This window comes from Panthera pardus, unplaced genomic scaffold (assembly GCF_024362965.1).
Source record: "Panthera pardus isolate Hobbes unplaced genomic scaffold, ASM2436296v1 HiC_scaffold_10, whole genome shotgun sequence".
Taxonomy (NCBI): Eukaryota; Metazoa; Chordata; class Mammalia; order Carnivora; family Felidae; genus Panthera; species Panthera pardus.
The window spans coordinates 100,218,047-100,362,225 of NW_026526655.1; the positions used below are offsets into that span (position 1 = coordinate 100,218,047).

The following is a 144,179-nucleotide window of genomic DNA, read 5'->3' on the forward strand; positions in this document are numbered from 1 at the left end:
ATAAGCAAGGGGAAAACGTCTAGGGGCCATAAGGAATAGGATTAGAGTCAGTAACATCAGTATGGACTCATGTTTAGATACATAATATAGATACAGAATAATAGACATAGAAATAATTACAGATATATGTATATATGTAGATCGGTATAGATAAATATATTGCCTAATTCTGTCCACTGAGAAAACACAGAAGCAATGACACCTGGGTAGCAACAAGCATGTCCAATGGCCAGATCTTGGTTTCTAATACCATTTTCCAGTAAAATGAACCAGGGTTTTAGAGTTTTACAGTGGAGCAAGAATATATAGTGTGTTTTTGGAACATCTTGTAGTTCCAGAAAGTAGTGATCACAAATAAAGAGACACAGCACCAACCTGGAAGAGCTCCCAATGGCCAAAGATGGAACAACTTCAGGACTAACATAAATAACATAGTATTGGATTCTAACCCAAATATTAAATAAATATCCTATTGATTCTGATATAACTAAATGTTTGAAATAAAGTAGAAGACACACATCTCATATAGAGAATTCCAAATAATTTTTGTAGATACTTCTCCTTCCAAGAGATGTGGCTTAACAACCTCTCCCCCATTCCCACTGAGTATGAGCTGCACTTTTAAAGAGTAGAGTAGGGGCGCCCGGGTGGCTCAGTAGGATGAGCATCTGACTTCAGCCCAGGTCATGATCTCACAGTTTGTGAGGGAGGTCAAGCCCCGCATTAGGCTCTGTGCTGACAGCTCAGAGTCTGGAGCCTGCTTCTGATTCTGTGTCTCCCTCCCTCTCTCCCCCTCCACCACTCACACTCAGTCTCTCTCTCTCTCTCTCAAAAATAAAGAAACATTAAAAAAAATTTAGTGAGTATGAAAAGTTGGTAAGGAAAAGTTACCTTACCGTGGAGAAATCCAGCCAACACTATCTTGGCCAGATGACTATAGCAGCCCACAGAAGTCCACTCAAAATGTACCACAGTAACAAATGGATTATTTCAGATTGAAGCTATTTGAGAAACAGTCAGCCCCAAAGCACCCAGACCCTCCTCTGTCCCCCTGAAAGCAAGAAACCAATCTCCCATATGAAAGGTATTGCTCCCTGTACTAAGAAGTAAAAAGACACCCTTATCACTGGATAGGAACTTTAAAGCTGAAAAAGCTGTAAAAACCAACCTTGTTACCTTTTCACAATCTACTACCTCAGCCCAAATTCCCCTTAGAATCCCTTACCAACAAAAGCTCCCAAACATCCGTTTCCTTCATCCTGTCAATTCCTCACAAGTGTATTGTCTCTGTCTAAAATGTATACAAACAGCCTGCCTTGGTAATTTGTTTGGGTCTCAGTTGCATTATGGGGCCTTTGTGTGTACATAATAAAACTTAATTTTTTTTTTCCTCCTGTTAACTCTCTAAATTTAGTTCTTAGTCCACCTGGAAGAACCCTGGACAATGAAAAATTTCTTCCACCCTTGATGATCAAGTTTTACATTATCTCTTATAAGCCATATAGATGGTATGTGCCCTTGATATGATATGGTAACAATGGCATCTTACCTCTGTGGTCCCAAAAATCTCTTACCTGAGTCTAACCATGAGAAAAAAAAAATCAGACAAATCTGGATTAAGGGATATTATACAAAATACCTGACAACTATTCCTCAAAACTGTCAAAGTCATTAAAAACAAAGAAAGCCCAGATCAGTTACCATCTAGAGTAGGCCAAGGATACATGACAACTAAATATAATGTGGTGTCCTGGATAAGATCCTGAAACAGAAAAAAGTGACATTAAGTAAAAACTAATGAACTCCTTAGAAACTGTGGAGTTTAGTCAATACTCATGTACCAATGTTGACTCCTTATTTGTGACAGCACATTTACATGACATAACAATAGAATTGGTAAGGGTTCTACAGAAACCTTGGATTTTATCATTGCAACTATTCTGCAAATCAGAATTTTTTTTAAATTAAAAGTTAAAGAAAGTGCTACTCCTGATGAGAAAATGTGAAATATGGGAAGGTGGAGAAAATGGAAAACAAAGGTCCTTGTGGAGTCTGGTATGCCATAGGGGTTGGGATTATTAGGGATTGTGAAGGATTGTTATAGGGAAGGTCCTTGTAGTGGGACCTGTCAACAGCCTCCTGTGTGAATCCAGATGAGAAATCCTTATCCAAATAAATGCTCCTGGAGGTGGAAAAGCAGAAGTGACATAACCTGGTGGCAAAATGATTACAGGAGGTGAAGAAAAGGAAACCTCTCAGAAGGGTCCCGGGTTTCTGTTGGAGCAGAAGGTGCTCCAGCAGATGGGCATGATGGCTTTACTGAGCCAGGGGCCACAGGAAACAAATCTGCTTGGGAGGAAGCATTTTAAAGAGGCTTTGTTAGAACTGGCCATGAGCAAACTAAGGGAATGTTTTCAGTTTTCAGGAGGCACCTGGAGCTTATCTACTTTCTGCCAATGCTCCCCTCATTCCACTGGACCCAGCATCCATGTCCACACACACTCTATCTTCTCTATGAATACTTGCCCTCAAGTAGATTATCAAGTTGGAAAAGACCTGATAACTTATTTCATGCCAAGACATGAAATGGCTCAATGGAGTACTGTTTCCAAATTCATTTAACTTTAGACAATAAATAATCAGATGAAAACTGGGAAGAAGCTGGGAGTCAGCAGGGCTGGAAACTTTGGGAGTGGTACTGGGCACCAGGACAACTGTACACCTTCTGCCTGAGGTTGTGGTGAGGCAGCCCTTTAGGAGGAAGCTTACTCTTCAAGGTAATGGCCTCCATGTGAGGGAGAGTCAGAGCTGCTAGAAACAGGAAGTTCAGTCAGCAGGAGTGGCAGAATGGGAAAAGAACAAGGTCTCAATCACGTCTGATGAAGACCACAGATGAAGAAAATAGCTAAACACTAAGTAGGTTTTTTGGAAAAGGTTTCTCATGCATTCCTCTCAGAAATATCTGTTGAGTACCCTGTACATATGTCAGGCTCCATTTTAAGAAGTTGGGGGGGGCGCCTGGGTGGCGCAGTCGGTTAAGCGTCCGACTTCAGCCAGGTCACGATCTCGCGGTCCGTGAGTTCGAGCCCTGCGTCGGGCTCTGGGCTGATGGCTCGGAGCCTGGAGCCTGTTTCGGATTCTGCGTCTCCCTCTCTCTCTGCCCCTCCCCCGTTCATGCTCTGTCTCTCTCTGTCCCAAAAATAAAAAAAAAATAAAAAAAAAAGAAGTTTGGTAGATCAGTGAGTCCGACAGATAAAGCTCCTTCTCTAAATAGAGAGTTTCCATTCTAGTGGAATAACCAGGATAATCATACAATAAAGAAAAATAACAGCTTCTGGGGTTGAAAGCACTATGAGAGAATAGTTAGGGTGATACCTGAGCTGAAACTTGATGGATAAGCCTGAGGCACCCATTCAAATAAAAGGAGCAAAAAGCACACAAAGTTTGTTGTGTTCAACGTTTAAGGCAGAGATATGGAATAATCTCATTTAATCCTCACAACGGATCTTAAAATCGTCAAGAAACTAAGTGCTATGTTTACCACCATTGTATAGATTAGGAAACCGGGGGTTAGCCGTTAAGTAACTTGCACACTACCTGCTGTGGGCTCTATCACATGCCCTCAAAATTCGCTAAAGCCCTAACCCCAGTACTTCAGAATCTGACTGTATTTGTATTTTAACTTACTCAGAGGTGAGTGAGTTAAAATGAGCCTGTTGGAGTGTATCATAATTCAATCTGACTGTTGTCTTTATAAGAAGAGGACATTTGGACACACGAACAAGTATCAGGGAGGTGCACACACAGTGGAAAGACCGTGTGAGCACACAGCAAGTAGACAGCCACCTGCAAGCCAAGGAGAGAGGCTTCAGAAGCAATCAAATCTGTGGATGGCTTTATATTAGATTTTCAGCCTCCACAACTGTGCGAAAATAAATTTCTATTGGGTAAGCCACCCAGTCTTTGGTACTGTGTTATGGGAGCCCTAGAAATTTAATACATTACTTAAGATGGTGACACAGGGACTAAAATCAGGTGTATTTAGTCCCACTTGCTGGGATTTTAATTACTATTTTGTATAGACCTTCCCAAAAGATGTTTCTGATTTTTTTTTTAGGGAGCCCAAGGAGAATGCATGTTCTTTCAAGATTACTTCAAAAGCAAGTGCACAATGGACACGGGGGAAAACACAAGAAATAAGGCTGTCTTGGAGAAACATCAGGTACCCCTGGATGACTCTATTTCCATAGCCAGCTTGACTATTGCTGGCGGGGTACTCAGGGTCAGAAATAAGCATATTAATTAAATCCAAGGCTCTGGAGTTAAATCCAGGTTCCCCGACTTACTAGTTGTATTATTAGGGGCAATTTGTAAGTTTCCTTATTCTCTCATATATAAAATGGGGAAAACAGTATCAGCCCACGGGGTGGGAATGAGATTCATGAAGAGGGGCAATGGAATCAGAGTGATACGTGGCTTACTCTAAACGTTCAATAAGTATTAATTGATATTATTTATAAAGCAACAGCCAGCACCTATTGATAGAGCCAAGGGTTGGGAGTGATCGTTGTCTTGTTTTGCTCACTCTGTATCTGCAGGACCCAGTAGGTTATGAAGAAATGGTTGGTATGGAATGAAATCTACCTAAATCTGTGAGAAACCAACTGGAAAGTACATTTTTAAAATGAGGCATAGAAGGGGCGCCTGGGTGGCTCAATTGGTTAAGCATCTGACTCTTGACTTCGGCCCAGGTCATGATCTCAGCATTCATGAGTTCGAGTCCCACATTGAGTTCTGCACTGACAGCACGAAGCCTGCTTGGGATTGTGTTTCTCCCTCTCTCTATGCCCTTCTCCCACTTGCTTTCCTTCTCTCATTCGAAATAAATAAAAATAAACTTAAAAAAAAATGAGGCATAAAAATCATGAGAGACTGAGGTATAAGATTACTTCAGTGGTTTTCCCTATCATGTCACTACTGTGACTCTTGTCCCTTTGTTGAAAATGTTATCCACAGCCACACAAGTGGAGGACACTGCCTGTGGTGGCTGGTTTGGACGTGGGCCAAATGAGGAAAGCTGTGTGCACAGAACTATCTGAAAAAGTAGCCCCTCAATGTGCCCCGTGCAGCAAATCCTTCCCTTTTGATTTGCCTTTCTTGGGAAATGAGAAAGAAACGAAGCCACGCACAGACTTGGTATAAGGCATATGGAGGCTCTCAACCTTTCTATATAATCAGCTCAGGCAACGCACACCATTCTCTCCAGCAAGGACAGCCTCTGCAAGTTCAAAAAGCTTTTGGAACAGAGACTGAACACCCCTGGCGGGTACCTATAACTCCACCTCTTGGGCGGTAGAACTATCTGAAGGGACAAAAACAAATTTCTTCAGACCCAAGAGACATGCCAGCTGATTGCAGGAAGCCTGAGTGCAGGCAAGTGGCTGGACTGTTTGAGGTCTGACCAGCATTTCCCAAGCTGTGTGTAAAGAAAACGTGATCACCTTGAGAAAGTGCTGCCACCAAAAGTGTCCCTGTTCTCTGATGATTAACAGGGTTATTATTTATCCTTTTTGTGATTACCCTTGAATATGTGACACAGATCCTTTGTCATCCAAAGAAACGCTGTTTTTACATTCCAGTGAGAACATAAGAAGGGTTTAATTACTATCCATGGCATCTGCTTATTTGAGTCGTCTTATGAATAATCATGTAGACCAACATATCCAGATGGTCAGGCTGTCTTCTTTTTCTGTCTTTCTCTTCCTTTCTCATGATTAAATTCATTTTATCTTATGTCCAGGGAAGTCACTTATGGAAAGATGATTGGAGATGTGGCTCCAAATGCCTAAAATAATATGGAAAAATAAATCCCAGTAACAGGAGAGCACACAACATTTATGCTGATCAGATGGTGGACATTTGCCTCACTGTAGCAGGATGTTACTGGCTAATCAAATAGCCCTTTGCCCGTGGGCAAAATCATCCCTTTCCCACAAATTAGAAACTTTGTTTACCCATGCATTAGAAGTAGGAGGAGTTTGATTTACAGGATGTGAAAGGATATCTTATGAGAAGTAATTTACAGATACCTTACTCTGTTAAGACTCAAATAACCACAAAAGTTACAAAACTATTGCAAATTCATATTGATATACACATACCGCAAGCTGTTTTCTAACTAGCACGCAGGCCAGGACATGTTATTTGGTATCCTTCTCAAAAGAAAGGAAAGAGGGTTGTCCATGATCAAATATCTCAAATACATTTAGGAAGCATTATCTATCCTGTATCTTTTAGAGATTCACAATAAGGCCCATAAATTTAACAGTGATTCGTTTAAACTTATTCCATATAGGCCCATAAACTCTTTGACCTTGGAACATTTTTGGTTTTGTTGTTGCTTTTACAAAAGTCCTGCAAAATGCCAGTTCTGTGGATCTCATTTAGGAAAGACTGCCTTATATATGTAAGCTTTCTTCAGTAGACCCCCTAAGACCTACTTTTCTTTATGATGGCACATTGTATTTTTTTAATTTTTTAAACCTAGTTTGAGAGAGAGAATATGAGTGAGCATGAGTGGGAGAGGGGAAGAGAGAGGGAGAGACAGAATCCCAAGCAGGCTCTGCACTGCCAGTACAGAGCCTGACATGTGGCTTGAACTCATGAACCATGAGGTCATGAGCTGAGCCAAGATCAAAAGTCAGATGCTCAACCTACTGAGCCACCCAGGTGCCCCATGATGGTACATTTTAAACTGGAAACATTTAGAACCATATTTTCCTCCTTCGGGTGACCATCCTGCTTTCTGAACCAGTCACAGGGCAGAGGGCATCCAGCCAAATGTGTCTACCCCAATAGTCTTGGAGAATTAGTCTCACTTCTAACTAGAGAGATATTTTATGGCTTCCGAAGTAATAAAGTGGTCTATTCTCAATGTGGCACAAATACAGTAGTTGCTTCTCACATAAGCTAAAGATTAACAACAGGACTTGGGTGGATTTATAGGCAGGTTATTATGTCTTGAAAATAGGAGGGTGTTACTAATTCTCTTTTCCTTGTTTTAATAGACTGACAGCCTCCTGAGCTCCAGGGAGCTTCATGAGACAAATAGCTCTCCACATAAACCACCTGGGAGTAGGGGAACTTGGAGGTGACCCTGCTCTCTGTGACCCATCACTGCTCACTGCTGCAAAGGGAAGCAGCAAGAACACATGATCCCACAGTGCTTCTAAGAGGATGCAATCAACTTTAAGTGTTTACCCCCGAGGAATTTGTGTGGTTGGGTGGGCAAGTGGAATCGACACCCTTCAAGCCACTCCTCTGTCCTTATTACACTCTCCTGGACTATAATCACTGACAACCCATTTCCATCTCAGGACCAGTTCATAGTGTCTGAATCACCTTGGAGCTCTTAATGTCTTCCTCCTCACCCGTAGGAGAGACCGCGGGTGATATAAATCCCCAGAGACACAGAAATAACCCTGAACTCTTCAGTGCTGAGGCGAAGGGCCTACTTCACCTTGTCTCCCTTTGTTTGATCAACTACTGGGACCCCAGTTTTTAGCATTTATAGGATGATAGGGTTTCAAATTTCTATTGGTCTTGGGGGAAGACTTTGAATCTTTCATTAAGTAGGAAACTGCCTGCATGGTTTACTTTGAGGGATCTTGAAGATGCCCTTCCTATTCAAATAACTACTGTATGCCCCTGAGCTACCTGAAATATCTGGCTTCAATACTGATCCTAAAACATTTTAATAAGATTAAGATAGTAATATATATTTTTATATAACTTCAATAATATAATGTTATAATAGAGTAATTCATGGTCTTCTGATAATGATTTGGAACACTTGTTATAACCTAACATTTGATTTGGGGAGTTATAGAAGATGCAGAACATTATGATGATCTAGTTCAAGTTTCCAAACAGATTCTCAAGGGAAACATACATTGTGCTGTTAAAACTAGCGCCTTGTCTGGAGATATCCATCACATCCCCTCCATCCCATCCTTACGTCCTGGTCATGCAATAATGTAGAAATCAAGGTATTCCACCAGACCAGGTATATGTATGGGTATTCCCCATCAGACCAAGGGTATTCCACCAGACCAAGGCAGTATGGGTTGTGGTTAGGGAGAGGGCTCTGGGCACACCGTCTACATTTAATTTTGGCTCGGCCATTCATTAGAACTAGGATGGACCTCTCTGAGAGTCCCAACTTCCTCATCTGTTAAATGTGCTAAAATAGTAACTATTATTGTTAAGAAGAATAATGACAAAATATCCTATTTCATATGTTTGGTATGAGGACTTGATAAATTGATAAATGTAAACAGCTTAGAACAGTATCTGGCATATACAAAAATTTCAATAAATGCTAATTTCTTGGCATTTAGCCCTAATTTAATTTTTAAAAGTCCTATTGAAGTAGCTATCATGATGCCCAATTTATAAAGAAACAGAAACAGTCAGGTTGTCACTGTCCCAGGGTCACATAGTCAAATAATAGAGCTAAAATTCAAATCCGTTTTCTCTATCGCCGAAAACCCTTGCTTTTATCCATAACGTTGAACTATATCCGTTTAAATCCTACTTCACTTAGTGGCTAAAGCACTTCATATTTCTAATTCTACTCCAGGGACCTTAATAACAATTCTATAAATTAATATATGGTTGCACAGAGTGCAGAAACCACACATATTTAGTGATACTGTACTATCAGTTGAAGGAGTCACTTAAGAGCCAAGGAGATTGACCATGTATATCTAGGTTGATTTCCTGATGATAAACACATACCTTTTATTCCTTGCTCACCTCCCCACGGCCACATGAGAATGCTTTGCTCAGATCCCCTGTTGCAGGGTGCCAGCTTCTGTGCTATGAAATCTTTCACTGCATTTGCACTGAGGCTGTTCTTCCCAGTTTTCTGTTCCTGGGGACAGTGGACTCCATTGATGGCAGCTTTGGCTCAAGAACACTCCGGTGGCCTTGCCTAACTTTCCTTAGAACTGCACATTGGTGTAGGCTGCTTCTATTCCACCTACTTTCCTTCCTTCCACTCAACCTGTTTTCTCTCCTTCCTCCTTCCCTCCCTCCCTCCCTCCCTCCCTCCCTCCCTTCCTTCCCTCCTTCCTTCCTTCCTTCCCTCCTTCAGTAAGAATCAGGTCTGTATCACAATTTGTCAGTTCCCTTAGTCTCTCCCAGTATCTTGTCCATTTTCTTTCACAAGTATTTTCCCTAATTTATTTCCTGTGTATTAATTCCATCTTGGCTTCTGCTTTTCAGAGGACCTGAATGAGTACATGGATGAGCCCCATGATAAATTGCAAAATAGTTGTTATCTTTAATTCTACCTTTCATTGTCCCCTTAACATCTAGATATCCATTCGTATTTTTTAAAAGGTACATCTGTGCCTAAAGGTAACCATCACATTGTATATTCATTTTCAATGTCAATGATACCATTTACAGTTGATGTGACTTTTTCCTAAACAAAGGAAGGAAGGAAATGAGGAAGGGAAGAGGGAAGAAAAGATATCATGTATTGAGTGTCTATGTGCCAGGCATACCTTTCTGATAAGTCATCTTATTTCAACTTCAAATCTTGTGTTTAGATTTACATATGAGATTGGAAAAGTTTAAGCATCGAAGACAGGGAAGAACTCAAATTTCAATCCTGTTTTCTTAAGTCTTATGCTCTTTTTTTGTACATCATAACGACTCTGGAAGATGGTATTCATGACTGCATTTTAGGGATACTTTCCAGATATATCTGAATATAATTATCTGAACATATACACATATGTGTATACCCACAAACATTGAGCAATACCTCTATATATACACATATGTGAACTCAGAGATGGTTGGGAGAAAATAAGATTATGAGCATATGCTTATATGTATATAAATACATGGGTAGATATAAACGGATGTGCAATATACATACATGGATTCTGCAAACAGTTTTTTGTGTGTGCCATACGAAATTTTATCTATTCAAAGAAATTAGATACAATTACCATTAGGGTCTTTTGTGACATTGAAATAATTTATCCTCACTGAATAAGGATTTTAACGTGTAGACAGCTGACGCTGTCAAAGAAGACAAAACATCAATAATGGTCTTTGGGGTTCTGATCTATATTGGAGCTCCTTTAGGTTCTCCTGGTACTGTTAGATGTGAGAAGAAGGAGTGGATCAGGTGTCTGTGAATAGCACGGGACACCAAGAGCTCTGTCTAGGAAACCGACATTCTCCTACTGAGTCCTGCAGAAACCTATTCCAGTCTCTGTTAATGCAACCAGGCTTATTAGTAAGTAAGTAGGTCAGATCATCCAATGATTCTGGAAAGGAAAACCAAAAGATATTTGCTTTCATAAATGCCTCAATTTGTGAACCTCTCTTTGAACCATTGAAAAGAAGGTAGAATTGGTTTGAATTACAATAGTTCTCACATAGTGGACTCAGGTAGTGCATTTATTGAGAAGGTACATTATTTGAATTCTAATCCAAATGGGATAAAAATCCACTGGAAGTTTTCAAAAATAGGGGGTAGCATGATCTCAGTTGCATTTTTTAAAATCCTTTGGACAATTATGAGGGATTCTTTCTTTCTTTCTTTCTTTCTTTCTTTGCATTTTTTATTTTTTGTTTCTATGGAGGGCACAGGGTATTTTGAAGCTCCCCTCAGTACTTTACCTTACTGCAAAATATTTCTTTTTATTACTATTTAATTCTTAATGGCTTTTACATTCTGTTGCCGCCACATTTTGCACACAACCACTCTCTTTTTTTAATGTTTTTTTTAACGTTTATTTATTTTTGAGACAGAGAGAGACAGAGCGTGAATGGGGGAAGGTCAGAGGGAGAGGGAGACACAGAATCGGAAACAGGCTCCAGGCTCTGAGCTGTCAGCACAGAGCCAGACACAGGGCTCGAACTCACGGACCACGAGATCATGACCTGAGCCGAACTTGGACGCTTAACCAACTGAGCCACCCAGGCTCTCTGTTTTTATATCAGTACCCTTACTATGTAGTCTAGAGTTGGCAATGAAATTACAAACATAGCTCTGGTCATGTGCGGGATGTGAAACAATTGGACCGTGTGAGTTGGCCATAGAGGAAACACTCTTGATCTTTTGAAGAGTTTGTGTGTTAATGAAATATAATTTTTTTTGAATACGTAGCATACATGCTTATAACAGATCAGCTTGGGGTGCACCAGTCTTTTACTAAAAACAAGGATTAATACTGGATAGCATGCAAAGCACATTTGTTTGAATGCATCATAGAGCTACCAAGACAGCCAGAACTTAAGAGACCGATGTCCCAGAAGGACAGCACAGACATGTTATTCCAACAGTAAGAGTCATTTGGAGAAGTAACCACAGTCTTAAACTCACTTCTCTAGAAAAAAAGAAAAGTATAAAACACTTTCCAAGACATTTTTGTAAGACCAAAATTACCTTCCTATCAGAACCTCATGAGGTAATCACAAGGGAAACAATTCAAGTCACTCTTTCATATAAACATAGAAACAAAAGCCATAAACAAAATATTAGAAAATCACTGTCAATAATGAATAAAAAATCTAATATAATATATATGAACATAAGGCATGTTAACACTTATGTAAACAAAATATATATTAATAATGTGAGGTTGGTTTAAATTTGAAAGTTATCTAATTCTCTCCTTTGTCCTAAATAAAGCAGGAAAGTTGTGTGATCATGTCGATAAAAAACAACATACCCATGCCATTTGCAAAACCGATTCCGGATGAAGTATTAATCTAAGTGTGACTGGTAAAAAAATAAAGGTTTTGGAAGATAAAATATGATAATATTCTAATGACCATTGGGAGGGTACAAATAAAGAATAGCCATGGAGAAAACAGTTGTAAATTTAGACTACTTAAAATTAAGAATTTTTATTAATTGTAAAACTGTGTCAAGAGAGTGGAAAGGTAAGGTAAGCCAGAGTGGAGAAAGATATAGAAACCACATGTCTTTGACAAAGCCCTTGACTCCACAATGTATAATGAAGTCCTATAGGTCACTTAGAAAAGGCAATAAGGAAAATCCAAATAAAATATGAATAAGACTTGAATAGACATTTCACAAAATGGGGTATCCAAATAGTCAATAAACATATTAAATGTGAAAATATAAAATGTGAGCAATCTCAGTCGTCAGGATGTACGAGTGATATCCACAATAAGATACCATCGTACAACCATCAAAATGGTAAAGCGACAAGATTGTTATTGGCAAAATATGAAGCAACAGCAGCTCTCAAAATTTGATGGCTGATGTATATACTGGTATAATTACTTGGAAAAGCTATCAACAGTATCTTCAAAGGGGGCCATATACTTAACATATGGCTTAGCATTTCCATTCGCATGCACACAGTAGAAATGTGTACCTATGTGTATCAAAGGATATGTACAACTATATTTACAGTAATACTTTTTAACAGCCCCTAATTGCTAACAACTACAATATTTAGCAAAATTAAAAGGGATGAAAAACAGTGTTCTATTCATACACTAGAATATTACACAGCAATAAGAATGAACGAACCACTGTTCCTCACAACAACATAGATAAATATCAAAAGCATAATACTGAATGAAGGAAGCCAGACACAAAAGAATACATGGAGGAAAAATTAGTCTGTGGAAATAAAAGTCAGAAAAGCATTTATCTTTGAGGAGAAGCAGTGACTGAAAGGAGCCACGAGGGGGTTTCCAAAATGTTGGTAATTCTGTTCCTGGATGTTGGTTGCTCTGTACTCACTGGGTATGTGCATTCCCTTTGTAAAAACCCAGAACACTGCTCACTAGTGATTAGGGATCATGTTGCATATCTGCTGTGGTTTGACTGACATGTTCTGGCAGAATATGTTCTCTTTTTTTAATATTTATTTATTTTTGAGAGAGAGAAAGAGCACGAGTAGGGGAGGGCCAGAGAGAGGGAGACACAGAATCTAAAGCCGGTTCCAGGCTCTGAGCTGTCAGTACAGAGGTCCAAAGTGGGGCTCAAACCCATGAACTGCGAGATCATGACTTGAGCCGAAGTCTGACGCTTAACTGACTGAGCCACCCAGGCGCCCCAGAGTATGTTCTTTTAATTCCAAGACTGAGGTAGAAGGAGGAACCCCTTCTTATATATGCCAGTTTTTCAGTGGCGGGGGTGGGGGGGCGGGCATGGGGAAAGAACAAGACTTTTACGGAGCACCTGCATGGCTCAGTTGGTTAAGTGTCCAACTATTGATCTCAGCTCAGGTTCCAATTTCATGAGCCGTGAGATCAAGCCCTGCATCGGGCTCCAGCCTGACAGCGTGGAGCATGTTTGGGATTCTCTCTCTCCTCTCTCTCTTCTCTCTTTCTGCCCCAACCCTATGTGTGCATCCATGCACTCTCTCGCTCTCATAATAAATAAATAAACATATTTTAAAAAGTGAGCTAATTATAATAAATCAGCATTTTATACATATATATATGTATATATATATATGTATGACTATATATATGACTTGTACAATCAATCATGTCATGTATGCTAACAGTTCTGCTCAGGGGAAGAGTAGGCCATGCCCACTTACTTCCTTGTCATGTCTCAGTCAAGTCACAAGGCCAAATCTTATGTCAACGGGGCAGAAAGCCCAATCATGGCACTGGGAGGATGTCTGCACTGAAGAGGAGAAGATGTGTTGACAAATGCTACAATTTTCCCCCAATGATTTTCTTTTTGGCCAACTAATCCACACTTAACTAGCTAACTTTCTTTCTTGAGAAATTTCAACTGGAACAAAGTTAAAAAAAAATGGTTTTTAAGAATTCCCTTAAATTCCCCCAGGACATTATATGAAATTGATTCCAAATAAAACTGCTTGCAAATCTACTCAGTAAGATTTTTCTTGTAGCAAGATTTACAAATGCCCAATTAATGTCTCTCATCTATCTCCCAAAGCTGAGTCACTAATAATACTGAATTGCAACTTTGGAACTATTTTAGAATCTACCTTTATTCTGACCCTGGAGTGTTATTTGTAAAACCACTATAGGAAAAAATGTTAAGTTTATTTATTTATTTTTGGAAGAGAGAGAGAGAACACGAGTAGGGGAAGGGCAGAGAGAGAAAGGGAGAGAGAGAATCCCAAGCAGGCTCCGAACTGTCAGTGTAGAGCCCAGTACAGGGCTTGAACCTGAGACCAGTGAGATCATGACCTGAGCCAAAATCAAGAGTGGGATACTTAGCCGATTGAGCCACCTAGGCACGCCAGAAATTTTTATTTTTCTCACTAAACAATTCCTCTCCCCAAGGAAAGTTTCAAACAGTACATATGCATATGTTTATTTCAATGCAAATGGTTCAGATTAGACTATTTACAATGGAAATTCTTTTAAATCATGTGCCGTTTAAAAAAGCAAGTTTCATATGTCTTATAAATGAGTAAGATTAACTTTTCTGTGCAGTGAATACAACTAAGATTACTTTGCATTGTCATTACGAGAAAGATTGTTCTTTGAAATTGTGTATGTGAGAAGGTGTTTGTCAGTGTGGGGGCTGAGAAGCATTAAAGTTTATGAAGACCTACTGTGTGTCATGTATCCTGTTAAGCTTTTTTTGCACACTGTCTCACGTTTCCCACAGTTACTGGAGCTTTATTCCTTTTACATTGATAACACCGAGAGTGGATCACCTCTAATGGCCCCAACAGTCCTACAAAATAGCTACCTAAATCTTTTCCCAGACTGCACAGCTATTAACCCCATCTATGTGCTCTCTGACAAATCACTCACTCCTTCTTTCATCCACTCTGTATTAATATTTGGAAACTTCAGAGTATCATATTGGTGCCAACAAATAATAATCCAAACACACCAGAATAAATCATACATACTAATTGCCATTTCTGTTTTACTTCCTTGTTTTATATATATTTCTCTTTGGACAGTGAAAGAAACCTTTAAGTAAACTGTTTTAGAAGGGACTCATCACCTGGTGCACAGTGAGCTACACATAACTTTTTGTAGCATCATTTGTCTACAAGACTTCTTCACTAACCATTGTCAAAGCTTAGAAAATGAAGGTGACAATAATGACAGTGGTAAAAAACAATGCAGGGGTGTGTGTGTGTGTGTGTGTGTGTGTGTGTGTGTGTGTTATGTGGGCACAGCCTCACAAATGGATTTAAGATAAAGATCTTGAATGGACAGATAGGAGGACCACTGATAACCAGCTAGCATAGTAACACAAGCTATCACATGCATACCAGCTGCTTGGATTACTCACTTTAATTTAAAGCAGAGATACTGGGGCACCTGGGTGACTCAGTCAGTAGCTAAGCCTCAGATTCTTGGTTTCGGCTCAAGTCATGATCTAACAGTTTGTGAGATCAAACCTCATGTCAGGCTCTGCGCTGACAGCATAGATCCTGCTTGGGATCCTCTCCCTCCCTCTCCCTGTCTCTGCTGCTCTCCTGCTTAGGTTCTCTCTCAAAATAAATAAATAAACATTAAGGAAAAAAAAACGGAGATAGTATGGAAGGGTTGATGGGAGTTAAAACAGCCCAGAAATTCATTTACTGACACCTGAATTATCAGGGTTTCAAAAAGAAAAGAATACCCCATGGACACTTGCTTCTAATTTCATGATTTAGGGCTGAATTCCTTAATAAATAATTTATTAAAAACTCACCTGTAACATGTTTCCAAATGACTTCAGGAAGGAGGAGGAAAAGGACAAAGAAGAGGAGGAGGTGGAGGAGGAGGAGGAAAGAGAACTGATAGTAACTGTTATCTGTATGCAACAGTCCAAGCTGTCGTTGGCTGATGACTAGTTTGGGTCATTCATTCTGATCTATAGCAATGCATGTGCCATCATATGTCTATCTCTATGCCGACTCGTTACACATACTGATGCTCTTCTGTTTCATTATTTCAAGAATGGCACAGCACCTATGGCTATGGTCCCAGTCTTCCCATTCAATCTTAGAATAACATAAAAATTCAGGGACCAGGGATCAAAACAGACCTTGAATTTATTTTTCCTATTGGAGGACACAGAACTTAGATGTCTCTATGGCACTTCAATACATTCTGGGGTGCCTGGGTGCTCAGTAGGTTAAAGGTCTGACTTCGGCTCTGGTCATGATCTCACAGTTCGTGAGTTCAAGCCCCACATCAGGCTCTGTACTGACAGCTCAGAGCCTGGAGCCTGCTTCAGATTCTGTGTCTCCCTTTCTCTCTGTCTCTCTCCCACTCACTCTCTCTCTCTCTTTTTCAAAAATAAAAAAAAAATAAACATTAAACAAAGCATTCTGATGTTACACATACACTTATATATGTCAAAGTACTTAAGTAGGACAAGATGGCTGTTTTTTCATCAGAAGAGTTCCATTTTGTAAATGAGTCTTTCAACTTTAATTCGTGCAATTACTGTTGCCATTGTGGGACATTCCTACGATCTCATGGCTATGCCCAGTGCTTCTGAAATGTTTGCATCCCAGAAAGGTACAGGTGATCCTAGCTGAGTTAGTACATCACACTAAATTGTACTGTTTCTTGACATTTCTGTACCCTGAAATACTCACGTTTTAAACAATCCTATTTAGGGCCAGAAGTATAGAAAATACATGTAGACATATATTTATTGCTAGAAAGTGGAAAAGTGACAATAAAGTATCCCCCAGACTGAGAAGGCATTTCAAGATAGAAAAACAAATCAAGCCACTCCATACTATTTACAGAGTTTTATCCAAGGTAACTTATTGACAGGGGAAATGAGGCAGACCACAATCCAGGCCCTACACAGTTATTCTCCACAAAGTCTGAAACTTAACCCCACAGCTTTCATACAGACAGGAGCATTGTGATGAGGTCAAGGGTAGTTGTCTTAGGTGGTACAATCTGTGCACCGGGGGAAGATCAGAAGAAGACTTCCCACATTATGGTCAGGGCATACGTTAACCTCCAAGGGCCTGGAACATGTAGCCCAAAGGGATGTCATTGCATGGGCAGGAATCAAAGATGGCGGAGGGCCAAAGATGGAGTCAGTATTATCAGCAGTCCCACAGTTATACAATGTTTATGTAAGATTCTTTGATTTTTTAACCTGTAAGCACCAATAAAACACATTGTTTCCTTTTGGAAAAGGCAATAAATTGTCAGGAAATATAAGGCTTCTTTTTGCTTTTAGATATATTATTTTAATTAATAATAACCAGTTACCATTTGTTTTCAGTCTCTGAATGCCAGGCATAGTGGTAAGTGCTTTTAAAAAATGACCTAAAATGTGGTGCCATGTTAGTAATAAGACAATAGAATGGTCAATGTAAGTTTGTGGGGTTAATCTGGTGTAAGTCTGGGGTAGTGGTGAGGGTGAGAGAGGTCAGTCCAAACACAATCCAAATCCCTACCAGTTCAGCCTGGAGTTTGGCGCCACCTGCAGGTGGCTATTAGTTCCAGCTGTTGAATATTCAGGGCATTTGCAGTCGATCTAACCATGGCTCCGTGAGTTGATGCCCATTTTATTAGTCTTCCTCCGGGATATTAGGACGCACCCACTGTTCCTTTCCCAACTATCTCAGAATGTAAGAGTTTTAGCCTGTCCGTTTTGGGGAAAAGAACTGAAAGCAAACTTGATCCAATCTTCAGCATGTGGTAGGCATGGCAGCTTGGGGTATGCTATCACAAAGTTTTAATGCATTTACATTTTGAGGAGTGAGCAATTTTTCTAAATTCTTTGTGGCTATTAAGAGATGGATCTTCATTGGGAACTCAGGCTGTAGATCACGTTGGTAAGGTAGAGAATTTGTCCAAGCACACATAGCTATTAATGCCAAAGTCTAGATTAAACCAAAGTTGATGGATCTCTCAAGTCTACACTAAACTATCCGGGAGGCAAGATGAGGAAGAAATCAAGAGGTAAGGTACATTTAAAAGTTAGTAATTCATGTGCCCTATTTCATTTGGGAAATTCTTGGTGAAGAAAAAGTGACTATCATTTGTAGAAGGCTTACTGTGGTGTAGGGCCCGTTATGAAAATTTGCAGAAGTAAAACATCCAAAGTCTGTAATCTAGTATAATACTTCATTTAGGAAATTGAAAACACATCGTAAGCTCCCACAAAATGGACGTTTCTTTCCTTCTCTCCTGTCAACTCAAAATTTTTAAATGATTTTACTTAAGCAATAATTTTAATGAGTTTTATCTCAGCAGTCCTCCTCTTACAGCTGAATAATCTGGTCTGCAAGGAATTAAATAATCCTGCCAATTCACCGTTAGTGTGTTCCAGAGCAAGGGATGAATGTAAATTTGTCCAGCTCTGAAGCCCATGGCCTTCCCTGAACGCAATCCTGCCTCCTCCCCTCACGCTGCTAATTCAGAAACTAACTACAGGATATTGCCTTTATTTAAATCTTTAATATCCCCTTTTGAAAAGCAGGCAAGAAAATGGTAAGATGGCAATTGCTATTCAGCAAAGGTAAAAGAAAGAAAAACTCTCAGGTTCAATCGCTCATATGAGAACACATCAGCATCCTTTCTGCCAATGAAATGTTGCCAAGGCAGCCTCATTTTCTTTTCTGTTACAACAAGAACGATTCGAGGCACAAGAGGATAGATGTCTGTGTATTGGGCTTTCAGGGCCGATAATCAACTGGCATGTCTAGAAGGAGTGTTCTTCAAGGGCCACAGATACAAATATTATGTAGCGAAGCATCAAGAGGATATACCAGAAATACCCCAAAAGAAGAGCACAAATAAAACAGGATTTGAAAGCTTGTCTTTCCTTATTTAGTATTTAATGTTATTATATTAATCAGAGATTAAAAACCACATTAAGCAAATGAAACCAAAATCCTCTATAAACAACCAACCTCTACAGAATGACCCTGATAAATCTTGAGACTCTTGAGACCACAGTGGCTTCCTGCAGCTAATTCCACCCTAAGTGGTTAGAATCACCTTAAAAACAATGTCCCCAAATGCTCTCCCTGAGAAGGAAAACAAACACATTTTAAAATCGTTCTCAGGAAGTTTTATAGGAAAGAGAAAACGTGTGTGTTTCTATCAATGAAGATTGACTTTTGTATATTAAAATTCTCATATGGCTTCTGTAACAAATACCCTCAACTCTGATCTTCATGCATTCATACGTGTTCATTCTTGGCTAGAGTCCCTCAACATTTAATAAACATCTGTTTTGTTCTAGGCATCATCCTGAGCATAGGGAAATACAGCACTGAAAAAACACGGTTCTATGATTTGCAATTGATCACAAGTTATTAGGGAAGATAGACAAGAAAACTAACAAGTTTGAAACAGGTAAGCACTATCAAGGCTTATGGATATGATGCTATAAAAGCCCAGTGAAGAAGTATTTAAATCAAACATAGGTGTGTGTGTGTGTGTGTGTGTGTGTGTGTGTGTCTAAGGAAGATTATCAAGGAATTAAATATTGAAGAGGAATAGGAGAGAACCATATGTGCTATTGTTGGGGGTTATGGGATTCATTGCAAACAAAGACAATAGCTGGTCCAAAGGCAGGGGAAAATGTGATGTTTGGAAAGCCACAAATAACTTGCACTGCTCCATCTGCCAAAAGGGTATTCAGATTTACATCTCTAGTTAAATAAAATCATACATTTCATTAATTTTACAGCCCTGCTCCTGTCTTTGGATTTTTTCATAGCTTGGTTCAGTTTTGTTTGTTTCTCTTTTGAGATAAAAGCTGATTGACCTTTGAGAAAGAGAAAGGGATATTTATATGCATTGGCAATCGACCTGTCTCAAAGTCAAAACTGCACAGAGGTTATCTTACAGAGCTTCACAAATTTAGTTAGCGCATTGTTTACTGTAGTAACATTTCTACTTTGCCTGAAGCATTTTCACATTGCCTGACCTTTCTATAACACTTTAATATTCATATTTGGCTGCTGAACTATCACAGTTCTGTAGAGTTTTAAAGCTGCTAATCTGATCATTCCTCTCTATTCTTCTCACCTTCTTCATTTAGCCACTCCACTGACAGCAAAAGAAGAAACAGATTTAATTTGAATTTTGTATAATTCAAGACTGATGACCCAACAGAATATTCAGGGCATGCCTTCCTTTCAACATGAATATCGTGAGTAAAGAAATTCAAATGAATACAGTAATTCATAGTATGGACTCAATTACATCCATCAACAATTGTTGCTTACTTTCAACCTTATGCAGGCAATGCACTAGTTGCTGAGGCCAATAAATTCATGTCCATCTGATTAAAAATATAAAGCATAGAGAGGGGTGCCTGGGTGGCTTAGTTGGTTAAGCGGCTGATGTAGGCTCAGGTCATGATTTCACGGTTTGTGAGTTCAAGCCCCGCGTCGGGCTCTGTGCTTATAGCTCAGAGCCTAGAGCCTGCTTTGAATTCTGTCTCCCTCTCTCTGCCCCTGCCCTGCTCGCACTCTGTCTCTGTCTCTCAAAAAGTGAATAAACATTTAAAAATGTTTAAAAATATAAAACATATAAATTAATTCGTTATTCTATTCATTCACCCAACAAACATTTCCAGAGTGCATACCCTGTGTTACACAGTAGCAATACAACAGTGAACAGGACAGACATTACCTTCAAGGAGCTTGCACGTGTTTGTATGGGGGATGCTGACAGGTAAAAAGAAAATTGTAATACACTATGACAATTCTTAGTATTAAAAATAAGCACAGGGTCACCAAAAACAAGCTTGGAAGCTCAAGAAAAGCCCTCTAAAGAATGTGACCTCTTAGCTGGTATCTGAGGAATGAAGTGGCTTCCTAGCCTACGAAGGAAGAAAATAGTGTTTCCATGTTAGTTGTATCCCCTAAAATTAATTTTTGAAGCTTTAATCTCCAAATATGAGTGTATTAGGAAATAGGGCATTTACAGAGATAATTACATTTAAAGGGGGCCATTTAGAGTAGGCCCTAATCCAACATGACTGGTATCCTTTTAAGAAAAGAAAACACAGAGACACTACCAGCACATTCACTGAGGAAAGGCCATGTGAGGACACAGGGGGCAGCCATCTACAAACCAAGGGGAGAGGCATCAGGGGAAACCATGGCTGCCTACACCATAATCTTGGACATCCAGCTTATCGAACTGTGGGAATATGCAATTCTGCACTTTAAACCACACAGTCTGTGGTTCTTTGTTATGGCAGGCCTAATCAAATATTACACAGGCATTGGGAACAGCATGTTCAAAGACCCAGAGATAAGTTAGAACTTAGCATGATGCAGGGCCTGAAAATAGGGATTATAGCTACATGTGTTATGAACTCCTAAACAATGTGTGTGTGTGTGTGTGTGTGTGTGTGTGTGTGTGTGTGTGTAAAATCATGAGGCCCAATCAACAAAGAATTGTGCTTGGAGGATTAGAGATGGAATCAGTCGGACAAAGAGAATGATGGCAAACCTGGGCTCCCAGCGGCCACTGGAGCAGAAGTAAGAGAATATCGGCACTGGAATCAATGCTGCAAATGACCAGGAGCTAGGAAGCAGAGAAGTGACCAAACAGGAAACCAAGGGGTGCCATGAAGTGGAGATGCATTTCCTGCTATGGATGGGTTCTCAGGACAATGCTGACAGCCCCGTGGACCAAGATATAGCAGGAAGATAAAAAACCAAAACCCAATTATTTGAGGGCCTGGAGCTCCATGAAAGTGCCCAGGAAATGGCAGTGTTTCAGGTCTTCCAGTGAACCCTCCCCTGATTCTCTGTAACCTCTTCACAGGAGCGTCCTCCAGGGCCCAGTTATTGCTTCTCTTGCCTTCACTTTCCATACTCATTCCCTCGAGATCATCACATATCACCCACGCACCCATGACTCCCAAATATATAACTCAAGTCTAGACATTTCTGTATAACTCCAGACCTACCTATCCAACTGCATGTCTGATATTTCCACCTAGATGTCTAATAGGCATCTTTTATTTAGCACACCCTAAGCCTCATGTGGGATGTCCACCCCATCCCCCAAATCCTGCTGCAAGCCCAGTCACCCTCCCTACCCTCGATATCACTTTGTTACTTACAGAAGTTCAAACCAGAAGCCTCACGTTGTCCTGGAGTTTTACCTTTCTCTCACACCCCAAATCTAGACTATCAGGAAATTCTGGGGGTCTCTACCTTTAAAACATATCTGTTTTAGAGATAAGAACCCCCCATATCTCAGTAGTTCCACTCCTTTCCCCAAACTGAACCCACAGAATCCCTCATTGGATTATTGCAGCTTCTTCCTCACTGGCCTTCCTGGTTTTATCCTTGCCGTCCCTGTGTTTACCAGAATCACCTTTTTGAAAGTTAAATCAAGTTTCTAAACCCTAGCACTATTGACACATGGAACGAGTTGCTACTTTGTTGTGTGGGGGGGGGGGTGTCGGGGCACAGGGGCGGGGGATGTCCTGTCTACTCCAGGATATTAATTTAGCAGCATCCCTGGCCTCTACCCACTAGTGCCAATAGCATCTCTCTTCACCCTTGTGACAATAAAAAATGTCCCCAGATATTACCAAATGTCCCCTTGTGGGCAAAATTGTTCTTGGTTGTGAACTACTGAGATAAATCAAATCATAAGATTAAGAAAAAATCAGGATAAAAGCTGTAGTCCTCATAAGGGATTATACAGCCCTCCGTTGTCTGCTGCACCCCCATCCCTTTTACCTTTCTTGGCTCATCTCTCACTTTTGCTCCAAACCTACTGGGCCTCTTACTGTTCTGTTCCATGAAATCCAGGCCTGCTCCTGCCCCAGGGTCTTTGCCAAGTACAGCTCGCCTCTGACCTCTTTCAAGTCTTGGCTTAATTACAAATGAGGCCTACCTGATCACCCAATATGAAATCACAATCTAGTAGGATGGCCGTTACGGCGCTGACATCTACTGTTCTCTCCTAATTTTGCTATCATGTATCGCTTTCTAACATATATAATTTACTAATTCAATCATTAGTTATTTACAGAAGATCTGCTTTCTAGTAGACACTGGTTTATGCTTCTGAGGTTTAAGAGTAAATAAAACATAGATCCCAGATTCTAGCTGGGGGAAACAGATGTTAAACAAATCAACAAATAAAAGAAGTAGTATGTCAGAAGGTGCTAAATGCTTTTGAAAGCCAGAAGGCAGGCAAGGGGATGACAGTTTTAGAATTGCAGCGGTAGGGCATTGCAATTTTAAGTAAGATAGTGAGGGAGGCCTCACTGAGGCTGTGATATTTGAAAGATCATCAGACTTTGTTATTTTTCTAAGATATTGTCTGTCCTTCTCCATGAGCTTCATGAGGTCAAGAAATTTTTTTTCTGATTTTGATTCCCAAGACCACTCTGCCAACTTGAAGAGAGACTGACATCTGGTAGGTGCTCAATAGATAGTTCTTGAACTTTTCTTGGCTCAGAGAAAATTATTTGTGTTATGAAGTCTTTACAGTTTTGTTTTAATGGTGTAGAGGGGAAAAGGTTCAACTTGCAAACATGTCATTCATTTCTTGCATGAGTTTGTTATGGCCGTAACACAGATGGTTGGCCTTGGATGAACTTTAATGTCTGCATGGAAAGAGAACAGCAACATAAAATAATGTGGTAACTATTTTACAAACGGTGCACGCAGCGTTTTCAAGGCACAGAGATGACAGAATCCAGTTCAGGTGGTCGGAGAAAATACCTAAAACGTGCCTTGAAGGAAAGGTAGGCTCCAGTAGGGTAAAAAAAGTCAGGCAGGAGACCATTCCAAAGATAAAGAGCATAGTGAACCAGATGTTACCAGAGCTCTGCTCTGAAATTGTGTCCATGACATTAACCAACCTCTTGCCTCTTTAGCTTATGACTTGTATGACTACAGTGACCGTGGGTATGGATGTTATTACTAAGGGGACTATATTTTAATAATTGTTAACAGGACAGTGAGAATGATTTTAGACTGTTATAGGCAAACCTTATTTATGTAATTATAAACCTTGCCTTGTACCCCCTCCCATCATTGTTTCTTCTTTGATATGTTCTCCATTGTGTATGTGCCCTTGTGTTGGTTTCTAGCTCAGGGGCAAAGAGGTGAACCTCTGCCTCTGCCCAGTCCTCACTCCTCATCATTCCAGTGATGGGGGACAGAGCCAGCACTCCTGTGTTAGCTGTTAGCTCAAAAGAATGGCAAAGTGACATATTTTGGGGTGGTATATTCTGACCCCCTTTATAAGAATCAGTGGGAATAGATGAATTATTTTCTGAACAATAGTGAGAGTCCAATGCAGTAGATCTAGTTCCCACAAGGAGGCATAGGAGCAAGAGGAAAGAATGTGGGGTTTGAGCCAAACTAAGTACTGACATGTGAGCAAAGCTTTGTTAGGACTAAATTAAAAAGTGAATCTACAGGAGCCTCAGCCCATGACTCCTAGCAGACCAGCACTTACTCCAGTTCCTGTGGCAGCAGGAGGGAAGACCAGGTGCCAGGGATTCCAGGGTGAATTCCAAGCAGAACTTTCCAGATAGTACAAGCCTACATTTCCTACTCTTTCAGGAAAGGCTCCCACTGTCTCCCAAATGCATTGCTCTCTCTTTTTTTTGGGGGGGGGGGGGAGGGGGCGTTGTTTTTGCTGCCTTTTGGGCTTGAAACATCCTCACCAACTCCTTATAACATAAATTTCTTTTTTTTAAGTTTATTTACTAGTTATTTTGAGAGAGCAAGAGAGAGGGTGAGTGGGGGAGGGGCAGAGAGAGAATCCCAATCAGGCTCTGCACCATCAGCACAGAGTCTGATGCAGGGCCCAAACTCACAAACCCTGAGATCATGACCTGAGCCAAAGTCAGACTCTCAACCACCTGACTAACCCAGGCGCCCTCATAACATAAATTTCAAGATGAAGTCAAAATGTCACTTCCTCAGTTAAGGCCTTTTTAACTTCCCCCAGTGAGTTTACCCATAACATTTGTACACTCTCTATTATGACATCAGCACCCAATTAATAGAGTATGGGTATGATCTTGGACCTCGCATATACCTCCACGAAATGCCTCATTATTTCTAGGAACTCCCCCCTCTTCCTTTCTCTCCCTGTCACTCTCCCGTGCCCATCCTCTCGCCTAAAGGACACTTTTATTACACTTTTAAATTGCACTTTTTTCATTGCACCTTTATGGTTTTGATCCAAAGTATTAAAGACATAGGGAATACTGATTTGTTTGACTTCCCTTGTCCAATGTTTGCCTTCTGACGTCCCTCCATCACTCCATCTTCTCCCCCAACATTTCTCGAACACAAAGTTCTGGCACCACTCCACATAACTCCGTCAGCCAGCCCCAGCTCTTCTCTGTAGTTCTTCATGCTAAAAAGGCAAACACAGAATCCTAGCTGGATGGTGGCAACAACAGACACCTAGGAGGCAGATGGTTTCCAAAGGGAAGGGAAATTAAGGAGCAGAAACATTTTATTTTCTAACTTCCAAGATAAAGCTAAAAACCTGTGGAAGTCAAGCAAATGAGATAAAATTGTGCCTGACTAGAGCCTCCCCAAACAGCTTTTGAAGAGATTCAGTGTATTTGGGTAAAAGCTTGTAGGGTTTAACAGCCTTTCAGAGCGTGGGCCTGGCGAAGCTGATGCCATCGGTGTGTGATTAGGTAAGCTGCTTTGAAGTACACACCGTCCGTTAGAGCGAACTGAATGCCCCCACTGGTTTAATGAGTCATTTTCTTCAAACGATGTTTGTAATTGTTTCGCCTCCATTGCAGATTTTTGCCAATAAACTGTCTCAGGCCATAACAGAGATTCGTATTGTGTGATTTTTAGGAATCATCACTCACGTGATGTGAGCTTGTTCAAATTCTACTTCTTATGTGGGTATGGAGTTTACATGCAAGAATTTTAGTGCATGGAAAGTCTTGGTGGTGGAGTCACAGTAACTTTTTGTAAATAACCCAAAATCAAATTCTCTGGAGTTTCTTTTACCTGTCTTCCAAAGGAGAAGTGATTTCAGTGCCGTTAATGATGGTAATAATGTCACATGGAATAATCCTTGATGAAAAACACTCAAATATTTATAGAGGCATATTTGCAACATTTGCCATGCTAAATTATGACTAGGCCAACAGATTTGTGGTTTTAGAGTTTACAGGGCTTTGTGTTAAAATTTCCAATACATCTACTTGCAAATAGTGTGCTATAACTTTGCTGTGACCCTCTTTTGCTCATTAAATTCTAAGTACTCTGAGGACTAAGGGAATATCTATCTGAAGTTCCTCTCCTGTGCAGTACAATACTATGTGTAGAACTTTAGCTGAAAAGACTTCATTATTGAAAAACCAGTAAATAATTGTTGCACAGGTTGATAAGACCTATACTGGTAAGTACACATAATGGAAGGAATGTAGGAAAAGGCATGACTGGATGGAGGAGAAAGGGTGAGAATGGACAGGGAACAAATAAATAATTTTCACCAGAATATTTGAGGGGAGAACTGGATCTTCCAAGATATAAAGAAGAAAGAAGAGTTTTCTTGGATACCTGAATGGCAACAACAGGGCTTGGAGGTGTAAAAAGATTTGGTAAGTTGAGGATTCAAAATTAATGGGCAAACAGAAGGGAAGTGAGGCATGAGTAGAGACATCATACATTTGGGCCAAGTTGTGTGACCTCTCTGAATAAGCCAAGGAGTTTGTTGTTTTTCTGCAGATAAGTCCGGAGAAGAATTCTAATCAGCAGAAAGTTCATAGTATCTGATTTGCCTTAAATAGTAATGATATCCCAATGTATACCAAATCCCATGATGGATAAAAGGTTTATTTTAATCACAGAATAGGAAGTAAGAGCCAAAATCACTGGGCTTTTATTGCTGCAGTCTTTTCTTGCATATCTTCCAAAAGATAGATAGTATTGTTCTTTTTAATTCATCAAAGATTTGTAAAAGATGCATTTACTTATGAAGCAGCCATCGTGTGCTGGATTCAGGTGAGGAAAGGCAATTAATAATTGAACTGACAAAACCAAACCACACTGAGATATTATATGCTGGAGGCTAATTTAATGTTATATGTCAATTATATCTGATTTTAAAAATGCCAAAAGTAATATGGAGATACTTTATTGAGGATAACAGCAACTAAGCAGAGTAAAGCATATAGATATATAAAGTCTGTGATTTAGAGACACATGATATAAAGCAAAATATATCCCTCATGGACTTAAACAAATATAGCCAGAGGTTAGGTGCTCCTTAGTGGCATTTGAGAATTTATCTAACAGTGGTTCTCACTCTTTTTTCTTTCTTCCCTCCATCCTCTCTTCCTTCCTTCCTCCCTTCCTTCCTTCTTTCCTCCCTCCCTCCCTGTCTCCCTCCCTTCCTTCCTTCCTTTCTGCCTCCCTCCTTCTTCTTTCCTTCCCTCCCTCCCTTCCTCCCTTCCTCCCTTCCTTCCTTCCTTCCTTCCTTCCTTCCTTCCTTCCTTCTTCCCTTCCTTCCTTCCTTCCTTCCTTCCTTCCTTCCTTCCTTTATATTTTTGGCAGTTGGATATCAGATCAAATGCTGTCCAGTAATATCACAAATGCTATCACCAAATAGGAAATCTAGATTGGTCGTTAAAAAATTGTCCAGTTGTGACATTTGGTGGTGGGGAGCACAACCTTGCCAAAGCCCATCTATTTGCCTCATTCAGCCCCCTATAGCCCAGATATACAAATGATGGAACCCAGATGTTCAATGGGAAGAAGACAGGTGGTCAGTCCTACAGTACTGAGATTCCATTTGCATGTTTTTTATATCATGTTTTTATTATGTACAATCTTACCATGATTCATTAGCCTGGATTTTGCTTCACATAACCCGCATAGACCCTTGATGTTTGTAACTCCCTTGGCTTTCAGTTTTATAGTACTCTGAAAGTCAATTCTGAAGCGACGTCATGTTGTTAGTCAGTGTATTTCTTCCCAGGGATGCTAGCACAGCTGAGATAGTCTAATGTCCAGGGGCAATGTTAGCAGTTCTCACTGACTGTGTTGTTCAGTGCAGGAGTTGCCATGAGCCCACTTCATGAGTTTCTCACTCCAATCTATTATTGCAGTAATTGTTTAGAGTCATTGCTAAAGACACTGTATTGTAAGAACCTGAACATATTGGGCAAAAGCTTCTATCTCAACACAAGTATTGAAGAGAGTTTGTCCACAGGTTCAAATCAATTTTACTTAGAGACTTAAAGAGAAAGGGTTGGGTAGATTGAAAAGAGGAAAGCACTTACAAGCAGACTAATGTATAATTTGTCTATGTTCAGTACAATCCTCCCCACCAGCATCAGCATCATCATCAATATTAACATATTTAACTATATTAGTACTCAGATACAAATTAAAACAAAAATAAGATCCCATTCAGCAAAAGTTTAGAGAATAATATTGCTCAGTATTCTATGAATTCAGAAAATATGTACTTCTGCCATACAGGAGAAAGGGTAAAATTGGAAATCCTATAGAAAAAAACAAAAAGATAGCAAGGGTGTAATAAGAACGGTAAAATGTTCATACCCTTTGAGCCAATGATGTTATTTGTAGGAGATCTCAAAAAACAGTTATATTGTAATATGGAATTGTTACATATATAAAAGGATCATTCTAGTATCACTGATATTATGGGGGAAAATAACATAATTCAAATGCTTAACAGTAAAGGATTGATTAAATAAATTATAAACCCAAAAGACAAATATTAACATGATAAAATTCCTGTGATTATAACATATATAAAAAGATATAGCATGCTACATACATTTAAAATGTGTCTATGTGTGCAGAAGTGTTGATCTGGAAAGTAATGCCCCACAATATTAACAGTGGCTGTCTTTTGGATAGTAGGATTATGGGTGATTTTTTTCCCCTCCTTTAATCATTCCAGATGGCCCAAATTCTACAGTGACCGTGAACTGCTTCATTTGGAAAACAAGAAAAGGTAATGAAAAATTTTAAAAGACTCTTAAAAGATATTTGTATAGGTATCTGAACCACTTCCTAGCTGACTGCTGTCTAAATAGTAACGCCTGGCTTGGTCAACACAAAAGAATGGGCTCACTCAAGAGTAATTCTGTAACAAGGCTTATAGGAGTCTGCACTTTACATCTGTTTCTCACATAAACTGGGGGGTATTGAAAGGCAAGTATCTACTCACACAGGGATAGTAGACAATCCTTAAAGCCTTTTGTAAGCTTTTAGGCTTCAGGAATCTCGCTCCTCTGGCACTCTGAGAATCCTGAAGCTTGTGATGTGGGGGCTGAGGGTGGGTAATTTTTAAAGCTCTTCAGATATTTTGAATGTGCAGCCCGAGTTGTTAATTTTGGATATAGACAAGGCTGCTCAAAGTGCGGTGCTGGCCCTAAATGGTTCCTTGCAGTCCACAGCAAGGTTCATTCATAAATTAAGAATGAAATGAGTTCTGAAATTGAGAATAAGCATTTAGAAATGTTTATAGCAATATGACATTGCTGTGACAGTCAAGTGAGTGATTAGGGAATACTGCACATTAAACAAGGTATAGACCAGTCTGGGTGCTTTTGGGGGTCACTTGATGAATCACGTGACCTGCATATCTGTCATGTGCAAATGCCACTATCGGTTCCTGATGAAGTGAAAAAAAAAGACAAAAACTAAAAACTGGTCCATCAGGATGCAAAGTTTAATGTGCCTAACTTCTCAGCTACATTCTAAGTCATTGAATATACCCACAGAATATACACCTACAGCAGGCACTCCAAATGTTTCTTAAGTTGTAATGAATGATGGTTTAATGTTGCTTCCATTTAAGAAATTAATTGAATTTTAACTGAGGCCATTAGTGTCATGGTGTCTGTACAATGAAATACTTTACTTGGGATAGTGGAGGTTTCTAATACTGTGGTTAGACTGGCTTGAGATATATTTTGCAGCAGAGCAGGCTTTTTAGCGCTCTTTAAATGATCCTATGTCTCTTCTTTTACCCAGTTGACCTACTTGTAACAGCTCTTACTGGCCCAGATCTACTCTCTCTCTTGCAATGAGAAACTGTGTCAATTACATTGGTGGCACCCTTAAGACTACGGCTCACTTGCCTCAACCTTGTGGAGATTATACGTAGACCTACACTTAGCTCTGCCTAACCAAAACTCTCCTCTCTCTCACTTTTTGGGCATTTGAGGATGAAAGATATTTACCAAACACTAAAAACTAAGTGGCACATTTTGCAGAAAAATTGTCTTCTGTTCCAACCTGAGAAGCTTGTGCAGAGCTAAGATAACACTGTCATAGAAATCCAAGACTGAGCCTTCATGAACTGCTTTTGGAGTTTACCAAAGCTAAAATTGTCCTCAATTATCAACTTAGGTCAGACACAATAATTGGCTCCATAGTTATAACTTGATGGATGTGGGCAAGGGTAGTTGTCTTTGTCAGCAAAGACAACAAAGATTAGTTTTATGAAATAGTTTGAAAGAGCTAAAGAAAGGAACAACTTGTTATAATTAAATTTTCTTGAAATACTATTAACAGATAAACAAGTGAAAGGTGTTTCACATGGTTGGATGCTGTTAGCAAAGACAGAGAGGTGGGGAAGGTGAATGGTTTAGTTAAGAAATTCTGGATAAAGTCTGGCTGAAACAGGGCTTTTAGGTTCCTTGAGAAATGTGTTGTGAGATAACTTAAAAAAATAGGCTCTTCTAAAATGTGAAAGAAAAAAATATTCTAACACTTGTTAAAATGGTAAAGAAGACTTTATGGAAGACTGTTTCAATAGGTATTAAGACTATTGCAGTAAGGGAGACAGATCGAACTCAACTCCAAATGCAACAAGAACAAATGGGGATTTACAGCCAACGAGCAGAGTGAGGGGGTCATTGGATAGAAAATTACTAAGAGAAGACATCAGGGGTAGGGACTACTTCTTGCTAGACCAACCTAACAGGATTCTCGCTGAAGACAAGCCATGGGGATCACAAATCAAATGTAGAGGATGAGGAATTTAATCACATATCTAGAGTGATCAGATATCAAGGAATGGGGGAGGGGGGCATTCTCACTAAAATGACTTTGCAGGATTTTTTTCTAACAGTGGGCTAGGCAAGTGGAGAAGAAGGCCCAAGACAGCACCTACTCAAAATGAGGACTCCAAGGGACTGTCTAAGGTTTGGTCAAGGTGATACCCTTTATAAGAGACACATGAAATATGCAAATATGTGTATATGTATATATTTAAATAAACTCTTTAAAATAGACATGGTTTTTATAGAAAATGTAGGAAATGTAGGACACTTAGGAAAGAAATATCCATTATCTCCCCACCCAAAGACAACATTTTTTTCACACTCATTGTATTTCTTTCTAGTATTTTATTTTATTTTTTTATTTTTTAATATTTATTTCTGAGAGAGAGAGAGCAGGGGAGGGATAGAGAGAGAGGAAGTCATTGAATCCAATTCAGGCTCCAAGCTGTCAGCACAGACCCTGACTTAAGTCTCGATGTCAGGGAACCATGACATCATGACCTGAGCCGAAACCAAGAGTCTTACACTTAAATGACTGAGCCACCCAGGCGCCCCTCCTTCCGGTACTGTAATGTGAGTATAGCTTTAAAAGCACAATGATAATAAACCACTATGAAAAACAGAATATTAGGAAGAGAACTGTTTTTTTAAAGGCCAAAGAATGTGTGCAGGCATTATTTGAGACTCAGTTAAAACTCTCAACTCTTTGTACAAGAATCTTTACACAAATCTTTATACAGGATTCTTCCTCTTCCCCACCCCCCAATGGCATCTTGTAGATGGAATTGTTGATTTGAGGGCAATTGTCTCCTATGAATTTTACCAATGTGTGACAATTACCCAAGTTCCTGGGCTAAGAAGCAGCCCTGCTGTGAAAATTTATAGTGCTCAATAGTCCTCAAAATTTCTCATTTGTTACCCAGGGTGAGATGGAGAGGTAGCCAGTGGGGGTGAGGGGTGGCGGGGAGAGGCTTTGGAGGACAGAAAGGAGAGCAGGAGGATTCTGCACTTCAATTTGAAGCCTGCAAAACAGAAGAGCATGGTTTAGGTTTTTGGCAAGGATGAGTCATCTTTCTGATGTGGTTTTTGCCTGGCAGCTATACTGAGCCTCTTTAATTTGGGATCTATTACAACTGCTTCCTCAGCTGTCATGTGAAGATAATGATACCTGCTCTCCCAATTCGCAGGGATTTTGCCGTGATAACATCATATCATTGATTTTCAAAGAGCTAGAAAAGCTGCAAGTATTATAAACATACATGAGCTATCGTTTGGGTAATTTATAGAGAAGTTGGCAATTTTTTTTTCAGTAAAGTGTCGGATAGTAAACATTTTAGGCTTTGCGATCATTTTGTCTCTTTGTCGGCCGTTCCACTGTGGGAAAACAGCCACAGACCAGGAGGAAACGAATGCGCGTGGCTGCTCCAATATAACTGTATTGATGAATACTGAAATTTGAGTTTCATTTTCACATTCCTTGTACATGGCATTATTTGCTTATCACGTCTTATTTCCTTTGCCATGTTTTGAGCTGCGAGAGGGCAGAGCCCAGCTATGCTCTGGTGCTAGGCAGATGCTGAATAAATATTGAACAACAGATCAAAAGCACTAGTTTTGTTTCAGATGAAGAACCATAGAAAAGAAAGGTAGCATGTAGGAGTCTTGCTTCTTTGTTAACATAAGAAATTCACGCTGAGTCATTAGTGAAGGACTTGGGATGCCTGCATGCCTCCACTTTTTTTTTTTTAACAGAGAAACAATCTCTCTTAAGATCACAGCGATAACCAGTAGGCACTGGAGAACCGGAGTGGCCAGGAGGGATGACTTAGGTCTCCAGGAGAGCAAGCAATCAATTTCAAGAAAAATAGTTTTATTACAGGCACAGAGCTGCTGAGGAATTTCAATTCCCTGGTGCTCCCTGAGGCCGGCCACAGGGTCTCAGGGCTGGGCAAGTCCATGTTGGCCTGCACAATGAACCGTTTCCTGGGATGCAAAGTAACAAGGCTCCTCAGGGAATGAAGGAGGGCAGTAAATCCCTTTTTTGGAGGAATCTTGAAATAATCTTCTCTCTAAAGAGCTGGGATACGTGTGACTTACTTGACAGAAAAATGTGAGCAGACAAAGCAGGATGTGAGGAAGCAACACTGTTTACTTCCTGGACTTCCCATCAGTCAGCAGGCAGGTGGTTTCCCATTAGACCAATAAATGGCATCTAACCTCTTTACTCCATCCCCTGTCTTGGCAGGAACGTAGCAGGCCAAGGGGTAGAACATCAGGCCAGTGGAAATGACTGGAACTTTGACCATCCGAAACTCATTCTTGGAGGAGGCCTTACTGTATTTGCAGTGGAAGGAAGATTCATTTCTGGTGACACTGAACTCTGACTCCTCCTCCAATCTGACAAGCAGTTTCTCCTGGATCAAACTTCGGTCAACTTCCTCTGAATGCTCTTCCTAACTAGGCCTCAACTTTTGCACTTCCAGATCTGTCTTTGCATTGCCCAGTTTTTGTAAGAGCCCTGCTAGGTTGATGTAGACAGAAAGCTCCGCTCTCCATATCTGATCACCCTCCTTATCTGATTGCGTTTCTCATCCTCCCCTGTCCCCCAAGTCATGTCTTGATCATCCTGGTCTGTCTTCACCAAGTACCTGGCTAGGTCAGTTTAAGAATCCCCTGTTAACCCTAATGTTCCTCTTAGAACCTTTTCTTGTTCTGTTCACAACTGAGCCCAATCTCTCTCCCCTACTGTAAATCCCCCTGGCTGTGGTCCCTATACCTATTGTGATAATTCTCAATAAACTCCGCCTTACTATTTTAACAAGGGTCATGAGTAATTTTTTCTTTTCTTTGTTTTTTTTTTAATTGTTTACTTATTTATTTTGAGAGACAGAGAAATAGAGAGAGAGAATCCTAAGCAGTCTCCATGCTGTCAGCAGAGCCAACATGGGGCTTGATCCCACCAACACTGAGATCATGACCTGAGCCGAAATGGAGATTTGGAGGCTTAACTGACTGAGCCACCCAGGTGCACCAAGAGGAATTTTTTCTTTAACAAATCCTCCTGCCAAGGATGTTCATGATTTAGGAACTGTGTCTTAAGGATGTCCAGGAAACAATTCACTGTCATTGCAACTCTGTCCGGTGGAGGTGGAGAGGTAAGCAGACTGCTCCCATAGACTGCTGGTCTTTCTTTTGAAGGATATGCTTGATATTCTGGCTGTAGCAAATACCAATCTCTCTTGAAGGGTGGAGGAGGCACACAGGGAATTGAGCCAAATGTCTAAAATTGACCTTCTTGCAAGGTCTACTGAATTTCTTCCTCTTCTCTTCTTCCTCCCCCTTCTTCTTATTCCGTAACTCTATTGCATTTCCATTCATCATTAATGACCTTCTAGTACATTGATCTTAACAATTAATATTAAAGTGCTCTTCTGGCTCCAAATTAAATAGAACTTATGACATACCTCTCTCCCCCACTAAAACAAACAAACAAACAAACATCTCCCAAAACTTCCTGTTTCTTTTCTGACTGATATGCATTTAGGCAGTTTCCTTAAAGGTTTCCATATTTCAGCCACTTTGCAATTTTCCTGGATATCAACTGTCTTACCTACATGAATAAAGTTGTCAGTAGAAAGAATAATCCAAAACAGAGGGTCATTTTAGAACCTTACTTAGTGTTTGGATTTGGAATGCAGTGTCCTATCTGGATGCTGCCTTAGATTCCACCCCCTACCCCAAATGTTGTGTGTTTCAGACAAATGCACAACCACTGACAGTGAGTAGCGAGAGATTTCGGTGGGAAATGAACTCTTATTACCAAAAAAAAAAAAAAAAAAAAAAAAAAAAAAAATTCCCCAAAGTGGATCATTTTCAGACAGAAATAGAAAAGAAGTCACTAGAAAGGATGAGTTTTGTCCCCTAAGTAGCTTATCTTTCAGATCTGAGGCTATAGAATTAACTGCTTAGCAATTTAATGAGCATTCAGGCTGCTTTGACTGCAGAAAAACTCATTCACATGGTATTTTGCTAAAAGAGGTTCTGTTGGAATTGGAAGCTTTTGTATGTTAAAAAAAATCTATGAGAGAAAGTTTTTATGTGCCAATGAATTTGCTGAAACCTCTGTGGCCTGGACAAAGGAATGCCCTTAGAGGGCAATATTAAATTCAACCCTGGATACTCTGAAGGTTTTCCGTGTTTTATTGATCCCAGCAAGACAGGGGTTATTGAGGTTGGGATGAGGTTCATATCATATTATCTTTTCCAACAACTCTCCAGAGGGCCATGAAAGTCTTGGCCATGACATTTTTTCCCCTACTCTCTGGTATTAGTTCTTGGGAGTGGGGTGGTTGAGACCCTTATGGAGTATCAAGAAAACATTTGTTGTCATGAAACATTGTAACACTGTGCCTGAAAAATCTCAGTGAAGTGTTTAAAAAAACGTTCTGAAAAGGTTTTGCTCTGGCAGAAATAAAAGCTTTTTAAGAATCAGTTATTTAAAAAAAAAAAAAACACAAAACTCCTCTAACCAGGAAATCTTGGTTAAGAACAGATTTAATATGAAGGTTGCTAGAGGGTACATCAAATTTTAAGGGCAGTGAGTGATATTTAATTATGTACAACAGGTAGCAGACAAGTAAGAGCAGAAGGTGTTCCATAATGCTTCTGGATTTTGAAAGGGCTAAATCTCATCTCAAAAAGGAAAATGATTCACAGATGAAGTCATGGGTGTTTTTATTTCTAACAGAAATAAACACCATTTATCTAACGCGTCTCTGCCTCCACTACCGGCTTGTTTTCTTTTGTCTGCTATTTAAATGTGTCACTCATTCTTGCTCTTCTTCTCATTGAAACTTCTGCTCATTGAACTTCTAAACTGAAATCTGCAGCCTTTTTTTCCTAAGAGAATTCATGGAGGACTTCACAACATAAGTCACACTGAGCCACAGACATGCGTAATGCTCTGCTCACCACCATTTCTAGTCAGGCAACGACATGGGGCCTCACGCTCTATGTGCTCACACTAGTGGTTATTCACCACTTCAACCTTCCTAGAATTTTCCCGAATTCTTTTCCAACTAACAGCACCACAAAGCATCCACCTGTCCTTGCTTCATATCCCAAGTCATCACTGGCTTTGCTCCATGTATCTGGTTGTTTCTGTTTATGTTACATTTAAACACCTGTCAAATCTATACCTTGCCCCATATCTGTGTACTGTTATTCCCTGTACTCAGAACACTGCCTTCTCTCACTCACACTATGGTAATCACTTCCCAACAGATTCTTCTGCTAATGGAATTGACCTCTCCCTTATAAACCAGCTGCCAAGTTAACCATCAGTTGATCTTTCTAAAGAAGAAATGGATTGCCTCATTTCTAGGCTTCACAGCCATCTCTGGCTCAGTGCTGCTAAAGGTCTGAGTTCAAACGCCTCACCCTGGCATGTGGGGACAGACTTGTGACTCTGACACTGGCATGCTTTAAGTAAGTGCAGCCCATCTGAGAAACTTTGCCTCATTTTGTGCCTCTGTTCTGTTCCAAGTCTCTTGACGTCATGAATACTCGCACTGATCACACTTGATGTAATAGTTTCACGTATGGGATTCCCACCTGAATGTAAACTTCTCAAAGACAGGGAATGGTTTAGTCATCTTTGCATTTCCAGTGAATCGCAGATTCCTGCATATAGTAACCACTTACTTAAATGAATAAATGTATGCAATTCTGCATGAATTCCTCTATATTCCTTTATGTTCTCTTGTTATATGACAAGAAATGCACATTCAAACGTTAGAGGGATAACTGTAAAAAATATATATATTGGTAGATGTTTTATTTTATTTTATTTAAAAAAATTTTTTTTTACGTTTATTCATTTTTGAAAGACAGAGGGAGACAGAGCACAACCAGGGGTGGGGCGGAGAGCGGGGACTGGGGATGCAGAATCTGAAGCAGGCTCTAGGCTCTGAGGGTCAGCACAGAGCCTGACCCGAGGCTCGAACTCACGAACCGCGAGATCATGACCTGAGTGCAAGACGGATGCTCAACTGACTGAGCCACCCAGGCGCCCCAATGTTTTATTTTTTTAATGTTTATTTTTGAGAGGGAAAGAGAGAAACAGAGTGTTAGTGGGCAAGGGGGAGAGAGAGGGAGACACAGAATCCGAAGCAGGTTCCAGGCTCTCAGCTTTGAGCACGGAAACTCGAACTCATGAACTGCAAGATCATGACCGAGCTGAAGTCAGGTGCTTAACTGACTGAGCCATGCAGGTGCCCCTATTAGTAGGTATTTTAATCCCCAAAGAAGTTGAAGGGAAAGAAGAGGCGCAGTCTTTGTATCACCTATGTAATCAGTATTATGCCTTCTACCTTTTGCACATATTATATTATCATTTTATCTTAGTATTAATATATTATATCTTTACACATATGCCTTTTATTTTTTATATGTATTATTATATTACTAATTACAGCTTGTCAGAACAGTATTGTTATACCTCTTGTATTTCTGTTTATTTATATTCCTGTTTATTTTAAAAATATACTTATCCTTATTAATTTTAATTAAAACAGAAAACCAAAATGGTCCAAAATTTTATCACTCAGATTATTTAGACACACACACACACACACACACACTAAGAGGGGGTATCTGGGTGGTTAAATTATATATGATTTTATGTATATACAATTTTATATAAACACATACGCACATATGTATACACAGTCCAATTACTCAAATTACTAACCCAGATTGTCTCCCTAAGGTAACTGCTGGTAACAGTTTCTTTTGATTCTTTCCCAAATTCCTTTCTGAAATTGTTTTATGCTTATACAAGCATGACTATATTTATAATATTCATGTATAATTTATATATAAACTATTGGTATGTTTAATTTATAATCATAATATATAACTATATATGTCATATATATAATTTATACCATGAAGGTGATTATCATTCTGTCCAAGGCTTTTGACATTTAATAACAACATTCAAACTTTTATTTTCTATCTCATTTTCTGAATGGCTACATATGATTTCTTCATATCTTTTCAAATACACTCTCTATTTATTAGTTTTTAAATTTAAAGAATGGCCCAAAAATGCTTTAATGAATGCTCTTGTAATCATCTACAAAACATCATTTGTTGCCAATATTTTGCTACTATCAAACAATGCTATAATGAGCATTCTGGTATAAAGACCTTTGTAAAGGTTTGTCAATACATCTGCAGGGTCAATTTCTTGTAGTGGGATTGCTAAATAAAAGGATCATGCCTTTTAAAATGCAATTAATGTTGACAAATAAAATGAGCAAATGCACCCTTCTCAAGGAGAGTGCCCCTGTCATCATGCTTATGACTGATATTTAAGGACAGAGATTCTGAAAGAAGATTCTGACATCTGCTCCAAGCCCTGCTCGGTTTCCCAAACTGTGCTTGTCTCCATAGTGTAAGCGTTATGATTAAAAGAATGCCTTGTTGTTGCCTATATTTTACAGGCATGTAGTGCCTATTAACCTCCATTGAATTTTTGACCCCATTGGATTTCTACAATAACCAATGAAATTTGGAATCTGAGTGATAAATTGAATTGAATTAATTGAATTGAGGGCACCTACCCTACCCTCTGCTGCCATTGCCTTCCGCTCTTTCCCTATTCAGGATTCATCCTCTGACAGTCCATGTAATTGTTAGCATAAAACCTTCTCATCCAGCTTCTGATTTGTAAAATGAGGAGGGAAAACAGAGATTGAATTTGATGAAATCTATGGTAACTTGCAGCTTCATTTTTTTTTTTTTTTTATTCTATTCACTTAGGGCAGGAATTAAGAAGTAGAATCCCACTCACTTTTTTTAAGTACTACCACCAATGAGTATATTGGGTTGTGAACACTGTGTGTGCATGTGTGTTTGCACACACATATGCATTGAACTGTATGTGTGCATGTGTGTGTGCTCATGTGCCCTTGCACACACATGTGCATGTGTAAAAACAAAGATGGGGGAAGAAAGGGCAGAAAACTTATAAGTGTTTTAAAATTAAATGTTACTGGGGTGCCTGGATGGCTCAGTTGGTTAAGTGTCTGAATCTTGTTTTCGGGTCAGATCATGATCTCACAGTTCATGAGTGTGAGCCCCACATCAGACTCTGCGCTGACAATGCAGAGCCTGCTTGAGATTCTGTCTCTCCCTCCCTCTCTCTCTCTGCCCTTCTGTGAGCTCTCTCTCTCTCAAAAATAAATACGTACACATTAAAAAAAAGAAATGTATTCTCTTTGGTATTCTATTTGGTTGAAATACAAGAAGTTTATAACTAAGGGACACTTTGCAGGGAATTTTTGTTAACTGAGCTCCCTTTGCAGGATTTTGAGTTTAAATTTCCAGCCACCAGAGCAAAGGGCTCCATTACAAACCCAGGGCTTGCTTCAGTGATGCAGAAGCAAACAAGATTCCCTGTTAAATCAAGCACAGTAAAACACAGAAAACACAATGAAAATCACAATAGCTAAAGATTAGTAAGAATTACCAAATTCGCCCTGGCCTTTTGACTTCTTTAAAGTTTGCTCTCTATGCATCCTCATTAGCCTGATTATTGTTGAAGTTAGATATTTTCCTACGTTTCCATCTTCCTTCACATTTGTAAAAAGAAATTGAGACCATGGTGACTCCACCAGAGTCTCCACTGACTTGTTACTTCACTGGGTGACCTTAGGTTGGGCACTTGAATATGTCAGTTTCTTTACATGTAAACTGAGGATGAAGGAAACTATAAATATCACACTTACTGTACCCTCTGAGTAGACAAAAACGACAATGTGAGGAAAGCAGCGAGTCCTAAATACATGCTATTCATTGCTGTCTGCCATGCTATTTCAGCTGTATAGAACTGGGAAGGGTTATAAGCAAGCACAAAGGACTTGGTTTTAGAATTGTATCTATTGCTTTCTTAAGTCCAAAGTAGATAAATAAATGCTATTATTAGTTCTTATTTTGCATTCTATTTCCAAGAGTCTAATAATATCTATCTTGATGTTTATTCTTATTTTCAGTAAATAAGAGTGAAGTTGAGGGTCTGCATTCTGTGCACTGTGCTGCGTGTATGAGATCATCAGCCAAGGCATCTTTATACTCATAGTCTAGCTTCTACCTCCCGTCCTTGCCCTTTTGTTTCTGTTTCCTTCTGTGAATGGCTTCTCTGAAAGCTGAATCTACCCTTCTACCTGTCACTCAGGACTTCTCCAGTTATCCACATCATCAACCATCTTCAGTCCAACCAGAATTCATTTCCAGACACATATGTATTTGGTTATGTCATTCTTCTTGTGTGTTTTCATGGAAGCTTTTCTTCATTTTCTGAAATATAAACCCCTACTCTTTATTGTGACTATCAAAATTCTTTATAATATCACTCCAAATTCACTTTTACATAATTTTTCAAATAAACTGTTAGAGTCAAAACCATCAGTAAATTCCTTGATTTTTTTTAATTATGAAGAGGAAGAGAATGAAAACTTAATAAAATTTAAACAAAAAAGAAAAAAATACCTTCATCAGCAAAGATTTAACTCCTTTCAAACTGAGGTGTACATCTAATGTTTTTTTCGGGAAGCTTGATACCTTGTTAAATGTAATATGGGTCAGTGAGGGATGAACTTGCATTTCTTCCATGAATTCCTTCCAAACATTAGTTCTATCTGACCAAGATGGATTTGTTCTCTTTACAAAATGAAACAATCGCATTATGCCCATTCATTAAAAGGTTGACTTTTAATAGGTTTGGCCAGATGTGGGGGCCCGCCCAGTCTAGATAATAACACACTGTTCATTTCTTCAACTAGTAGTTATCATTTCAGAGGCAATTCATCGTTTTAAATAATGAGGTAACTCTTGGTGAGAATCACAAAAGCAATTCTTGCCAGCTGGCATTTGTCAGTGAGTAATATATCACCAAAGGGACTGGACGCTTTTGATGGGTGAAGCCAATACATCATCCAGATGAAATGCTGTGATGATATATGGAAGAAGATCAGGATGTCCAAGAAAGGGATTGGATCTTTTCTTTTTTCAGATGGAGAAAAGAAGAAACGGAGGGAGGAAAATCTCTTAAATTTATAAAAGTAACAAAAACCCCTGAGGATCCTTAAATTACAGCTGTGTCATTCGTGAAGTGTAATAAGGATGGTCAAAGGAATGAGGCAATTTTTCTTCAAAAAGAATAAAAGAAGTATCTTTCCAATTGTAAAGCATTATAAAGTGGGTTCCATAATAAGCCAGCTCTGTGTCAAGCCTGACTTCCTGCAAAGTTACCAAGCAATGCCAGGCTTTACCTTGATGTTATTAAGCAAATAAAACTGTGTAAAGATGCAGCTCCTTTTATAAGAGGCAGAGTCCTTTCACCTCTGGTGGATGGATGGGGAGGAGTTGCTCTTACAGGCCAAGTGCATTTCTAACTTAATAATAGATGAGGTCTCCTGTTGCCATGGCAATGGTAAGAGTATAATTTTTCCCCATATGAAATTTAATAAAGTTAGCTTTTACCTAAAGAACAGCATTTCAGGATAACATGAAAATGTTACTTGAGAAAAAAAAGAAGAAGAATTCTGTGTGTTTTCAAAACTTCAGATTGTCACAAAATGTGCAGACACGCATGCACGCATGCGTGTGTGAAACGTCAGCCTTTTGAAAGAAAAAGGTAAACAATTCATCCTATGAAACCAAGTTCATTTGCAAACAACATAGAAACTGAAATTTGGGACAAGCAAACTATGGCAAACCATAGACAAGTCTGGACAACTGAGGAGAACATCCTTTATAAAGGAAAGGACGAAGTTGGGAGGAGGTGTTATGAACAAAATTCACTGGAGGAAATTGAGAGGTCAGAGTGGTGGGGACTTCTCACTGGCTGCAGGTGAAGATAGCATGCTGTTGCTGGGCTGAAAGGAATCTTCTTTCTTCCTGCTGGATTGTGTAAACTGTCATGAGTGGTACGTGCATGAGAACCCTCCTTTGATGGCTTCCCAATTTCAATTCTGAGTTAAGTTTTCTTAACACATTTTCAAAATACACACACACAACAATTCTCAACCACATCAGCTTGAAAGGTTCTTGGGTTCTTGAGAGCACCCCCCAGGGCCTCCTTCTTCACCAATATGTAACTTTAGTTTAAAGTGCCCCATGCAATCATGCTGTCTCTTGAAGCATGAGCTATAAGTATCGATAACCTAAGACAGCAGTTAGCTTCTATGCAGAGGACTGATAAGACCCCAAGTAAAATAAGTCACATTTCCAATGGGTGGTCTTAGGTTTTCAGTGCTCTTATGTTGTAAATATTACATCTGGTTATTAAAATGTTTGAAGGTAGTGTTTGGTAGAACAAAAGACAGCTACTCCTACTTGCCACAATAACAAGTTGGCTACCATCTTGAGGGCTCTGAATGCCCCAAATTCTGGGAAACTAGTGCAAGGAATTAATGAAGCCCTGAAGACTGACTCAGTAGCATAATATTGAGCTTCAAAAATAGTCATTTTTATTGTGAGTATAGACTTTGGATATTAATGAGTTCAGAAAGGAATTTAGTCTGAGGAAAGATGTAGAAAATAATAAGACAGTTTGTTTCCCTTTCCTCTGTATTTCACATCTGTCCATTTTCTTGAGAGTTTGGTAACAATCCCAATGAAAATATTTATTGAGCAGTGTTGCTTGCCTGACACTGTACTTGGTGCTGTGAATAAAACATGGTTCTTCCATCAAGGAGTTTACAATTGAGTGGAAAGTAGGTATTGGGGGCAGGAGGGAAAAGGCATGAAAACACCAGGCAGAATGTAATAAGGCAAAGAAGGGAGTTGTTTAGTGTGTGCGGGACAAGTTTCCTGAAGTAGATTATTAGAACTACTTAAAGCTGGGTTATTATTTTGTACAGGTCTGTATGACTGGTGCATAGCACATTAACAAGCATGGATGGATGACACTAAATATTTAAATAAAATAGTAAATGATAAAAGTCAATGAATAAATACAAGGAAATATTAGAAATGACTTTTGTCTGAATGTCAAATTTTGTGTCATGTATATTTCTCTTCTTATATCAAAAATGCTTATTGGACAGGCGAGGAGTGGTCTAGAAGAGCCTTGTAGAATCTTGCCTTTCTGGGTCAAGGTGAATTTAGCCATTTTCCATGGGATGTGTGTTTTGTTTATTCATAAAACATGGAATTTTCCATTTTAACTAGGAGAACATAGAACAATAAGACTTAGACCATATGGTTTGCACTAAATTGTTCATAAAATATACAAAAAGAGGAAGATAATGAAACCTTTGAAGGTCTTTACATTTCACAGTTTGTTATGAGAACACTTGCATGATTGTTTCTTTGTAGAATCTCTGTAAGAGAATAGAGTAAGGCCACCTTTCAGTGCACCAAATGAGAAAAGAAAATTTGTCACTGAATATCATGACTGGTAATTATCTTGACTATAATAGAGGGAGGGAAGTCAGTTACAGGTGAGGCACAGTAATCAGGTGATGTCAAAGAATCTTGACCATCAGATATATAGGTATAGATATATTTTATTATTTCTGCTTAAACTTGAGGTAAGAGGGAGTGCCTGGGTGGTTTGGTTGGTTAAGGATCTGATTCTTGATTTCAGCTCAGGTCGATCTCATGGTTCATGGGATTGAGGCCCACATCAGGCTCCCTGCTGATAGCATGAAGCCTGCTTGGGATTCTCTCTCTCCTTCTCTCTGCTCCTCCCCTCACTCATGCTCTCTCTCTCTCTCTCTTGCTCTCACTCTCACTCGCTCTCTCTAAATAAATAAATAAAAACAAAAAAAAAACTTGAGGAAAGAGGACTGAACAATCAGTGCTGGTCGTATCAGGTAATATCTGATTAGTAACCTTTTTTGAATAGAAAATAGAGGGAAGTCTCCTTGATCTTAATGGGAAATTCCTCTAAACAGTATACTATGAAAGCAAAAACAAAAACAAAAACAAAAACACAAAAACAGACAAACAAAGCCCAAAACACACACACACACACACACACACACACACACACACACAAAGAAATTGGTGTGGTGGGAGGGAAGAGTAAGAACAGAAGTGTGGAGGCAGGGAGTGCCTTGAGAAAAACGAAAGTGTAGAGAGCTGTCCATTTCATCTAATATCTGATCTTCAAATGTTAGTATATGTAACAAACACCAGGAATCTTACTGAAAATGAAAATTTCTTTTTTTAAGTTAAAAAGAATTTTGATGTTTATTCATTTTTGAGAGACAGAGAGACAGAGCATGAGCAGGGGAGGGGCAGAGAGAGAGGCAAACACAAATCTGAAGCAGGCTCCAGGCTCTGAGCTGTCAGCACAGAGCCTGACATGGGGCTCGAACTCACGAACTGTAAGATTGTGACCTGAGCTGAAGTTGGACACTCAACCAACTGAGCCACCCAGGCACCCCTGAAAATGAAAATTTCTAAACTCCACATAAGAGATCCTATATAGCAGGTCTAGGTAGAGTCCAGGAAACAGCACTTTTAACAAGTATCTCCAGGATTTTTTTTAACATTTTGAGAACAACAATTTACTTGAAAAGTTTAATGTACAGTTTCTTTAAAATACCTATTTATGAAACACAGAGTGTGCATGACAGCAGCAATAACCTGTATGTGTAGGTCCCACAAATAATACACACATGTGAAGTGTGCTAGGAATGTGACCATGGGACATAAGGAGAACGGTGCAGTTGAAGGTTTCGGATTCTAGTTAGGGAAGAAACTTACATAATTTCAGCCAATTGCTGATACGGTTACCATTAATTTCTTCATTTAAATGACTGTGTGTGAGCCAAACCAACATGTCTGTGGGCTTGAGATGGTCCATGGAAGGCTTGATCTCAACCTCTATGTAGAACTTAGTTTTAGGTGGATTTGAAGGAAGGGGGAGAGAGGAGGCCACAGAAATTGACTGGCTTCATGAATTTGCAGGATTTAATGTTAGTACCTTAATTTGTAGGCAGTGGAGGGTTGTTGAAGGCTTGTGAGCTGAGGAACAACATGTACAGTATAGCTTCTAATGTGACAATTGGATTTCCAATTAAGGGGGCAATTTGTCGTAATGCAACGGGCACTGGGTTTAGTGACAAAACCTCCTGTTTGTGTCCCAGGTGTACCACTTTATTTCTTGATTTAATGAAGGAATGCTACCTCATTTCAATGTGCTTTATTTCCCTTTTCTGTAAAATGAGCAAAATAGATTTGTTATAAGGATCGAGTAATACATGGCAAGGGATCTATATCTTGTTAAATCATATTCAAATTTATTTTTCTACAGTTTTAGGTCCAAGGGAAGAGAGAACAGAATCACGGAAGGGCACTGGGAGCTTACTGTAATCGTCCAAGGAAGAGAGGGTGGAATTAACATTTGCATAGTAATCAGGCTGATGGCATAATATGGGAGTCTAAGGAGGATGGGCAAACTCTGCTGGGAACCCTCTGCCCTATCGTATCTGGGTGACAGACGAAAATACACAGAAGACAAACTAGGACAACAAATGAGCATCTGCTGTACCGTCTGGGAAATGCTGTAGTGGCTGGGAGTACAAAATCACTAAGGCCCGCCTTCAGGCTACCATGAATCTTTCAGCTGTCAGAGCCTCTAAGCTCAGAGGTTCAAAACATGGCCCGTGGCTTCAGACAGACCTGGATGAGAATCTTGGCTCTGCCACTTATTAGCTTACGTAAGCTCTAAGACTTGGGGTGCCCATCTGTAAATTGGAAGAATCATAAAATCTGGTTTTCAGCAGTGCTGTGAACATTAAATAAAATGACACACATAAAACATCTAGTAAAACGCCTGTCCTAAAAAGGACTGAAAAAAATAGTAGTTGTTATTGATATTGGTGAACTTGTTCTTCCTGTTCTCATCTGCATAATTTGAAAACAAAATCTGCACACACATCCACACACACCACTCTCTCACTCACACGCACTAACACACATCAGTCACATAATGTTCGTTTGGATACTTTGGAAGAATCAGAAAATTGGGTCAATTCATTTTATGTTTAGAGCTCATCACAGTCATGGAGTTAAAAGAAAGGATGTTGAACCTAAATAAAAAAAAAATCTTGGTTCTCCTATAAACTTAAAAATAAGAATAGAGATCTGTTTTCAAAAACATAAACCTATGTGGATAAAGAAAACAAAACAGGAGGCAGCAGTAACCAAATACTAAAATACTAAAAGCCAGGAAGCAGACGGACAAGTAGTAAGTGACTCAACAGGACAGAACAACCAAACAAAACAATGCAAATGATTCCAGCAATAGTGAGGCTGGGAAATCCCATATAATCAAGCTGAGTTTTCCATCATAACCCCATAAGAGCTCAGAGATGATAGCCCCAGTACTTCTGAATGTGATAGAGCAATCAGAGCTAGAGGGAGGAGGTGTGGTGGAAAGCCCCACAAGAAGCAATTTGATGTTCAGATTCTTTTTCTCTATTTAGTGCTTCTGGATCATTGCTCTTTTCTCAACTAGACAGAAGACTGAAGGTTTGTCCTCTAGAGAGAATGATCAAGAAATTCTGGACTCAAGATACCAGGCACTATTGTGGGCAGAATCTCCATTCTGGAAAACAAGTGACTAGAGGTCTACAAATTAAATGGGGAAATCCACATTATCCTTCCCTTAGTTTGCTCCCATGTTTGTGGATTGGGGGTATTTTTCAAAGGAACTGACCAGTTCAAGGCAAAATAACTACAGGTACTAATGTTTCAGGGATCCCAGGAAATTGACCAAGCAGATCAGCTGTATAAAAGCTTACTATGTGAAAAACCCACTGCCCCCCCCCACACCTACACAGGTTTCAGTTTCCCCATTCTTTTTTTTATTATTTAAAAAAATTTTTTTTAAATGTTTATTTTTGAGACAGAGAGAGACAGAGCATGAATGGGAGAGGGTCAGAGAGAGAGGGAGACACAGAATCTGAAAGAGGCTCCAGGCTCTGAGCTGTCAGCACAGAGCCCGACGCGGGGCTGGAACCCACAAACCACGAGATCATGACCTGAGCTGAAGTCAGACGCTTAACCGACTGAGCCACCCAGGCGCCCCTCCCCATTCTTAACTATGGCTAGACAACCAAAGATTGACAGATATTTGAAGAGATTCTCTAATGTGAAAAACATGGGCTCAAGTGAATAAGCAGTAGGAAAACATAAGGAACATAGAAGAGAAAGAAAATTCATGGAAAGTGAAAAAAACCTTCTAAAATACTTAATTATTATCTTTAGGTAAGAGAAGTGACTACTTCTATGAAATATGAAATGAAGGAACAAAGGGAAAGAGAGAGAGAGAGAAAGAGACAGAGAGAAAGTGAATAGTTGATAAAATTAATATAATCAGTATCAGCTCACTTATCCCCAGTTCAGAACCAGAACAATGCCTAAGCCTGTGGGGGTAGCGTGCCTTCAATTTTTCCATATTTGATCTTCCCCAGAAGATATCTCCTTTGTCCCTTGCCACCAGGGTGAATGTAGGGGGTTAGAAAATTTGGGAATATCTGAAGGTAATCTCCTGAGAGTACAATTCATCTTCACCCATAGCAGTCAGGGAAAGTCATTTATCCACGTATGATGTACAGACTGGGAAGTACAGATGGCCCAGAACAGACATCGTCATGTGCCCATCATAGATCACCAGTCAGTGGTTGTTGTCCCCATTGGTGGGATCATGATTTGCTTGGAACTGACATCTGCAATTGCAGTGCAGAGTCAGCATAGGGGTATAACTGCTGATGAGAAATATTGAAACAGATTCAGAAGATTTCCTCCTAAGTCCCCTTCTATGCCTGCCATCTGCATGCCTTGCTTGGCCTCAGTTCCTGGAATCCACAATTGGTAATCAATTAATTGACAATGTAACTGTCAGGCATTGAGTAGTATAAAGTAATGGAGTATATACCAGGTATCTGGGAGGCACTGAGAGTAGTGAAATCAGGAGAGGTTGGAATGGCTATAGCTTTTCCCTCCTGCTACCTCAGATATTGGGTGGAATGTTCAGGAAAGCTATTGATAAAAAAAAAATGGAGACAGAAGGAGTAATAGAAATAATTACTGTGCCTCCCCACGACAACCTCCCAAGGTTTCCAGCATTCCCCTGCAAATAGGCAGGGGACTCCCTCTTCTTATTGCCATCACACACTCACTTTCCATCTTGTGATGGCCAAAGTGCGCTCACTGTGCAAATCACCAACTAGAAGATGGCAGTGATATGGTAGTGTCCACTCACATCCTGGCACAGGGATCTGCCCAGATTTCTAGCAGCCTGAGAATGACTGGGTAAGAAGTGAAAGGGAACTGTGTGAAGAGATATTCATGTTTCTCTGCTCTAGACACCTTCCCACCACCTGCTCTTTGGTCACTTACAGACAGCTCAGAGTCAGATGGATCCCTGTAGGGGATGGCAATATTTTGGCATCAAGCCAGCTTACCAGTGAGTGGCCAGAACCTGGTTAGAACAATTTTTTTTGAGTCAGCCATTTCAACCTTCTATTGTCCTCATTTTCTGAAGAAGATATAAATGCCAAGGCACGGCCATTCTATACATGCTGGGTGACCTAGAATTTTATGGCCAAAGACTAAAGTGGTTCAATTTTTAGATTGGACAATGTGTGGATATACCAATAGGAAACAGAGCTGTCTCACAACTCCAAGAGTTCTGGAAAGTAATGGGGCATCCGTAGTTAAATATCCAGTGCTTGCTTATCAAGGATGAGGTTATCAAATGACTCTGAAGTCTTAGGAAACAGTTGGGTAGTTTTACCCTATGGAAACCCTATTAGACTAAATTTCAATGTATACTAATCTCAAAAGATGATGTACATGTTTAGTGTCTCTTTTCTCTGTCTTCTTGATTGTCCATGCCTCCATTAATATTCTTTCCCTAAATGAACTTAGTTATCACTTTGATTGTGAGGAGGGTCTTCTACAACGTAGTATTTTCTTACAGAGTTGTATGGATCAATTCATTACATTTGATTTATCAATCTAAAAGTAATAAAGAAATATTTTGAGAAGGAAGCCATTTGGAGAGGTCCTCCTAATGGTTTTGTTGGTTTACATGGTCTCCTGTGGGGACATCCTTCAGCGGGAGGGATGTGTAGTCATATTCATCCAGTGCTTATATTCCTTTTACTAACACTTTTAGTGTGCTAGAAACATTGTACTGTCCCAATAGCAGGAGAAACGTCATAGAAGTTGTTCAATTGTTTGGTCCTGCTTGGATAAGTGTATCTAATGTTTTTTGAGTAAATCATGTGTTATCATGGACCATATGTTACACACTTGAGCTCTGAAGTTGCAATTTTATTAGGAGTGTTTTTTAGCCTTCTCTTCAATGGAGCCATCTTCTCTTTGACATCTCCCTTCAAGACTGTAATTAACAATCATAAAATACAATCTCAGAAGATCCATAGGACTTCAGTGGAATAATTACCAGGGACTATGATGAGCTGCCATTCTGATGTTTCAAGATAACTAGCCAAAATACCACAAGCAGACTTTTCCCAATCCAAGGATGGATCCTACATCTCCACAACCTTGGGTTCACTTTCAGAAGGTTATGGTGACTACTAGGCCTGATATTCTGTTTGCCCAATAAATTTTCTAGCAAACCAGGGTGAGTCATTACAGTATACACAACAGGAATCTGCTGGAGTTTACTAAGGAAAGAAACATGCAGACAGATGCATAAACAAGCATGTGATTCACAATTGCCCATTTCATTCCAGAGTGCCACATAGGGATATATCTAGAAAGGTCAGACATCAAACTCTAAGAGATAGACCTCAGCTCTCAGGCTGAGGAGTGTTAAGTTACATAATTGGAAAAGCAATACACTTACTCTGAGGTCAAGGGCTGGGATCCAATAGCAATATAACAAAGGACCTTGACCTTATTCTACCACTTCATTATTTGTTGCTAGGGACAATACCAGTTAGTTTCCTGCCCTAATCAGAGGGCTGAGGCTGAAGTGTCAAGGTGTAGCAATATAAAATGGCTGAAATGAGCCCCCTCCCTGGCCGTTCCTGTTACTCCATCTCAGCATTCATGACCCTGGATGACCAAGGTGTCTAAGGCCTCAGGAATGAAGCTGCATGTGGGACAAATCAGTGGCCTGTGACCTTGATCTATTGCAGGATCAATTGCCCTAAGAGCTCACTGTTAGCCACTTTCCATAAAATTACAAAGGAGCCCAAAGGCAGGTGGTCAGTCAAATTAAGTTTTACCTCTCACTGATATGCCATCTCAGTCTCAACATGTCCAAAAAAGAAATCCCAAACTCTCTCCACTGGAGCCCAACTTCTCTCTAGTCTTCCTCATCTGAATTACAATTCTATCCTCCCAGAAAGTTTGCAATCACCTTTGACTTACATTTCCCTCACATCTTGCGTCCAATCCAGGGGTGACTATTGTTGACACTGCTACCATCATTGTGTGAGCCACCATCATCTCTCATCCTGGTACGTTAGTTTGTTAGGGCCGCCCTAACAACATACCACAAGCTGAGGGGCTTAAATAATCGAAATTCATAGTCTCACAGTTCCAAGAGGCAAGCAGCGTGAGATCAAGGTGTCAGTCAGTGTGGTTGGTTTCTTCTGAAAGCTGTGAGAGTCCGTTCCATGCCTCTCTCCTAGGTTCTGGTGGTTTACTGACATCTTTTGGTTTATAGATGCACCATCCCTATTTCTGTCTTCATCCTCACATGGGGTTCTTCCTTAGTGCATGTCTGTGTCCAAACTACTCCTTTTTTTTTTTTTTTTTTTTCAACATTTTTTATTTATTTTTGGGACAGAGAGAGACAGAGCATGAACGGGGGAGGGGCAGAGAGAGAGGGAGACACAGAATCGGAAACAGGCTCCAGGCTCCGAGCCATCAGCCCAGAGCCTGACGCGGGGCTCGAACTCACAGACCGCGAGATCGTGACCTGGCTGAAGTCGGACGCTTAACCGACTGCGCCACCCAGGCGCCCCTAAACTACTCCTTTTTATAAGGACACAGTCATATTGGATTAGGGCCCACCCTAATGACCTCATTTTATCTTGAGAACCTCCGCAAATTCCCCTTTTCCAAATAAGGTCACATTCTGATGTATTGGGGATTATGGTTTCAGTATCTTTTCGAGAGACTCAGTTTAACCCTTAACACCTGAACAACTCCAACAGCCTTTTAGCTGGTCTCCCTGCTTCCACTCTTCTCCCTGTTCTCAACTCAGCAACCAGAATGAAGCAGAAATGGAATTCAGTAACACCGTATGCCTCTGAGTAAAGTCCTCTAATTTTTCAGACTAAAAGCCAAGTCCTTATGGTGTTCTCTATTATCCTATGTGATCTGATGAGGAAAATCAAATGGTCTATGGTCAATTGTTCACCTAGTATAAAAGTTTAAAATCTCAGCTAATAAAAGGACTATTAATGGTTTGCCCTCTAAATAAACACTGTCATTGTGTAATTGTTTAACATAGCTTGGGAGTCATCAAACCATAGGCTGCAGGCCAAATTCAGCCCCTCACCTGTTTTGTAAATAAGGTTTTATTGGCACTTAGCAATGCTCACATGTTTACATACTGTCTATGGCTTCTTCTAGCTATAATGGCAAGAGCTGAAGAATTATAACTGATCTTATGGCCCCAAAAGCCCGAATTGTCACTAACTGGATCTTTATGGAAAAAGTTTGTTGACCCCTGCCACAGATCTTCAATACTTTAGTGCTCTGGACAAGTACAACAATCCATTTTTAAATCCAAAGTATTCTACTGAACAAATACCGGTGGCCTCTTTCCAAATTGTACCTTTCAACTACTCATTTGAAGTGTGTCACCTTGTGACTTTCTTCTGCACTGCTGAACATTGTGAAGTCTCACTTACCCTACATAATTACCATGTATCCCATGGCCTTGTCTTCTTCTGGTGACCACAGTACAAATCCTGAAGGGAGTCTTGAGTGTATTTGTAAAAAATAAAGCCTATAATTCTAAAGTGTTAAGAAATTGAGGTTTGATGATCTCTAGCCCTTGGTTGGTGAACATTTTTCTTTTTTCTTTTCTTCGGTGCGGTTCTTATAAAGAACAAAGTCTGACTTTTAAAATTGTGTGTGTGAGGTTTCCCTTTGTTTTTTTTTCCGGCAATGGAGTTGGTCTCTCAAACAATACCTCTCTGGTATTATCTTCTATTAATCTTTTCCTTCCCTCAGCCCCTTCAGCGACAATGCTACCCTTCCAACTTGTTGAGCTCACCAGACTCTGTTCCCATTTCATCACTTTGTCCTTGCCATACTTTCCATTCAGATCCCCCAAATATACACATGGCTTGCTCCTTGCCTCTTTCAAGTATTTACTCCAACACTGACTTGTCTAAGAGACTTCTCTGACCACACTTAAAACTGTAATTCCCATGTCTGTCGCTCCCAAGCCTGTTTTATTTCACTTCCTAGAATTTATCACTGTACAACAAACTATATAATTTTCCTAACAATTTTTGTTACTAACTGTCTTCCTTTCTGGAGTATGAGCTACACAGTGAACTATATAAACAGTGTTTTGTGTCTAGAACAGTGTCAGGCGCATAATAGTTACTCAGTAAATATAACTGGTAGAAACTGGAATACAACCAGCTGCACAAACAGTACAACTCCAAACCAAACCAATAGATTGGGAGTTAGGATCGGGGGTAGCAAGAGTTACAAATTTCTTGGCATCCATCATTCATAAAGGGAACAATACTTATTGAGCACCTATTATATCCAACACTGTTTTATGAAATAGGGAATGAACACCCTGCTTTAATTTTCTCTGCAGCACTTAACACTTCCTGACTTTATATGGCACACAAATTTCTCCAGGTGCTTCGCTAGCTCTATGAAAACTTATTTCACATAGTTCGTTCAATTCTCGATTTCCGGTTCTTGGGAAGTACGTGCACATAGTAGCGTGAGTTCAAAAGGTAACTGAACTAGTGTGATTTGCTTTTCAGTCCCACTCACCTATGCCCTTTCATTCTCCTCCAGACTCTCAACACACTACTCCTTCTGCTAGCTCTTTCCTTTTGAATCTGAGGCTTTGGATTGTTTAGCGTTCTGTAGAGGTGGGAAATCTTCACCCTTTGATATTTTTTATAGCAGCAAATATCATTTAGACATAAACTATTAAATCCAGTATTCTTTTCAAACTTGATAATAGCGGTTTGTTCAAATGGAAGATAGGCGTGTAATGTAGCAGCACTGATTTTCTTCTATGAATGATAACTGGCTCTCGGTGTTAGAGAGAAAGGCAACGGAGCACTCTTTATTAAGTGCCCACTGTGAGTCAGTCACATCACATAATTGAATTGCTAACTTGCATAACAACCCTTTGAGCTAAATCCTATCACCACTTTACACTTGAGAAACTGAGGCTCTGGGGTGCCTGGGTGGCTCAGTCGGTTAAGCGTCCGACTTCAGCTCAGGTCACGATCTCACGGTCTGTGAGTCCGTGAGTTTGAGTCCCGCGTCGGGCTCTGGGCTGATGGCTCAGAGCCTGGAGCCTGCTTCCAATTCTGCGTCTCCCTCTCTCTCTGCCCCTCCCCCGTTCATGCTCTGTCTCTCTCTGTCTCAAAAATAAATAAACGTTAAAAAAAAAAAAAGAAAAGAAAAGAAACTGAGGCTCATAGAGGGGAAATTCTTACTCCCAAATCATACAGCTGGTAGCCGGCAGATCTGTGTTTGCACCAAGGGACTCCTGCCTCTGGTTCTTTCTGTCTCTCCGGTTCAAACTTCCAAAAGCATTTTAAACCCCCACAAATGTGCGCAAGAGACGCTTATTACCTCTAATAACGAGAGCCTCTACAAGGCTTTTAGGAAGCAAAATTGGAGCGTCAAAATCAAAGAACAGTAAGAAAAGAATAATCACAACCAAGAATATATTAATAGGAAGTAAAGGCGACTACTCTGCTCCCTAAGGAATGATCTAACTATGAGCTGTGAGGAGCTGGGAAAGAGAACAGTGGGAGCTCTTGTATTTTAGGTGCATGCTTCTCAGACTCAAACAGGGTATAAATCCCTTTTAAATTGGGGAAAAAGTCACTCTCTGACCTCTAGTGTTTACATGAATCGTCTTCACTGCAATATCACCTCACTATGCTTAAAGTTTCGTGCTTATTGATCTTATACAGCTGAAAATAATTTAAAAGGCTGAAAAACCATAAAACTGTCAAAACAAAATTTGGTGTCAATACTTAATGTACTTCATGATGCTGTTTTATTTCAGTAAATGGCTATTACCAATATAAACATAGCTCCAGTGTAGAGCATAGGGGTTCTTAGTTTGCCCCAGCGCTACGTAATTACATAATTATCCTTTGGCTTTTCTCTTTCGGAACCATTGCGTAACCTTTGCAGAGTGGTTGATTTTCATTAGGAAGAATACAATATTTGCCACCATGCCCTCTTCTGTTTTTATTGATGTTGCTTGGTTCGGATTGAGTCTGAGACAATTCAAACAACACTAATTGGCACCCACCCTGCCATAAATGTCTTTGAAGATAGATGCTGAATATGCCAGCCCTGGTTCATAAGATGACCATGCAGATAATCCTAATTATATTCATTTTTTAAATTAATATAAAAACTCAAAAAATTTGGGGCGCCTGGGTGACTCAGTCGGTTGAGCGACCGACTTGGCTCAGGTCATGATCTCATGGTCCGTGAGTTCGAGTCCCGCGTCGGGACTCAGAGCTGCCTGCTCAGAGCCTGGAGCCTGCTTCTGATTCTGTGTCTCCCTCTCTCTCTGACCCTCCCTCACTCATGCTCTGTCTCTCTCTGCCTCAGAAATAAATAAACATTAAAAAAATTTTTTTTAATAAAAAGAAAATAAAAAAACTCAAAAAATTTAAAACTATCATAAAAAACTAAAGTAGTCTCAAGAATATGAATGCATAACCATTTCTGTCATACCCTACCCTGCCCCAAATGTCAAGCCAGTTTACAAAATACCACAATGGGCTATTTCAATTCAGTGTTCTATGGACTAACTGCCCCATCATACAAGAGCCTCTGGCTCATTCAATAGCAGAACGAGTTAATATGAATATAGCTAGAAGAGATTCAGCTACTTCATGTCCAATGTCATTTGAGCAGGAAAGCACCCTAAAATGTGAGCATTGACATTCACACATATGCCTCCAATCCATATTTATGTCTTTGAGTTGTCTGCAAAGCCACTTCCCAGTAATATTAATGAACATCAATCACAGAGTAAAATGGGACCTTTACGGTTGTAGTGACGAGGATGTATTGATTGCTTGGTCATAAAAGAGGCTGAGACACTAGCTGGCTGTACTCACTGGAGTCACAGGGAAGAAAGGGGTCTCACTGCGTCTGCTTATCACTTTCCTCATGGCCAATGGACAGTGTTCAAGAATACTGTGAGCAGTGGCTTTAAAAACTAGATAAGGCATGATCCCTTAAAGGTATTCGCAATGGTGCTCAGTCAGAGGCTCTAGAAAGATGAGATGTAGAAGGCAGTTTTCTCTGATGTGTACAGACAGAGGAAGGAAGCCAGGACAGAAAGCATGAGGAAGCAAGAAGAGAAGGGGAAGAAAAGTAGGGAAAAAGACATTAAGATGAAATATAAAGTGGCTCATGTCTCTAAGCCACCAAGATGAAAGTGTTCTTCTTACACACACATAATTTATTAAGAGAGAAAGGTTAATTTTGTGTTTAAGAGTTCAGCTTGCATAAATGGGGGAAATGGATTAAAATCGATGGCTTTGCCAGATTCTAGTCGCATGACTTTGGAAAAAGCGCTTAACCTGAAAAGTGACAATAAGAATAGTATTCTTTTTACAAGATTTTGTAAAACAACTGTCCATTCCTACATTACTTCTTTTGGATTAAATGCTTGCACACCTGTACAATGCATCTACCCATAAGGAATAAAAAGCAACAATAAGAAATGTAGTTAATGTGGCAAGAATATAGGAGGCAGGTATTTCTAAAATAATCTTTCTTTTTCTCTACCTTCTTGAAGAAAAAGAACACAAACTTGGAACACATCATAAGGAAAATTTCCAGAGATTAAAGCCCTATCAGGGCTTAGCTAAGGGAGCTAACTAGAGGAAAGGGCATGCAGAGAGAAAACAAGGCTGAGACATCAAAAGTGAAGGTGGAAATGAGAGCAATGACCACCTTCTCCTTGATTCTTTTATATCAGTCACCAGAACCCTCTCAACTTCTTTTCCTTTTCTTCAATGATCAAGCCTTCATTTCTGTCTTTATATAATTTGAGAAAAAGGAGCATGGAAATCCAGGATCCAGAAACACAAGAAGGCTATTTTTAGAAGTTTGTCGAGGATTCTAAGGTAGTCGGTGTTCTTGTTTGGTTCCCCCAGAAGTTGACCTTGATGGAAGGAGTCCAATCCAAGTAACTGATATCAAAACTGAGAAGAACCCTCATAGTGGGATGTGGAAGTTAAGCAGAGAAGGGAAGAAAGGTAGTGGGAAAGTGTGCACCATAAGCTGGTTACCACTGTGGACAAGAGCTTAAACCCCTCGGGAAACAGTGACTGTCATCAGACTGACACCAACTAAGGCACAAGGGAGCTTGGGGTACTATCTGCCAGAGTCCATCACTAGGTACAGAAAGCACTAGAGGAGGGGCACATCATCCACGGGTGCTTCTGATCTGCTACCTAAGCAGATACAGTGCTTCAAAGGGTGAAGTCAGGCATCAGGGAAGAAAGGCCACTGACAGTGGAAAGTTAGACTGGTGTGAACGAAATTGCAAGCGGGGAGAAACATGAGTTGGCACCCAAAATGTCTGCTACAGTACAGACAGATCCACTTATACCCCTGGTTAAGTTGACTTTGCCCTGTAACTGATTCTTTAAGGTGATGGTCATGAAAAATCACTTCAAAGAATAAATAAACTTATAAAGCCAAATGAGAGATGGGGGAACAAACTTTATTCCCCTTTGCACGATAACTGATGATCATGATTTGCTTTCTTTGCCACTCATTCTAGATCCTCCTCACCCTTAGTCTGTTTGCCCTTGGGGTAACACAAACATATTGATAGGTGTTGATAGACCATGGCTGCTGAAAATTCCCATCTATACGTGCTGCCAAGTAAGGAGGCACCAAGAGCTTCCCCCACCCCTGTGAGTCTCCTGAACTTCAGAAATATATATCCTTGTCCCTATTATGTGGCAGCATGACAATCGGGGTTAGTTTCCCTGCCAATAAAGTCACTCATTTCTTGGCATCCTGGTCCACCAGCATAAAGATCCTGTCAGCATTCATAACTTTAAGTTTGGTGGAAATATTACCAAGTCCCCTGGTAGAAGGGGATCTCCCTGATAACTGGGGATCAGAATGTAACTATCAGAAGAAAACCTAAAGCTGTAGGACCAGTAAAGAACAAAGTTCCCCCGGATCACTAAGACCACGGGGTGAGTCTTTATTTCTACACCTCAGTCCCCAGCTCTTTCAGGTACACAGCACCATCCCATGACCATTGATTCAAATATATTTGTCATTTTGAAAGACAATGACCATTCTCACAGTGCCATGCCCATCTGAAAAGACTTAGGCGAACCCTTAAAAGGCCATTTTAATATCTTAAATTAAACTGGCAGCTTGTTAGTGATGTGATATATGGTAGAACTAATGGATACCATGACATTTGCCTATTGCCCCCATTGTTTTATATAAAGGGTACACCATGGTGTGTAGCAATCATGTGCAAGGTTCCATGACCAATAAATCAGATCCTCTGTGAGAGTTGGGATCAGCCTTGGCGAGAGCAAGTCCATACTGCCAGGCTCATGCTCCATTTCTGCTACCATGCCTTTAATCTGCTCATAATACCTTTGGGCAAACTCTGAAGTGGCAAAGGACAGAAGCTCATTGTCCCCCACTGGATCTGTCATTTTTTTCACTGGGCTATTCACAGTCTCTGCTTCAGTGGGTGCTCTCTGATAGGTGTGAATGAATTAAGATATCCACAAATATTATGGACATTCTCATAAGTTCATCCACCTGCTTCTTTCTCAGATATCTCTGCCACTCACTTCCCATTGTTACCCATTCTGGCAATCTGGCCAATCAACCAAACTACGTGCCACTGCTCAATAATCCGTGCAAATTTCACCTCAAGCCACTTCTCCTTTAACATTAATTCATTAGAGTTCTGCCCAGGGGAAGGATTTCCTTCTGACCACCATTTCAGGGACGCCCTAGAGTGAGGCTCTAAGATGACCGAGGTGCATTACTGACTCACAGCAACATATTGAGCTGAATAAGCCAAGTTATTTTTTCCCCTTTATCTTCAGCTTATCATAGGAAATGTTCTATGAGGACACAGATGTCAGCTGAGGGATGAGCACTGGTGTCACAAATAGAGGCAACATGAAAAATCTAGACTGCTTTTTGCCTTAATTTACTTATGCCTGCAGATCTATCTGGGCCATTTGCAGAATGTATCTTTTCTATCAAAAACAGACCTCTGCTGTGTCCACTTGACTTTATGACTTTATATCTGAGAATTCACAACTCATGATGGGCAATTCTGGAAGCACAGTCAGTTGATGACCCACGCTTAAATTCTCTAACAAGAGATATTTTTTAAATGTTGAATAGGGATGCCTGGGTAGTTCAGTCAGTTAAGCATCCAACTCTTGATTTCAGCTCAGGTCATGATCCAGGGTCATGGGATCCAGCCCCACATCCAGCTCTGTGCTTAGCATGGAACCTGTTTAAGACTTTCTCTCTCTCTCTCTCTCTCTCTCTCCCTCTCTCTCTCTCCCCATCTGCCCCTCTCCTCTCCCTCCTCTCTCTTTCTCTAAAATATACATACCTACCTACCTACATACATACATACAATGATGAAAAGCATGGCTTTACTTCAAAATGTTACCATTATGCATAGACTCTCTCCAATTAGGACTTGGAAGAGACATGTATGGTGTCCTTATCTACTGTGTATGCCTGTAGTACCATGGGATCTGCTAGGTCATAAGACATAAGTAGCAGGGTCATTTGTACTCCAAACTGAACTTGCTGAAAAGTTCTCTTCTGCTTTGAACTCCATTTAAAAAAGTGGGAAAATATCACTGAATAAATAAGTTGGAAAGTATTCCAACAGGGGGTGAGTGTTGCCTTTAAAAGCTGAAGTAGAACAAATGTCTCTCTTTTAGTTACCTTAGAGGCAATACCTCAGAATGTTTCCAACCACTAGATGCTTAAAATTTTCACAGTTTACAAGATTCCTGAACATTTGTAGAACCTGCCTTCCACCCACTGATGCAATGCTGTCTTCCCAGGAGATGCATATTACCTTCACTTTCTGCTCCTGAGCTTTAACAAGGTATCATTGTAGTGATGTTTGATGGGTGGCTGAAATGTCAAATATCTTCAGATATAATGGTCTGACAAAACCATGAACGGGTACTGCTTTTTCTTCTGGGGATTTAAAATAATGCAGATCAATGGCCACATGTGAGTGTTGGAGACTCGATTGCTCTACTCTAGTAAAGATACTACCTCTGGCTCAACAGCAATAACAGCAGCTCTTAAGTTTGCAGTAGACAACCCTCATCCAACAGGGGCCATCTGGTGTATATTGGGGACCACAACGTCAGCATCCTTCCAACCTTTAGGAGTGGCACAAACCTCTACTAATCTACCTAGCAAAAAGGTGTTGTTGCTTGTTTACTATTTTGGCTGAGGAAGAAAGAACAGTTTCGGGGACTTCAACTTGACCTTTCCTGCCAAGAAAAAACCTCTTATACAGCATATTACAAAATAATAAGTTAGGGTTTTTTAACTGTTACATTATATTCATCCCAGACATGCTCTCAGGGTGGGAGGAATGACCAGAACCTAAGTTCATGGCCTGGTAAACCACTGACATATAGACCTGGATCTGCACTCCAACTATCACTTCTCCTTCATTTGTTTCCACCCTGACAGGGACCATGATTAAGTATATTGGATCTTCTACAATCTATACCAGCTCACACCTTGCACATAAGTCCTGTATACAATCTGACTACTCTCTTCTCCGGTGGTTAATAATTTAGGCCAATGCCCAAAACTTTCTTTGGTAATGGAATGGGGAAATCACTGCTGTATATATTTTCCATGATATTTCAAGCCCTTTGTCAAGAAGTTCTTCAGCTGGTGGGATTTGGATCTGATTGGCTCAGGAACAGAAACTGGACAATAGGTTAGGATTTTCCACTGGGTCTTTTGCTCACTGACACTTAATAACTATTAGTTCTAAAGGTCAAGAAATACTCTTAATGACTTAATAGCTCTTAATAAAATAACTCTATTTTCATCAGAGTTCTTTAGAGTAACAGAATCAATAGGATGTGTATATATTCAGAACAAGATTTATTTTAAGGAATTGGCTCATAATTATGGAGGTTGGTGAACCCAAAATCTGCAGTAATCTGGCAGGCTGAAGTCCCAGGAGAGCCAATGGTATAGATGAAGATAGAAAGCAGACTGCTGGAGAATTCTTCCTTGCTTGATGAGGCTGGTCTTTATGACTTTTTTTCTGGCCTTCAACTGATAGGATGAGACCCACTAGGATTATGGAGGGTGATCTTCTTTACTCAAAGTTCACTGATTTCCGTGCTAATCTCCCTATGACCCAGCAATAGCACTGCTAGGAATTTACCCAAGGGATACAGGAGTGCTGATGCATAGAGGCACTTGTACCCCAATGTTTACAGCAGCATTTTCAACAATAGCCAAATTATGGAAAGACCCCAAATGTCCACCAGCTGATGAATGGATAAAAAAATCGTGGTTTATATACACAATGGAATATTACTTGGCAATGAGAAAGAATGAAATATGGCCTTTGGTAGCAACGTGGATGGAACTGGAGAGTGTTATGCTAAGTGAAACAATTCATACAGAGAAAGACAGGTATCATATGTTTTCACTCATATGTGGATCCTGAGAAACTTAACAGAAGACCATGGGGGTAGGGAAGGGGGGAAAAAAGTTAGAGAGGAAGGGAGGCAAACTATAAGAGACTCTTAAAAACTGAGAATAAACTGAGGGTTGATGGAAGGTGGGAGGGACGGGAAAGTGGGCGATGGGCATTGAGGAGGGCACCTGTTGGGATGAGCACTGGGTGTTATATGGAAACCAATTCGACAATAAATTTCATATAAAAAAAACACTCTCCAAAGTGACACATAATATTAACTATCACACTATCTATGCTATCTGTAGGAACATTATGGCTTATTAGCCATCACCACAGATTCTTGTGGGCCATTACGCACTAACTTGCATTCTGATTTTCTTGCCCATTACAGTAATTATGCCACCTTATCTCTTATAGTTGTACAATGCCACTAGACTTTTTCCATTTCAGAATTACATAATCTCTTGATACATGGGAGCCAATTCTGTAGCCTTCCCAGCTACCAACCCTGGACTACAAAGGACAGTCTCCACTGATCTTCTCAGTGATGCTTATCTTCCCCTCACTGGTACATTTATTATTGTTGTAGTAAAGGGAATATTCTCTGGACCTTCCAGAAAATATAATCCTTTGGTGAGATCTCTGGTCTTTTACATTAAATCCATGTGGGTATACTCACCTTTTTGAGTCCTTTGTCTCTCCACGCTCAATAATCTGCCAGTGAAATTCTGGATACTCCACATTATTTACTTCAGCTCCTCACTGTTTGACAGCTTTGGGAAACCATTCCAATAGCATATAAGATCCAGTTCAAGGTTCCCTTGTTAGAATATTAAGTATTAAATATTACATAATGAAAATAACCTCATATCAATAAACTCTCCTTTATCAAGCTGTATATTTTACTACCTTTGTTCAGTGACGAGTTTTTATACTCGAATTGGTAGACATTCATCACCATTCTAATTCTTAGGAAAAAATCAATTGAATATTAGTGAAAATAAGCAAAATTCTGCACAAATGAAAATTATATTTATGGTCCCAGAATTTTCCACTCGGTTTGTGTTTCTGCACTTACTTTTGGTAGACTAGAGATAACTTGGTATTTCTAGTTCTTTCAAAGTGCATTGCTTTCTTTGCTTATTTCATTGTGCCTCAAAGCTTATTGGCACTTCACTAAAATCTACTAACTTAAAAGTTGAAATGTATTTCAAAAATAGACAGGTTTTAAATACAGACTGTTACAGGTTCACAGAATCTGGTGTTTATATTTGCCAAATATTAATGAGTTTGAAAGTCCAATTTATCATTTTAATAACTAATGAGACAAATATTAAAAATGAAGCAATGTTGGGGGAGGAGCCAAGATGGCAGAACAGCATGGAAGTTTCTTGTGTGTTTCGTGTCCAGGAAATACAGCCAGACCAACACTAAACCATCCTACACACCAAGAAAAATGATTAGAGGATTAATACAACAATATGCACAATCTGAGCCACAGAATTCAGCAGGAACGTGGCACAGAGAGGTGAATTTGGGGAGCGAAAAGCCATGAAAGGTAGGGAACCACTTTGTGGGTGGAGAGAGGATGGAGACTGAGGGGAGACGGAGAATACGGGAAAAGCACCCCTCCTGTAAAGCAGCTGGAGAGAAAGTGGAAAACTGGAAGCAGCCACAGGCACTAAACTAAAAAGAGAGAAGGGAGAAAGGAGAGGGTTTAAATTCCATTATGACTATAAACAAAGGGAGTGCAAAGGCTGCAACTCCGCAGCTCGATACCTGGTAGTGCTCTGGTGGGAAGGGTGAGTCCCGAGGAACAGAGTGGGGTCTGGGAGGTTCTCCAGCTGCACGGGGAAAAGCGGTTCCACTGCTGGAAGGACATTTGGTAGAGACTGTTGAAGCCACCTGGTTCCAGCAGACCCTGGAAGGCGGCCACATTCGCTGGTGCTGTGGCAGTCATTAAGGGTGAAGCCTGGTGCCAGATGTGTGTTGTGATTTTCCATAATCCCTGAAACGCTGCTGCTACACTGTCTCATGAACTTTTTCTGGGGCGGGCTGGCACCTGGCTGCAGTCTTGGGGCACCGGCAGCAGTGGCATCCAGCAAGCGTTCCTGGCTGCAGCCAATAATTCGGCCATTGCTCATTCAGCCATTGCTCACTGAGACCCTCCTACAGAAGGGCAGAATGGGTCAAAGCCACAGTCCTTCGGAAGTAAGGGGCCAGGGAAAACAGCCACATCTGAGGTAAAACTCGGGAGAGAGTATTGCCTGGGGACTGGTCACAGAGAGTGAAAAAGCGGGGAGTGGATGAGAGCTGAAAACGGAGGACAGGTGTGCGATTGCTGGTCTGGGAGAACAGACTGGGTAGCTGGGTGGCGCCATTTTCACCGCTCCCGCACATGTGCATACACACCTACGAGCGCCACAACAATCCACCCCAGTAGGCTAGCAGCGCCATCTAGTGGAGAGCAGACCTGTTCCACTGAGCCCTGCCCAACTGGGCCAACTTTGCTCATCAAGAACACAAGTCTTACTGCCCACTTAATTTATGGACTCCAAAACACTACGTACTCTGACTTCTAGGGAAAAACGAAGCAATTTCAGTCCTACTTCAATCTGTTAGCAGGTTCCTCTATTCAATTTTTTTTCTTTTTTTTTTCTTTTTCTCTTTTACAATTCTTTTCTTTTTCTTGAATACAGAAAGAGAAAAAATTCATTTTTATTTTCAATTCTTATTAAAAATATTTTTTTAGGGGTGCCTGGGTGGCTCAGTCGGTTAAGCCTCTGACTTCAGCTCAGGTCACGATCTCACGGTCTGTGAGTTCGAGCCCCGCGTCGGGCTCTGGGCTGATGGCTCAGAGCCTGGAGCCTGCTTCCGATTCTGTGTCTCCCTCTCTCTCTGTCCCTCCCCCATTCATGCTCTGTCTCTCTCTGTCTCAAAAACAAATAAACGTTAAAAAAAATTTAAAAAAATATATTTTTTAAATTTTTATTACTATATTTTTTACTTTTGTGTAAATTTTTTAAAATTCTACTTTACATCCATCATTCTATTTTCGTCTACTTCAGTGTATTCACCTTTTCAAATTTTCAAACAATTTCCTTTTTTCTTTCTTTTTCTTTTTTTCTGTTTTTCGTTTCTTTTTTTTCTTGAATACAGAAAGAGAAAAACAACATTTTTACTTTCAATTTCTATTAATAATATTTTCATTTAATTTTTATTAGTATACATTTTGCTTTTATGTAAATTTTTTTCAAATTCTATTCTACTTCCATCATATTTTATTTTAGTGTATTACAGTGTATTCACTTTTTCAAATTTTCAAACTATTTTTTCTTTTCTTTCTTTCTTTTTTCTATTTTTCATTTCTTTTTTCTTAAATACAGAAAAAGAAAAAAATAATATTTATTTTAATTTTTATTAAAATATTTTTCTTTAATTTTTTCTACTATATTCTTTACTTCTGTGTATATTTTTCAAATTCTATTTTACCCCCATCATCTCATTTTAGTCTACTTCAGTGTATTCATTTTTTCAAATTCTCAAACGATTTTCTTTTTTTTCTTTCCCACTGCTTTTTTTTCTCTAATCTGTCAAACCACTTTCAACACCCAGACCAAAATACACTTAGAATGTAGCATCATTTATTCAATTTGTGTGTGTGTGTGTTTAATTTTTTAATTTTAATATTTTTTAATTTTAATTTTTTTAATTTTAATTTTCTACCTCATTAATTCCTTTTCTCCCTTAAAAATGACAAAACAAAGGAATTCACTCCAAAAGAAAGAGCACAAAGAGATGAGAGCCAGGGATTTAACCAACACAGATACAAGCAAGATGTCTCAACCAGAATTTAGAATCACAATAATAAGAATACTAGCTGGAGTCAAAAATAGATTAGAATCGCTTTCTGCAGAGATAAAAGAAGTAAAAAAATAGCCAGAATGAAATTAAATGTGCTATAACTAAGTTGGAATCACGGATGCAGTGGTGGCAAGGATGGATGAGGCAGAACAGAGAATCAGCGATATAGAGGACAAACCTATACAGAATAATGAAGCAGAAAAAAAGAGGGAGATTAAGGCAAAAGAACACAATTTAAGAATTAGAGAAATCAGTGACTCATTAAAAAGGAACAGCATCAGAATCATAGGGGTCTCAGAAGAGGAAGAGAGAGAAATAGGGGTAGAAGTGTTATGTGAGCAAATCATAATGGAAAACTTTCCTAACCTGGGGAAAGACCAAGACATCAAACTCCAGGAAGCACAGAGGACCCCCATTAGATTCAGATGGCTTTCCAGGAGAATTCTACCAAACATTTAGTTAACACCTATTCTCTTGAAACTGTTCCAAAAAATAGAAGTGGAAGGAAAACTTCCAAACTCTTTCTATGAAGCCAGCATTACCTTGATTCCAAAACCAGAGACCCCACTAAAAAGGAGAACTATAGACCAATTTCCCTGGTGAACATGGGTGCAAAAATCCTCAACAAGATATTAGCCAATTGGATCCAACAATACATTAAAAAAAAGTATTCACCACGACCAAATGGAATTTATACCTAGGATGCAGGGCTGGTTCAATACCCACAAAACAATTAATGTGATTCATCACATCAATAAAAGAAAGGACAAGAACCATATGATATTCTCAATAGATGCAGAGAAAGCATTTGACAAAATACAACATCCTTTTTTGATAAAAACCCTCCAGAAAGTAGGGATAGAAGGAGCATACCTCGAGATCATAAAAGCTGTATATGAACAACCAACACTAATATCATCCTCAATGGGGAAAAACTGAGAGCTTTCCCCCTAAGCTCAGGAACAAGACAGGGATGTCCACTCTTGCCACTGTTATTCAACATAATATTGGAAGTCTTAGCCTCTGCAATCAGACAACACAAAGAGATAAAAAAAGGCATCCAGGGGCACCTGGGTGGCTCAGTTGGTTAAGCAACCAACTTTGGCTCAGGTCATGATCTCACAGTTCATGAGTTCGAGCCCCACGTCATGCTCTGTGCTGACAGCTCGGAGCCTGGAGCCTGCTTTGGATCCTTTGTCTCTCTCTCTGTCCCTCCCCCACTCACACTCTGTCTTTGCCTCAAAAATAAACATTAAAAAATTTTTTCAAAAAAAAAGGCATCCAAATTGGCCAGGAGGAGGTCAAACTTTCATCCTTCACAGATGACATGATACTCTATATGGAAAACCCAAAAGATTTCACCAAAAAACTGCTAGAATTGATTCATGAATTCAGCAAAGTTGCAGGAAATAAAATCAACACACAGAAATTGGTTGCATTCCTATACACCAACAATGAAGCAACAGAAAGAGAAATCAAGAAATCGATCCCATTTACAGTTGCACAAAAAAACCCGTAAAATACCTAGGAATAAATCTAACCACAGAGGTGAAAAATCTATACGCTAAAAGCTATAGAAAGCTTATGAAAGAAATTGAAGAAGACACAAAAAAATGGAAAAGCGATTCCATGCTCCTGGATAGGAAGAATAAATACTGTTAAAATGTCAATACTACCCAATGCAATCTATATATTCAATGCAATCCCTATCAAAGTAACACCAGCATTCCTCACAGAGCTAGAACAAATAATCCTAAAATTTGTATGGAACCAGAAAAGACCCTGAATAGCCAAAGCAATCTTGAAAAAGAAAACCAAAGCAGGAGGCATCACAATCCCAGACTTCAAGCTACACTACAAAGCCGTAATCATGAAGACAGTATGGTACTGGCACAAGAACAGACACTCAGATCAATGGAACAGAATAGAGAACCCAGAAATGGACCAGCAAACGTATGGCCAACTAATCTTTGACAAAGCAGGAAAGAATATCCAATGGAATAAAGACAGTCTCTTCAGCAAGTGGTGCCGGGAAAACTGGACAGTGACATGCAGAAGAATGAACCTGGAGCACTTTCTTACACCATACACAAAAATAAACTCAACATGGATGAAAGACCTCAATGTAAGACAGGAAGCCATCAAAATCCTTGAGGAGAAAGCAGGCAAAAACCTCTTTGATTTTGCCCGCAGCAACTTCTTACTCACCACGTCTCCAGAGGCAAGGGAAACGAAAGCAAAAATGAACTTCTGGGACCTCATGAAAATAAAAAGCTTCTGCACAGCAAAGGAAATAATCAGCAAAACTAAAAGGCAACTGACAGAATGGGAGAAGATATTTGCAAATGACATATCAGATAAAGGCTTATGATCCAAAATCTATAAAGAGCTTATCAAACTCAATACTCAAAAATCAAATAATCCAGTGAAGAAATCGGCAAAAGACATGAGTAGACGCCTCTTCAAAGAAGGCATCCACATGGCCAATCGACACATGAAAAAATGCTCAACAGCATTCATTGTTAGGGAAATACAAGCTAAAACCACAATGAGATTCTGACTCACACTTGTCAGAATGGCTAACATTAACAACTGGGGCAACAACAGATGTTGGTGAGGATGAGGAGAAAGAGGATCTCTTTTGCATTGTTGGTGGGAATGCAAGCTGGTGCAACCACTGTGGAAAACAGTATGGAGGTTCCTCAAAAAACTAAAAATAGAACCTACGACCCAGCAATTGCACTTCTAGGCATTTACCCATGGGATACAGGTGTGCTGTTTCGAAGGGACACATGCACCCCCATGTTTATAGCAGCACTACCAACAATAGCCAAAGTATGGAAAGAGCCCAAATGGCCATCGATGGATGAATGGATAAAGAAGATGTGGTATATATATACAATGGAGTATTACTCAGCAAGCAAAAAAGAATTAAATCTTGCCATTTGCAACTACGTGGATGGAACTGGAGGGTTATATGCTTAGTGAAATTAGTCAGTCAGAGAAAGACAAAAATCGTATGACTTCACTCATATGAGGACTTTAAGAGACAAAACAGATGAACATAAGGGAAGGGAAACAAAAATAATATAAAAACAGGGAGGGGAAAATACAGAAGAGATTCACAAACTGAGGGTTACTGGAGGGGTTGTGGGAGGGGGGATGGGCTAAATGGGGAAGGGGCATTAAGGAATCTACTCCTGAAATCATTGTTGCACTATATGCTAACTAATTTGGATATAAATTAAAAAAAATAGAAAATAAAATTAAGAAAATGAAGCAATGTTATTTAGTAGAATTCAAAAATATTCCAAGAAATGTTATTTTTTAATCTGATGCTAGGGTTTTACTTGTCATTACATACCTTGATATTAGAAAGAGACAGAAAATACAGGTTGATGTAGAGAAGGGCATACAATTAAAATGGAGGATGGTGAGTATACCCCAGGCCCTTGACTTTTACCTCTGTTCTGACACACTGAAAAGTTTGGTTGCATTTAAAAATACTTATTATTATTGAGTTTCCACTTTCCATAAATACATAATACCTTCTTCCTTTCATGAAGTCCTTCTTAATTCTTAGACAGAGGTACACTCTATACACCTGTGTGTTTCTACTGTGCTCATATCTGCCGGTGGTACATTTTTCTGTCTGGTTGCAGCAAGCCAAAACTTTTTCTTATGGCTTTCCATTTAGTCTTCATGCCCTTTATAAGTGTATTTGCATCGTTCCTCATTCATGTAGTCTAAAATCCTACATTGACCCATCAACTTAACTTGCTTAGTATGGTAATTGCTGAGCAGAAAAAACTTAATTGCTTTGTAAAACTGTAATGCAAATTATTCAACAGGGGCCTCTCCTAATTACAGTCTGGTAATTTGTGTTTTACAATATTCACTAATTTATATAACAGGTACTGCAGTGTTACATTATAGATATATATCTAATAACCACTCTTTAGCATTTGGTAATTTAGTCCCTTATGAATTTTAGGAAGAAAGTGACTATGGAGTGGGTAAAATCTCTCTTGTTAGCTTTTTGATAATTAGTTATTACCTTATTTCATTTGATCTAAGAGATCATTGATTTTCAAGGTAACCATTCGTTTACACACCACTAAGAAAAGAAAAATTACAGCTAAAATTGGCGTTCTTCTATTCCACGATGAACCTCCATTTCAGACTGGTAAAATATTTTTAAATGTTCATTTTAATGTCCATGAAGTATGATAAATAAAATGATTTCTCCACTTGTCAAAAATATAGCTCAGTATTCAACAGCATATCTTCATGAAATTCTCTAGAATATATTCTTAATAAATGTCACATAAACTACAGTAGAATGCATTTAAATGTGCATGAAAAATGACTTATCAAGGACCCATTCTAATAGGAGAAAGGTTTCAAGTACTTTTCTGCCCTTGTTCTCATCCAGCAAATTCCTAGATCTACATACACCCTGGCCAACATAAACTCAGGCAAGAATCTACTGGGCTCTCTAAAAATGGTATTTACAGAAAATTAGGCAATTTTTCTAAGATACCTCCCAACCTTGCATTTACAAAAGAGAATTATGTGTTTGTAAGTAGGAGTATTATAAGGTCTGCTCAGCTTTCTTCAAGATGTCTTGATGAATAAGAAAAAATAAATTATCACTAGAGTAACTGGTTTTGTCTTGAATTCTATAATCAACCATGACAATCTTTGGACGACAATAAAAATCTGTATCTGAACAGGATTTAATAAGGAGTGGCACCGGAGAACAATGTGTACCATATTACTATAAACAGTACCTTGATTGAATTTCATACAGCATAGAAAAGTATTGCCTTATCCTAAGTAACTCAAAATAAATATTTAACAAGTATTTCCACACTAATTAGTTACTGAACATCTAGTTATTTTTCATGCAACCCTTGTTTCTAAGTCTTAGGAAGTGTTAGTCAAAGAAGGAACAAATGAGAGAGATGAATTCCAACCATGTCTAAACTACTCCAAAAATCAATTTAGGAAAAAAAGGCTGATTTAGGGAATGCCATAGATTCTGTACTATGTAATTAGTACATAGAGAGAGGGAGAGAGAGAGAAGGAGGGAGAGACAGAGAGAGAGATCACTAGTGTGGGAGGGGGCAAAGAGAGAGAGAGAGAATTCTAAGCAAGCTCTACGCTCAGTGCAGAGCCTGATGCAAGGTTCAATCCCACTACCCTGGGATCATGACCTGAGTCAAAATCAAAAGCTGGATGGATGATCAACTTACTGAGCTGCACAGGTACCCCTCTGTTGTTTGAATTTTGAATGTGCATACTTTACTAAAACAATGCAGCTATTTTGTTTTTAAATATCTTTACTATAGAATTTATAGTCATCACTTGTAGGTATATCTGAGTGTTTTGTTAAACTGTAAGCTCTCCATCAAAGGAATTCTGTCTTATGTAATATTTGATATATTCAAAATAATGTTAACAAATGTGTGATATGTCTTAATAATTATAAAATGGAAGGCTATGAACACATGACTCAACTTAAGAACATGTATATTCCCAACATGACTAATGCCTGATGCTCCATGTAATCTCCCTGACTCCATATTTCTCCCATCACCACTTCTCTTCCACCTCAATTTTGTTGTTCATGCTTTTGCTATCTTATGCTATAGTGTTGTTCTCTCATGGGTGACTTCTGAAGAGATATATAATTTTTTGAGCTTTGAAGTATGTTATCAAGTCATTTTCCTAACATCCATCTATGACATTGCATGTCTCTGTAGCTCATTCATTTCTGTTTTACAAAATCCCACTGTTTGGATTTCCCCAGATTTACTTATCCCACTCTCCTAAAGATGAGGTTTGTGCCCAGGGTGTTGTGTTTGCTACTGTGACAAGACACAACAAACATTCATTTTCAGTCTCCTGGAAAATCAGTAGGCATTTCTCTAGTGAACACACACACACACACACACACACACACACACACAGAGGGAGAGAGAGAGAAAGGGAATTGTTGTGTTATATAATGTGTCTAACTTTATACATTAATGCTTTCTTTTTTTTTTTTAATTTTTTTGACGTTTTATTTATTTTTGAGACAGGGAGAGACAGAGCATGAACAGGGGAGGGTCAGAAAGAGGGAGACACAGAATCCGAAACAGGCTCCAGGCTCTGAGCTGTCAGCACAGAGCCCGACGCAGGGCTCGAACCCACAAACCATGAGATCATGATCTGAGCTGAAGGACGCTTAACCAACTGAGCCAACCAGGCGCTCCTACATTAATGCTTTCTAAAGGTGAATGACACATCTACCAGAAGTATAAAACATACTCATTTTCAATACTTTTGCCAACATTCAGTATAGTCAGGACTCTTGATTTTTTCTGTGTTGTTGTTATCTTTTATGTTTTAAGCAGTCTAAGGGTATAAAATGCTCTCTTATTGTGGTATCAAATTCCAGATTTCTGATCACTAATGGGATTGCGCTCATATTTTCCTAAGCTCATTCACGTTTTTTTCTCTTTCTTGAAATGTCTTTTCATTTATTTCACTTATATTCAGGGCTGAATCATTTTCATACATATTTTATCAGCACATTTTTTTTGAAATTCATCCATTTTATGAGTGTCAGTAGTTCTTTTCTTTTTATTGTTGATGGCATCCCATTGTATACATGTAAGGCAATTTGTTTATTCATTCACCTGTTGAGAGTTTTTGGCTATTATGAATAAAGCTGCTACAAACATTTGTTTATAGACAGCCTTTGTCTGAACAGAATGTTTTCATTTCTCTTGGATAAATAGCTAAGAATAAATTTTAGGGATCATTTGGTAAGTATATGTTTAACATTTTAAGAAGCTGTCAGAAAGTTTTTCAAAGTGGTTATACAATTTTCATTCCCACTGGTAACATACAATGTTATACAGTCATGTCAGTCCTCCCTCCTGCTCAATGTCGTCAGTATGTTTTATTACAACTATTCCAGTGGATATGTGCTGTTACTTATTGGGGCTTAATGCTGCATTTTAGAGCAATTTACAGCATTGAGTGTCTTTCATATGCTTATAGGTCATTTTTTGTCTTGTAGATGAAGTGTTCAAATGCCTTTGCCAATTTGGGGGGGCATTATTTCTATATTACTGAATTGTGAGTGTTCTTTATATATTATAAGTAAAAGCCCCTTTTCAGATATAGCCATCACAGATGCTTTCTCCCACTTTGTGGCTTGTATGTACATTTGCTTAACAATAATTTTGAATATCATAAGACCTTCATTTAATAAAACATTGTTTCTTTTTTATGGTTCATGTTCGTTTCTTTTTTGCATTTTATCTATAAAATTTGTCAACCCCAAGTTTGCAAAGATTTTCATCTACTTTTTCCTCAAGAAATTTCTATAACTTTGCCTTTATTTAGGTCTATATTCGATAATTCATATTAATATTGTCATATGGTATGAGGTGAAGGTGAGGGTTTATGTTTGCCAAAGTATGTCTTTATTATTCAATACCTTTTGTTGAAAATATTCTGTATATTTTCTCCCATTAAAATACTGTACATAGAGACTTTTGATAAAAATAAATTGATCATGTACATGTGTATCGATTTCTACATTGTCTTCTGTTTCATTGACCTATACAAATTTCCCCATAGTAAGTCTTAAAATCAGGTAAGATTATTGTAGCTTGGTTATTCTTTAACAAAATTGTTTGGCTATTCTAGTTCCTCTGCATGTCCATATAACTTATAGAATCACCATGATAATTTTCATGTTAAAGTCTACTGGGATTTGATTGGAATTGCACTGAATCTATATATCAATTTGGTCATAATATATACTTTGGCATTGTTGAATCTTCTGATTCCTAAAAAGCACACATCTTTACATTAATGTACATATTCTGTAATCTCTCTCAGGATCAAAATAGTATTTGGTATTATTACCTTTTAAAATTTCAATTTATCAGCATGCCTGGGTGGCTCAGTTGGTTAAGCGTCTGACTTTGGCTCAGGTCATGATCTCACGGTTCATGGGTTTGAGCCCCATGTCAGGCTCTGTGCTGACAGCTCAGAGCCTGGAGCTTGCTTCTGATTCTGAATTCTGTGTCTCCCTCTCTCTCTGCCCCTCCCTTGCTCATGCTCTGTCTCTCTCAAAAATAAATAAACATTAAAAAAATTTGTATTTCAATTTCTCATAATTCATTGCCTGAATTTCTAAATACAATTGTTTTTTGCACATTGACTATGTATGTTATAACCTTGTTAAACTCATATTTTATATCTAGTAGTTGTGGTTTTGGTTTGTTTGGTTTTTACATTGGCTTGGATTTCCTATATATACAATCATATATCTGAGAATAAAGACGATACTACTTATTTTCCTATCTCCATGTTTTATCGTTTTTCTTTTCTTATTTCACTGGTTAGGATCTCCAGTAGAAATGGTAAAAGTGGCCACCATTGTTTTGTTCCTGATCTTAGGAAGAATACTTCTCATTGTGAAATGTGATGTTAGTAGAGGTTTGCTGTATATTGTTGGATTTTTGTTAACTTTTTAAAATAATTATTGCATCCATTTTTATAAGATATACTGGTTTCTGGTTTTTGTTTCTCTTGTAATGTCTGTTTATAATTTGGGCATCAGACTAGTGCTGGCCTGTTTGAGCGAGTTGAAAAGTAATATTATTTTCTTCAATTCCCTGGAAGAGTTTATGTAGATTTGGTAATTTTTTTTTCTTAAATATTTGGTAGACTGCATTAGTAAAGCCTGTTATGACTATACTTCTCTTCATGGAAAGTTCTTTCTAATTGAGATATAAATTTACATTGGTTACAGAAGTGTAACATAATGATTTAATATATGCACACATTATAAAATAATCAGCATAATAAATTTAGTTAACATCCATCACGACTCATTTTTACAGATTTTTTCTTGGGATATCTTTTAAGATCTTCTCTCTTAACAACTTTAAAATGTACAATATAGTATTATTAACTACGGCCACCATGCTGTACATTACAGCATAAGACTTACATATTTCATAATTGAAGTCTGTATCATCTGACTATCTTCACCCATTTTACCTATGCCTCACTTCCTGCCTCTCTCAACAACCAATTTGTTGTTTGTATTTATGAATTTGTTTTTAGTTTTAGTTTTTTTGTTCTTTGTTTCCACATACAGTGAGATAATACGGTATTTATCTTTCTCTGTCTCACTTATTTAACTAAGTATAATGCCTACAAGGTCCTTCCATGTCACAAATGGCAAGATGCCATTCTTTATTATGTCTGAATAATGTTCCATTGTATGTATATACCACATTTTATTCATCCGTCCATTGGTGGACACATGTTGTTTTCATATCCTGGCTATTATAAATAATGTTGCAGTGAATATGGGGGTGCAGATATCTTTCTGAATTAGTGTTTTTGTTTTTCTCTGGCAAATACCCCGATGTAGAATAGCTAGATCTTATGGTAGTTCTTTCTTTAATTTTTTGAAGAACCTCCATACTGTTTTCCATAGTAGCTATACCAATTGACGTTTCCATATAGAAAAGGTTTTAATTACAATCAAATTTCTTTAATAGATAAAGAACTATATCTTGAGTGAGCTATTTGTGTCTCTCAAGGAATTTGTCCATTTCATCTAAGTACTGCATTTATGAACTTTGAGTCATACACAATATTTTCTTATTTTCCTTTAAATATCTTATGATCAGTAGTGATATCCCTTTTCTAATGTCTAATAAATATAATTTGGGTGTTTGCTTACTTTTTCTCAATCAGGATACCTGGGGTTTCTTTATTTTGTTGATTTTCCCCAAAGATCAGCTTTTGATCTTCTTGATTTTCTCTAACTTCTCATTGGGTAGTTACGTTAGAAACAAATTCAATTTTTGTTTTAAAAAGCCTATATTTGTCTTCATTTTGTGAATATATATTTTCACTGGACATTGAATATTATGTTGTCAGTATTACTGTGTTAACACTCTGGGGGAAGACATCATTCTATTTTCTTGGATAGACAATAAACTTGGATCACATAATTTATGATGAGCAGTATAGTTTTCTCCTTTTAGTTTCTCTATTGAAAAGGATTCAAACTTTCTCTGTGGATTGTCTAGAGAGTAGAGAATATTTTAGGCTTTGTAGGCAAGATAAGGTTTCTGTTGCATGTTTTTGTTGTTTTAAATGTTTAAAAATTAAAACTATCCATAGCTTGAGAATTATACAAAAACAGATCATGGATTGTATTTGGTCCAAGGGCCATAGTTTGCTGACTCCTTCTCTGCAGTAATTATCATATTATGTTTTTGAAATTTTTCTGTTTAAAACTGTTTTCCAAAAATTTAAATGTGTGTGTGTTTGTTGTACTTTATGTTGACATACACATATATTACACTACTTGATAATGTCCCACCAATCACTGAAGCCCTGCTTATTTTATTCAATTTCCTCCCCCTTCAGGCTTTATTTTGTACACTTTCAAAAAGGTTTTCTTTTCTTCTGCAGAATCTCATCTATTTTCAATGCCCTTCAGTGGAATTTTAATTTACAAACTTCACTTTTCATCTCTAAGAATTATATTTTCTCCTTTTTTTTTCATTTATCCATGTATTTAAATTCTTTAGATTAGTTAAAAGGTATGTTTTCTTTTTAGCATTTTAACATCTTTATTGATGGGTCGCTTGCATACAACAAAAGTCAGTAGTTTTGAGTGTACAATTCAATGATTTTTACCAGGTTTCAGTATTATTCAACCATCACCACAACAAAGTTTTTGTATATTTCCATCACCCAAAGAGAGCATATGTTCCCTTTTGTAGTCAACCTCCTATCTCACCCCTATCCCTGGAAACTACTCATCTATTTTCTGTCCCTATGGATTTGCCTTATCTGAATGTTCCCTATAAATAGAAACATATATTTGAAACTTTACCTAGCACAGTGCCTTTTAACCAGGAGTAATTTGGCATCTAAGGGATATTCTCCAATGTTTACAAATATTTCTAGATGTGACAACTGGGGTAGGTTCTACTGGGATCTAGTAGACAGAAGTCAATGATGCTACTAAATATCTTACAATGCAAAGGATAGTCTACACGCAACAGAGAATTATCTAGCCTCCAAATTCCATGCTACCAGGATTGAAAAACTCTGACATAGCATAATCATCTTGAGATTTATCTACATTATGACTTACATCTGTTGTTCAGTCTTTTTTATTGCCAAATAGTTTTCCATTTTGTGGATATATATATATATATATATACACACATACAGCATTTTGTTTATTCATTAACATTGAATGGATATTTGAATTGCTTCTGTGTTTGGTATCTTTTGAATATTGCTACCATGGACATTTGTGTACAAAACTCTTCATGGAGATATTTTAATTACTCAAACCTAGGACCAGAATTCTGGATCCTATAGATATTATTTTTGTATTATTAGCCATTCATATATCCTTGAATGTATATCTATTCAAATCTTATGCTGATTTTTAAATTGGTTTTTATGTCTCATTATTATTGGGTTTTTAGGGTTCTTAAAATATATTTTAGATATAAATTCTTCATCAGATATATGATTTATAAATATTTTCTTCCAGTCTGTGACTTGCATTTTTATTTTCTTAATAATAGTTTTTCAAGCACAAACACACACACATCAAGAGTAGTAAGTATATTAATATGACTTAAAAAATTATCAGAAAAATATATGATATAAACATAAAGGAGAGTTAATCTAGAATATTTCACTTAGCATTTTATAAATCCTAAATTTGGAAAGCTCTAATGTACTCCCTTTTCTGTTTCTAACGAGATCTTCAGATAAGGCATTTACCATGGAGCTTTTTTTTTTTTTTTTTTTACTTCTCTGTTTAATGATCTCGATGGGGAATGAATTTAGAATCTGTTTTGTTTGGTCTGTTTCTCTTTTGAAGTTATAACCAGACATCTAAGAGAACTTTCCATTCATAATTGAAACCAATCTGCTTGTGTTCTATCTTCTAGAGATAAAAATAACCTGGCTCATATCCTTTACAAAAGAAACCTGTCTTGAAAACAAGCTTTTCAAGCATCTGAGTTCTCTTTTCTCCAAGGTAAACACTACACCCTGTGCTTGCCATAGTGTTTAACGTTTTCAGTCCTGAGCAGTTTGAAGATCATTAAAACACTTTTCATTTTCTCCACATACCTTTCAAAATGAATAGATACTCCTAATAAAAGACAGCCATATTTGCATTTTTAAAACATGGGCATCGTTAAACTTTCAATAATACAAAGTTACGATTAATATATGCATGAATACGAGTTTGGATTTATTTTTATTTTATTTATGAACAGCCACATAAGTTTTGCCCTGTTGATATGCATATATTCATGGTGGGCCATTTGTTATTATGCTGAAAAACTATTATTTATTCTAGTATTATAAAAGTTACCCTAAATAAATAAGTTTAATACTTATAAAAACTCTGTCTTCAACATATAGTACTGAATAATACTCATTGTACATTCAAGAAAAATATGCCTTTGAGTATTCTAAAATTTAAAAAAGCTTATTAACTAATAAGAATACATGATTGAGAATAATGTATCATCAAAACAATCATGTTTGAAAAGATATTTTAAAAATGAACAAAATGCATATATTTCAATAGACAATACACTAATTGGTTAGTTATTGTGTCATGTGGTTGCCATAAATTTGGGACTGTTTTTCTATGTGTGGGCCCCATGGCGGATACTAATGTGAAAAAAATATGTTGAAGAAAAGAAACAGTATTTAATGAACAATCCATTAACGGTCCTATAATATTGAGAACCAAATATGTAGTAAGTGCTGATGTTAAACATAAATAAAACAAAAGTGAATAAGATAAGCAGTTATGAAATGTAATATCTATTGGGGAAAAATTCCTTCATACAAAAAATATTCTGTACATGTTTCATACAATCCTTATAAGAACCTTATGAGATTTATTTAATTATCTCCATTTAACAAATAAGCAACCTAACCCTTAGAAGGATACCGTTCTATACCCAAATACATGGAAAGAAGAGTCATGTTCTAATCCATGTTTTCTAACTGTAACATAAATTTATTTCCTACACATTTTATACAACGCCAATATGTTTAAAAGTAAGACTCATAAAAGTCTCTAAGATTAGAAATAAGGCAAGGTTGTCCTTTCACACTGCTATTCAACATGGGGCTGCAAGTTTTAGTTGGTGCATTAAGGCAAGAAAAGGCCCTAAAAATCATTCAGGTTGAAAGGAAAGAAATAAAACTGTTTCTACTTACAGATGACATTATGGTCTATTTAGAAAACTCAAAAAAATCTATACATAAACTCAGAACTAATAAGTGAGCTGAGCAAGGTTAAATGTTGCAAGATTAACATAAAAAATTGATTGCATTTCTACATGTTAACAATTACCCACTGGTATTAAAAATGCAGTGAGTTTACAATTGCTCAGAGAAAGGAAACACTTAGAGATAAATCAAATAAAAGTAAACAGTATGCTGAAAGTTACAAAACACTGATGAAAGAAATCAAAAAAGATACAAATAAGATCACAGAAGACATATGATGTTCGTGGATTGAACAATTAGGATGCCATTCTCCCCTAATAAATACATAATTTAATGTGATTTCTACCAAAATCCCAATAAAAATTTTGTTGATGTAGAATTTATATGGAAAGACAAAGAAACTAGAATAACTAAAACAGTTTTGAGAATGAAAAATGAAGTTGGAGAAATCAGTCTACCTGGTTTTAAAATTTATTATGGAAATTGACAGATGGATAGACACATACATAGATCAATGGAAAAGAACCAAGAACCCAGAAACAGAACCACACAATATACCCACCAGATTTTTGACCAATTGCAAAAGTAATTCAATGGAGGAAGGTAGTCCTTTAAAAACAAATGACACTATGGCAGGCAGTTGATCATATATAGGCAGAAAAAATGAATTTCAACCTAAGTCTCACACTTTATTAAGAAGTTAACTATGGGGCACCTGGGTGGCTTCAGTCGGTAAAGCATCTGACTGGATTTGGCTCAGGTCATAATCTCACACTTCACAAGTGCCAGACCTGAGTTGTGCTCTGTGTTGACAGTTAACTGCTTGGGAATCTCTCTCCCTCTCTCTCTGCTCCTCCCTGACTCTCTCTCTCTCTCTCTCTCTAAATAAATCAATAAACTTAACAAAAAGAAGTTAACTCAATATGGATCTCAGATTTAAATGCAAGACATAAAATTATAAATTTTTAGAACCAAAGAACATCAGATCTCAAGCTAGGCATAGAAGTTTTGGACCTATTACCAAAAACATAATTCATAAAAAGAAAAAAACTGATAATTTGGACTTTATCACAAGGAAAAATGTTTGTTTGGCAAAACCCTACTAAGAGGATGAAAACGCAAGGTACCTACTGAGAGAAAAAAATTCACAAATCACATACCTAACAAAGCACTAGCACCTAGAATATATGAAGAACTCTCAAAATTTAACTGTAAAAACAAGCAAACAATTCAATTTGAAAATTGGCAGAGGACATGATAAAACATTTCATCGAAGAGAATAGGTGGAGAGTAAATTAGCCATGTGGGTCATCAAAATTAAAAGCGTGATGGGATACCACTATAAACCTATCAAATTGACTAAAGAATTTTAAGAAGTGACAACATAAAGTATTTGTGAGGATACAGAGAAACTCTATCACTCATAAACTGCTGGTAGGCACACAAAATGGTACAGCCCCTCTGGAAAACAGTTTGGCAGTTTCTTAAAAATCTTAACATGAACTGGTGTTCGCTTTGGCAGGACGTACTAAAAATCTTAACACGAACAAGCATGTAACCTAACAATTTCACTCCAAAACACTTGCCCCAGAGAAATAAAGACTTCTGTTCACACAAAAATTGCAAATTGCAAAAAAAAAAAAAACAAAACAAACAAACAAAAAACAAATATTCATAGCAGCTCTATTCATTACAGCAGAAAATGGGAAACCTCGATATTTTTCAACAAAGGATTAAACAAATTAATAAATCCATACTATGTATTTCTAGTCAGCAATGGAAAGGATTGGAGTATTAAGCTATTAAATTCAATAATTTGAATGTATCTCAAGGACATCATTATGAATGAAAAAAGCCATTCATCCTATACAATATGATCCTATTTATATATTTGAAATGATTACATTATAGGAATGCAACATAGGTTAGTGTTTGTCAAGGTTTAAGTAAAATGTGTTGGCAGGACAGAAATGGAAGTGGTTCTAAAAGGGCAACAGGAGAGATTCTTGTGTTCCAGAAATGTTCTCCATCTGTCAATATCTTATAGTTTTGTCTTATAGTTTTTTAATGATGTTACCTTGGGAGAAACTGGTCATAGATGCATGGTATTTCTCTGTATTACTTTTTAAAAATCCATGTTAATATACAGTTATCTCAAAATATAAAATTTAATTTAAAAAAAGAGTAATGGTGAGGTAACAAATGAAGTTCAGCTAGAAAAGGAGCCATGTGGCTTAAAATCAAGAGACATTTCCATGACTCATGCCCTTGGAATCAGCAGTTGGTAACTTGGATCCTATAACTTAAGCTGGTCAAGGGGTATCAAAAGAAGTTTAGAAAGGTAATTTATATCATATCATATCATAAGATATGAAAATAAGAGTAAAAATAAGAAAAAAGCATGAAAAAAGATATTAGACTTATCATCTAGACACTTTTATAATTTAATTGTGTTTAATACAATTCTGGTAAATAAAATTCTAGTAATGTGTATTTGATGTCCTTTTAATAAAAAAGTATATTTGAATGTGATTATAATTAAATACTTTGGTAAATTTGATCTAAAGAGTTTATAATGCTTAAATATTTAGAGCTATTTGTTTATTAAATTCACAAGTCCCGAATCGTCTCCTAATATTTAGAAGAATATCACTGAACAGGTTTTGTCATTAGTAAATTGATCTTTGAACAATCATGTTTGTTGGTAGTTGACATCTTTTCCTATGCTCTCAAGCTCCTTACTCATTACGCAATGCCACAAACACTGAGAACTTTTTTTTTTTTTTTAACACTGAGAACTTTTTAATTTCACAGAGAGATCAAAAGAATTCAGGACCTCAGCTCTTGTACCATTTATCTTTGTTTTTGGTTTCTTGGCCTGTTTCCTTTTTGTTTTCTACTTTCTTTTCCTTGTGGGTATGTGTTTCCTCCACATTGCTAATAAAATTACAGGGAGTGTTTGAGATAATGGTAGAGATTGAGTTGTCAAATCAGACTCCCAGGAGGTAGAGAACTACTAATAGGCTGTAGTAAAAATTTAAGCCGGGGTGCCTGGGTGGCTCAGTTAGTTAAGCGTCCAACTCTTGATCTCAGTTTAGGTCTTGATCTCAGTGTTGTGAGTTCAAGCCCTGAGGTGGGCTGTGTACTGGGCATGAAGCCTACTCAAAAAAAAAAAAAAAAAAAAAAAAAAAAATCAAGCACACTAGTAATCCTGAGACACAGGTAGCACAGAGGTCCCAGGTCCTTTCTTGTTGTATTGGATACAGTCCGTCCAGATTAACACATGAATTCTCTAAGTAAAGTAAGTCTTTAAGTCCCTAGCTAGATTTTTTTTTTTTTTTTGTATACAGAAGAGAGCTATTTTGATCATGAGACATTTCATTTTATGCTCAGTGACTAATTTTTGTGTCACTTTCTGAAGAGCCACGATCCAGAAATAAATGAATCCTAAGACATGAGCAGTCCTAGACAGCCAGAACCGTCCTGATAAAAGTGTTCCCTGATATGACTCTCCTATTAGAAATATTGGTTTCTCTGCCAGTTCACCTGCCATTATCAGATTTATAATGAGATTTAGCTAGGTCACCCTCTGTCTTTCCCGGGGATGCACTTTTTGAAAGGAGAGACTGCTTTGCACACCCGTTGCTGGCTTATTTGTGCCCCAGGGCTTAACATAATACAACCCACACTCTAAGTTCTTCCCAAATTGACTGTTCTTCATGTTCTTCTGGACCCGTCTGCTCCAGCTACGTCGTGGTTATTTAGTCCTTAATGCCACAAAGCAATACCAGTTTGAGGTTAGCTTCAGGTGACCTCAGTTTTCGCCCTACCAGCTGAATGACTCTTTCTTCGTATCTTCCTTTCCTCTACCGTAAAACAAGAGGGTCATAACAGACGGTTTTTAAAGAGGCTTTGATTTATTTTATTCATTTGATACATACTCTTTTTTTTTTTCTTTCATGACAAGCAAATCCCTGTTACTTCAGGTCACTTTCCAATGGCGACCTCCCACTCCAGTTTTCAGCCGAGGGCTCAAATTTACAAGCAACAAATTTAAAAAGCATCATCCTAGCTGCATCTCATTTTATTCCAGTGATTTATTGGATAGTCTACCTTGATACTCTAGATTTCAGAAACTGATAAAATGATTAGATGGCTTTCCCCCTACCCCTTTCCTTTATATTCTCTGAGTTTGTTAGAGACAGGCAGTTTATTTCCTTCTTATTTGGCACATTCATGAAATGGCATTAAGTAATAAAATGAATAAACTCTTAGAGAATCCAGATATCATATATTTGGTAGCTGGTTGATAGTGTATCACAGGATTTGTGCTATTTAGTAGTAATATTATCTATGTCGTCCTAAAATCACTATGTCAGGGGGAAAACGAGGTAATAATTATGCTGCCCCAAGGATTCCCTACGTTGTCATGTTGCAAAAAATTGTTGTAATTGTATGTGGTTGCTGATATCTTCCATAAGTGTGTACCATGGTGTCTTGTCAATTAGCAATAACCATTCATTAATCTTAATGTTTATAACTATTTTCATGTACAGTTAATGGTGGTGGCCAGTTAAGACATACCTTAAAATGTAGCAGGATGTGATTCTCCATATGACATTTCTAATTACAGCCAGAGTAGGCTGATTACAGCCCTCCTAGACATATTTAAAAAGCCTCAAATCTAGAAACACATTTTGTTTGGACAACTGATAAATAACAGTGACAGACGGAACAGCCTGCTGGGTAGCAATTGGAAAAGCTAAGAGCTGAGAAGTGCATAAAATCCACCAAAAAAAAAAAATGTTATGTGTTTTAGCTGTCTTAACGTTTTACCTGTTTCACCTGAAGCTTCTGTGTTTCCCTCTGTGACTACCCCACCTCTCCTTTTGCTTGATCCAGAAACCTTGGACCTTTCCTCCTCTCATACCCCAGATCCAACCCAAAGGGAATGTCAGAGAAAACCAGAGGCAGACAGAGGTTAAAATGGCAAAGGAAAATTTTATTCAGGATAATTGCAGTAAGGGAGAAGACACCTCAGTGTAGAACTGAGCTCTGTTTCTTTCCTTTATTTTTTATGTTTAATATTTTTGAGAATAAGATCAGAGGGGATTAAGAGAGAAAGAGAGAGAGGGAGAGAGAGAGAATCCGAAACAGGCTCAGACCTGTCAGCACAGAGCCAGACACAGGTCTCAAACTCACAAACCTTGAGATCATGACCTGAGCTGAAGTCAGACACTTAACCAACTGAGCCACCCAGGCATCCCATGGCCTCTGTTTCCGATACAACAGGGACAAGTGGGGATTTATGGCCAGGAAGCAGGGGAATCAGTGGATGGAAAATTTACCAAGAAAAGACATGAAATCTAGGAAGAATTCTGACTGCACCAACCTAAGAGGATTTCTGCTGAAAGCTGGTCAGTTTGACCAGATACCAAGGGTGAAGAGTGAGGAATCCTGATCAGATATCAAGGGTGATCTGGCAGGGTTCATGTTACAACTGGATTTTACAAGGAAGTGCACAGATGGGCCTAGGAAGATGCAAGGGCCTGACTAAAGTTTGGTCAAGAATCTTTGTCAGGGAAACTTTCTGGCTCTACAATCACACCCATGTAACATTTAAAAATTTCTCTCCATGTCTATTGCCACCAGCTTGTCTGAGCTTTTTACGACTCACCTGAATGACTTCAAGAGCCTTCTCATGGCAATCCCTGCTTCTTCCCTCTCTCTCTCTGCTTCACCGAATACAGATTTTTACAATGTAAGTTAGATCCTTTTAAAATGTAGAATATCACTCCTGTCAACTCTTCTCTTTATACTTTGGTTCAAAACCCACCCCAGTTGCCAAGGAGCCATTACTTGACCCACACTTTGACCTTTCCAGCTCTTCTCCCCCTGGCTCTCTCCCGCCGAGAACACCAGCCTCCTTGCTCCTCTCTTCTTCCAATTTGTGGTTAAATCTCAGCTATATAACAAGCTCTACCTTGAATTCCCTTTTCAACACTGCAATCTGCTACAGATCCTGCCCATTGTCAATCCTGTTAACGTGGCTCTACTTTTTCTTTTTTTCCACAATAACCACTTTTACCTTGTTATATGATTTATTCATGTTTATATTTATTAATTATTATCTATCTCCTCCCTGATGTAAGCTCCACAGGATGGAAATCTGTTCTTTTCATGTATCCTAAACTTTTAAAACATATGTCTGGGCTCACTAAATATGTGTTCAACTAATGAACGAGCACAATTTATTTATTTGTTTCCAAACAATCACACTAAACCAAAAACATTTATATTGGATCTCACTCTGTGCTAGATGCTAGGGACACAAGAAATGATAATAAGTGCTTCCTGACCTAAAGGAAGTCACAGTCTAGTGGGAAAGGCAGACCATGAATAAATGATTATAATACCATGCTGAATGGATGTGGGTGTATATATTAGGAACTTATGGCTCATGGTAGAGATCCATATTCCTCTTCCTTTTTATTCCAAGACAGTACTTTTGTGGCATCCTTTTATCCCGCACTACTATTTTTATTCCTTAGGCTCCATTTTATGATTAGTATACGGTTAGATAGAATGGATTCTTAGGATTTCAATACTATCAGGGCTCACCCAATGTGGAATACTAAGGCAATATCTTTGTTACAAAATGCCTAGGGAACTTGAAAAGTTCCCCATGATAATAGGTAGGTAGTCTAAGTTATATGGTGCCCAGAGGCAAGAAGAAGAAAATAAGATCATGAGATGACAGGCCCTGGGATGAGAGTCTCTATAATTGAGGTGATTGTGTTTGCTTTCTCTTTCTCCTCCATTGTCCCCAATTTATTATTTAGGAAAGTGGCTTGTTATGGAGATGATAAAACTGGGAAATATGTAACATATATAAAGCTGTCTGAAAGTGTATTATTTGAGCTGGGCTTCAGTTATTGTGGGATATGTCTTAATGATGTGAAGTAGCATCGTGAAGCCAATAATGTGCTTTTAAATATTGGAAGGCAACCAGCCTTTGTTTTCCTCTCCTCCTCCTTCTCCTCCTCCTCCTCCTTTTTAAAAGGTACAAGAATATTTACCGAAGCACACACATGATGGCAAAAACAAAGCAAATCACAACAAAGCCCTACAAAATTGGAAACAAAATTAGCGCCCATCAATCAATAATGGCTGAATCTACTTTGGTGTATCACCACTGCTGAATACAAGACAAATAAGAAAGCGTACCGTAACAAATAGAACCAAGAAGCAGGTATGTGAATTCAATTATCTTCCATTAATCCAGGCATTAAAGACACTGGAGATGTGTACAATATCACTGTTTTTTAAGTTTATTTATTTATTTTGAGAGAGTGAGAACGTGCACATGTGTGTGCACACATGCAAGCAGAGGAGGGGAAGAGAGAGAGGGAGAGAGAGAATCCCAAGCAGACTCTGCACTGTCAGCACACACCCCAGCAAGGGGCTTGATGTCATGAACCGTAAGATCATGACCTGAACCAAAACCAAGAGTCAAATGCTTAGCCGACTGAACCACCCAGGTGCTCCTGTACAATGTCACTCTTAACATTGTTTTTCGTTTTTGAAACTATAGGCATTTTTTATTAAATATATTGGTTGTGTTAACATGTATAGGTCTATTGTTATTTTAAGTGAATTAATGCATAAGTATTTTGACAAAAATTTTCATGGGATAAAACTTATAAGGAAACTACAAATTTCAACAGAAGAAAAAGCCAGAAACCCACTAGAAAAATTGGCTAATGAACTGAGAAGTTTTCACAAAAAGACTATCCAAATGACCTATTATATAAAGAAGTCCTCAATTTTATTATTTAAAATATATATAATAATCGTAGCAGTACTGCACCAATGTTAATTTCTTGGTTTTTATTATTGTCTTAAGGTTATATAAGATGCTAGCATTAGGAGAAGTTGGATAAAGGGTATGCAGGAATTCGCTATATATATATTTTTTTGTTTTATGGAGTCATGGTTCAAAAACAAAATTCTATATATTTAATGTGCACAAACTGATGTTTTGATATACATATGTATTGTGAAATGATCCCAACAATTCAGTTAATTAACATGTCCATCACTTCACATCATTATCTCTTTGTGTGTGTGTGTGTGGTGGGAATACTTAAGACCTACTCTCTTTGCAAATATATCAAGCATACAATACATGATTATTAATTACAGTCACTATGCTGTACATTAGATCTCCAAATGTATTTATCTTCTGTAACTACAATTTTGGCCAACATGAAATCCTTTGACGAAATCCTTTGAGGAACATCTCCCCATATACTCCACCCTTAACTCCTGGAAGCCACCATTTTACTCTTTGTTTCTGTGCATTTGTCTGTTTCAGATCCCACATAGATGAGGTTATGCAGTACTTGCTTTCCGTGTCTGGCTTATTTCACTTAGTATAATGTCCTCCAGGTTCACCTCTATTGCCAAAAATGTCACAATTTCCTTCCCTTTAGGGATGAAGAGTATTCCCTTTGGTATATATACTACAACTTCCTTATCCATCCATTCATTGACAGACATTTGGGTGGTTTTCAGCAATCGGTTATTGTGAGTAATGCTGCAAAGAATATGGGAATGAAGAGATCTCTTTGAGATTCTTATTTCATTTCTTTTGTGTAAATAATCAGAAGCAGGATCTCTGGATGGTATGGTAGTTCTATTTTCAATTTTTGGAGGAATCTCCAAATGTTTTTCCACAATAGCTGTACCAATTTACGTTCTCACCAACAGTGTACAAGAGTTCCTTTTTCTCCACATCCTCTCCAACACTTGCTATTTTTTGTCTTTTTGATAATAGTCATTCTAACAAGTGTGAGGTAATATCTCATCATTTTGATTTGCACTTCCCTTATGATCAGTGATGTTAAACACTTTTTTCATATATCTGTTGGTCTTTTGTAGGTCTTCTTTGAAGAATTATCTATTCAGGTCTTTTGCTCATTTTTTACATAGGGTAATTTGGTTTTTGGTTTTTGGTTTTTGCTATTGTGCTGTTTGAGTTCCTTATATATTTTGGATATTGACCCCTATCAGATATATACTTTGCTAATATTTTCTCCTATGCTGTAAGTGACCTTTTCATTCTGCTGATTGGTTTTTTCCCCTCTGCTGAAGCTTTTGCAGTTTGATACAATCCCACTTGCCTATTTTTGCTTTTACGTTTGTGTTTTCATTGTCATATCCCAAAGCATCATTGCCCAAACCAATGGCAAGAAGCATTTTCCCTCTGTTTCGTTTTGTTTTTTTCTAGTAATTTTACTCTTTCAGGTACTACAGTTGTCTATTATCTACTTTGAGTTGTTTTGTAAATATGTGCGATAAGGGTCCAATTTCATTCTTCTGCATGTGGATATTCAGTTTCCCCAACACTAGCCCCATCTTCTTCAATTCTCTCTTTTGATACCGTAGACCCCACAGCTGCTGAGGGGCAGCTGCAGCTACGAGGAAGAGACACAGGTGTGCACAGAGAACAGATTGTTTTGGAACCTCAGGGAGAAATGGCTCGCTTAAATGGAGAAAGGCTTTTATGGAAGACTTCCTGCAGAAAGAATAAAAAATGATGTTAAGATGAGTCAAGAGAGTAAGGAAAGATGCATTGTAGGCAAGGGGACAGCATGAACCAAGGAATAACAGGCAAGAAACCCTACGTAGGATGTGGAGGAAATACCTAGATGTTCCATGTTGCTGGGGTTCTAAGTCAAGCAGGAGGCATGATATGTAAGATACGAGAGATTGCAGGGCTTCCCATATCCTTCTCCTTCCTTCCTTTCTCCAATCTGCTCTCCTATGTACACTCGCTCTGGATGATTTAATCTGTACCTGTTGATTCAACATCTATGTCTCTCATATTCCTGTATTTCTAGCATCAACTCTCATTTCCTTTGTCTTCTAGGCTCAATGATGTGAGCATTTTTTTTCTCAAGCAGTGACTTGAACACGGGCTCTTTCTGTCATGAGTCTCAATAGTGTCAGAGTCCTCTGCTTTCAGCTGCATGGATGTGTGTGTGTGTGTGTGTGTGTGTGTGTCTGTGTGTGTAAGTGACAAAGGTGTGGACCATTAAAGATCATTTCAAGCCAGAGCTGAAAATGGCTTTCATTTCTTCTGTTCAATTCACTGATAAAACTTGTCGCGTCATGTCACCTGCATACAAAGGACTTTGGGAACTGTGACCTTCTTGTGCATCCAGAGGAAAATACAATAACCTGATAAATACATTGTTTCAGTCACATTACTTATAAATCATTGAAATTTAATAACAGGAACTTTGAACAGTACTTACTGCACAATAAAAAATGTATTCAATGATAGATTTTTATTTATTTTTTTATTTTTTATGTTAAATATAATTTATTGTCAAAAGTTTCCATACAACACCCATTGCTCATCCCAACAGGTGCCCTCCTTAGTGCCCATCACCCACTTCCCCCTCTCCCCCACCTCCAATCAATCCTCAGTTTGTTCTCAGTATTTAAGAGTCTCTTATGGTTTGGCTCCTTCCCTCTGTGTAACTTTTTTCCCCTTTCCCCTCCCCCATGGTCTTCTGTTAAGTTTCTCAGGATCCACATAGGAGTGAAAACATATGATATCTGTCTTTCTCTGCCTGACTTATATCACTTATCATAGTACTCTCCAGTTCCATCCACGTTGCTACAAATGGCCAGATTTCATTCTTTCTCATTGCCAAGTAGTATTCCATTGTATATATAAACCACAACTTTTTAATCCATTCATCAGTTGATGGACATTTAGGCTCTTTCCATAATTTGACTACTGTTGACAGTGCTGCTATAAACATTGGGGTACAAGTGCCCCTATGTCTCAGCATTCCTGTATCCCTTAGGTAGTTTCCTAGCAGTGCTATTGCTGGGTCATAGGGTAGATCTATTTTTAATTTTTTGAGGAACCACCACACTGTTTTCCAGAGCAGCTGCATCAGTTTGCATTCCCATCAACAGTGCAAAAGAGTTCCCATTTCTCCACATCCTTGCCAGCATCTATAGTCTCCTGGTTTGTTCATTTTAGCCACTCTGACTGGTGTGAGGTGGTATCTCAGTGTGGTTTTGATTTGTATTTCCCTGAAGAGGAGTGACACTGAGCAACTTTTCATGTGCCTGTTGGCCATCTGGATGTCCTCTTTAGGAAAGTGTCTATTCATGTCTTCTGCCCATATCTTCACTGGATTATTTGTTTTTTGGGTGTGGAGTTTGGTGAGTTCTTTATAGATTTTGGATACTAGCCCTTTGTCTGATATGTCATTTGCAAATGTCTTTTCCCTTTCAGTCGGTTGTCTTTCAGTTTTGTTGATTGTTTCCTTTGCAGTGCAGAAGCTTTATCTTGATGAGGTCCCAATAGTTCATTTTGCTTTTAATTCCTTTGCCTTTGGAGATGTGTTGAGTAAGAAATTGCTGTGGCTGAGGTCAAAGAGGTTTTTTCCTGCTTTCTCCTCTAGGGTTTTGATGGTTTCCTGTCTCATATTCAGGTCCTTCATGCATTTTGAGTTTATTTTTGTGAATGGTGTAAGAAAGTGGTCTAGTTTCATCCTTCTGCATGTTGCTGTCCAGTTCTCCCAGCACCATTTGTTAAAGAGACTCTCTTTTTTCCATTGGATATTCTTTCCTGCTTTGTCAAAGATTAGTTGGCCATACATTTGTGGGTCCAATTCTGGAGTCTCTATTCTATTCCATTGGTCTATGTGTCTGGTTTTGTGCCAATACAATACTTTCTTGATGATTACAGATTTGTAGTAAAGGCTCAAGTCTGGGATTGTGATGCCTCCTGCCTTGGTTTTCTTCAATTTGGCTATTCAGGGTGTTTTGTGATTCCATACAAATTTTAGGATTGCTTGTTCTAGTTTTGAGAAGAATGCTGGTGCAATTTTGATTGGGATTGCATTGAATGTGTAGATTGCTTTGGGTAGTATTAACAATATTTGTTCTTCCAATCCATGAGCATGGAATGTTTTTCCATTTCTTTGTATCTTCTTCAATTTCCTTTATAAGCTTTGTATAGTTTTCAGCATACAGATCTTTTACATCTTTGGTTAGGTTTATTCCTAGGTTTTTTATGATTCTTTGTGCAATTATGAATGGGAACAGATTCTTTATTTCTCTTTCTGTTGCTTCATTATTAGTGTATAAGAATGCAACTGATTTATGTAATTGATTTTGTATCCTGCTGAGTTCCTGTATCAGTTCTAGCAGACTTTGGGTGGAGTCTGTCGGGTTTTCCATGTAGAATATCATGTCCTCTGCAAAAAGTGAAAGCTTGACTTCATCTTTGCCAATTTTTGTACCTTTGATTTCATTTTGCTGTCTGATTGCTGATGCTAGAACTTCCAACACTATGTTCAACAACAGCGGTGAGAGTGGACATCCCTGTTGTGTTCCTGATCTCAGGGGGAAAGCTCTCAGTTTTTCCCTATTGAGGATCATATTGTCTGTGGAATTTTCATAAATGGCTTTTATGATGTTTAAGTATGTTCCTTCTATCCCGACTTTCTTGAGGGTTTTTATTAAGAAAGGATGCTGTATTTTGTCAAATGCTTTTTCTGCATCTACTGACAAGATCATATGGTTCTTATCTTTTCTTTTATTAATGTGATGTATCACATTGATTGATTTGAGAATATTGAACCAGCCCTGCAGTTCAGGAATGAATCCCACTTGATCATGGTGAATAATTCTTTTTGTATGCTGTTGAATTCAATTTGCTGGTATCTTGTTGAGAATTTTTGCATCCATATTCATCAGGGATATTGGCCTGTAGTTCTCTTTTTTGCTGGGTCTCTGTCTGGTTTGGGAATCAAAGTAATGCTGGCTTCATAGAATGAGTCTGGAAGTTATCCTTCCCTTTCTATTTTTTGGAACAACTTGAGAAGGATAGGTATTATCTCTGCTTTAAATGTCTGGTAGAATTCCCCAGGGAAGCCATCTGGTCCTGGACTCTTATTTGTTGGGAGATTTTTGATAACTTATCCAATTTCTTTACTAGTATGAGTCTGTTCAAATGTTTTATTTCTTCCCATTTGAGTTTTAGAAGTGTGTGGGTGTTTAGGAATTTGTCCATTTCTTCCAGGTTGTCCAGTTTGTTGGCATATAATTTTTCATAGTATTCCCTGATAAGTTTGTATTTCTGAGGGATTGGCTGTAATAATTCCATTTTCATTCATGATTTTATCTATTTGGGTCCTCTCCCTTTTCTTTTTTGAGAAGCCTGGCTAGAGATTTATCAATTTGGTTTATTTTTTCAAAAAAACAATTCTTGGTTCCATTGATCTGCTCTACTGTTTTTTTAGATTCTATATTGTTTACTCCTGCTCTGATCTTTATTATTTCTCTTCTTCTGCTGGGCTTTGGGTGTCTTTGCTGTTCTGCTTCCAGTTCCTTTAGGTGTGCTGTTAGATTTTGTATTTGGGATTTTTCTTGTTTCTTGAGATAGGTCTGGATTTCAATGTATTTTCCTCTCAGGACTGCCTTCACTGCATCCCAAAGTGTTTGGATTGTTGTATTTTCATTTTCATTTGTTTCCATATATTTTTTTAAATTTCTTCTCTAATTGCCTGGTTTACCCATTCGTTCTTTAGTAGAATGTTCTTTAACTTCCATGCTTTTGGAGGTTTTCCAGACTTTTTCCTGTGGTTGATTTCAAGCTTCATAGCATTGTGGTCTGAAAGTGTGCGTGGTATGATCTCGATTCTTTTATACTTATTAAGAGCTGTTTTGTGACCCAGTATATGATCTGTCTTGGAGAATGTTCCATGTGCACTGGAGAAGAAAGTATATTCTGTTGCTTTGGGATGCAGAGTTCTAAATATATCTGTCAAGTCCATCTGATCCAATGTTTCATTCAGGCCCTTGTTTCTTTATTGATTCTCTGTCTAGATGATCTATCCATTGTTGTAAGTGGAGCATTAAAGTCCCCTGCAATTACTACATTCGTGTCAATAAGCTTCCTTATGTTTGTGCGTAATTGTTTTATATATTTGGGGGCCGCCAAATTTGGTGCATAGACACTTATAATTGTTAGGTCTTCCTGATGAATAGACCCTGTAATTATTATATAATGCCCTTCTTCATCTCTTGTTACAGCCTTTAATTTAAAGTCTAGTTTGTCTGATAGAAGTATGGCTACTACAACTTTCTTTTGACTTCCAGTAGCATGATAGATAGTTCTCCATTCCCTCACTTTCAATGTGAAGGTGTCCTCAGGTCTAAAATGAGTCTCTTGTAGATAGCAAATAGATGGGTCTTGTTTTTTTATCCGTTCTTATACCCTATGTATTTTGACTGGAGCGTTTAGTCCATTTACATTCAATGTTATTATTGAAAGATATGGGTTTAGAGCATTGTGATATCTGTAGGTTTCATGCTTGCAGTGGTGTCTCTGGTGCTTTGTGGTCCTTGCAACATTTCACTCACAGAGTCCCCCTTAAGATCTTTTATAGGGGTGGTTTAGCGGTGATGAGTTCCTTCAGTTTTTGTTTGTTTGGGAAAACCTTTATCTCTCCTTCTATTTTGAATGACAGACTAGTTGGGTAAAGGATTCTTGGCTGCATATTTTTCCTGTTCATCACATTGAAGATTTCCTGCCATTCCTTTCTGGCCTGCCAAGTTTCAGTAGATAGGTCTGCCACTACTCTTATGGGTCTCCCTTTGTAAGTTAGAGCCTGTTTATTCCTAGCTGCTTTGAGAATTCTCTCTTTATCCTTCTATTTTGCCAGTTTCACTATGATATGTCATACAGAAGATCGATTCAAGTTACATCTCAAGGGAGTTCTCTGTGCCTCTTGGATTTCAATGCCTGTTTCCTTCCCCAGATTAGGGAAGGTCTCAGCTATGATTTGTTCAAGTACACCTTCAGCTCCTTTCTCTCTCTCTTCTTCTTCTGGAATTCCTATGATATGGACATTGTTCCGTTTGATTGCATCACTTAGTTCTCTAATTCTCCCCTTGAACTCCTGGAATTTTTATCTCTCTTATTCTCAGCTTCCTCTTTTTCCATAATTCTATCTTCTAATTCACCTATTCTCTCCTCTGCCTCTTCAATCCGTGCTGTGGCCACCTCCATTTTATTTTTCACTTCATTTATAGCATTTTTTAATTCATCATGTCCATTTTTTAGTCCCTTGATCTCTGTAGCAATAGATTCTCTGCTGTTCTCTATGCTTTTTTTCAAGCCCAGCAATTAATTTTATGACTATTATTCTAAACTCTTGTTCAGTTATATTGCTTAAATCGGTTTTGATCTATTCATTAGCTGTCACTACTTCCTGGAATTTCTTTTGAGGAGAATTGTTCCATTTCATCATTTTGGCTAGTTTTCTGTCTCTTATGTGCTTTAAAAGCTTGCTGTGTGCTCTGCACCTGCGAGCCCTGCTATATTAAAGGATGGCCAATCACTGTCCAGGGCCTGACCCTTCAGGAGGTGTTTTTTCTGAGATTGTTACTTGCTCTCTGTTTTTGTGACTTTGGTGACTTTATTACCCTACTCGTAGTGATATTTTGGACCCTCCACCAGGTGTGCTTTGGTTTGTTCCTTGGAGTAGCCTTTGTGGCAAGGTAAATTTTCTTTACCAAATATTTCCTTGTCTCATCTTCCTGTGATCTGCCTTCTTACCTTTTGAAGCACACAGACCCCCTCTCTTTCCTTAGCTCATTTGCTCATAATGCTCAATTGCTTGCTGTCTTTTGGGGGTCTCATATCCTTGTGGGGCTCCTGTGCATAATTATGAGGGCTTTCTACAATTAACTTGACTGACTATTGTGTTTCATCTGTTCAATGATAGATTTTAAAAATCTTATGTGTAAGTTCCACTTCTAGCCTAGTAAAGTAGAAGAGACTGGACTTAGCACACATCACCTCCCTCTCACACACTTGAAAAACAACCGAAAAACAGACAAATACATGAAATTGGAGTTGTCAAGATAGTAATATTTAACAGAAAACAAACACAACAAGTTTGGGAGGCCTGGGAATCTCCATTGGTGGAGCCTGAGACTCTTGATCTCGAGGTTTGTGGGTTTGAATCACACATTGGGTGTGGTGGATCTTACTTAAAAAAAATCAAATCTTGGGGCACCTGGGTGGCTCAGTCAGTTGAGCATCCGACTTTGGCTCAGGTCATGATCTCGTGGTTTGTGGGTTCGAGCCCCTCGTTGGGCTCTGTGCTGACAGCTCAGAGCCTGGAGCCTGCTTCAGATTCTGTGTCTCCCTCTCTCTCTGCCCACCCCCCACTCACACTCTGTATCTCTGTCCTTCAAAAATAAATAAACATTAATTTTTTTTAATTTTTGATTTTTAATTTTTAATTTTAATTTTAATTTTTGATTTTTAAAAATCAAATATTAAAAAAAATTAAAAAAACAAGACAAGGTTTATCTGTAATAGCCCCAAACTGAAAAAAAAAAACAAAAAACAAAAAACTGCCATTAACAGGTAAATTGATAGACTGTAGCATATCCACAGAATGGAATAAAACAAAGAGATAAAGGACTGAACTGTCAATAGATAAAGCCAACAACATGAAAAATTCTCAAAATAATAATGCTGAGGTAAATTCACCAGAGAAGATGAAATACTTACTATTTGATTACATTGATATAAAAATCCAGAAAAGGTAAACTAACCTATAGTGAGAGAAAGTCTATCCGTGGTTGGGGGGATGGGGGCGGTACTTGGAAGAGGGGAAGATGAGGGGAGATTACCAAGGGGCATGAGGAAACTTTTGAGAGTAATGGAAATATTAGCAATCTCCATTGTGGTGATTATTTCATGGGTGTATACACACGTCAACACTTACTAATTTTATACTTAAATTTGTGTCGTTTATTTTGTTTTAGATATTGCAATTTTCTTCTAATTCAATTTTAATGAGCTTTAGTCTGTCCAGGGTCTCCAGAACATTAACTCTCAGCAAGGGCAAAATAATTGCAGAGACTTTAACCCAGGCCCTCCTTCCCTATGTTCCATGCACCTGGCCTTTCTTTCTCAGGAAGTAAGAATCAATATTCACAGGAAAAAGTAGCAGAAAATCAATAATAAAACTTTAGGCAATAAAAGAAGAGTCCAAATCAAGGCATCTGAATTCAGGCTCCTTGCTCAGAACCAAAGTACCTGATCTTTCCTTCAAAAAAGGCTTGAATTCATCAAGGCCAAAATTTGCTTATGATTCCCAAATAAAACAAATTATTTGCATGTTTATGGGATGTGAAGATTGCTTCAGCTTGAGTCCCCGGAAGGAGATCAGTAGCTTGGCCTACGGACAATGGCTCTGAGCTGCTTCTCTCATGCACTAAGGTTCAGAGATCCAGCTACACTCTCTACCTTGTGTTAGGTCACTAGCTCCCAGAGGTCCAAGGCCTTATTCTACTTAAGCCTCATTTCTACCCTCCCAGATCCTAAAGGAAATTTTCATCCAAAGAAGATTCTATGTCAAGCCAAAGATACCTGTCAATGAAAAAAAAAGCTAATTTTTCAACCAGCTGTACCATTGATTTCTGAAGGAGGAAATCATTGATCTCTCTGTGAGTGCAGTGGAGAGAAATTTATTAAAAAAGAAAAATATGGCTCAAGTGTGAAAATCAATGCAGTTGAGAAGAAAAATGGACTAAGGGAGATTTTGCAGATATTTCTACAAAGAGGGAGAGAGAAATGACAACTGAGTTTCAGTGAAATACAAATATCAGGAGAAAATGAAATCACGTCGTTCATGTAGTTTAATTTCTAAGAAGAATGCCTTGAGGGAAATATTCCGTAATTGTAATTCTAATTCCTGAAGCAGATAAATATTCTAAGATTAAAAAAATGGGCCTCAACTTTAAATAAATAAAAGAACATATGTTTTTAATGTATATGACATAAAACACTCCTCCAGAGTGTGACCTACTTTTATATATATTGATTTCATAGCTCCAAATAATGTATGGTTTCTTTTTTTTTTCAGTTGGCAAAAACATCATTAATACCCCCCCCTCCCAAAGAATGGTAATATAATTGTCTTTTCTTCCATTTTGAGTTTTCCCAGAGTCTACCATGGAGCTTGATGTATTTTCACATAAGTGTTAAGCATAGAGACAGGACTCCAACATATTCCATCTATAGCAGAAAATACATCAAAGTGTCACACTTTCTATAACTTCAATCACCACTATGAGTGTATCAAGAAAGAAACAATTATGAAAATTTCTACCACATGGAAAAGAGTTTTAAACTCATGAAGTATAGGGATGCCTGGATGGCTCAGTCAGTTGAGTATCTGACTTTTGATTTCAACTCAGGCCATGACCCCAGGGTTGTGGGATTGAGCCCCATGTCAGACTGCACTGAGTGGAGATTTCTCTCTCTGTGTGTCCCTCTGTCTCTCTCCTCTGCTCACGTACTCTCTCTGTAAAGTTAAAAAGAAATAAAAGTAAAAAACCAAAAAAGAACCCAAATAATATGATGTAAGGCAAAGAACAAAGTGTTTGGAGGCAGAGAAACTTGGAACCTATGTCCACCTCTAAGATGTGGATCGCAGAATGTTGAAGTAAAAACTTCCACTGAGATCCTAATGTGGCAGAAGTTATATAAATACTAAAATACATTGTGAAACAGATCGCCCAAGTTAGATGACTCTGAATATCTCTCCCACCCACAGCCTAGGTCCCTTGAGAGTATTAAAAGATCAGGAAAACAACAGATTGGTGAGGTGGGGAGGATTGCATTTGTCTGTTTCAGTCTCTGCTGTGAGTGCCACCATCCCACGAGGTGGAAGTTTGGGAGGGACAGGTCCCTCCTCTCAAACCCAGTGAATAGATCCTCAGAAAGATTAATCAGTGACTTGTCCACATTAATAAGTTTGTTCTGCAGCTGAGAGATGAGAGTGGAATTGAATCCCAGCCACAAAAAGAGAGCTAGCATAAAAGAGAGCTAGCATAAAAGAGAGCTAGCATGAGATCAGTTTCAGATCTAACCAGTGGGTCTATCCCAGAAGAAAAAATGGAGGCAGGCTACTGAATTCTTAGTCACTGCAGAAGTCTTGCAAAACATTTGCTAAACGATCAACAGTGCATTGAGGCTTTAAAAAATTTCCAGGAGCGATCACCAACAATTGGGGTGGGAGAAGCTATCAGAGAATCACATCCCAATTTCAGCACTATTTAAGGTAAATATAAGAAAAATTAATAATTTTCATATTTTATGGCAATAACTAATTTAAAGATGTAATAATCAATTCCCAAGATGATTTTTAAATTGGAATACCTTAACTTTAAACTACTTAACAAGGTAACAGTGAGGGGGTGTTAACATAACATAACATAACATAACATGACATGACATAACACATAACATAACATAATATTAATGTTATGTATGTATGTACACATACATAACAAGAGCCAAACAAGGAAACTTCAATAAATGGAAAGTCATACCAGAAGTCATACTTCTGCTTCTTGAGCAGAAGAACAATGTTGTAATTATCACAAATCTTCAGAAGTTCACTTATACTTTTAAACTAATCTCAAAAAATATTAGACACCCCCCCCAAACTTTCATGCTTATATGAAGTAGTAAGAGGTTAAACCAGGTGAACAGATAAAATACTTTTATTTTTATTTATTTTTTATATATTTTTTCTTTTCAAATTTTTATTTAAATTCTAGTTAGTTAACATAAAGTGCAATATTGGCTTCCATAGTAGAATTTGGTGATTCATCACTTACATACAACACCCAGTGCTCATCTTAACAGGTGCTCTCCTCAATATGCATCACTCATCTAGCTCATCCCCCCCCCCCCCCCACATCAATCTTCAGTTTGTTCTCTAAAAGTCTCTTATGTTTCGTTTCCCTCTTTCTCCCCCCCCCACCCCCGCATATGTTCATCTGGTTTGTTCCTTAAATTCCACATTTAAGTGAAATCATATGGTATTTGTCTTTCTCTGACTGATTTATTTTTCTTAGCATAATACACTCTAGTTCCATCTGCATTATTGCAAATGGCAAGATTTCATTCTTTTTGATGGCTGAGTAATATTCCAGTGTGTGTGTGTGTGTGTGTATGTGTGTGTGCGTGTGTGTGTGTGTGTACATCTTCTTTATCCACTCATAAGTCAGTGGACATTTGGGCTCTGTCCATAGTTTGGCTATTGTTGATAATGTTATTATAAACATCAGGGTGCTTGTACCCCTTCAAATCTGTAGTTTTGTATCCTTTGGGTAAATACCTAGCTTCCACACTATTCTCCACAGTGACTGCACCAGTTTGCATTCCCACCAACAACACAAGAAGGTTCCCTTTTCTCTTCATCCTCGCCAACACCTGTTGTTTCTTGTGTTGTTAATGTCAGCCATTCTGAGAGGTGTGAGGTGTTATCTCATCGTGGTTTTGATTTGTATTTCCCTGATGATGAGTGATGTTGAGCATCTTTTCATGTGTCTGTTAACCATCTGGATGTCTTCTTTGGAAAAGTGTCTATTCATGTCTTCAGCCCATTTCTCAACTAGATTATTTGTTTTTTGGGTATTGAGTTTGATAAGTTCTTTATAGATTTTGGATATTAAGCTTTTCTCTGATATGTCATCTGCAAGTATCTTCTCCCATTTGGTAGGTTTCCTTTTAGTTGTGTTGATGTTTCTTTCTAAAATAACATTTTTAAAGCAAGGTTGATATAATGGAGGCTGAGGACTCAGTTGAAACTATAAATGACATTAAAATATGCCATAAAACTATCATAAATTTAAGCATGGTAAATGGATGACACTGAATGAAGAAATAGGCCCATGAAGTAAAGTAGTTAACTTAAAAAAAAACAAGAATACATCAAATGAATTAAAGTATTTTAAATCAAGTATCATAGTAAAGTGACAAGGAAGGGGAAGATTATTTAACAAATAATACCATAACTATTAAGTCAATTATTTTTTTAAAAATAAATTTTTATCTTCACATATTATTCGAAAACAAATTCCAGAATGATTACAGTTTTAAAATAATGGAAGAAGTCATCAAGGTAAAAATCAACAGATTTGATTGCAAAATATTTAGTCAGTCTGTATTTCAAAGGTATTATAAGCATATTTAAAAGATAATCAACAAATGGAAAAGTAAATTTGCAAAAAACTTTTTGCCAGATGCAAGGTTAATATCTACGCTTTCTAAAGACTTACAAAATTGAAATTAGAGACCTTAATTTCCCAGTAGTCAAATGATAATTCACAAAAGAGAATATACAAATAACTAATAATCATATGAGAGACTTTCAACTTAATAATTAAAGAAATTCAAATTAAAACAACGGGACATCATCTTCACCTTTAAAATTAGCAATTATATTTTTGTAAGGTTGATGAAATATAAATTAGTACTGGTCTGCAGATTTTTCATTCATTTATCATTTTATTTATCCACTAGACAAATATTTGTTCGACACTTACTATAATTAAGGCTGATGGCATTGGACTTATAACTACATCTTTCATCTCCAGACTTTCTGCTTGTTCTTGCCTTCCACTTGGCCCATCATCTTCTTTTAGATGAATTTCAGTTTACTTTCAATTGTACCCCTATGAAACTTGCTGGCTTTCTATCAGACACACACAGAAGATATCTCCTTCATACTAGAGAGGCAAAGTGATTGTGTTAGTTGGTCTTGCTGCCTTAAAAAAAACTACCATAACCTTAGTAGGTTAAAAAAACAAAAAATTCCCATTTTACAGTTCTGGAGGTCAAAAATCAGAAATAAGTCTCACTGGGCTAAAATCAGTGTTGGCAAGTCTGCATTCCTTTCTGGAGACTCTACGAGAGGATTCATTTTCTTGCCTTTTCCAGCTTCTAGACGCTGCTCACATTCCTTATGGTTCAAGGTCCTCTTCCATATTCAAAGCCAGTAATAATCAGTTGAGCCTTTCCCATGATGCCATCTGTCTGATCCTGATTCTTCTGCTTCCCTTTTCCCCATTTAAAGGACACCTGTGATTATATTGGAACAGTCAAGATTGTCCAAGCTAATCTCTTTAATATAAGATGATTAGAAATTTAATTCCATCCATAACCATAATTCCTCCTGGCCATGTAATATAGTCACAGGGTTCTGAGATTAGGACACGAACATCTTTTGGAACCATTATTTTTCCTATGGCAGTGCTATATTAGGTGGCGGCGGGGGGTGGGGCGGGTGAGGTTATTTAGCCATATAGTTTTGGTTTTGGATTTTTACTCTTGTCACTTACGTTCTATATTTGTGACATTGTGCAAGATTCGTAACTTCTCTTAGCTTTTCAGGCTTCATGCCTACAATTAAAAAAACAACCAAACAAGCTATTATAAAGATTAAAGATATGTGTAGCACACAAGGGGTGCATGGGTAGCTGAGTCGGTTGAGCATTCTTGATTTCGGCCCAGGTCATGATCTCATAGTCATGGGATCAAGCCCCACTTTGATCTTAAGATTCTCTCTCTCTCCCTTTGCACCTCTCCCCAGCTTGCTCCTCTCTCTCTCTCTCTCTCTCAAACAAAAAGCAAACAAACAAACAAAAGATATGTGTGGCACACAGCAAACTTGTAATAAATGATGATTATTATAATTATTGAAAAAAACGTACTAACACTTCAGCTTCAATACCACTTGCATTTCCACTGGAACCGTTTGTACACATCCAATGAATCAAATGTTCATTTCTGTGGCATCTGTCTGATCATACAACAAACAATCTAACACCAATTGCATTGTGTCAATGCCCCCTAAATTAATTTCATAAATGCAGATACTATTTTCAGTGTGAACTTTAAATATCCGATCATCAAGCTATTCTTAAAACACCTGAAGTATTATATACTATTTTGTTGTGCAGGTGTTTTAAATGTAAAAAAAAACATAAATTTTATGAAACTGGAGAGGTTATTCAAGCCATTAACTGGAGCTAAAGAATGATTTTAACATGGTTATTGTGAGAGACGACCAAATACTGTGCTAATTACAGACATGTAACTAGTTGGAGTAGCATAGGGAGCGATATTTTGGGAGTTATTCGTTGTCACAGAACACCTGACAATAATTTCTTTTTCTTCTGATATAAAATTCTCTATTAAAATTTATCTTCAAGTTAGTTAATAGACAGTGTAGTCTTGACTTCAGGAGTAGAAACCAGTGATTCATCTCCTACATATGACACCCAGTGCTCATCTGGAAACGTGCCCTCCTTAATGCCTATCACCCATTTAACCCCCCTCCCACCCACCCCCAGCAACCCTCAGTTTGTTCTCTGTATTTAAGCATCGCTTCTGATAATAATTTCTTATCAATCTGTACATACTTGCTCATCATTGCTCCCCCTACTCATTTTAGCTAAAGGAAAAATGTATTCAAGGAATATGAATTTATGCTTTACTAGTATATTGCACACAGCATTATAGCGATGCCTTGTGATAGAAAAGAAAATAACAATGAAAGTAATTTCCAGATATATTTGTGACATAGAAAAGGGAATTTGGGGAGAAGAGCCACAGATCTAGTTAGATGTAAAGCATAACACATCCAGTGTTTCTTAATATCATTCAAACAGAAAACCAATGACTATGCTGTGAAATTCTCTCAACTCCTCAAGTCTACCTGTCAAAATCCTTCCTGTTTTCTCCTCAATTCACTCAGTACAAGTTTTTTTTCTTATTCTATACTTTCATGCCTTTATTGAACTATATTACAAAGCACAGTATTATTTAGACTCTCCTTCAATTAGCTGTTACAACCCTCACATTTGGGGCTATGTCTGAATCACCCGGGATTTTCCACTCCCGCGACAAGGCAGCTAGTGCTATTCCTCGAACGTATTGGCACCCAGGAAATTCTAGCTGAATCAAAGTAGATCACTGAATCACACAGAGATGAAAGAGCTGTAATAATAGAGCTCTAAGACATAGATAAATAAAAACAGAGGATAACTCAAAAGTCTTGACATTTCATTTTATTTGTTTTTGGAACTTGGCTTTATGAAATGTGTTAGCACTGTAAATCCCCTAATCCTTGAGCAGCCACCTACACTCCAGGCGCTTGTGAGGCATATCAGAGAACTCTCCAGGTCCATCAACATACAGTGTTACTTCGTCAGGTCTTTGGCCCCAAGACCCTTCATGATGTCCTATATTGGAGAACTGAGTGGGAACATTGGTGATCTCATCTGTAAGGACTCCTCTGGTCCCTCCAGCTTCAACCTGGGGCATCTCGATGAATTTGTGAAGCTTTCATGACTTTTCTCCTAGAGAAACAGATTCCCATCTGGCCAGATAGATATTACACACTTCAGTTCTTTAAGCCCACAGGGATCATCTGTGCACCCGGGTGGCCCAGTAAGTTAAGCATCTGACTCTTGATTTCGGCTCAGGTCACGATCTCACGGTTTGTGATATCTAGTTCCTGCTTGGGATTCTCTCTCTCACTCTCTCTCTCTCTCTGCTCCTCCCCCCAAAAAATAAATAAACTTTTTTTTTTAAGAGAAAGAAAAAGAATCAGGAAGTATCTAAGCAAAGCCTTCACTTTGCTGGATACAGGCATTATCACTCCCTGCTGCTACTCTTACATTCATAGAATCTCTCTGGCTTCAGGATTCAGGTCACTGGAAGACAGTTATCTTCAACTACCCACCTCAGATGCTTTATCACGATGTCATAGTGCCTTTCAAACTAACAGTCCTCTTCAGAGGCCGTGTGTGGTAGCTATGCGTGTGGCTTGGTCTGTTTCACTGCATCAGCTGTTTGAGAAGGAACAGAAAGAAGAGATTTTCAAATCAGGCAGTCAAGACAAAGAAAAGAAAAAGAAAAATAGCATCCACACATGAGAGATAGCCTTAGGTTTTGCTGATAACACAGAAAATCTCTACCTGGTGCCATTTCCTCCCCTTCCCCTGGGGAAGGGGAAGGGTTCTTGTCCTAAACTTGAAAAGTTACTGTCTATTCAGTAGAATTCAGCTACATCTTTCAAACCACATAATAACTCTGAAAGTCTCAATCCAGATATTCTTTAAAGTTCATCACTTGGGTCATTCTCGACTCATCTACGCTCTCCTCTGCCCAAGCTGGGGAAGAAGGTAACATGTTTTCTTTGGTAAGAGTGTGAGAAATAATTAATAAATATTTTGTGACATAGACCAGTGGCCTTTTTTTCCAACTCTTTTGATATTTGCTTATTTTTGAGAGAGAGAGAGAGACAGAGTGAGATCAGAGTGGGAGCAAAGAGAGAGGGAGACACAAAATCTGAAGCAGGCTCCAGCTGATCTGTCAGCACAGCACCAGACAGGGGGCTCAAACTTGCCAACCACGAGATCATGACCTGAGGCGAAGTCAATCGCTTAACTGACTGAGTCACCTCGTAAAAATATCTTGGTAGCCCCAGTAATAAATATTTTGAATAAAAAAATGCTTTGCTTTAAAATATAGATATGCATGAGAGAATGACAATGGTATTTATTATAAATATATTTTATTAAGTGCATAAACCATATTGTTTTGATACCAGAGACTGAGGGATTTCTTGAGCCCTGAGATCTCAACCATCAGCTGGTTCCAGGTTCTTAAACTAGCCAACAAAGAACTCAAGGAGGAGTCAGAGTAAAAGTGTAGCAGAAGAAACTTTATTACAAAGCAAAAGTACAAACTCCAGAAGGAAGTGTGAATGCACTCAGAGGATCTGAATGGGGTGGAATGGGGTGGAATTTTGCTTTTCATGGGTGGTCATAACTTGGGTCCAGAGTATTTATGTGAGGTTCTGGGGAATAGGCAGGGATTTCTAAGAACTCTGCATATCATTACACATGCTCCACGTTAGCAGTCTGATTTAGGGCTAACTGGGTCATTGTGGGCGTATGTGTAGTGGGCTTGGGCATCGACTGCAAGGTGCTTGTGGCCTAAGAAACCACGGAGCTATCACAAGTTTGCTTCATGGCCACACACGCTCTGTCAGGTGTCACACTGAATTCCTCGGGTTGTTTTTTTTTTTTTTTTTGGTCTTCCTACAAATATCTAGCATCTCTGTATTCTGCCTGCCTCAATTTGGCCACCCAGCTACTTGAAGAAGGCATCACTAGCTCCATATTAAAGATTAATTTTTTAAAAGTCATTTAATTATTTACTGAGTGACTACTTTTTGCCTGGTACTATTCTATGTACTGAGATATTGCAGTTAACAAGACTGACAAAAATCGCTGGGACAAGAATTTATATTCTAACTGGGTGAGATAAACCACAAATATATAAGTAGACTACAAAGTGGATTATTTTTCCAGATGATAAGGGTTATAGGTTAAAATCAAACAGAAGAAAAAGATAGGAAATGCCAGAATCAGGGCTGAGGTTTGCAATCTTCAATAGGTCTCTCTAGGGCAGGCCTTACTGAGAAAGTGATATTTGAGCAAAGCCCTATGAACACGAGTGAAATGCCAGAATTAAGAACAGTCTCAAGTTCTGTAAATAATAACAATGAAAGATTTAATAATAACAATAATAAAAATAATGGATTTCTTACAGAACCAAGGTCTATGTCAATCTAAAGCTTGTTCTCGGATCCACGGTTTTGCTAACAACAGTGCACATCCTTTTCTGGTTGATAATTAATAATTAACTGAAATTTAACAAACTCAGTAATTGTTTTTTAAAAATTGCTGAGCTTACTTTGGCATTAACTGTTGTTCTGAATACTCATTAGTGATTGGCATTTAAAGACTGATTTCTTAAGGAACTTTCAGTGCCAGTACTTAAACCAGAAACAAAGCTTCTACTCTGATTTCTAATAGGACAGGTGAGTCTGCACATCACCTAATGGAACAGTGGTGGAAGTCAGACTTTGAATATTCCAAGGAGGATCACACAGAGGTTTTCCCCTTGAAGTTTCAAATGCTCTCTACATGTAGCCCTGTCTACAATTATTAAAAAGCAGTCCATTCAAATTATATATAAATCCTTCAACAACAAGGTACAAGATAGCAAATCTTTAGTGGTGTGATGGATTTTTAAACTGTTTTCAGAATATTTTGCTTTAGTGTCTCAGTAGAACATTATTCTACAGTGAGCAAATTGAGAGACAAAATGTCCCCAGAGTATTAACACATTTTCCACCTCTTGACCTTTCGAGGGCCATGAAATCTGCAGTATCGGTCACTCTTAAATGAACATAAATAACCCATTATCAGTCACTGAAATGTTAACAGGTAAGAGGAAAAATGGAATTATAACATTTATTGAACCCATATTTGATGACAAGAACTTTACATGTATGACTTCATTCTAATCCCCACTAGGAAGACAAAAAGACTTTAAGTTACGCATTATTTTCTCAATGTTACAGCTAAGAAAAATGAGATTCAAAGAACTTAAATAACTTGTGCAAATTCACAGAGCTAAAAGCCAAGATGGAAATCTATCATATTTGCATAATCTCTATTGCGTTGCTGAAGAACACTGTGGTCGGGATTTCAGGGGACATCCAGAGTTGCACAGGTGAGTCAAAGAACGACCTAGTATCAAGCCCCGGCCCATGTGGATTCTTCAAGACACGGAGCTTCCTATTTCAGAAGAAATGGGAAAGAGGCTATTTCAATGGTGTTAAAGAAGAGCAGAGAGTGAAAGCATAGGATGATGCCCTTCCCAAAGACTGGCCCCTGGAGGCCATCTACAGAGGGCATCCCTGTGGAGGCAGTGCGGTGTCAATCTCCAATGCACGGTGCTGTTATTACATGCAGTGGGACTCAGTTTACCAGGAGATGGAATCTGCCGAGCTGGTTTCTTGTTGGAAGTGTGGTTTCATGGCGCCTGGAGACGCGGGGAGGAATTTCACACTAAAGAAGACTGGGGGACCATCAAGCACACAAGGTAATAGCAGCAGGGCAAAGGCTGGTATTACAAGGGCATTGCTTAGTGATGCAGGAGCCTGAAAGAAGACTGTGTCTGCCTCGCATTGCTGCCCAGTGCCAGGCCTGCTTAACGTTGACGGAATAATTATTAGGGCCCAATTATACAATCAGCCCCAGTGATTTATAACGCTCTACAACCAGCACTGAATCAACCTGTCTCAGTAGCCGTAAGTCTGCATAAAGTTTTAATTACGAACATCATAAGTTGGTCAGAGCATATGGAGAAAAATGGATTATGAATTTACGATGTGGTGAATTTTCCTGCTGAGTGGCTCTTCTCCTGATCAGGGCCTCACGGCAGGATGACAAAAGGCACGTAGGAGAAGCCAGGTGCTCAACAAAGCAGCTGCTCTCTTTTAAACGTGAGACTAGGAAGCAGGACTGTGGTGTGCCAGAGGGAATGTCAAGGGACGTCAGCTGTGACATTCTGATCCTGGCCTCAGGTGAAACGTAGCTACGGGGGTGGTGACAATGACATGCTGCCTAGACTGGCATGCGACAGGGTTAAATTGAGCCGACGAATAGCCTTGGCTTGCTTAACAATTCTTTCAACACTCCTTATATAAGAGGATTTCCCAAATCGATAAGCCAGTCACTCTATTTTCTCTTTAGGATTTTGTGGCTCAATAAGCACGTACTGAGAGCTTATTATGAGCCCGACATCCAATAACTAGTCCGTGTGGGCGTGTACAGGCCTGGATGTATGGCCCAACTGGGGACAGCCTTGCAGGGCGTAACATGCAGAAGTCCCTGAGGGAGTAGCCCAGTGTTTGTGGCTGCGACACGGATCTTCTGCCTCTGCTTCTTGTTCCTTCATTCGCCCCTTCACATTGACACGTGGAATGTGTCATTCAAAGGAGACATTCAAATGTCCTTCAGATTCAGAGGAGGATCCAAAGAGCATTCTCCTATAAACTTTCTGCACATTACTCTCCACCTCAGAGTCATCTTCCCAGGGAGCCTGATCTTGAAAACTTAGCACATTTGTAAGAAACTCCGTTCCCTGGGTGGGCACCCAGAGCCTTATAGAGGATTTGGTAAAATGAGAAAGTGTATTCATTTGTTCTCATACGCTTTAATCACTTATTTATTCAAACGCATTTCATTACAGTGCGTACTATGTGGCAAGTGCTGTCCTGGCATCAGGGGCTGTGAGCGAAGATTCCCAAGTGCAGTAAACATGGCTAAGAGGGTCATTTAAAATCGGGTCAGGAGGATATGGAGGAAGCAGGACCTGTGCGTGTCTCCTGTTTCAATTCCTAGAACACCAGGAACTTTTTTGACCTTTGCCATTACAACTCCACCACCTTCTGGAATACCTCTTTCTTTCTAACTTTGGACTGAAATAGAGATCATGTCACATCTGTCAGTGAAATTGCCAATGGTGTATTAGATGGTCTAACTCTGTCAGCACTAATTATAATTCTTTAAAAACAAGTTATGTAACTGTGGATTTCGCCTTTATAAGCCTGCCCTCCCTGCTTGAAATTCAGAGCACACTTTCAATTTCAGTCTACCCTGTGTCCCCCGAGGTTGCCATCCCTAAGACCCCAAATAAATGCTTTTGGTTGCTTTACAGCCTGGATGTCTTCTTGGTCAACAGAATATGGAGATAAAAGAAAGTTCTGCACTGAAATAGCTAGCAACCTAGGCAAGAAGACAGACAAATAAATAACACTGCTTAGTGTGGTAAAAAATCTGACATGATCAGGCACTGGGAGCCATGGGAACATGGAGGAGAGACACATCTCTCTGGGGAGAGAGTCAAATAAGTATCTGGAAATGGTAGCCGTTGAATCAAGTGGAGTGTAGGCCATATGCTCTTCTGGCTGGACACGCTGAGGGAGGTAATCGGCGAGGAGAGAGGACAGACTCTAACAGCTGGTACTACAACCGAGCTGATGCTCACATATGCACAGTCAGACAGGAGGCCCTGCACCAACATTCCAGGAAGATTCTGCCCACCCCCTCAGGCTGTCCATCTGTGACTCACCTTGAGTCTCATTTCCTGGTTCTGTCTGGATTAAAATTACAGCAGCACAGTGTGGAACTGACACTCCTCCCCAGCCTCCACACCTGCTTCCTGGACTTTGCAGAGGGATTCTCTTGTCCACATCTAATAAGGAACAAGGTTAGCAATCTCTGCAGCAAGGTCACGAAAAACATGTGGTTAAATAGTAAAAACACCTCCGAATACCCAGGGCAAGAACAACACATAACTATTCATCCTATTCTTCACCTAAAGGGCTCACCTGCTGGGATTAGGGTCCCTTATCATGTTTCTCAAGTCAAGATTCCAAGGCAACTATTTCTGCACCCTCCAAACTTAAGCTGATGATAAATTAGTAAACAGGACTTAATCTGAAACTGATTCAACCTTCCTTTTAGCTCTGGCAGCCGGAAAGATACCCCTCTGATCAATTTATTTGTAAAATCTTTAAAATTCTTCCATAATGAAGCCAGTCTGACCACCCTGACCCCTCACACACACACACAGACACACTCCAGCTCAAATGTAGCTCATTTGAGGCAGAAGGGAAGAGCTAGAAAGCTAAAAAGCTTGAACAATCTAATGAACCACATGATGTTCTAGAAATACAGGGGAAGTTTGGAGATCCAAGCTTCTAGCTTGATTTCAAACAAATAAACGAACAAACAAATAAAGAACCTCAGTAGTTTCGGCACTGTCAGAGAACAATTAAAGTGGTTACACTTTGTAATATACATAAGCAATCACATTTCAGAGTGGCAATGTATTATACCTCTCTAACATGTAGACAGATATTATGTTTAATATGGGGGACTAGGATTTTTGAGATATGAAGTAGACATAGGACAGAATATCAACAGCTAATAAATAAAACAAAATTGTAAACATCACTAGTAAATCAAAAGTAAGAAATATGAACCAGAAAATGAACACCCATTTTTAAACTATCAAACTACTATAGATTATTCCCAGTATCACAGGCTACAAACAGACACGTGCCTTTCCGTGCATGGCAAATATGTGTGTAAAGTAATGACACCATCCCTAAGGACAATTTTGTATGTGTCAAAAGCCCCCCAAAATACATCTATGTTCACTAACAATTGTGCTTCTAAAAATCTGTTTTAGAACACAACACACGCCACCACCACCAAGAGCAACCTATGATAAAACTCAGGTTAGTCGTAAAACTTTTATAACGACAAACTAGAATGATCATAAATGTCCAATAATTGGTCAAAGGATATAAATAGACATTTCACAGAAGAGCAAATCCAAATGGTTACCAAACAGGAAAGTTTGCTCAGGCTCAAGAGTAGTCAGCAATCTGAAAAGTAAAATAACATTACACATTTTTGGTATCCGAATTGCAAATGTTTAAAAGACTGATCTTGCTATTAGAAAAGTTACTGAAAATCACATTAAAACATTTCTGAATAAAATGTGAATGGCCATGGTCATTTTTTTAAAAAGAAATCTGTGGATGCTATTAACTTTAAAAAATTTATAGATACTGGGGCACCAGGGTGGCTCAGTTGGTTAAGCGTCCGACTTCAGCTCAGGTCATGATCTCGTGGTTCGCGAGTTCGAGCCCTGCCATGGGCACTGTGCTGACAGCTCAGAGCCTGGAGCCTGTTTCGGGTTCTGTGTCTCCTTCTCTCTCTGCCCCTCCCCTTCTCACACACTCTCTCTATTTCTTAAAACTAAATAAACATTAAAAAAAAAAGTATAGATACATTGACCCAGCTCTTCTGCTTCAAAGAATTTATCACAAAGAATCAACAACAATGACATATAAGACAGCAGTATTTACTACAGTATTGTACAGAGCAGCCTCAAACAAGTAACACCCATTATAGGGAACTAGTTGAAGGAATTACTTTAGGGGCACCTGGGTGGCTGAGTCAGTTAAGCAGCCGACTTTGGCTTAGGTCATGATCTCACAGTTGATGGGTTACAGCCCCACATTGGGCTGTATGCTGACAGCTCAGATCCTCTGTTCCCCTCTTTCTCTGCCCCACTCATGCTCTTTCTCTCTCTCTCTCTCTCTCTCTCTCTCTCTCTCTCTCTCTCAAAAATAAATAAAAAAAGAAATTATTTTATACCTACTCAATGTACCTATTATAAAATAAATTATATCAGTTAACTTAGAGATTTCAATGAAGTATGGTTGGATGAGGAAAGAAAGATACAGCAAAGTGTATATAATGTGATTCCATTTTTTAAAACCTAATACTACCCTATGTGCGTGCATAACCCCATAGGGTATTAAAGCCAGTGTTTGTATATTTGTGTTTGTATGTGTGTATACACAAAAGGGATGAAAAATATGGAATACCTCCAAGGTGATTAATATAACTCATCCAAATAAGGATGGGGCAGGAAGCAAGCACAGATAAAGATTGCAAGTAAAGACCACAGACAGGGCCAACTGGGTGGCTCAGTCGGTTAAGCATCTGACTTTGGCTCATGTCATGATCTCACAGTTCATGAGTTTGGGCCTCAGCCCACAGGCTGCTTTGGATTTTGTGTCTCCCTCTCTGTTTCCCTCTCTCTCTGACCCTCCCCTGCTTGCACTGTCTCACTTTCTCTCAAAAATAAATAAACATTAAAAAAAAGACCACATACAGCACATACGATGATTTCAGTCATGCATTTGTGTAAAATTATATGTGCATATACATTAAAAATATTTTTTAGAGCCAAACTAAATTTTTACAAGCCTTACTCGGGGAGCTTTATAAAGTGCATCTTCCTGGCTTTCGATTCCAGTCTTTTTTGGAATAAGGCACCCAGGAGCTGTGTCTGTAAGGAAACCTGATGGCCGTGTGGCTCTTTGACATGCCACATGTAAGCACACAGAGCTGTGCAGAGGCAGAGATGAGGCGGAAATGTGCCCAATTGTGTTTTTCATGACCTCAGACAGAATATAGTCTTCTTCTTCCAAGTCCGATGTCCCCTAAGAGCCTCTGCAAGGTCTGGTGACCAAGCTGGGGGATGCACCTGACCCAGGACTTACTTCCTGAACTGGGATCACACACTCCACTCGGGGGGCGTGCGTTGTTTCCACTACCCAGATCCTTCATTCCACTGCACCCAACACTTCACCCCCATGGCTGGCATGTCCTGCAAAAGGTTACCTCGTAAGAGGTCGTAGTAGCAAGAAGTAAGAAGTAATAAGAAGTAGTGATCCTACTAGCAAGTAAGGATTGCTCTTGCAGATTACACACTTCATAAATATTTGTGGAACCCAAATGCATCCAGCCCCTTGCAAAACCCCTGTTAGATAGCAGACACTCCTTAAATCAGAAATTAAGGTTTTGGTGAAACTGAGAGAGCATGGACAGTCCCCATGGCAGCTCCTGCTTCTTTACATCCCCAGCTTCACTATTCAGATCCCAGTACATCTGCCCGCACTAGTTCCAGAGAGAGAGCGGGGAGCCTCTGTGCTGGGGAATCAGAGCATCCTGCTTTCACGGCTGGTGAGCTCAAAATAATTCTTGGGCCTATAATTAGGGCTATAATTAATGTTAGCATTTTTTGCAGTGAAAATTCATTTACTGGGGCGCCTGGATGGTTCAGTGGGTTAAGCTTCTGACTCTTGATTTACGTTCAGATCATGATCTCATGGTTCGTGAGTTCATGCCCTGCATCATGCTCTGTGTGGAGCCTGCTTGGTATTCTCTCTCTCTGTCTCTCTCTCTGCCTCTTCCTCTCTCTCCCTCTCTCTCTGCTCCTCCCCAGCTGGCATATGCTCTCTCTCTCTCTCTCTCTCTCTTTCAAAATAAATAAATAAACAATCAAAAAATTTAAAAAAGAAGTCATTCCATCACAAAATCTGAAGTCAAGAAGCCATTGACCTAGTCACATATTTTATTCTATATCCAATTGAGATCATGAGTTTTCAACATTTCCTAGTTTAAAAATGTGCCATTGATTTATTGAACTTAGATTCTGCCTCTAAGAAACTTACACCCTAGTTGAGAGACCAAATCCATCTGAATGGAGCCACATCTGATAAATCACAAAGACATACATCAAAACATGCAAGAATTTATAAAGCACAGACTTTTCCATTCCAAACATGAGTTCCAAAAATTATATGAGAAAAGGCAGTGTTGTGGCGGTATGTATACAGTCACCCAAAGAGCCTTCTTTGATGAGATCTCCTAGACATTTAGATAATTATGTCCTATGACATCAAACAATCAGTTGCATGCCTTCATAGTTATGCCATATCTTTATGAACCTGTGTGCCAGCTTTTATTTTTTTAAGTCATTTTCCCTACCAGAGAGCAACATTTGGTACCATTCTCCTCACCATCTGTATGCCTCTATTATATATATTTTAAATGTAAACTCTTTAATGTAAGGAAAATTTATTATGTTCGGTCCTCACATATTGTAGTCTTTGATGGATGATTATTATGCTTAATAACAAAAATTACATATTGGCAGAAAATGTATCTTCACTTCTGTGCAAATTAACATGGGGTTACTTTTACAGTTTAATATGAAAGAGTGATAGTGAGGCTGTCAAAAGCAAATAGGGCTCATTTCTATAAAATTCAGGGCCATTTTTACAACTGAAAAGTGGCTCGCTTAAAGGCATAATAACACAGACAGGGAAAATGTTATAGTCAGCAGTTACCAAATAGTCTTTCCCCTATAAACTGGCAGTCTGAGGTAGTAGTGAGGCCAGAAGGACATTCCAGAAGCGGTAGCACAGCAAGAGTACTTGACGTTTGAAGTCGGTGTTTTTAGCATGCTCTTCCTCTGTGACCACGTGATTTTCCGTATTTGTCATGAACGTTAATCAATAACAATAATCGTCAGGACAGAAACGTTTATTGAATTTGTTTCTGTGGCAGTATATAATAATAACATTAGGAAGAAGTACTGGGTTTGTCATTTTAATTACATTTCTTCATAAAAGGGGGTGAAACGGATGTGAAAAATGCTCCCCAATCAGTGAATTCCTCCAAGCTCACTGAATGACTTGCAAGAATGACAGAATTGAAACAACTCAAGCTCCATTTCTTCTTCTCTAGAGTCAGTGTGTTATCATTATTTCGGTCTGCTCTCTAACTGCAGTGGTGGGAGACCGGGCGTGCACCTGACATGAACCTGCCCATTCTGAGCTGTTTTCTTACGTTCCAGCGCTTACTGCTTAGTATGGATGTAGGTAGCTGAGTCCACGTGGGTGCCAGGGGCCAATTTATAACCGGGCATTTTCCAAATTAACTTCCTGCAGAAGTTGTATGTTAACAGTGTGTTAATTTGGGGCTGGAGTATATATTGTGAAAAACTTCACAGTAATAGCCGTAGTACTTGTTTAGCGTTTATATCAACAACATAGTTTTTCAGGAAGAAGGATTGTCGTTGTTGTTGTTTTCACTGACAGTGCTTAAAATTGCCAAAGTGCAGTGAAAATAAGAAGTACACCAACTTTCAGATAATTTTATGTTATTGTTTATCAGGCAATGCACTATTATCACCTGCACTTTGGTGGACTCCTAGTTCTGTGTCTCTGAGCACCACGGAAGGTTCGCTAAGGTTGCAAAGTGTAGCAAATATGATCCTCATAGAGGACATCCTTTAGGATCTCTTTCAAACCGTAACATTTTCTTTTATTTATTAAAAAGATTTGTTTAAGTTTATTTATTTGTTTTGAGAGAGAGAGAGAGGAAGAGAGAGAGATTGAGTCCCAGGCAGGCTCCACCCTGACAGCACAGAGCCAGCTGCGGGGCTCGAACTCATCTACCATGAGATCATGAGCTGAGCTGAAACCAAGAGTCGGACGCTTAGCCTACTGAGTCACCCAGGCGCCCCCAAACTGCAACATTTTGAGAAGCATCATTTCTCATCTCCCAGACACAGACAAGTTCATAGATGGAAAATATTGAGCCCTTACTTCCTGCTCTTCTACTCATGGCAGACATTGTTAATCCAACAGAGGACTTCTGTCCCAGACAACACGGACATGCCTTGGAAGTCTCATAAAACAGCAATCTAGGAAATTTGTACAATTATTCAGCATTGGCGTGAAGATTGAAAACTATTTGCATTCCTGAATTAAATCTCTAAGCTTGCCATCGACAAAAAGCACCCGAGATGAGCTATGAGGAGGGATGGGTGCACCGTAGGCACTCAGGCCACCATGCTCATGGAGGGCATGTGCTTCGCGTATGTGTGAAGGCAGGGAAAACGACAAAGAAAACTGGTTTTCACTCCTACGACAGCAAGGAAAAGTGGCAATCCCCTTAGTATTCATAAATGATAAGAACAAATATTTGATGAGTATTATTGTAATCCAGTCACTATTAAAGTGCTTCCTGTGTATTAACTTTATTTGTCCTTTCAAACTCCAATGACGTAGGCACTATTACTATTATCCCCATTTCAGAGATGAGAACCTGGAGAAAAGACTGGGAGCAATTGGCCCAGGATCACACTTTTGGCCAGTGGTACAGGTGGGCGTCAACCCGAGGGGTACACCTACCTGCAAAGCCCCACAGAGAAGCGCATTCTTTGTGGCCTCTGAAATGCTGCTGTCCGTTTCCACTCTCCTTGAGCCACTTCTAAGTCCTGGAGCTATTTTTGCAGAGGCAAAATGTTTGATTCGGCTTGCTGTAGGGCTAGTGTGAGAGAGTAATTAATTCGTGAATGTGACAAGCCAAGGATAATAAAATATCAAGTTTATCTCAAGGAAGCTTTAATGTCTTCTTTTCATCACGACACCAGCAGAACTTTAATTAGGTGATTTAAATGCTTTGTTGATAGGGGGAGCTCAGAAAAGAAAGTCAACGACTGGAGAGTGTGCAAGACCTTAAAGATATGCCAACTGCTTTATCTTCCCTAATTCAAATGTTTTACAACAGCACCTGAAGTTAAAGATTCCTCTACCCCACTTTGCAAAGAAGAAACTAAACTTAAGAGGCATTACGCGACTTGGCCACTGAACCACGAAGGCATTTGAACCCAAGTCTGTCATCTGAGGGCCCAGATTTCACATTTACAGGTGGCCCTCTGCAGACCCAGCTTGCTCATTAAGGCTTAGCCTTTCCCACACATTTGCTCTTCAAACAGCTCTGCCAGGCTGTCACTTATGTGAGAATGCTTTTACTTGCCCACGGATGGAACTCTCCACCTGTGGGTCAATGGTCACCGTAGGCCAAATCTCACACACTCATTTTTGAAAAGGAGAAAGTTGAAAAAAGGAGGGTGAACATCTAATGGCAGGCTGTCCTGTGTGGCTCCTAACATGAGAGGCACCGGCACTGGGCCATCATGAATTCATTCAACACCTTTTGTCAATCCTCTGTATTCACTGTGCTGGGCTTTGGGATGACAGAGAGAAAAGGTCATATCCCTGCCTTTAGAATGCATTTCCAGTTTCTGACATTAAAATTCAGAAAATGATTTTTTTCAAAGATCTAGAGCATTCTGTTGAAAATGTGGTTGTTGCAGCTGAAGATACAAGCGATGTGTCTAAGGTGCATTCGTGCTCTATGTGCCCATCAGGGCACGCCAACTTTCTCTCATGTTTCTGGGGAGTCAGGTGCCTCTCGATTGGCCAGCAGTTCTTGAGTCTCATACAATCAGGCATGCTGAGATTCTAAGGGCTCCTTACTTATTCTCTGCCTTCCTTTTTTCCAGGGGGCATTTCCATCTAAGATGCTGATGTGATGATCCTCACAGGAATGGACAGGTGCTCAAAAAAGTTGTCAGCTTGGCCAACTTATTCTCGTTGCTGTCTTCCTCCCAGTCTGGACTTCCATCCTCTGGGGATCTGTAACACTAATGTTGCCAGAGGGTCATCTGGTCTGAACTAGACAAGAAGTGAATGGTGCGGCTATCCACTGGCAGTGGAAATAGGATTTGAAGCCAGCCTTGGCTATGACTTCCTGTTCTGCTATTTCAGACCTGTTAGACCTTTGGCAAACAAAGACAACTTTTTTTCTTTAAATGTTTATTTTTGAGAGAGAGAGAGAGAAATAAACATTCTTTAAATGTTTATTTATTTTTGAGAGAAAGCGCAAGCAGGGGAGGGGCAGAGAGAGAGGGGGACAGAGGATCCACAGCAAGCTCTGCATAGACAGCACAGAGTATGATGTGGGGCTCAAACTCATGAACCATGAGATCATGACCTGAGCCAAGGTCAGCCGCTTAACCGACTGAGCCACCAAGGTGCCCAAGGCAAACATTTTCTTTAAACCTGAAAATGGGAACATATATTTGGGTATATATATTTTAATCCACTCATTTTAGTTACCTTTATCTCTAACCCAGTGGTTTTTGAATGGGGTTGATTTAGCCCCTAGGGAACATCTGGATATGCCTAAGGATAGATTTAGTTGTTACAACTGGGACAAGAGAGTTGTGCTGCCAGCATCTGGTGGGTAGAGACTAGGAATGCTGCTAAATATCCTACAGTACACAGGACAGCCCCCAAAAAAGACTTATTTAGCCCAAACATCAACAGTACTGATGTTGAGAAGCTCTGCCCCAATCTCTGAGACTCCCAATCCCCACTAAAGCCTAACCATGAGGAAAGTGGGTATGATGGACAGAAAATGGAACCCCCACCCCACTCCAGCCTGGATGTGACAGAAGATACCTCAAACAGAGAGCAAAGGGATGTGAAATAAAGACTCTGTTTCCTCTTCAGGCTCAGATTAGTTGTGGGAAAACAAGGGAAGCAGGACACAAGAAAATGGGCATTCCAGTGTTTGCCTCAGTCTCCCTCCCTTTGGGAAGATATTCCCACAGTGGGAGGTGCATTCCATCAAGTAAAGGGGAACTTCAATGTCAGAGACACTGCTAACCAATTCAGGGTGTTCTGCAATTCCAGCAAGGGTTGAAGCAGGTGAAGTCCAGAGTGCGAAAGGCTGAGGAAAGGAGGAGGGGCCAAGGAGGGGAACAGAAGAGAAAAGAGAGAAGAGAGGAAAGGTGAGAGCAAGGAAAAAGTGGAGGCCAGGCAGAACTAGAAGCTTCAGCAGTCCAGTCCAGCAGAACCACCAGGTACCAAAAACAATGAGTTCAAGCTATACTCTCCATTGTAACATGGGTTGACATCATGGGAAGGAGAAGGGGGACCATAGGGTTGGGGTGCTCAAAAGATGACATTTTATTAAAGAGTTGCACACCTGAAACTAATGTAACATTGTATGTCAAGTATAGTTAAATTAAAAAAAAAAAAAAAAAAAAGAAAGAGGTAGGGTACCTGGGTGCTTTAGTTGGTTAAAGGTCAGACTCCATTTAAGTTCAGGTCATGATATCATGGTTCATGAGTTCGAGTCCCATATCAGGCTTTGTGCAGACAGAGAGGAATCTGTTTGGGATTCTCTCTCTCTCTCTCTCTCTCTCTCTCTCAAAATAAATAGATAAACTTAAAAAAAAAAACTACTGAAAAATGTTACCTAATGAAAATTTTTGAATTATTTGTTCATAATAAGTTTACTGGACCACACTAAAATAATTTAGTTATACAGAAAGATTAGATCATCTTAAGGGGAAAAGGTGAGAATTTCTTCTACATTTCAAAGATAATATATACATTTTTGACTCCTTATTAATTAACACTTCATAGCCTTACTAGAAAGATTAAATGAAATAATACACATAAAGCATCTAACAAAATGTCTGACACAGGGTAAAAACTCAGTAATCAGGAAGGAAAGAAAACTTATTTTCTATTTATTATGCATAGCCGACAAAATTTCTGAAATGATCCCCCACAGATACCCCACTAATCACTAGAACCGGTGAATATAATTAGATCTCTCTCTCCTAATTATGAATGGTAAGACTTATTTCACCTTAAGGCAGGGATTGTCTAGGAATTCCTGATATAATCATAGAGCTCTTAAAAGCTGAGAGTCTTCTGTGGCTGGTGGCAGAAGGAGCTGAGAAAGAAGTCAGAGGTATTTGAATAACAAGAACACTACATGCTGTTGGGCTAAAGTTGGAGAGGGCCACATGGGAAGGTACAAAAGATGTCCTTAGGAACAGATAGTGGACCCACGACTAAGAGCTAGCAAGGTACCGGGGATCTCAGACCTACAGCTGCCGCTTATTGGATTCTGCCAACAACCCACAAAAATAGTTGACAAAACAATTGCAACTGGTGAAAACTTCTGGCTTTTTCCACTCTTCTCTGCCTCTACTTCTATTTGACGATAGAGTGACCGTGGGAAATTTTAACTTCAGGGCAACCTGACACTGAGCTCAAGAAATAATCAGTTTGGGTTCAGTGGGATATCTTAATGTGGCTTCCACCTACTTCCCTGTGTAGTTGGGCTGTTGCCACCAGAGCACTGGCATCTCTTTTAAGAATATTCCAATGTCCCATTGTGTCAGGACCTAGGGTGCAACGCGAGAGGTCTTATCACTATATAAAAGTTGTTTTATGTCATCAGGCACTGGGAGTTTTTCAGTAGCAGAAGAAACAGGATTTGGAATGTACTGAACTAGAACCATGGAGACTTATTTAATCATTGGCTGTATGAGCTTTCATTTAGAGTTCAGTGGTCATTCATGCCTAGAAAAAAATAGTTTTCTCCCATCCAGAATATACTTGACAGTGCTGTGTAAATAATTATCCACACGCCATATCCTGTTCTGATTTGATAGGAATGCCATGAAGCAGAATATATCATCTTTTCTCGGTGTATAGGGCCTAAACTGTACCACAAAGAAGTAAATGTGTGTGTGACATTGTATGTTTTGTGCTTCCTCATGGATTGGATCACTTGGTGGTGCATCTGTCTTGTCCTAGTGAAACTCAAGTTCCCTTTGGCATGCCACACTAGGTGGCCTTAACAGATTGAAGAAATGAGTGCTCCAGTGACAAGAATCTCTGCCTATTCTCATCAAGGGAGGGCACATTGTGGAAGAATCATTTTGTTATTCAAGTATGACCTTAATATAACATACTTATGTATTTAAAGCTGATTTGGATTACTTATGTAATTTTGACTTCAGATTAATTTTCTGTTTCTTTCAGAATTGTCAACCATATCAAAATCCAAATATAACAAGAAGGAATGTTTAAACTCATATCAAAATATGAGCAAAAGCTAATTACCAATAATTATTTTTCATATTGAACAATATTATCAATAACAATAATAAGCTATCAATAGCCATATTAGCCATAATAAAATTTTGGCCCATCACAGTGAGACAAATTCACCTATCTCTCTATTCTTTCTAAAAGATATTACAAAATCATTGTATTTTTACATGAAGAACTAAATAGGATTATCCATGAAAAGAAAGAAGTGGAAACATAGTGTTGAGAAGCCATAAAGTTAATTAATAAAAAATACGTTGTTATTTTTCTAGAATGTTAAAATTATGTGGTATCATCAAACTTTTGCTTTATATTTGTAAATTGTCCTAATTTCTTGATTCATCTTAAATAACTATTCAATTTTTACTTAATTTCATTTCTCTATAAGGCATTCTTTTCCTCAAAGACAGCTCCCCAAATCGCATGAATTTCATGTCACACTTCTGTGTGCCACTGCCCAGGGTGTGGACTCAGTCCAGTCCCAGTCCCTCGGTCCAGCCTGGCCAAAGGAGGCTGTACAGCAAGAGCCCAGCTGCTCCCTCACAAGACAGAATAAGGCTGCTTCTCTCTTCTCCTGAGACTAGCTTTGGGATTTGGTGTGGGAGAATAATTCCCCGGATGCTATGCAGTCAGTTGAATTAGCAAAACTATTGCCTCACCCAGGCCAGCATTCAGGACTGGCCTTACCTTCAGTCTGGTTAGTCAATCCTCCAGAATAGACTGAGAGTCCAGATGATGTGTCCATAGGTAGAAACCCTCTGAGCTTTGTGACTGAGCCTTACTGATGACCTTGACTTAAGACCCACATTTGTTCCTGGAACAGATTCCCCAACTCCCTCTCTTCCCACAGAAAGGGTGGTCATCCTCTTCTGGCTTGTGTCTTCTCCCCTTGTCTGTGTCCACCCAGCACACCCCAGATTCGACATCAAGTTCAATCCTCTAGCATACCACTTGGAAGGAGACTTGGGCGAAGTTTGCAGAAATCCTGGTGTAAGTCAAATGTTGGAGCCAGAGGACACTCTAAACCACTAGTGTGTTTAGTCACAGACTTATTCTAGTGATTAAATGATTTTTTTTTCTTTACAAGATTTTGAAAAAGTGGTAAAATGGAAAGAGGTAGAAAAGTAGTGGACGGAATTGAAGTTTGAAATAAGACTGTCAAAGTCCTAATTCTCTCTTTATTTTCACAGTCAACCTACACTTATGTCTCTCCTCATTAGTAAATAAACATTTATTGGATACCTAATACGTATAAGATGGTGTTTGAGATGCTATAATCTCCTCTGTTTCAGAATTCACCACTCTAAACTTTAAGAAGACAGAAACTTGTTTATATGGATTCTGTAATATTTATCATAATGCCTACACATTGTAGGTGCTCAGAAATATTGGTTAAATGAATGACTTAGTTCTATTTTTTCTAGAAAGCAAATCCCTCACTTGTTAAGTAAAATGTACTTTTCTGATTACAAAAGTAATTAATGCTAAATATAGAAAAGGAAAAATCTATATGATTTGAGCATATTTTTCTCATAATTTTCTGGTAAATATGTATGTTTAAGTATCTAGACATTTCTCTACGTGTTTGTATTAAAATTAGGTGTTACTACATACGTATTTTGGTTTTTATTTTTATTATTATTGAATATCATGTCTATTTTTAAATTCGTCAAATATTATTCAAAAATATGTTCAAAAATTTTGATGCTGAATTCCATCATATGGATGTATTGCAACTTATTTAACCAGTCTAGTCTTGGATGATATTTAAGTTATTCCCAGATTTTGTCTTTGCTAATGGTACGGTGATGAGGACCCTTGCATGTGTATATGTAGCTGAGTCAGCTGGGTGTAATTAGGTTAGCATAAACCATTAAACAAACCTCGGCATGAAGAGGTGTAATTGTAGGAAGAAATGAACTGAGCTGGGACATAGAAATCTACGATCTACTTATTGATCAAAAGCTAGGATTTGGCTAGAGGTGAAAGTTCATGGTAATGAGATAATTTCAAAATAGAGATCATAAATCTAAAAGGGTATATTAATTATGCATTTTTTAAAATGTTTCTGATGCTTCCACATCTTGGGGCCTTGCTGCCCCTCTCAAGGTGAGCTGATTGCTAGAGATAGACAACTTCCCTGGGAGTGTGCCTTTCATATGCAAACCAACAATCCGGAGCCCATACCAATAACCACCTCCTATGGGGTTGTCCCTATCAAGGTCATTACTTGTCTGTCCTAATAACTCAGGGCCCGGTATCAGACAACTAAGGACAACCGCTAAGCCCCACAGGACACTGAAATTATTCAAACTAGCCAATCCTAAATCTACTTACCCTCTCTGGCCCATTCCTTCCTATGGAAACCACAATCAAAGTTATTGCCCACATTTTCTCTTCATTCCCTCTGCCTCTTGACTGACCCTACGGCTTCCCCATGAAACACTGTGTGGTATGGCATGACTCCTGTTTCCAGGGCTCTGTGAGTATAAAAATCTTCTTCCTTCAAAACCATCATGTCCGCATCTGTGTCTTACCATATTTGATTAAAACAAGTCCCAAGTACTCTTAAAATAAAGGGTCACACCAGTACTCTTCTGTCACAAAAGGAGAACTGGGACAAAAACGATAACTAGGGAACTAAATGTGCTCACAGACAAACATAGTCCCATTGGAATGAAAAGAAGTGCATGCGTGGGGCCTTGAAAAGAATTCTGGCCTGCTTGCTACTCTACCTGGCAAGCTTACCCTGCACGTTGGACCCATGGAAGGTTCTTCCCCTTAGTAGGGTATCTTAAAGATACTAAAATAAGATGCTCATGTAAGGCACAATCTCCATTATTTTCTATGGGTTCCCAGTATTTTGCACACAGAAAACATTCAATAACTATTTGTCTAATGAATCAATGACAATGGACCTAGGCAAACACCTGCGTAACCAACTATAATGCAGCGTGGGAAGGGATGTGAGAAAAGTAGAACAAGGTGTGGGAAGAAGGACTGATTTAATTTATATTTATGCTCCGTCCTAAGGCTTTCCTTTTCTGCTCTTGTGATGCCTGCCTCTTGTCTCTTTCACCAGACACAGCATGCCCAGAAACAGGAAGAGGGGGTGAAACCAGATACAGACAGCCACTCCTGTCTGCCCATCATGATCCTCACCACAGAAGCTTTAAGAAAGGAGTTGAAAGTAATCATTAAAATGAGTTTTAGGGATTACCCTTGGATTTCATTTATCCTTGCTTGCTCCTTTCCCTATAGGCAAGAATAATGAGTTGCTCGCATTTTTATTCGCAGAAATTCAATGAAATTCTGAACTCTAAGGAAAGTATATTCCCTCAGAATTAGAAGAATATATCAGATAAATTGTCCAAAGAAGAATCTGCCCAAAGTTAAATTTTTGAGGCAAGCTTGATTTATCTTAATACAATGGAATATTATACTTACATAAAATATTCATATGATTAGGGAGAAAATTGTCTTGAACTTTGGAGCAGTTTAGACTCTAAGGAAAAAGTCTTGAAAAATTACATTATGAAAATGTTTCTCTCTTAGGGATGTGAAATTCATATAAAAATTTAAAAAGAAATACACTTTTAAACTTTCTAGAGGATGTTTTCAATTACACAGACATTTCTAAACTGCTAAAACAAGTGATCTAAGGAGCCAGATAGTAAACCTACTTTCTGTCAAAGGTGAACACCCAACATTATAGTTATCATAATGTCTTAATATGAAGTTAACACTGAGAGTTTTTTTTCCTTCTTCTGCTTCCCCTATGTGTTCACATAATAATACTTCTGTAAAAGCCTACAATCAAATTAGAGTTATGATTACTTTTATATTTCTAAAGGAGAGATCATGGAAAAACACTATCCCATAGGTCACTTAATCCAATGTCTCTGGTACAAAGTAGGTGTTCAACAAGTGATGAAGGAATGTATGTTTCCCTTTGGTTCACAAGCCATCTGTTTAATACCCCAGAATTTTCTTAGAAAGATGTATAATGCTTACAGGTCTCTAGTTATGGAAATTAGTCATTATTTATCATTTTTACATTATGCGATACATTTGCCACACATTAGAAATTCCTTACAATGCTTCTCCAATCTTATTTCTGAGGTAAGAGCATTTTGTAGTGGGTTTAATTAATATTCATTGATGAGATGAGTTTCAAGACCAATCAGTCTCAGATGACAATTCTTCTTTAAGTTAAAGAGAGCCATAATGATGCTCTGGTTTTGCGATTTTTGGTATGCAGAGTGCTGAGCAGAAAGAGAAAAGAAGGAGAAAAGATGAATATGCATAGCCTGAAAAAGTCTATATTAAAAATGAAAGTTACTGGGGTGCCTGGGTAGCTCAGTCAGTTAAGCGTCTGACTTCAGCTCAGGTCATGATCTCATGGTTCACAAGTTTGAGCCCCGTGTCAGTCTCTGTGCTGACAGCTCAGAGCCTGGAGCCTGCTTCCGATTCTGTGTCTCCCTCTCTCCCTGCCCCTCCCCCCCAATAAAAACATAAAAAATGATAATTACTTTATCAATCAAAAAAGATTGGAATATTGATCACCCAGCTCCCCAATTACTAAGAAGAAAGGATGCCCCTTCTATATGTTGCATTGTTCCTAAGTATTAAATCAAAGGTAATTTCTTACACTAAATGACAACGTCTAGTAATCCTAACAGCAAAAGCGAAGAAAGACAAAACAGCAAGAGTGTTTCACTGGGGTTGCTATGGGGATAGAATCAAGAGAGAGGCAATTTCTGTGATATTTACATGAGATGGCAATTAGGAGAGCAGTTACTGTTCCAGCCCTATCCTCTTAGAGTAGCTTTCTGTGCCCAGGATTGGTTCAAGCTTTCTCCTCTGTGAGGTGATGTGGATGGATAAGCAACAGATGGGCCAAAAACCCCAAAAGACAAACAAACAAACAAACAACAACAAAAACAACAACAAAACTGATGGTACTGGGAAGAGTAAGATAAATTCAGACCCTCACGGTGAAGAAGGCCAGTAGACCGCAGAAAAAAAACAACTGAAATGTACCAAAAGAGAAAGACACTTTGTCGCCTTGGGAAACAGCCATACCGGTCATAAAGCCTACAACCCAGTTTCTTATTCCTTTCAGTGAAAAGCCATCATTATCAACACTGTGACTTTGATATCTACCTGTGCATGTCAATAAAGAAGGATCTGAGCCACCAGAATAATTATTCAGACACATATCTGCTTTATTCGTGATTTCATCATTCTGTTGAATTCTTTTAATAAATGAATTGACTACTAGGTACTCATGATTGCTAATGAATTCTTTAAATTTGCATGGAGACACACAGCACCTATGTGCATATATCCGTGTGTATATGTTACATATGTGCGTGTGCGTATGTCCACATGTACTTTGCCTTCCAATAGGTACCTACTCTTCTCTATCCCATTGACTAATCTAGTATTCAGAACCACGAGTTCTGAATTCACACATATACCAATACCTTCCGTTTGTAGAGTATTTTCAAGATAACCGTGCCAGAGTTGAAGTAGATGGTGAGCTATTTATAATTCCTCCCCAGCAGAGCAAACAAATCTCCCTCAAATCTTTCAGAACCTGAATTATATTCCAGTTTTTCAAGAACCCAGTATAACACTTATTCCCTTCACATCTCCCTGCCTTCCCTTCTTCCTTCACAGTGTTTTGTTCCCTGACAGCAGTAGTACCCATTCCTACTCTTGGTGATGCTTTGATACATTTTCCTGTCAACTGAAACACTCTTTGGAGTCTTGCTTTGAACTCCCCTTTATGTTTCCGCCTTTGATATCTTTGTTGCGTTTCCTCTGAGATCAGATTCTCAGTTATTTGCTCCTTGTGTGGCTCTCCTTGGGAACCCTCTCCTCTGGGTGTGAGGAGACCAGTAGTCCCTGCCCTCTGTCCTTGTCTTCCCTTGTTTTTCCCTCTATGTCTTCTGCCCACACGTCCGTCTCCCGTGGCTCTCACACAAGCCACTTTTTACTAAAACAGGCATTGCTTGTCTCCTTCCTCAGCGGGAGCTAGCTTCTCCCCTCCCCTACCCCTGACTTCCTTTGCTCTGTGTATTGTTCACCTCAGCCACTGATGTTGTCATTCGACAATCCATGCCTCCTACAACCTGAAATCCACTTTATTTTCTTCCCATGTCTTCCGGGCAATGCCTTTCAAAAGGTGCCTCTCTCCCCATGCTGCATTCACTGCGGCAAGTGTTACCAGCTCACCTGCTCCATGGCCCCTTTCATTCTGGACTGCGCAGCTGGCCATCCAGGATGCCTTCCTCCCCGGCTCACAGGCTTTCCTGCATTTTGTGTAGATGTGGCCTTTCTGACTAAAAAGTTACACACGGTCCACATTCTGCAGACGGCTCTGTCCTTGTTTCTCCACACTGGGGGCACCTTTCCTGACTGCACGTTCTATTCACATGCTCTCCTGAGCTCACCTACCTGTCCTGGTAAAAGCTACAGTATGAGTCATCCTTAAACAAGGAAGTCACACTTGGCGGATAGTTGACTGTATCCCCCTTGTTTCAAACTTGTGCAATCCCTTGAAACCCTAAACACGGAGGCAGTTTTTGTAAGAGTTAACTGAGAGGAAGCCACTTGGCTCCAGAAATTCACAGTAACTTTCATAGCTCAGATGGGGGTGCGTCTTTACTTCTAAAGTAAATGGGGTAGACCACTGCATGGAATTGGAGGTGCTTCTTAAATCCATCCGGCATACACAGCCTCTGTGTCTGCTACTTTTCTGTCTGCTGATATTCTTTAGTCCTTTCTATGGGAGGCTCTACGCTCTCTCTTCCATCAGAGGGAGGAATATGGTGCAGGAGCCAGCATAGGTGGCCCATGGGCCAAATCTGGCCCACTACCTATTTTTCGCAAATAAGGATTTATCAAAACAGAGTCGCATTTATTTGTTCATGTGCTTTTTTTATAACTACTTTTGCACTATGGTGGAGCACACCAGTTGTGACACAGACCATATGGCTCAATGTATTAGTCAGGGTTCTCCAGATAAACGGGACCGATCGGCTACATAGATCGATGGTTTGATTTATTGTTGTTAAAACAATTCAGCAGGTAAATTTTGAAGATCTAACGGGCTTTATTAAGTGAATCATGAATCCAGCAGCCATCTGTCTAACACATGGAGGGCAACTCCAAGACGTTATACAAAATGGAAGGTTTTTATAAAACGGCAGTGGGGCAAGAAAGTTAACAGTAAAAGGAGGGGATTTTTCTAGATATTTTCCCTTAGGGGGAAAAGCAAGGGGTCTTTTCATGCCGATTATCGCATCTTTTTGAGGGGGATGGCGAGGGCCCGTGTGACACACTCATTGGTGCTGATGGAAAAACTCCTGACTGACAGGGCAAGACTATCGTTCTGGGAGATGTTGAAACTGCAATTAGATGATATCTTAAGCCCCGGCTTGAGGACTCAGCGTGGTTTTTTCTATTTGACATTATAGAAATTGAAGTAGAGAAGTTATAGAGGCCAAGAACTGCCTTCTGTGAACTGAAGAAACAAGAAAGCTGGTTATTCAATCGGAGGTTGAAGGACTGAGAACCTGGCATGGGGAGGAGCAGGCTCCTGGGCTATGTTCTGGTGTCCAAGGGCTGGAGAACCAGGAGCTTCCTGGTCTAAGGACAGGAGAAGATGGATGTCCCAACTCAAGAAGAGAGAGAGGAAATTCATCTTCCTTCTGCATTTTCGTTCTTTTCAGGCTAATCTCTTCCAAAAATGCCCTTCCAAACACACCCAAAAATAATGTTTTCCCAGAGATCTGGGCTTCCCTTACTCCAGTCAAGGTGACACATAAAAGTAGCTTTCACACTCACAAAGCCTAAAATATTTACTATCTGGCTTTTTATAGAGTTTGCCAAGCCCTGATAGAGTGCTAGGACTGTGTTGCTCTGTCTTCTTGGATTAACTTTATTTTCCATCCTCATTCCAACTCAATTGCCTACTTTTTCTTGTCTGATGTCAACAATTCCCGCATTCCATTTTTTTTGACCCTGTATACCATTCAGTCATTATCATGTTGCATTCGCTAAAATCATCCACAAGGAGCCCTATGTAGTTGTGGTACCTTTTCTCTTGATAGAATCACAGAATCCATCTAGTTTGTCTGTTGATCTGAAGAGTCATATCAAAATCCTTAATACCTGGGGTTTTGGTTACTGAAGATCATGTTCCTTGGGTATTCATCATAGTCCTGTGCTCAGCATCTGGTTCCAATCGTTGTTAGGTTGATTCTCCTGCTCCATTTACTGAAATTCCATCATTTTAAATATGCTTTTCTCATGCATTTCTTTTTTTCTTTTTTTTTTAATATGAAATTTATTGTCAAATTGGTTTCCATACAACACCCAGTGCTCATCCCAACAGGTGCCCTCCTCAATGCCCATCACCCAACCTCCCCACCCTCCCACCCCCATCAACCCTCAGTTTGTTCTCAGTTTTTAAGAGTCTCTTATGGTTTGGATCCCTCCCTCTCTAACTTTTTTTTCCTTCCCCTCCCCCCATGGTCTTCTGTTAAGTTTCTCAGGATCCACATAAGAGTGAAAACATATGGTATCCGTCTTTCTCTGTATGACTTATTTCACTTAGCATAACACTCTCCAGTTCCATCCACATTGCTACAAAAGGCCATATTTCACTCTTTCTCATTGCCAAGTATATATAAACCACAATTTCTTTATCCGCTCATCAGTTGATAGACATTTAGGCTCTTTCCATAATTTGGCTAGTGTTGAAAGTGCTGCTATAAACATTGGGGTACAAGTGCCCCTGTGCATCAGCACTCCTGAATGCTTTGGATAAATTCCTAGCAGTGCTATTGCTGGGTCATAGGGTAGCTCTATTTTACCTTTTTGAGGAACCTCCACACTGTTTTCCAGAGCGGCTGCACCAGTTTGCATTCCCACCAACAGTGCAAGAGGGTTCCCGTTTCTCCACATCCTTGCCAGCATCTATAGTTTCCTGATTTGTTCATTTTAGTCACTCTGACTGGTGTGAGGTGACATCTCAGTGTGGTTTTGATTTGTATTTCTTTGATAAGGAGTGACGTTGAGCATATTTTCATGTGTCTGTTGGCCATCTGGATGTCTTCTGTAGAGAAGTGTCTATTCGTGTTTTCTGTCCATTTCTTCACTGGATTATTTGTTTTTTGGGTGTGGAGTTTGGTGAGTTCTTTATAGATTTTGGCTAGTGTATTTCTTTTTTCTGTATCAACTACTGTGGAGCCTATGGGAGAGAGCAAACCAGGAGCATTCTATTTCTTTCCTTCCCTTTAGCCTTTTTTCCTTTTTTAAAAAATTATTTATTTTGGGGAGAGCACAAGTGGAGGAGGGGCAGAGAGAAGGGGACAGAGGATCTGAAGTGGTCTCTGTGCTGACAGGCTGACAGCAGCAAGCTGGATGTGGGGCTCAAACTCAGGAACCAAGAGATCATGACCTAAGCTGAAATCAGACGCTCAACCGACTAAGCCACCCAGGTTCCCAGGCTCTATTTTTCTATTTTTGTGTTTTTCTATTCCTTCTTCTACCCTGTGCCACCTTTTCATTTTTAGCTGCCCTTAATTCTGACCAATGTCCCTGATTACAGTAGGGAATAGGTAACTATCTTCCAAATTAGTTCCTTTTCTTTTTTTCTTTTTTTTTAAATTTTTTTTAGCTGTATTCATTTTTGAGAGACAGAGAGAGACAGAGCATGAGTGGGGAAGGGGCAGAGAGAAAGGGAGACACAGAATCCAAAGCAGGCTCCAGACCCCGAGCTGTCAGCACAGAGCCTGACGCGGGGTTCAAACTCACGAACTGTGAGATCATGACCTGAGCTGAAGTCGGATGCTCAACCGACTGAGCCACCCAGGCGCCCCATTTTTTTAAGGAACGTCTTTAAAGTATTTATTTATTTTGAGAGAGAGAGACAGAGAGACAGAGAGACAGAAGGGGCAAAGGGAGAGGCAGAGAATCCCAAGCAGGCTCTGCACCCGTCAGCGTGGAGCCCAACATGGGGCTTGGGCTCAGGCACCATGAGATCATGACCTGAGGCAAAACCAAGAATCAGATGCTTAATTGACTGAGCCACCCGGAGGCCCCAATTCGTTCCGTTTTCTATTGTTCTGTTGTTTCCTTTCACCATTACAGTTAATGCGACGTATGCTGCTCCATTCACTTGTCATGGCCCCCCACCTGCTGTCCTGTGCTCTGCCTGACTGAACTGCTCTCCTAGCTCTTAGGACCTCCTTCCATCACTTATTACCTTTCACATTCATTCTGGCTTCTTTTGAACATATGCCACTCATCCCCGCATGAACAACAGCTGCCAATCCACTGTGATTTCAGGAAGCAAAAGGCCCCTGCTCCCCACATACTGAAAAACTAAGAGAATAATTGAAATATCCAAGCTAAAACTTGAGTTATGTTTTTTGCCTTCTGTAAATTCCACTAGGAAATACGCCCTAGAAAGAGAAGAAGCAAGGAGGGAAGGACATGGGCTGATTCCCCAATGTGTGAAGAGCGCTTCTGGACACTTACATGAACATTATTGAATTTATTTCCCACTACAATCCTATGAGACCAGTGTTATTACTTCTATTGAGGACATAGAAAAGTAAAAAACAAAACAAAACAAAACAAAACAAAACAAAACAAAACAAAAGCACCTCAGGCTACACAATAAGGTCACATTATGGGGATTTGATCATTCCGATGTTTGACTCCAAAGCTCATGATCTTTCATGCTGTAGCATGTTGTTCTGCATTGTTACTTACCTTTTTTATATCATCTGTCTGTGTGTTTCCTGAATAGGACAGAAACAGTGCACCATCCATTTTATTAGCTACCATAGAATTCAGGAAAGAGTCCTACACATTGAAATTACCCATGAATTATCTGTGGATTGGCTGTCTAACTGCTGGAACAATTTAGGTGCTTGTGCGGCTGTGTTACATTGCTTCAAGCAAAGACACAAACAAAAGGAGCAATCAACGGCAATAAAAGCAACACTGAAAAGCAGTGATACAGTTTCAGTCTGGATAACAGGCAGAGAGCCACAGCACATTCAAACTGGGTACTTGGTGAGAGTTTAGTTAAGGAAACTTAGGAATCGGAAAAGCTGGGTTGACACAAAGGATCAGATGGTCACATCAGGCTCTTAGTAGAGATTGTAGCCAGGTTCAAGGATATAGGCAGTCATGAGACACGGGAGAGGCAGAAGGATCTAGGGCATCGATTCTGCCGTTCCACAGCAGATTGGCCATGTATTTCCTCATCTAGGTTGAAAGATGATGTTTTTAAGGGAGAGATCTGCTCCAACAGCAAGGAGCATTTAAGTGTATGAAATATCTCTGTTTTGTGCCCAGATAATTCCATAATTTACATTACCTTTCCAAGAACTATGCCCAGTAAATCTACAAATTCTAGCTTTCTACTCTGGGGTAATCCTAAACTATCATGCTTATGGCAGTCTATGCCAATAGTTGATCAGGAGTTGATTATCATGTTTACTGGGGGATTAGACTGGGCTCTTGCCTTCATTATTTTCCCAAGGAAATCTCATCATTAAAGGGAGGGAAATGGATCAGAAGCCAGCTGCTTAATTCCTTTCTTCCCCCAAACCATCAAGGGAACTATTAATTGTCCCTAGGGCAAAGGAACATAGAGAGGGAACAGGGAAGGACTGTCGTCTCCATGAGTGGGAAGCAATAACAAGGCAGGCAGAGAACTGGAGAAGATAAACACACGTCTCTTCCTTCTATCCCCAAAACTCCAATAAGTGCCTCCCAGTGATCTAAACCAACTAGACATCAGAGGGCAAAGAAGCCCAACGTTATTGACCATACATACCTCAGGGCACAAAACAGGATGCAGAAAGGTAGAGTACATCTGGAAGCCAAACAGAAATTATCCCTGAACAGGTATTTTTTGGAAGGAACTAAATGATATACAAAGTGGCCAAATCTCACTACACTCTATAGAATCATAAAGTCAAGTTCAAGACTTTTTTCTTCTCCCACAAATGATCTAAAAAAGATATACTTCCAATTGTCTATTAGGAAGATTTGCACTGCATCCTAATTGAGGGTTCAAAGTCTCCTAGGGGAGATTCCATGTGCCCTGTCTGGGTAGCTCAGTCAGTTAAGTGTCTGACTCTTGGTTTAAACTTAGGTCATGATCTCACAGTTCCTGGGATCGAACCCGACATCCAGCTCTGCATTGACAACATGGAGAATGCTTGGGATTCTGTCTCCCTCTTCCCCCACCCTTCTCAAAAAAAAAAAAAACAAAAACAAAAAACAAAAAAAACAAAAAAACAAAAAACAAAAAACAACCTCTCCTAGTAAGATCTCCTTAATCCATCCAGTTGCCATTTCATACTTTCATTATTAAAGAAGTAAAATAGCTAGTCCCCTCTTCCAAAACACCATTAATCCATGACAAACTTACAGTTGTGTTATTTACTGACCAGAGCAAGGAACATAAGCCCCTGACACATGCCTATTCACATACTACATGTAACATTGGTCTTACACGGCAATGATTTAAAATCAATTAATAAGTTTATATTAAATAATTATTTCATATCTAGATCTGTCTTAGGTAAAATGGGCTTGCTGATATTTGGGGGAAGGGAGGACATCATTCCTATTTTCAAAAATTTTCAGGACTCTCTAAGTATCTTTATTGAAACTGGTGGTTTTACTCAATACATTATTACCAGTTCTGTTGTAATTGGCACTGAAACATTTTAGCACTTTACAAGAAACATAGGCAAGCCCACCTGCTCTTAAAATCATCAATCAATAATTAGCAACAGTGTTCAATTTGCATACATTTTCATTAGAAATACAGAATATATTTTTATTTATATATTTATTTAATTTTTCCTTTCATAAATTTCATGAGAGAATTTTGAGTCTAGAAGAGATCGGGGATAGACAATGTTTACTGAGGACCTGTAAACATGACCCTTTTCTAGGCATCACGTGACTATCTTTTCCCCTTCTTAAGGCTGACATTTTATCCTTGCTATTGAACTTCTGAGCTTCCATGTTTTCGTTGGTACGGGTTTTATTTCTACCCTACACGGATGAGAAAGTATTTTGTTAACTATGGTGGTGTAGAAAGTTAGTTTCTGGAATGATAAACACAAAAACATCTCATCTCTCTATCTCAGGGAAATTCAAAATTTTCATAGCCATTCCACCTGGGGCCGGTTTGCTTTTGTTCGGTCCTTGATGACCCTGTAGACAGGATGGGAGAAGTCAGCAAGCTCCCGGTGAGGTCATCATGCTTTTAAGAAGGGCTTATGTGAAAAGTCCCTAGAACAAGGACGCACCGCTGCCCAGCCATCTCTGGAGACCCGCTAGCATGGTAATGAGTGAACTTGCCTGCCCTCAAAGTTAAATGAAAACCCCTTATACTTCCTCCATGAAAGACAGAGATATGAAAGCTTCAACTAAACTTTCCCTGGGGGAGTGAGCTCTGCATAGATCAGGAAAGAAGAGAAAGACGAGGGGGTGGGGGTGGGGGAGCTGGAAAGAACATGAAGTGAAAGTTTAAAAGCCATTTTGCCAGAAATAAATCATTTTTGAACTTTCTGGGGTGGAAGGATTATCAGAAACGATTGTTCGCCTACAATTTTATCTTCCAGGCTCCCATTCTTTTATCCCCTCAAAGTCTGGAGATATATATATATATATATATATATATATATATATATATATATATATTTCATGTTCAACTATCATTAACCCAACAAAGTCACAGCTGCCACTCTGAGACCTCTGTTTAATGAGAAAATAAACTGAAGGCATTTTGGGGAGGATTTTAAAGAGAATCTCATTAATTTGTTGTTTCTGAAAGCAGTCACCATTAACAATCACTCCATTGCTTCAAACGGCAGAGAAGTTTTATGCAATCCAATTTATTCTGCCCTCTCCCCGTGGGAAGGGTCTGGGTTGATGTCATACCTTGCCTTGTCTTTCTGAGCATGCTGTTACATTTCCCGGAAAACCAGAGGTATTCATATTCTTCCATTTGTGAAACTACTTGGGAGCGATTTCATATTTTATTTAAGCTGGAAAATTGCCTGTAATCCATACAAGAGGAACGGTTGCCTCACTGGGATCCCTCCAGTGACTTGATTCTCCTCCTTTTGGCATCCACGTCACCTGGGACCCATAGACAGGTCCAGATTTTAAGACCTAGTTTTCTATTCCTGGTTTTGACTCACTGCTCCCAGAACCACCAAACCTATAGACCTGAAAAATTGTTATTTTAGTTTCAGTTCCTCTGCAGCAAGAATTTGCCTCTCGGAAAGTTACCAGAGAGGTGATCTTCTTAGGAAGCAGAAGCAAAGAAGTGGAGAAGGTTAGAAAAAGAAGGGAGGAAGCTAATACAGAGCATGATGTTGACCTAGTTTTCCCTGGGGGGCATCAGAGCTCAAGCCCACACAAGACACTGAGATGCTTGCCCCCGGTAGATGGGAGGCTGAGGCTCCAGTTGGTAGAGCGTTGTCCCCCACCATGCTGATCCCCCAGTCCTCCTGGCTATAGTTGCTTGTGGGCTGACTTGCCTCCCTCGGCCTCAGGGAAAACAAACAACAAACACCAAACAAAAATTATGGGAGTGTGGGTGTGAAGAAACATGTCAGTCCAACTGTACTGAAATCAGGGACAGGAGGGAAATGAGCAAATCCCTTTGCTGCAGGGACAGTTTGGCTGGCTGGGAGACATCAGTGGCTTCTTGTGTGGTACATCACCGACCGCATTGTAGTCCTACAGTATTTCTTATTGCCTCTTTCAGCCAATGGAATTGCCCAGACTCAAATTTAAAACCATGGTATTAACATCGCACTGTGCACCAGGCAAAGCAATGTTGACTTTCAGTTCTGGTTGTGAGTCCATGGAGTTGTGGTACATCATTCATGAAAAGAAAGGCCTCATCTTGTTTTTTTCATTGTGTTTTTTATGACCACTATGGAGATCTTGGCTTTGCATGGTGTAAATATAAAGCAGGAAAAAAATCATCTTGATGCCATTGACTTTTTCTTTCTTTCTTTCTTTCTTTCTTTCTTTTTCTTTTCTCTTCTTTCTTTCTTATCTTTTCTTTCTTTCCTTCTTTCTTTCTTTTCTTCTTTCTTTCTTTCTTTCTTTCTTTCTTTGTTGTCCTTTCTTTCTTTCTTTGTTTCTTCCTTTCTCTCTCTCTTTCTTTCTTTCTTTCTTTTTCTTTCTTCTTCCTTCCTTCCTTCCTTCCTTAATGTTTCTCATTGATATTTTCTCCTTTCACTTTAGAAACCTCCTTATCTCAACTCTCCTGGCCTTAACATTGTTTCTTCTTCTCCTTTTCCTCCTCTTCCTTCTCCCCCTCCTCTCACCCTCTCCTCCTTGCCCTTCTTTTTTAATACATGTGCTGCCAAGATGAGCATGCCCCCTACCCCTCCTTGTCCACCTCCCCTTCCCCTTCTTCTTCTTTAAGGTAAATTTGCAAAGTTTAAAATCAAATTCCACCTATTAATAAACATTCTTGATTCCGAGCACATGATAATGAAAAAAAAAATAACAAGAGTTTTAGAGTCATACAAGGCTGTGTTCAAACTTCTTTGGGCCAGTTATCACTAATAAATTTTTTAAATTTTCTTTGTTGTTTTTTTCTTTTTAAGTTCATCCTTATTGAATGCGTTAGTAGTGCGTTTTTACTGAGTTGATTTCACCATGTCCTTATGCGACAATGTGTTTATTCATTTTGTTGTTCACTGACATCAACTGTTGTTTACAGTTTTTTGAATATTCTAAAAAAAACCCTGCTATGATCTGGTTATTTTCAATTATTTAATTAAAACAACTTTAATGGTTACAGTTATTAATTGAAGATATTTTCCATGCTGCATAGTAAAGAAAACAGTTTTGAGTGAAGCATTAGTCACAAGAGCTCATGTTTTGGTGTCTGGATGGCTGATTCTGCCATCAACGCTTAACCTTGCAGGTATGGTTCTGCCCAGAACTAGCAGGAAGTCGCCTGTTTTCAGAGCGAAGATCTTTCCCATATCCTACCCTCTTTGTATCAAAGTACTTTACCTGGTGCATTAGCCATTGTTTTTTTGTTTTGTTTTGTTTTGTTTTGTTTTGTTTTGTTTTTGTCTGCTGATCAAGAACAGCAAGGCTTGTAACTCACAAAACATCTCCTCTCTTTTGTTATGGCAACAGCTTGCTTCTGACAGATGATGTACCTGCCGATTTCCTTATTCTGCTCTTTCTTGACACTATGACATTTAACAGGGTTCAGACTCTGTTTAGTGTCTTTCTTCCTCTCACCAAGCTTGCTATTCTCCACTAGAGTCATTGGCTTTGCCTATTAAATTATATGACTTCCTGGGGAACTCCAGGTTTCATCTAGTCTACAGGAAAGAATAATAAAGATCATTAACTTTTGAGGGCTCACTATGCAACAGACACAGTTCGAAGCACTCTGCACATAATGATTCAATTACTCTTCACAGCACCCACGTGCGGTACCCCACAATTATACCCAGTTCACATATGAGGAAACAGAGGCACAGCGACTAAGTAATGCTCCCGAACTCCAATGTCTATTAAGCGATGAAACAGGGATTTTAGCTCAGGTGTACCAGCTTTGTTAATCAATCACTGCCACTCTGCAGAAATTTGTGGTACAAATTTGTGTACAGAAATTTGTACAGTATTTGGGACTTCATTTTGTGGCCTGTATTTCTGAGATAAAGATATATACCTATTTCTTTGAAGATAGAGTTTTATTTTCTCTTCCTTTTCATTCTTTTGTTTTAGATAATATCAAAAAGAGAGGCAACTTTCATTTGCCATGTTAGCAAGCAGTCTTTGTATTTATTCATTTATTTTCAGTATTTTGAAATTTTATTGAAACAACTTTATTTGTATTGACATATAGTTGACATATAATATATTAGCTTAAGGTGTAGAACATAGCACTTTGATATTTATGTGCATTGTGAAATGATCCCCATGATAAGTCTGGTTACCATCTGTCACCATACAAAGTTATCAGAATATTACTGACTATATTCCCTTGGCTTTATTTTAGGCCCCTCTGACTTACTTACTTTATAACTGGAAATTTGTACCTCTTAATGTATTCTATCTTGCCCCTACTACCCCTTCTGACAACCACTAGTTTGTTTTCTGTATTTATGAATCTGGTTCTGCTGTTTGTTTGTTTGCTTGTTTATTCATTTGTTTTGTTTTTAACTATACAAGTGTATATGAATTGCATCATACAATATTTGTCTTTCTCTGTCTGACTTATTTCACTTAGCATAATACACTGTAGGTCCAACCTTGTTACAAATAGAAAGATTTTATCCATTTGTTTCAAGTTTATTTTGAGAGAGAGAGTGTGTGTGTGTGTGTGCGCATGCGCGCGCACACACACACACACACACACACACACACATATATGTATATATATACATACGTATATGTATATATATACATGAGCAGAGGAGGGGCAGAGAGAGGGAGAGAGAATACCAAGCAGGCTCCATGCTATCAGCACAGAGCCCAATGCGGGGCTTGATCTCCTGAGATCATGACCTGAGTTGATATCACGAGTCCCACATGCAACCAGACGCCCAAGATTTTAATCTTATTAATGGCTGAGTCATATTCCATTATGTATATGTATATGTATGTGTATATATATATATATATATATATATATACATAAGTATTGTGTGTGTATGTGTGTGTGTGTGCGCGTGTATCACATCTTCTTTATCCACTTATCTATCAATGGACACTTAGGTCGCTTCCGTATCTTGGCTGTTGTAAATAATGCTATAATGATGATAGGGTGGCATATGTCTTTTTGAATTAATGTTTTTATTTTCCTCAGATAATACCCAGATGTGAAATTGCTGGATCATATGGTAATTCTATTTTTAATTTTTTGAGGAATCTGCATACTTTTTTTCCATAAAGCCTTCACCATTTATATTCCCACCAACAGTGCACAAGTGTTCCCTTTTCTCCACATCCTCACCAAAACTTGTAATTTCAGAATTTATTTTTAATGGCATCTGGAGTCCAGTGGAAGTAGTTTTGGAATTGCCCAAAAGGGACAGCCAGTTTTTTAACTCTCTAATTGGGACTTATGTATTCTGTTTACAGATATTGGCAGGTTAAAGCCCAGGGAAGAAAAGGAAAAGCATGGTTACTATCCTCTGGTGCTTATACTTGGTTTCTACAACTACAAAGAATTATTGCCTACAATACAGCAAAGGCCACAATGCGGCAAGAATTCAGACAAGTCAAACTATCAGGACCAGTTCATATCTCTCCTGGTTGAATATTTTCTCCAAAACAGGTGGACTACTGGCTGAACTCATTGGGGCATGCAAGGAGAAGTCAAGAAGTGAGGGGTCTGAATTCTCCAACTGCAAACTGAACTAGAAATAACACATATTTTCAACACATATATTCAACATTTATATACAATATACAATTTCTTGATTTGTCATTTGCTAACCAGGCAAAGAAAAAGAACATCTGACAATGGAAATAACTCAAAGGCTAGAGTTGATGATAGAACTGACCATCATCTTCCAGTGTCACCTTTGAGGACTCTCTTGTCTCTATAAATGAGGATATTGTTTATCCTACTTAGCTCACAGAAATCATGAAAGTTACCTCTGACATCAGATATGAAAAGTCTTTAGAAAAATAAGTGTTACCATATTTTTTGAAAGGTATGTTCTGGTTGACAAAGCATTTTCAGATGCGTTATTTCATTAGGGCTCTGTGAAATACCCCATGAGTTAAGGAGAAGTAAAGTAGAGGCACACCTGATTTATGTGGCATCACAGAGATAAAAATGCTGCATCTGAATGATTCAATGGATCTCATTTATTCACATTATGTGACCTGAGCTGTAGAGGTGAAGTCTTGAACACATGTTGAGAGTCTAAAAACCAAACACCCCCAACTATGTACTAATCAGACACTGTTGGCCCCATTGTGCTGCTAGAGAAACTGAGACTTCACAAGGTGAAGTCGTTTACATGTATATCAAGTGAGCAAGTGGTAAAACCAGCAGGTGAACCTCGTCCTGCTTAAAAGTTTCCCATATTTCCACTCTATCTTGATTTATGATTTAATTTCTCCTTGCAGTAATAGAATTTAGCTTAGGTGCACCGATCTCCAGACACCAAAGAAATGATCTTTTCCTTATAAGCTTATCACTGGACTTCATTTTTAGTGTCTTTTGTCACTGTTCATTTTTTAGAGGCCAAACAAAACAAGTAATCTTTTCCTCATATTATTTTTAGCAGAAGGAGATCCAGAATCAAAAAGAATTCAACAAAATAACACAGCAGTAAGCAAAACAACTTACTACGGTCCCTTTTGTAGTTTAATTAGTGGATGTGGTTTTCCTTCAACTGGCAAGCTCACCTCAGACAAGGCAAGAAATATCTAATACTTCTCTGCATGATAACTGAAGGATAATTTTTTCTAGGATGTCATGTACTGATGATAAAACTTGTTTAACAGGATAAATATAATTGATGTGGGGTTAGATGATGATACCTTTTACAAAAATAAATGCTTATTTTCACAAAATATGTTTACCCAGCAAGTAATATAGGAAGATAATGAGAGAGGCTAAAGTTCACATTAGTACAAAAATTGACTGGAGTTGAGTGGCCCGGATCTCCCTTGGTTCATGAGTCCATGGCTCATACTTTTCTGAAGCATCAGTAACAGAGGAGGAAAACCTCAGAGTGTCAGGCTGCAGACTAACTTTCCTCAAATTTTCCAAAGTGTAAGAAGGAGTCAAGAGGGATATGAACTCTTGTTTGGAGAGGCAGAATTTCTCAGCGAGGAGTGGGGGGGGGGGGGTAATTAGCTCCAGAAACTTGGATAACGGGGTATTAGAAAGGCAAGGGAAGTTGGGAAGGAAGGAAGCACATATGTTGTTTAATATCCCTCTGTGGGATGAACATGGAAATGGAACCGTGTCATTCCCAGTTTGTACTTTGTAAGTGAAGATTTTAGTAAATTTTGCAATTAAAGTAGCACATTACAAGCACTCATTGAATATGGAAAACTAGACTTTTTGCAAAGCGATGCCAAAAAGGTTCATAAATGAGATGCTGATTGCTCCCACAGTAAGACCAAGGTATGATACCAAAGTATTACATATTTTTTTTCACCCTCCATTCAAGTCTTGACCAAGGGCATGGAGAACAATTCTTTTGTTAGTACGTTTTCATTTAGTATATGAAGTACAACACAATGGTGTAATTTTCAAAATTGAACCTGCTCAAGGGATCATTAGCATTAAACAAAAATGTCTTATTTGTCAGAATACGTATTTGTAGCCTCAAAAAATAAACTTTAGGCTAAACCAAATAAGAAGGAAAAAATAATCATATATCTATATATTGTTTTATATATTGTCTTCTAATTATTCATTTCAGAACTTTCAGTTATATAGACTCTAGATTTTAATACACTTCTGAAGTATGACTGAATCGCACAGGTTAACCAGCTATTCTTGGAAACAGCAATTGTCAGCTACAATGTTCAAAATCCATGCATAATTGCCCCTTTATGAAGAGCAATGATTTCCACAATTATAAGATAGTGCAACTCAACCCAGCTTCTTATAAATGCAATGGGACACTTGTAAGAATATACCATTGATATGAATCCACTAACAACTGCAAGATCAACAAAATGTGTATTATTAAAGCACATGTAAGAGGTGGCAGTTGCAGAATCATCCCAGAATTTATCATCAAAAGCCTGGATTCTAGTCTGCTTACAGTACTTACTTTGCCTTGGAGAAAGTCACTTATTTTCCCTGAACTTCAATTTCCATGCCCAGAAAAGGAAATTCCTTCTAACCCTGATGAGTCATGGGCATTTTTCACGGCCCAAATAAATAAATGAACAAACCTACTCCCTCCATTACTATAGTAATGGAAAATGCTCAAAGTTGGAAAAGGATATTTGTTATTCTCCAAACTATATATCTATTATTCTTCATAAATTTCATAATGTTTTACAGTATTATGGGACAGACACTTGCCAATAAAGCCTAAGTGTTTCTTTGTTCTTAGAAGCTTAACACTTACAAGGATAATGACTAAAACCATGACTGCTGTGCAGGTGCAAGTAAACAAAAGCCTTTGGATATGGGACATGTTTGGTGATGCCATGAACATTAAATCAAATTATTTAGCTGAAGACAGAAAGTGAATATCTAAAGTATACTCTGAGAAAAAAAAAATAAAACAATCTTTGCCACTAATACATAGTGGTACATTAGGCATATAGAATACTTTTTAAAAAAAGTAATCTCTATGCTCAACATGAGGCTCAAACTCATGATTCTGAGCTCAAAAGTCACATGCTGTACTCACTGAGCCAGCCAGGTGACCCTAGAATATTTTTTTAATGTTTATTTATTTTTGAGGGAGAGAGAGAGAGGGACAGAGCATGAGCGGGGGAGGAGCAGAGAGAGAGAGAGAGGGAGACAGAGGGAGGGAGACACAGAATCCAAAGTGGGTTCCAGGTCTGAGCTGTCAGCACAGAGCCCGATGCAGGACTTGAACTCATGAACTGTGAGATCATGATCTGAACCAAAGTCAGATGCTTAACTGACTGAGCCACACAGGTGCTCCTAGAATACTTCTTCTTAAGCAGATGATTCTGCTGTATGGAGACATGGGGAGAATGTATAGGGATAGATTCTAGGATTTCTTCCTTTTAAACAAATTAGTGGGATATTGGACTAGTGATAGTGAGGTGAGGTCATTACTAGCAACAGATAAAAATGCTTAAAGCTAAAATTCCTATCAAAGTATTATGACTTTCCTGCAGGGCTAAAATTAAAACAAAAAACCCCACAATGATCATCAAAGTAATAGCTATTAGTTGCTGAGCTCTTTCCCAGGGACAAAGAGACCAGAACTTCATATATCTTATCTCTGTTACTCATGACCACCTTTCTATGAGGTCAGTATTATTATTGCCCCATTTTACAGATGAGGGTATTTTTCTCAAGCCTGGATAGTTTGTCTCAGGTCAAATAATAAATAACTTAAGTAGGATTTTACTCTAATTCATTGTAGCTTCATGATCTGAGTAATATTATATTATCTTCTCTGTTCATACTCTGAAATAGTGATATCTCAGAGTGATCTCTGAGTGATCACAAACTAAAACAGGAGGTAGAAATTTTTTGTGAAATTATGGAAATAGGAGCACATGTTCCACTACTTGGTTGCTTAAACTCATGAGTCAAAGACAGCTATAGTAGAATAGCAGATTTAGAGGTTCAATGAGAATTCGAAAGAAAAAAATCGCAGGGTTTGCCAGATGAGTGACTATCTCCATGAGATCCATTTCTCTCTGAGAAATAAATAAACACATACGTAGGAATCTGAGATCCAATAGCCGGGTAACAAGGCCAGACTGAGCACGGCCAGAGAAACAACCACCCGGATGTGCCAAATGCCAGTTCTTCCGGGAAATTACGAGACTGCTGAGGGGAAAAGCTACAAGCACATGACATAGAATAGGTAAAAGTCGGTGTCCATGAAGTCCTAGTGTTTATCTGATGCCTCCTGGCACATGCAAAAAGGGAAAGTTAAATGAAGCAAATAGCAACACGCATTTCTAGCTCCTACAGATTGTCAGGAGGTGGACAAAAGTGAGCTGACTGGTGATACTCGCAAGTGCACGCACAAACACACACACACACGCACACACGCACACACACGGTGGTAAGGTTGGTGGGGCTTCAGCCTCCCAGCTAGTCACTTTACTTGCCTGAGAATGGGAACTCAGACTCTACAGAGTCAAGATTAAGAATCTGCTTATTTCTCAAAAAGCTCATAATTAGCCTTAATTATTTCCCTTAAGTGAAGATAAGCCAGAGTTTCAATTAAGCACACAGATTTGTTACATAGCAGTGCCACATTGCTATTACATGACTAGAGAGAGTGTGAATATAGCTATTACATGACTAGACAGAGTGTGAATATAGCTACTTAGAAGCCCCATACACACATAATACCATTCAGCTTTATTGGGAATGATGCCTTTTATTTAACCAGTTTTGTAACTGATCTAGTAATACATTTCAGAGCCACCCAGTCCGACATGGGGGACTTCTGCAGGTGAGAAAAAAAAGAAAGAAAGAGAAAGAAAGAAAGAAAGAAAGAAAGAAAGAAAGAAAGAAAGAAAGAAAATAAAAAAGAAAAAGAAAAAGGTGTATTTAATCTCATCAAAAATGTGCTCAGACAATTATAATTTATGTTTTATTCCTCTGAAATGTTTTTAATTCTGAACATATTCTGCTCTTAAAGAGAAGAATCTTTTTTTTTTTTCTGGGCCAGTAAAGAAAAAGAAACACAATATTAACTCCCCAAATTAAATCCTGGGATCAAAAGATTAGACTCTTTCCTGGTGTTCACGTCAAATATCCTGTTTGTTTTTCCTTAGGACTGGAGATCATTTACCGCAAAACTATTTGAATGAAATATCTGGAGGCAGTCTGTTTATTGTCTACAAATGTGCACATGTATTGTTTTAGCATACGATAGAAAGAATGTGTCTTGTTTTCTCTAGGCTTCCTCTTTAGGACTAGAATTTCTCTGCGATCATAATCATGGTGATGAGAGTTACCAATATAACTATGATTTATTGAGTGTCTACTATGGATGAGATCCTCAACACATATGACTTCCATGCCTCACCAGAATCCAATGGTCTGATTAGAGCCATTATCTCCCTTTACAAATGAGGAAAGCAGTACCCTTTAAAGTAGTTCCTCAAGCTGAGCAATGGCAGGGCAGGGTTAAGATTTGAACCCAAGCATGAAGAACTTCGAACTTCGACCTTTTGTCCCGTCTCATGCAGAGCAGTGCGGCTGTGGGGTTTTGCCTCTCTTTGAACGTGATGAGTGACACAACGGAATAGAAAAATTTGTATAAGTAATACAATGGAATCTTACAGCAACACATTCAAACACCACTCTCTAAGATGAGCAACAAGAACAATAAAATCGTTTCTTTATTTTCTTATGAAGAATTGTCTACAGAAAAAGAATCAACTTGTCAGTCTGCCTTCTTAGCCAAAAACACATAGATGTCTGTCTCTCTGGTGTCATTTGTATTATTTGCGTTTATTTTGTTTGTTGTGTATGTTCTCAGAGTATAATATTACTCAAGTGCAAAGTGAAGACAGGCTGGTGTAGCTCATTCATTAATTTTCACAGCAGTTGGTTCTCTGCTGGCATTTAAAATTAACGTAAGGAGAAGTTTAAAAAAATTAGCTTCATTTCAAATCACATAAAGCACTATGATACTCTAGAAATGCTGCAAACTGATTAAATTGAATTAGTGCCAGATAATCACCCAGCAAAAGAGAGAAATATTAAACACTATATATCCCAGGCAATTTCAAAGCCCTGTCTTTTAGTGTTTAAATGTTATATAGTATCAAAGACGACATTCTAGTTAATACCACATGATAACAAATACACTAGAACAGAAATGACAAATACATGGTACCTCATATGGTAGAATAATTCTTTGGACAGTCTTGCTAATAAAAAGTGTAATTTGTAACTGTATATATAAAGAAGCCTAGAAAGTTTAAAGGCTGTATTGAAATTACCTCGTCCTCAGAAGGACGAGAAAGTGAGAGAATATTTTTGCCTCATGACCAGGTCAGAAGAACATAATGAACAGAGATACTGCTAACAGAGTATACTTATTTGTGGACAGATCGATAGCAGCTTTAACTTTTTTTAGGTTCTTCTATTAGAATAACTGAGAGCCCTTTCACCTTGTAGGATAAGTCAAAACAAATAGTCCATTTTCTTCTGGCCAGTGCAAATCCATGGACAACACAGAATTGGATTTATTTGACAGAACCCTCGAATACCAAAAGAACCTTGAACTTATTTATTGCTCTA

The 144,179-nt window shown here is 38.8% G+C and overlaps 1 long non-coding RNA gene across 1 annotated transcript; it reads left to right on the plus strand.

Annotated features, from left to right (window-relative positions):
* Window positions 1-19,232: 19,232 nt before the first annotated feature.
* On the plus strand, window positions 19,233-85,428 carry LOC109278749 (uncharacterized). Its single transcript, XR_002085819.2, has 3 exons — window positions 19,233-19,344; window positions 20,036-20,146; window positions 85,246-85,428. It is a non-coding gene; the product is annotated as an uncharacterized LOC109278749 (long non-coding RNA).
* Window positions 85,429-144,179: the final 58,751 nt, after the last annotated feature.